The sequence below is a fragment of the Mugil cephalus genome, chromosome 6 (assembly GCF_022458985.1).
Source record: "Mugil cephalus isolate CIBA_MC_2020 chromosome 6, CIBA_Mcephalus_1.1, whole genome shotgun sequence".
Classification (NCBI taxonomy): Eukaryota; Metazoa; Chordata; class Actinopteri; order Mugiliformes; family Mugilidae; genus Mugil; species Mugil cephalus.
The window spans coordinates 11,583,495-11,689,105 of record NC_061775.1 but is presented as its reverse complement, the minus strand read 5'-3'; the positions used below and the strand labels follow the sequence as shown (position 1 = coordinate 11,689,105).

Sequence of the window (105,611 nt, the reverse complement as noted above, 5' to 3'; positions counted from 1 at the left end):
CGGTGAGTAAGATGGCTACGACATCTTGTACCAATAGCTTGCTTGTTGTACACCTCTGGTTTACCACAAATTAATCAAACGTTGCATGTTAATCCGCGACCTTTGGCATTTTGTTTGTTTTTTTATGTGAGCTTCATGCAGAGCCAGGGAAGCTGTTTTCACCTTATTCGTATGCTAAGTTAAACTACGATAAGCTAACCATCTCCTGGCTGGTAAAACATTTCAAGTTTCACTATGCATGTTTTCTGAGGGCTATGGGTTTCCCTCCTTCGCAACTCTGTTTTACGGTTCACAGGCTGAGATAATCTTTTCCTTTGACTGGACTCCACACACTGAAGCCAAGTCTCATGTCCCATAATAAACAAACCTCCCAACTGCTTTTTATCTGTGCCACATGTGTTCTGCAATCCCCTTGGTTTTAGCTTCAACAGGAAGTGGGTTGCAGAAAGTGTTTCGTCTGAAAGTTTCCTTATGATTAAATAGATGTTTCCAAAGTTGCACATGTTCGATTTAACATCACATCCATCTTAGATGTAAATTCCTCTCATAGCTAGCGTGTAACGTTAATGGGAGGCCATCTTTTGTTTTTCATTAACCATTTTAATGGCCTCATCATCAAATTCATTAGCAAGCAAATTATGGAGACGCAGTTCTTCCATAAAAGCCCTCCATAAGAGGTTCAAAAACAACTTACCACAGTTGTTCCCTTTAACTCAAAAGCATGCTGGTCTTTTATCACAAGCTGATTTGCTATTACTAAGTCTTGTTTCATGACTTGGTCAACGAGGCACTCATTCACAGTGTTTACGCTGTTACATAGATGCATCAGTCATGTACAACAGATCACACTAATGTTCTCTAACCTTGAAAACAGAGAGTAAACATAGCCTCCGGCACTTGAGAGCAGAGAAATAGTACTGATCAGTGACCCTATTACCCACATGGTGGATTATTTGACGTTTGGTTGCATATTTGCTGCTGAATCTTTTCCCACTCTCAGCTGAAGCAACCCAATATTGGCTGAATGCAAACAATATTCCAAGACATCAGGACTGCTCAGGCACAAGTTATTGTTTATGTGGCCTCTGATGTAGTACCTACACATCTTCTTTATTAAAGGGATGTGAGTTACGTGTTCCAGAGAGATCAGGATCTTGTATAAATGATATTAATATCGCATAATTGTGGGAAAATGTTCTAAAGATTAATGGGTCGGGAATTGGGCAGCTTCATTTTTTATGAGTAATTCATCGTTCATTTGTGCAGGTCTGTCAAAGTTACACTGTAATGGATTTTCCTCATCCAGACACAGACTTTTCAAGATTGCACAACTCTATATTATCAGCTCACTAGATGAGAAGACACTCATCAGCCCACGAAATAACATAAGCTACTAACAGGTAAGGTCGAATAGGCAGCACTTTCTATTGGAGAGATAAAATAGCACAATATAAATAGGCATCCATACAAATATGGATATTTGCATTGATCCCCGTCGCTACAATCCTCGCTGTGATATTTGTTCCCTCCAGTTTATTTTATTATTATTATTTATTTATGGTGACATAATCAGCAGCTTTATTACATTTTGTTGTTGAGTCCACCTGTTTGCAGGGATCAGAATAATCCTGATGTTTTGGGTCGACAATTCTTACTAAAATGTTTTAAATTACACATGCAAGATACTTCGATCTCAAGGGTTGGTTTTTATGGCTGCAGAACTATAAGGGTTCGTTATTTTTTTCACAAGAGAACAAAGCTTTTATGAACAGTTCATTTTGTTAATGAGATGATGAAATAGAGTGTGGGGCAAGGCAGCCGCCGGGAGCATCTTGGGATTCATTGTCTAAGGAATCTTGCGTGTGTGGCTTTGTCGTTTTTCAGGGATCAAATTACAGACACTGCAGTTAATACAACCCACACTACCACCTGATCCACAGCCGCTCTAGACTATACCATCTATGGTACTTGATTTCTCGCTACCTTCACTGACCCGAAAACCACGAGACACAATTTAATATTTTTGCAGTTTGGTTCTTTAAGACACCATCACTCTCAGAAACCTTTAGAGGTGGTTTCTTTTATTTAATATTTAATGTTAGGTAGCAGATATCGAGAGATAAGTGAGTGGTATCAATCTTCTCACCTAGTTCCCTCGCAAATAAAAAATAAGCATGTTCCTCCACATGAACGTATCTAAGTCTTTGAGGTCTAGATGTGCAAACTACTATCTTTCCTGTTACACTAATGAACCAGAGCTTTAAGGCAGTCAGGAACATCTTGTGTCCGACCCAGACTCCTGGGGGAGATAAAGGTGTCTGTGTGTCCAAGGACAAACACAGCTGGAGAACCGAGCAAGTGGAGACCGCCTTATCTTCCATTGTCTTGCTTTTGCTGTGCCCAAGGCCAGCGAGTGATAGAAAGCTCCCTATAGCTCTTCTGGCAGTGGAGTACTTTTCCATTACACGGTGCCTGAGGAGGAGCTCTCTGCCTGCAGAAAGGAGAGAGAGGCCGGGAACATGTGGGCACACCTGTAGATGGAAATTTTGCTGACAGTTTTATCGAGATAAGGGACAGAGGCTTTTTTTGCAATAAATGCTTTCTCTGGTCCTTTCCGTGCTACTCGACACAGGAGCTGGGAAATCCACAGCGGGGGGACACTGACAATCAGGCACAGTTTGTCAAGGAAACCAAGCTTCAAGGCGCTGAGGCCATGAATAGATGAAGATGACATAAGAGCTCACAATCACAGGTCTGCCTGCGTCACCACTTCCACTTATCCTTCAGAGCTTTATTGCTAGCTGTCAAATAACCTGACATTCAACAGGTAGTCAGAGTAAAGAGGCTGTGGAGGGACCTGTGAGCTGACTTAAAATGCTCTTTTGGTGCAAAAGAGTTGTTTTATTTTAATCTCAACTGGTCCCTCATTGAGAGATCCTTTTTCTGCATTTTACCCACGTGTCACCTGGATGGAGGTCGGGCGGTGCTTGCTCCTAAACGCCTCAGATGTAGACGTATAGGATTTTATGTTTTACGATTTGGTTCCTCCAACTACACCACAGATAAAGATATTCAAAGCTGGCCAGTCTTCTAATTCGTTGTCAGACGTGTTGTCCATTGTGCCCCATGCCATTTAATAGTCTATTAGCTATTGCTCATACCAGACCAAGTATCCTAATACTATTTCAGACAGCCCTCTGTGTGTATTTAATAGAGCAAGGTTAAATTTCTTTGATCAATTTACAGTGTTTAAGAGGACAAATGTTTCTGTGGGCCTTTTCGTAATATAGTCTGGCTTTCATCTCCTAGATAAGGAATTATACAGTTCAAGGAGTCTTGGTACGCTGTGATACCCTCGTATCTCAAAGAATGCAGATAAAACAACATAAATCCTGGGTCTGGTTCTATGAGACAGAGATCAAAGTGTGGAAGCTAACAGATTTCTGACTAATACACTGGCTACCTCACTGTATTTGGTGCTACTTCATCTCTAAACAACCAAAGGAATCAGACGGCCATGATCTTGAATGGATCTTAATAATAGCAAAATGGCAATATCCTTTTTTCATTATTACACAGGATAAGATGTTACAATCATAACTAGCAACGAACAAGGAGACACCAGCTAACTAGCTTAGCCGACAGCAGCAGGCAGCATCCTAATCCTATAGTGTGTTTTTTGTAACAATGCTGTACAGATTTACAGAGAGAGTTGTCTGTTTTTACACTACTTAAGATGGAAATTAGCCTAGCATAGGTTAGCTTTCTCCAAAATGAAAATATATCCATCAGCTGTTTATTCTGACATGAAGGGATTCAGTTCTCGATAAACAGCAGAGGATGTTCCCTAAAGCTGCTGCTAAGGCTTCATACTTGGCAACAATGAAACAGACCCAGATATTACATCTCCAGCTTTTGGCCATCAGATATCAGGCTATTCAAACAATCTGACTCTCATAGAGTCATAAAAGCTGTAACTCGACAATCTTCAAACGTAACATAAGTGTTTATTGCTAGCAGAAAACAAGCACAACAAACAGCTTATGAAAGCTAAACCCTTAAAGCAACCGTATCCCCAACACACAAAGCCATAAAGTAACAGTGTATCCGTACCACGTGATGTACTTTCTATATCCTTAGAAACACCCAAAAGAGTGTGAAAACTCTGGGTCGTGATTTGGTTTCGCACAACTAAGACACTAGCACGTACTCTGTGGTGTGAGAAGAGCCTGTTTTTTATAATGCAACACGATAAGGGTCCGGCTCTTCTCTCTGCCTGGGCCTCTCTGCAACCGACAGATTAACACACAGGCCCGCCTCAGTACATCTTTTTACACAGCTTTGACCTTTCACCTGCAGGGACACCCAGTAAATAAGAAGAAGAAATAGAAATGAGGTGCGACGCCTTTCGAAGAAAACGGCATTACACTCGGTGGCAGCAGTCGTTTCATTCTCAGGCTTCCAGCTAATGAGAGAGAGACAAAAGTGCCAGTGGAAACATTGTGGTGTAACATTTCCCACTAAGAGCCTGAATGACTGCAAACACTGAGTGCTGGCTTACTCGTCATGGATCCTTTCAGGCCTCGCCATCACAGCCTATAAACCACCTAATTTATTCTGCGCCGTTTCACTACCGGGAATCCGCCAGTGAAGAATCCAAGAGCAATAATGATGCTTTTGTCTGATGGTGCGCTGCGAGCAGAGAAAGTGAGAAAACCAAAGGGAAGGCTGGGAACCAGTAGGTCACTGAGCTCACCTTACACCTCATGTTCCCACAATGCTTTGGCCGCCTTCCCACATCACACACTTTTTGCTATTCGGACCCAGAGGGGGGAAAAGCGAGTAAGCTGTTATTCTTAACTTTAAATCCCAACCAGCCTCTATTATCCGACACCGTAATTTTGTGATCACAGGACGAGTACAAGTTGACTGTGTAAACACGAGTGCGGAGCTCCCTCCTGAGTGCTCAATGCAAAGAATTTTTCCCAAGAGCCCACGAGTGGGAACTGCAACACTCGCTAAAGCAGAGGATTTCCATCAACTTTATGTCCATGTGGCCTCCTCATCAAGATCATCAGCTGATTTCAAATGGTGGCTCTTCAAATCCTGTTATTATTAGTCATGACCAAAATCACGTCAAAGGACACGCCCCTCACTGTTAACCCGTGCCCTGCATAACAGTCCACAGGTTAACACATGCTTTGTCTTGAACCCCTCACACGTGCAACAGCTTCTGCATTAACAGATTTCACACCACGAAACCAAAAGATCAACTCTGTACTGACTGTACTGTGCGTGCTTCAACATGTGTGGGCCCGGGCACACAAAGGAAGCCATCCAGTGCAGTAAGGTAGCTGTAAACTGTTCACCGCTTACTGCTACATTCAAATATACAGTATTTAGCGCAGCACGACAGAAAGCAAAACAAGAACTATTTTTTCTTTCTTGTTTTCCGTGTTTGCTCGCTCTAAATACGATCCCCTAATGCTTGATTGATTCGAAGCAGCTGACTCACGAGAGAGAAATCCTCTGCGCCTTTACTGTGTGGTCGTTGCGCAAAAATTTCCATCGTCTCGCTTCAGTGTGAACAAAACCAATTAAATCTGGAGAAAAGCTCAAATACAGCATTTAACCAAACCAAGAAGTATGTTCTCGCTCACCCACAGCGGTATCTAGTCCTGCAGCTATGGCAGTTGTGGTGAGGCGCTTTCACTTCAATGACTTTCTACAAAAGAAAACATTCCTATTAAAATTCTTGCGAGTGGAGTCTGTGGATTATCCGGACTTACTAGAACGTTAAAAAAAAACGTTGTTCTGTTGCTTTTCTCGGATATCTAAACGTTTTACAGCCAAATAACCAAATTCCTCTCACCACAAATGTTTTGGGATTCTGGCAGAAATAACCGATATTTTGCCTCTCAGAATACTTCAAGCAGTTTGATCTTTATTGCGCGCGCTGACTATGGATCCATAGCGTTTCGATTCATGTCTGTGAAGTGGTCCTCCACTGTAATAAACACTCGGTCAAACTGAGCTCTGGCCTGGCCCGGCCCGCGCTGCAGTGCGCCCCTTGTTGTCGGACATGAAACGAGGCAGCTGTTTTTATCCTCGAGTGAGAGCAGTGAGAGCGAGCACAGGCTCCCTAAAATAAACAGGCTATCTGTGCAGCCCCAGGGCTGGGTCAGGGTCACGCTCCATGGTGCACACTCACCGGGTCTCTCCCTGCTCTCATCCAAACAGAGCCCCTCACTTCTCCAGCGACCCAGAACAGAGCGTTTCACTTCAGGGCAGAAGAGTCGACAGTCTGTTGGAAATAACTTCTAATTAGATACAGTTCCTATCAACATATGTTCTTGTTAGTTTATATATACGGGTCTGGCATAACATTATGACCACTAAAACAGGTGTGACTCATCAAAGAATGGAAATGAGGTGTCTGCTGAGAGGATGTTGTTAGTGGGGGGGGGGGTTGGGTCCTATGGGTTGAGTGGAGGGGCCTATGTGGGTCATCCCACAGATACGTGATCAGTTTGGGATCTAGTGAATTTAGAGGCCAGGTCAACACCGTGTGCTGTTTTTTTTTGTTTTCATTTTTTTATGTTTTCGTAGTTGTTCCTAAACCGTTTTTGTGTGTGGGGTGGGGGCTGTCTGGTCTGGTCTAGATGGGTGCTACATGTCTAAGTAACATCCACATGAATGCCAGGTCCAAAAGTTTCCAGCAGAACATTGTGTTGTCACAAGATGGTCAATGTTATTTACGTCTCCTGTCAGTGGTTGTAACTGACATATACCACGGCTGCAAAAAGAAAAGCTCAACAATAAACCTATTCGTGCAGTAAACTCCGAAAGTAAACGTACATTAAATAATCATAATATTTGTAGCATTTATGGTAACGTAATCGTGTGCTTAAAAAAAAGTTGCCGTCGAAGCGGTAACAACGGACGCAAGTCCTGAAAACATGGTTGCTAGGCAACAGTAAGAACATCTTGCTGACATTCTACTACACATTCATTGAAAGTGTTTTAACTTTCGCCATATGTTGCTGGTATCACTCTGTAACTTTTCAGGATAGGAACCGCCTGCATAACATTGTCACGGTGTGTTCTAAGATTACTGGACTCCCTGCTCGCCACCTGAGCACTGTGTACGAGCAGCAGGCCAGCGGCCTGGCTCGTCCAATTCTCAAGGACTCAACCCGTGCTCTGTTTCCAGCATTTGAGCTGCTGCCGTCCGGTCGCAGGTTCCGATGTTCGGCCTGTGAGACCCAGAGGAGGAGAGCGACCTTTGTTCCCGATGTTATCCTCCTCCTGAACTCTAAGAACTATACGACGGTCACAATAACTTAAGTCCTCCTGTGTCACACTCAAGTGCAACATCACACGTCCTCTTGTGCAATACTACCTGCTGTGCAATACTACTTTGACATCTTAACTACAATGTCACTTTACGTCTAGGAGCTGCAGAGGCTAATGAACTAGCAAGCTAGCTAGCAAACAGGTAGCGCCATGTAGGAAATGCATATGCATAATGAAAGAAGTCCTGTGGGAATAACATTTCAGAATTTATTAAGTCACCATCCATGGAAACTACACTTTCATGCACTCGACAACTGAAAATGTTAGCATATCGCTGCCTTCAAGAGGGATTGTGTTTATAAGGTTAAGTCGAAACGTTCATTATGAATTGCTCCGTCTGGTTCTTACGTAACGTCGTCAGTGGACATTTCACACTTTCTGAGTTACTGTGTCACAAACCAAAAAGGTCAGCAGTTTCCTAAAGCGTTAGCCTCGGTGGCTTCTCTCAACATACGGCTAATGTTACCACTTTAACCCAAGTGTTTTGTGTACACGACTTCTCATGTCATAACCAGGCTCTTGAGTTCCATTTCAAAGCAGCAGTTGATGTTGGCATCAACTTTTAACATCAACAGATTTGAAGTTTGCATACATAACTACAAATCTCATAACTACGAGCTCCTGAGCTCCATTTGGAGCTGAAGTCAGACGTTTTTAATTTGCACCATTCGTTACACCTGTGCTTTGCCCTCTGTAACTAAGGTGCATGTTTATTTTAGTACATTTTTAAAAGTTATTGTTGAAAAATAAAAGGATAAAAAGCAATATAAGGCATTGTTACCAGTAAGTACGTAAAGGCCAGATCTAATTACATATTTGGCCTGCTCTGCAATATAAGCCTTCATCAAACTTGTTTGGGAACACTAAATTTAGGAGGGATTTTCAACATGAATGCAGTAGCCTCTTATTCCAAGAAGCTGTTGTCTCAGTCTTAGCCCTGGCTGCACAGAAGCCTCGCTGGATCACACCTGATGAACTCGGGCTTTAGCTGCACCAGCTGGCTTCAAGTTCTACTCAGTGATTGGCTGTGAGTAAAAAAAACATCACCCTCCGTCTTTTTTATAGGGAGTTTTTGGGTGTTTCAACAACATTTTCAAGTTATATCACGGATACAAGTGTTAAGGTGAAACCATTCTTCCCATTTTATTACAATGTATACTTAATAGTTTATATTTTAACTAGGAAGACCTTAGCTATAGCAATGTCAGTTTGTGGGTCCACTGCTTTGTCCAGACTGAACTGTGTAACAACATTCATGGTCTTCAGAGGACAGAGCTTACCAGCTTTAGATCTTGCACCAGGCCACCGGTCACATGTTTCGGCAACTATTGGGTAGATTGTTGAGAAATTATTCAGGTCATATACGGTCTATAAAGATAGATCACTCATCATCTTGTCTTCTGACTGCACAAAGATGGTTTCTACCATATATTGCTGTTAAACCATTTGCAACCTTCTTTTTAAATTTAAAATGAAATGATTAAATATTTACTTTGACCATAATTAAAAAGCCATCCCATCCGGGCTGTCTTCTCTGAATCTCATTCCAAGTGGTAGCTGCATGTTGGTAACCCTGCTCTGTCGCCATCGTAAGGTCAATGTCAGCCATTTTTATGACCTGCAACGCATTTTGAGTCTGTGGATGCTACTGAACATGTGCTAGCACGGTAAACATTGCACCTGCTTACATAACCCGTGACAGCCCAGCTGACTTTTCGATTTTATACAATAAAAATACTTAAGCGTATGTCTTTCAAGGAGGGTTTCATCAGAATTTAAATCCTTCTTTTGTACAGCGCTTGGCCTCTTTATATGTATACTTAGCTCTTAATTATACGGTGGCTAACTGCAGATTCCAAAAGTGATTGCAGTAAGGAGACTTTAATAGCCTTGTGGCTCCTCCTCTAAACTCTAATTACAGCCAGCGCTGAATATTGTTTTGAAAGGATCGTTTTTCATCTCGCTTTAATGAAAACGTGTTAGATGGAGGCGTGGATTGGTCAAGACAATATCCCCCTCTTCTTTTCCAGTTCAGGAAGGAGGCTTCCACCACAGGGACAGTGGGTCTCTGAGGGCAGGAGGCCTCAGCAGGCGTGTGGCTCGCCACCGGCCACTGGCTTTGGGGACAGCTGTGTGATACTGCGGTGTTTGGCCCCGTGCCCTGACAGAACAGCTGCCATAAACAAACAGCGCTGAAAGCTACTGGCCCGGTCCCCAGCTCTTTTCAGGACGGTGCAGCAAGCCTGCTGACCTCCAACCTGCTCACTCCATTAAGTTTGAATAGATTTTGGAGAGTCGAGCTGGTGAAGAAGTCCAGAATAGTGAGCGAGAATGAGCACGAATGGGCTGTTAGAAACTTTTGTTAGCCAATGGCCTGGCATGACATGGAATTAGATTGGGGGAAATACACTTTAAGTCAAAGGAATGTTGACAGATGTAGTCAGAAAGTTGGAGAAAAAATGTAAAATGGATTCATGTAAATGTTTTCTGGGGCTTCTTACACTCTGTCTTCATTGGTAAATGCTGTTTGCATCACTTGAAGATGGGTCTGTTGACACACTTATTCATTCGTGACAATCTTTGGAGCAAAGTTTTAGGAGCACTTGGAAACTCTGGAAAAACCTAACACAGTGATCACACCAGATGTGCACTGTGCCCGAGTCCAACTGAACCCTGGCGCGCTGTAGGAGGTATGCTGAACCGTGCCCGATCACAAAGTGGAGCAAACGCAAACTAACTTTGGAGACGTCGGAGGTTAAACCAGCTCAGGAACTGTACTGCCTAACATAAGTACACTGTTTAACATGAAGCAGAGCCGACAGGTTGGATAAATGACAGAAAGTCCTCCAAACTCTCTTTGCTCTTTCAGTTATGATACTAAATATCATAACACTGGTAGCATGAAGCCAGCTGTTTCTGCCGGTTTCCGCTGTGACTTTAGCATTAAATTTATAGTAAAGACATAAACACGAAAGCATTTTTACCGTAGGCTTCATATCTCTAACCTGCTGCTGCTTGACGTTATATTTATTAAATATTAGAGTCAATCCTCTCTTCAAACTTCAAGCTTTCGCAATATGTTGACCTAAAATACTGACCTAATTACTTTACAATGACAAGTGTTTTTGTATTCTTCCCTCAACTTTTCTCCTTTGGCAAAGTGATTATGTGTGGACACGGCAATCCTTGATGTCAGGCTCATCCAAGAGGCATGTGAGCACACAAACACAATCTTCCTCTGAGCCTTGTGTTATGGCAATATGGAGCAGTGTTGAGCTTACCTTTAGCCAAGTTAAACCCAAAGGAGCTGTTGACACCGAGTTCAACCTCGATGTGCTTTTGGATGGATTAGTTTCACATCGTGTAGCCACATTTTCCAGTCTCCCACAACATTTGTCAGCATTTGAGAAAACAAAACTGTAATCAGTTGACTTGAAAGTCAGTAAATAGTCTCATTTTAACCTTCAAAGATCAAATCCAAATATTTGACCTTTTTCCATCGAGCTTAAAACTGAACACGACAGTTTTACTTTAAATAAATGATGTGTTTAATCCCATTTTCACACAGCACAGTTACATGAGTTTTAGTACAGCATATAATTGCCAAATATAGAATGTACGTGTTGCCATTACAAAGCAGGTTATACCCACTTTCGTGCATGCAAAGTTCCTCAGTTGGCAGTGATTCAAATAGAGCTTTTTCTATCACTAGATACACAACAGCTCCAAGAGTCACCACCAAGAGAATATCTCAATCAGTCAGCTCACTGAACGTTGTTGAAAATCACGAGATCTGAACCAAGAGACTTAATTAAGACATCGTGGAGCAGAGTCTGTGTTTTCCGCAACCTTGCACACAGAAATTTCAGTTTGTTTTTGGAAACCGCTTTGACATGCTGCCAGTGGACTTCTATTTCCTTCCACAGCTACAAAAAAACAACAAAAAAAATAAAATCTGTCCCAAGTTCCAAGTGGAACCCAAATCCCCGTTGACCCGCTGTGAGCATGTTTATTTGCAAGGTCACCTTCATTTAAATTGACTCCTTACGCATGCTTGGCAATTAAAAACAGTGATTATATAGTCATGGTTGGTGAAAACAGGAACAGTAATATGTAAGGTCAGTAATATGTTTTTTGCATAAATGAGTGAATATGCATTAAAACTGTGCATTGATAAAAATCCTCCTTACAAGTCTATAGATTCTCAAATTCACAGTCAAAGTCTGTCATTCTGCACAAGATGTACTTCCACTGCCGATCTCTGAAACAAAGTGCAAGACAGAAATCACGTCAGTTCAGTCGTTCCTTCAACCTCTCCAATGATGTGTCAGTCAATTCTGACGTCACAGGCCTCACGCGGCTTAGATTTGACTATTTTCGGCACTGCAGCCGCTGGGAGTCAGATGTTATTGAGGAAAAATGAACACATTTGGACAAACCTTAGCACCCCGCTGAAGGTGGTTTGGGCACCTCGGATGAAGTAGCCATAACTTGGGACAACCATCTCTCCCTCTTCTCTGTAGTGTTCAGGGACGTCACTGGTCTTCCTGTGGAAAGGAGCATAGTAATTTCAGTAAAGTTAAGTAATGTATAGATTTATTTATAAAATGTATGTGTTGTAAAATGTAAGTGTTGGATACGAATCTTGATACCACTCTCATGTCTACCTGAAGATCTTATGGCCAGGAACCAAATTTGAATGCAAGAGCTAAGAGCTAAGGCCTATGTTGCATCTTTTATCTTAATGCTTGTGTGAGGACTAAACATAGCTGATAAAATAGTATTCACTGGTGAAATCTACAGGTTCTGGGCTAGCTGTTTCTCACTGATTCCATTTTTTTGTGCGAAGCTAAGCTAACCGTCTGCCGGCTCACTGCTGAGCTGGCGTGAGAGCGGCATCGATCTTTTCATCTCTCTCCCAGCAGCAAAGTGTGCATCAAAAAATGTCAAACTGTTTCACAGTCAGAACGTACATGCAGGAGTAGGGACAGCGGCGTTTGTAGTAGCAGCAGTAGAACTGCCATTCTCGGTCAAGCACAGGTTCAAAGTACTTGCTTTGGACACCTGCCACCAGGCCGTTGCGGGTGCACGTGGAAGTCCTGCAAAGATACACGAGTCATTAAGTGATGTACAGTTGCTTCAGATGTATTCATTTCTATCAATGCAAACACAAAGTTAAAAACACAGAAAGCTGTTGAGAGACTTGTGGGGCAGTTTGTTTATGGCCCATACATACTGCTGTCACCACAACACATCCAAGAGTACTATGTCCAAGCAGCAGGGGATGCAGCATGTGTAGACGTTTGTCATGGCAACATGGACACTGCCTTCAGCCATTTGGCCGATGGGGGTAGTTTCCCCACCGAGTAATGTCCTACCTAGTGTAATTCAAACGGACAGCTAAGTTAAAAGGAGGCAGGCATGGCGGTGATAAAGAGTGTTCACGGTGTTTGCCGGTGAATTGATGGACCGGGTGCAGTCGAGCTTAACTCAAAATAAATCTGAAGAACACGAATGTGCTGCGCTCCCTGCACACAGAAAAAGTCAAGCAGATGCAGCAGACTGTTAACGTGTATGTTTCAAGCTGCTGTTTAGAGACAGACGTCAGGCTGCAATTCTCCTTCCAAACAAGTTTTCGAAAGGTTTGTCCAAGTCCTTTAATTAGATCAACCTCTCAGTGAAGCAGACGTCCTGTCACATATTTATGTGAGGTTGTGGCATTTGGCGCGGGGTAAAATGAAACGTCACGAGACGGAAATTGAAGGCCGGCAATTTTTTTTTTTTCTTTGCTTCAGCGGATTTTCTGGCAGGGCCTCTTGTGGGTCATTGTTTGTGTCTGTTTCAACTATCTAGCTTTTATGAATGGCATGTTGCAATAGTTCAGGAAAATGCTTTAACTTGTGGCCTATAAAATACAAAGGGATTTCTCTGAAGGACCATTGACCGTGGCTTGTTGGATGAAGCTTGTTCAGATTTACTGGAAGTAGTTGTGTTCCCAGGAACTGTCAGCTGAAGACACATATGGTTGTTCTGAAGTGAGACTGTGATTTATGCATGCCCAGGAGGAGCTGGCTTTGTTCCTCTGAATGAGATAACAACAGATTCACATTTAGTAAAACGCACATGGAAAGTCTGAGGTAAGAGGCCTGACCAAGACCATGAATCCATTATGTGGTGTCTTCAAAAGTAGGAGCTGGCTTTAAAGTATAGTTTTACATTTTCATCATTCAAACTTAGGAAATGCCGTCAAAAGTGAACAGCTGAAACCTGTGTGGAAACATGTGCCAAAATCGAGCAGTTGAGTTATGAGAACTGTGAGACAGGAAATCACAGTAGTAATCAGAGGCTGCACCATAACTTATTTTGATAAGGGCAATTTATGGAGCTTAACTCCCTACCTGAACTAACCTGTGTATTACTGCTCTTTATTTATACATAAATTGACTTGTATGCGCTGATGCTGGCGCTGATGTGTTGAGTTTTGATATCTATGCAGGTTTGCTCCACTCTGAACCTCAGGGACTTCTCGTTAGCTACCTCTGTGTAGGTCGATCTCCACCACCACTGACTGATGCGTTAGTACTCAGTCTCTGCAGAACACAAGTTAGCATCGTTTAACTGTTAGGCAAGGTTGTCTAACCCTAATCCACTGATGATTTACACCTGGCACATAATGATGCTGAACACCCATTTACGCTGATGAATCCCCACTGAGACCTGTACTCGCTAAGCTGCCAGTTTGTCCCCATGGTATTGTCCCCGAAGCTCAAAAACCATTTACTCCATAGACTAATATAAACACAGACATGTCTATGACATCTTTAACAGCGTACCTCCAACTGCAAACAATGTTAGTTTATACATAATTGAGAATTTTGATTTATATTTGTTAAACCTCCCAAGCCACAAGAAAAGTAAAGTATTATTTTCTCCAACTCTGACATGTGCCGTGGGGCTGCACAGCAAAACATGCTAATTTGGTCTAAAGGCTATAAATCATTATTGGCTAAAGCGATGGCTGAGCACATGTTTGACTCTAGATCCAGTTCTTCTACACACTTAAATTTCCAATCATGCTAACTCGGTAAACATTTATTTATTTATTTTTTAAAGTAATATTTGTTAAGGGAAGCTGCTGCCTGAACTTACTGAATGATAACCACAGACTCTTCAAGTAAATTCAGGAGGTCTTCCATCCGTGCGTATGCCGTCTACCCACAACAGGGGTGGTTTTGTTCATACAACAGTTTCAGAATTGCAGTCCACACACGTCTTGTATGGGCCTTTGTTGTCCACTAATAGTCATCTTTAGGAGTGTTGTTGGTCAAAGTATGCGACTTATTATTAGTTAAAGCCATTTGTGTCCTGTCCCTCCTCTGGTCTCCGGGCCACTAGCCAGCAAAAGGAGGATTTGCCTCCTAATGTTTCATGTTTCATTCTTAATTGCAACCAGAGACACTTTTCTTGCGCATTTGTTTATTTTAACTTACTAGCGTCATACATCTCTCTGTCGCTTTCTCAAATCATAGTTAGCTGGAACCGAAAACCTCAAATCCCAATCCAATTCAGGAATTATGACGTTTTTTTTTTTTTTTTTCAATTTGCAACAGTGTGGCAAATTGAATTCTACGCATCTAGGTCAGACTAGACATCTTCATCATTCAAATTAAACTAATTTTAAATTTTACATCGACTCCAAATTCTATGGACACGCACATCACACCCAAACAGATACAACTGTCTTCTAACTTGTCTCTGCTCACATCTGTGAAAGTCAAACAAAGTAAATAACTGGTGGCTACAAGCTTGTAATCACTGATAATAGACAGAGGACCCACCACTCCATCCCAGCACGGTTGATGTCGTCCCACCAGCAGTCACTGGGCTCCCCCAGACCATGAGGTGTGGGCTGGCACTCAAATGTCCACAAGCGGTCCGAGCCGTCCCTCTCGCTGAAATAGCTTCTGATTGCCACAAGGACCTCTCCGTGGGGACACTGGAAGTTGAAGCTCTGGCGGTAGCCATTGACCCAGTCCATGTCATAATGGTCATGAGACTCAGAGTGAGACTGAGCCGCCGCTGTGGCCAGCAGCGACAACGCCAACACCAGCAGAGCAGGATTCATGGTGAAGAGATGAGTTCGTCTGCTGCGCCTCCTCACAGCTGCCTCAGTATAAACTCCTCTGAGCCCTTTGTTGTCCAGATGTTTGGTATCCAGGAGTGATGTGTAATTTGCTGCTCGGAGTATAAATCCAAAAGTGAACCTCACTTCACATTTTAAGGTAGACTACGACAGAAGCATTGACAAAGTCTGAATGCGGATAAGGGTTTACCTTAAAAGACAGCACTTTCAGGTTACAGGCCAGTCAGATATTTATGTGATGCTTTATCAGACTCTGGAGAATAGATTAATGTGTTTACCACCAAAATGTTCATGCTGGAAACTTTGCAGTGTCAGTGTTTGTATTAATTGATGACGCATGATGATTTGGAGCATCCCAATGAAATGAAGTGTTACTTAGCAAAGTCATAATCAATAATGTGATACATGTTTGACAAACATCTTTACTGTTTTTATACTAATATCTGAAAATGAATAAGCAGTTATTAGGAACGTGGACGGTTTGCAGCAAAAGTTTGTTAAACCCTACCACCTACAATCCAGTCACAGCTCTCAACTTGGGATTTGTCTGCATATTGAAGGAGTGTGCATGGTGCTATTTAAAGAGCATATAAATGTTAAGGTGTTGGTCTCTTTTTTGAACCCACTCCTAAACCAAAATAATGGAGTGGAAGTGTGAAGGAATGAACTAAATGTTGGTGTGCTTCATGATCTGGTGAAGGCTGAGGCTTGTGATTACTGACTTCCAAATGTCTATAAATCTACAAAGGACAATATTTCTTTTAGAAAAACTGGTGCTACAGTGTCTGACTGTCTTATGTAATGACTTGGCCGTTTTTAAAGAAATTAACAAACACATTTTTATCTTTTATGAAAGTTTTACGTGTACTTGGGATGGGCGAGCACCAAGTCAAGTGTGAAAATGAAAGAGACTTAAAAGATTTCCTGAAATTTAAAAAAATATATATATAAGTCATTACATATCAGAATATTACTATGAGGAAATATCTACACAGAGTTAATAGAATAAAAAGGTCAGAGGGTCCGTGCTACTTTGCTTGAACTAACACCAGCCGGAGCACTATTGATTATAAACTACATAGTTTAAAAGAAAAAAAAAAAAGCTGTTCCACTACATGGCTACAGATCACTAAGTGCCAACACGGCCTTTCACATTCAGTGCAAACCACACACAAATGGATCAGTGTAGAATCACTCATCCATTTTCTTCACTGTATCACAGGATAACAGCCATTAGATTTTCCACAGCCTCGGCTGAACCTGTGAAGCCGTGCTCGTGTAAAAGCCGACTGCCAGACAAATTAGGCTCGGTTAGAAAATGAGCTCGCGATATTTATAGCGTGCGTGCTGTCAGAATAACTTGCACCGGTGTTGCTTTTGGTTACACTTCCATATTTAATGTCCAAAAGAGATGTTTCTCGTGACAACGTGTCCCACGTGTTGAGCGGAGCATTTCAATAATGAAATTATGCCGCGACACGGCGAGTAATGTGTCACCAGAGGAGATGGCACGCCGCCGATTTGCATCTGCATGTGAACATAGCTGCAGGCGATCCCTTTCAATACTGATGGCTCAAATTAGTTTTAATTTAAAGGCAGTTTTAATTTAGTTTCATTTTTTTTTTCATTTAATTTTGTCCAGATTCAATAGTAGCCTGTCAGTCCAAACTGCTTTTTAAAATAGGGAACTAAAAGTGTGGGAAGTTGAGGTTTAAATAGGAAAACTCTGCGGTTAAAACCCATCCGAGACTTGCTTGACTTGTTTCTGTAAAAAACAGAAACTGGTGCCACTAATTGTCCTTAACGGCTGGATACCTACCTGTTTAGCTCAAACCACTTTCCCTGTGAAAGGTGCTCTAATGAAACCTTTGTAAGTCAGAGCCTCCAGTCTCAAGGTGTGAATGGGGGTGAAACTTCTTGGGGACAGAAGGTTGTATTGTAAATTGATGGCAGATTATATCTCCTATTACACCTCCTCTGTTAACAGAAGGTTTCTCCAATCTGACATAGATGACTTCCTTCACTACCTCCTCGTCTTTTAAAACTGAAGAAACTACTCGGATGAGCGGCCAAACGTCTTCTCGAAACTCCACTCTAGTCCAGCTGCCTTGTTTTTAAACGCCTTTTGGATTCCCATGACGTGGATGAGTGAGAACCTTCACAGACGACAGCCTGTCAACATATTGTAGTTCAAATGTTATGAGAGAGCACTTGACTTCTGTGCCGCCTCCTGGCTGTGTTTAAAGGCGTCATAAAAATCATTCCATGACAGAAGTTTTCCATCTGTCACAGGCCATTTTACAGAGTGTCGCTGTCTTACACCGATCGGGCATAACATTATGACCACCTTCCTAATATTGTGTAGGCCTCCAGTGTGTCTCCAAAACAGTTGTGACTCATCAGAGAATGGACATGGGTCTTCTGAGGGTGAAATGTGGTGTCTGGTAACAGAATGTTGTTAGTGGGGGTGGGGGGGGCTTTGGGTGCTAAGGGTTGAAGGGAGGGGACCCAGTGAATCAGGCTTGTTCCAGTGCAGATACGCGATGGTTGTTCTGAAACCGTTTTGTCAGGCTGCATCCAAAAAAATGAAATGTTAACTTTTGTGATAATACGTATCTTTTTTTTTCTGTCATTTTGAGATTTGGTGTGTTGATAGTTCATTTTAGGTCCTTGGGTAACAAAACAATTATGAATCCACATAGAAAATAATGAGTAGTTGCAGCCTCATCTAAAATAGCTGAATTCAGTCATCTTCAACGATATCGCTGTTAGGCGAAATATTGATACGTATCATGATAACAATGGCAGGGACCTTTAATTTTACTTTATTACATTAAGTCAGTTTCCCCAAAAATATTCACATTATTAAAATTTTTTTTAATATATTAATATTGTTATTTTCCTGAGGGAGCTTTACTGGTAATAGAGAACAGCTTGTTCTAACTTTTACTTACTAAAAGGGTTTGAACAGTTCCTCCACCTTTAACCTAATAAGGTTAAACAATACAGACGCAACGATTATATATCATCTATTTGACATTTACATGCAGCTTTATTGCCTCTAAATTATTTGGCCATCAAAAACAACCTAACAAGGATGTCGCGCTGGTTTTGATTATTGAGGAGAGAAATCCATTTGATCTCTGCGTGCCTGAGAATCTGATCCCGTGGCAGAGATCACCGTCAAAGCATCTAAAAATAAACAAGAGCACATGTTCAAGAATAGCGCGTGTGAGCCTCTGCAAGAGGAGTTCCACAAAAGTCGAAATAGAGCAGATCTGCAAGTATTTATAGCCACTACCATCTATTTAAAAATCTCTATTCAGAGCAGTTCTGTTGGCGTTTTGAGAATGTAGGGCTTCATTCACAATACTTTGATCTGACTGTGACATACAGGCTCCGCTGTGCCAAAGATCATACGGTGGAGGCTGACTGAAATACATTACGACAGTGATGGTGACAATATAAAGATGTGAACTGATCAGACAGTAGACAGGACTTCAGTATGAATAACATGTTAATGAGTTGAATCGGGGATGACCGAATGGAAATAACAAAGTAAGTGCATCTTTGTTTCAGATATGTGCAAATGAACACCAGCCTTTTCTAAGGTAAATATTTGGTCCACACAGTGAACATCTGCTTTTCATTATACTTAACCCCAGTGTTCATGCACTTCTGGACCCATGCTAACAGTAGCTCACTCTTAGCTTATAAGTCACTGAATGCATCTAGGGACCGTTGATTTAAAACGCAACGAGAAACGTTTTGCAAGGCGTTAAAGGTTTGTCATGCTTTGATACAGCTGTCCATAAAAAGCACAAGAGCTCGGGAAGCATTCCATGAGGACATGCTAATGTCCACATGGACAGATGACAAAAGCCACGTCACCTGAACAGGGACACAATGAACTACCTCTCAAAGTCTACAGCCATGATAGATCCGTGAGGCTGTATGTACTGTCAGTGCAGCAGGTCTTCAGGTTAAATGCTTGAGTCGTCATGATCACAAGAGGAAGGTGCATCTGTATTTATTACAAAGAAGATAAAGGCTTTGTCCAAAAATCTGACCTTTAAGAGCACATAAAAAACCACTCATCTCCTTCTTGAAGAATTTGGAGTCTCTGGTCACCAGGACTGAATGACGCTGATACACAAACTGGGGGCCATGTGCCGCTACCAAGAAGAAAGTGTCCCATTCAGAGAAGTTGTAACAAATCTGTACAGGAGTGGTGTGACGAAAAATGTGAAGAAAAATGTCCTTCAGCCACATAGAAAATGGAGAGAAAGGTGGCTGTGTCTTGACTGCAAGACCTGTGCCCTACTGTGAAAGCCCAAGTTAGGACATAAATAACAGATTTTCCTTAACTTCTATGTACAAATATACAATATGGCAGGTCAGTCTGCATTTCTGGCTAATGTTTCTCTGAGCAAACAGGTTAAAAACAGGGTCAAGGTTTCAGGCTATTTGACAGTAAATAAAGGCGATGTTAATACAGAGCAACCAATTCATCTGAGGGGAGAGGTCAGGGTGGATGGATGGGTCAAGAAGATGTCAAACTTCAACTTAACCAGTTACCAATTTAACACGCTCAAGGATTTCCCCCTAACCAAGTTATTTATGGTCAAGCTAAACCTCAAACGTAGGTGTATCAGAATGGATGATGCTTTTATCTTTGCAAGTGGTGTTTAGAGCGTCGTTGGAAGGCGTAAACAAACACTGTCTTGTTATATTGGTCTGGAGGTCAGTGATAAACAGCATATTTTGTGATTTAATCTGGAAGACCTTGTTAGATGCCAGGAGTATGAAGAAAAATATGGGTGTTTACCAGACAGGAAGGGTCCCATTAAAGAAACTATCAGATGCCTGGGTATCCCAGGGGTTTAAGGTGCAGACCACGTATCACAACATCCGTCCCTGGATCATTCTGTCATGTTGTTTGCCAGCTCTCACTCTTTAATTCTTATCCATAATCCAGCTAATGCTCATGTATGATTAAGAGATAACACATAATGAGAAATGCAGTATTTTAGGGGCTGGAACCCACCAGGGACTAAAAAAAAAAATCACAAGTTGATTCTGTCTCTTACAAGTCCCACATTGTTTTGTAAGAGTAACATTAAATTACTGACTAACATTAAAAACTCATGGAAATACCTGGCACCCAGATCTAAACACCATGATTATGCATCTGACCATTATTATAAGTGGAGGAGTAATTAACATGCCTCGTCACCATGACAATAAAACATAAACAGCCAGAGGTCAACATTCACCTATCCTTTCAAATGGCTGGACTCTTTTCATGACTCTTTATTAGGCTATTACTAAACATCTGACATCATTTAATCGGATAAACATAATTTTAACATGCTTTTTTCCCCATTTTTTTTTGTTTTGTTGTTGTTTTCACTTGGATTCATAGGGGAAAAGAAAAAGAACTTTTGTACCTATATCTACATTGGGGAAGGCCGTCATCTATATTTCAAAAAAATCCTCTTTTATTACTGGTTCAGAAAGACGAGCTGAAACAGTAACTGGAATGGTCAGTTTTCTTGAACTACTCATCTGGATACCTTTGTCAGTTCTAAGAGACGGGCCAGGAGTTGGGTGTCGTCCACCTGAAACTTACATGACTGTTAACAACCAGCTACTTATGCTTTACTGTGTCTTTTGTTGATTAGGATGTGTGCTTCGCACCATTGCCATTGCTAAAGGAGAAAGGTATCCTCATATTAAACTTTCCAGCAGACACCAGAAGGTTCTGTGCCAAAAAACAATTGGTAGATGAATCTGTTTGTGATTCCCTCCATCTTCAATAAAGCCCCAAGCTTAAAATATGACACTGCTACAATCATCTTTAATGGTGGGTATGGTGCCCTTTTGCTGATGTGCTGTTCTCTTTTTGCACTTAACATTTAAAAGTTAAGAGTGATGTCAGGTGGAGACAGGAGTGGGCAACTTTCCAGGACACACACAGGACTCACATTGGTTTTCAATGGCACTGCATCGGTTGCAGTCTTAAAATAAAGGTGCAAATGTTCTGATACTATTTATCCTTGTTGTTGATTTAACAAGAGTGATTAGACTATGTATAATAGTGGTGACAGTTTCTATTTGTTATGTTTCATTGGTCATAATCATATCACATCATTGTTACGGGTTGCTTGACTTCTTGCTATGTGCGTCGATCGTGCAACTTGCGCTCAAAGCATCAAGAACCATCATCATAATCTACGCTGAATGTATTGTAAAGTGGCTTTTTTGTCTAAATAAACTATCAAAGTGAATTCAGTGAACAGCTGTGCTTCTAATTGAATGAATGAATAGCGTGATACCTTACTTCTAAAAACATAGCTATCTGTGGTATGCAGGGTTACGCAACTGCCACTGTGAGGATGTCAAAAGGTCCCTCAGCATGGTCCATTTTCCCATAAGACCTTTGCTGTTTAATAGTGCTTCACTGATGAAATTAAGGGGCCAGCCAAAAGGCCACCATAATAACGTCTACAAAACAAATCACTTTGCTTCGGGCTGTAACCTCATTAGAACAATGCGTGGTGGTTGCTTGGAGGATGTGTCCGAGCCATGGCCGGCGAGCCAGGCAGGCAGAGATAAGCCTCACTGACAGTAGTGATAATGGGAGAGCAGGAATGACTGCCCAGAAAATAATCATGCCCCGAGTATTTCAGGCGCATGATACCCTGTTCTCATTTATTTGGCTGGATTCTCGCCACAGTGTACCCCCTTAGGCTTCAGGGTTATCTGGGGGATTATATGCTAGGGTCAAAATATTAAATGGACTGTAAAACGGACTAAAGGAAGGCACACTTACAGTGTTTTCCGTTTTCATTAAAAGTCACACCACAAGTGACTTCATCTTGTTAAAGTTTCCTCATGATGTACAACTCCACTTATTCGTGTTTCATATTTTGACACTGTCACTAACAGATTTAGTGACCACATTAGTTCTGGAAAAACAACCACAATTCAGTAACTCTCATCTCCTCTGACAGATCCTGGAAAGTTTGACTACCAACCCAAGAACAAACTAATTTCCAGTGGATCAGTGACACAACAGTCATCTCAGTAATAATTATTTAAGTCTGATTGGAAGCCTCTTTTCTTTTTGTGTAAACTGAATATCTCGTAGAAACTGAAATGTAAACTTAAATGTGAAAATGTTAACAATTTTCAAAAGAAGATACACTGATTAGGCATAACAATGGAATCGTATAGGTGAATTAGTCCTACATCATGTTTGGGAAATTAAACAGATCGCGGAATGCATGTGTGACTGTGTTTAAATACAGCTTGTGTAGCAATATCTCACACTTTTTTAACGATCATGGCAGCGCTCTGGCAAAACCATGAGATCCGTGAGCTGCTCTGCATCCAAGGAGAAGAGGAGATTCGTGATTTATTCAAATATTCAAATATCAGCAGCCTTTTGAAAGAGCTGGGGTTTGATCGGTCCATTCTTCAGGGGCCTCATTTATCAAACCGTGCATAGAAAAGGTTCTAAATTCTGACGTAGGAATGAAATTTAGAATATGAGTAAGTACAACAAAATCCGGATTTATCAAATGTGCGGATACCGGTCCTACACACACTAATAAGTAATCGGTGATGATAAATCCCACCTGTTCTTAACTACCATGCTTGTGCATGGTTCGGGTCATTTGCATTCAGAAACGCCACGAATTGACCATCGACCAGTGTGTAGTTTCACTGTTCAACCACTAGATTTTGTGTGTACACGTGGTCAGAGTTGTGTGTAAATTTACACACTTTTCTAAGCACAAGTATAAATTGATAAATGCCATACTTTGCGTTGGAATGCTTTCGCTCTCTTTACGCATATATCTGTGCGTAAGCATGGTTGATAAATGAGGCCCCAGGTCATCAACAAACTGCAACGGTATCTGCAATGTACACGATGACGTATGAGGGAGGAAAAAACTGGCACACAGCTCTCACAGCGGGAGGTCCAACCGAGCTCACTGTAGCCTGTTTTGGACACTGAGGCTTTGTAATTTAAATTCTGACTTGAAACAATGCCAACACTATGCTGGTTATCTGCTTGTGTGATCAATGACAATGGAGGGATATTATGAACAGATACTGAAGGAATCAAATTACAGTCCCAACTTCATCAACTGATACCGAAAGAAAAAGAAAAACACAACAATAAAATTAGTCTGTGTACCATTTTCTGAGGAAAATTGGAATTAATTTTTCATTATAGTTCAACTTTAATTAATTTTCATTGTGTAATAGAGGACTCGTCTCAGTGTCATTTAATGGGATATCTCCACATACAGTTCTGGCTGGCATCTGTAATGTAATGCGCAGCAGAAGTGATTGTAGTCATAAATTACACAGTGGAGAGGAAAGACGGGGAAGTGACACTAACTCTGCTAATGCTGTATTGTTTTTCAGTGTCTGATGTTGTTTAAATTAAGTTATTGGGAATTTGAGCGCAGAAGCTATCACACTAACCAGTGTATTTGCACTATTGCTCAGTCCTGGGCCTGGTTTTGTAGCAAATTTAAAATTTATAATAAACTTCTGCGGTTGAAAGTGCTTTGTAGGTGACCCGCGTCCAAGATCCATCTCTATGCCACTTACAGGAAATAAAATCTTTCTTCACCATCAAAACGGTTTTATGCTCACTTGATCAAATCTGCAGTCTCATTAGAAAACATCATTTCACCTCACACCTTTTTTCCATTTATAAATTTCACACTTCATGTTCATATTTTCTCTGGGTTTGAAGAACTAGGTCAGTGAACGCTCAGACAGGGTGGTGGAGCTGCATGTCAACACAACGTATACACTCTGCTGCTGAAGGTTGTTATTATAATGCAGAGTTGTTAACAAGTGAACGTGAAATGTGGCAGTCTGAATACAAACACATGACATACATCCAGCTTCTGCCTACCTACAACTGTTATGCGAGGAATTGTCATAATGCAGTCTACAGTACCTGTTAGTCAAGCTTTTCAGCCGCGTCCGTTTTTACGCAAATCCTTTTATGTAGTTCTTGTTTTTGTGTATTCGTCATGAATGGATTTTTCCCTTTGCCCAAGCTCCTTTGGAGATTCATCCTGACTCATAAGTGTTTTGGGGGTTTTCTGTGTCCCTGGTTTATATCAAGATTCAAGATCACATTATTGATCCCCACAGGGAATTTGTTTTGTTCTAGAGTCTCAGGATAACAAAGAACATACGTGAACCAGACATACAACATGCCAGCATACACAGCATTCATGTACAGATATGAGATATATTGACATTTTAAAGTGTCGCAGTCCCAAAGTTTCTCAGTGCGGATCCAAAGTGACTCAGTGCGATGTTATATAAAGTGTATTTGCCTCCTCACTTGCTGCAGTGATTGAGATCCTGACCACCAGCCTCCAAGTAAACACTTTTAAAAGACAGAAGTACAGAAATACACAATTTGAGCAAAAGCCACGGCATTGTGATGAGCAACCAACAGTTGTCAACCAGCAGTCTGATAATTATATTAAAATGCACAATGAATCCATGTTATAGACAGGGTTCCCTTGGTTAGTACAGGTTAAATATGGGATCCACTCTTATATTGCCCTTTCCTATAAATGTTGTGCTTGTCAGTATTGCCAGATTTAGTTGATGGTTTCCAGCTCAGAAGTTGTTCGAAAACTGCCCAAAATATTAGATGGATATTTAGTTTAGTACTTTGACTAACTGTACTGCTTACGCTAGTGTAGCAACAAACTGCAGCAGCCACCCACTACATCTACTCAACTAAACTTCAAAACTAAAATTAAATTAGGCGTGAAACCACCTGATCTGGTAACATGGCGTTTGTTTTTAGCTCATTGCCCTGTGTGTGATTAACCTCTTGCCTACAATAACGTAAAGGGCCCAGTGCAGTCGCCTGTTTCAGACTGGTGCTCTACGCTGGCTCCCTCCTCTGATCCGCCTTCCACCTCCATCCATTGGTCCGGTGCTCTAGTGGTATCTGTCAATCGAGCTGCTACAGTCATCAGGACAGCTGTTTAAAGGCTCATTCAAATTGCCATTTAGGGCAGCTGAGTCTTGCGGTGAACAGCTGTCCTCCGTGCCACTCAGGCCCGCTGTACTCGTTGTACTTGTTTATTGTTCTTTGTTTTGTAGAAACTTATTGTCTAGAAACACAAGGGTGAAGGGCTGCTGCTCCTTCCTGTTTCACTGTATGTATTGTTAATTTGTTGGGATAAATGAAAGTAAATATAGGCTCTCCTTTTGTTTCCAGTATATTTACTTTGAGTAGCATCCATCACCTGCTATTGCTAATGTTTAATTGTTTTTAAATTTTTGTTGGTTGATTCACATCTGCACTCATTAAATAATTCATATCATGTGACCCTCAGTGACAAATTTGCTCAAAGGGCCACAATCTTAAGTGGAGGCCGATGGTTTATATAAATTACGTCAGAAATCCTAACCAGTGACAAAAATGGGGACTGGTAGGCGTCTGCGCCTTTAGAGTGGAGTCTCCTATCAGGCGTCTTCAATCATCCCAGTTATCTGCACCATCATAGGTGTGGCACATTAGGCTAAGTGAGCCCATGCACCAGACAAAGACTCTTGAACTGGCAGCGCAGAGGTAACAGAGTTGCAGAAGGACAGTGTCATCATATCATCTCCATTAATGGCAAAGTTGAAACAAGCAGCAAAGCAAATTCTGTGAATCAGAAAAGTTGTCTCTACAAGGGCAGTAACTAAATCAGTAATAATAAACACTGTGTGTAGGGTAGAGCTGGACTGTGAAGCGAGCCAGTCTTTAATCCTTTAGCTAAAATCTATGATACAAAACAGAATACAAAAAAAAAAGGGATTTTCAGTTTGTGTGTTGAGAGGATGAGCTCCTGCTCTGGTCATCGTATGGAAAATAACGTGACGTGCACATTATTGATTTTGCTGTGCAACTCAGACAAGCCCACGGGGCACACTCTCCATCACTCGCTCTGCAGAAGCCACTCCCTACTTCCAACTCTGCCTCCATTTCACTCTAATTAAATAGTGAGTCTGATGTTGTCTGTTGCTGGATCCTGGACGTCAAATGGCAGTTCAGTCTTTTGCCAACCGTGCTATAAATAATTCTGTATGTCCCCCATTAACAGAAAAGCACTGACGATGTCCTTTGATTGTCAAAACTGGCCCTCCTTAACATAATTAAGAATCAAAGTCCACACGCACCTGCTCAAACTTAACTTTAGATCTATTATGGACCAAGCTAGGAAGGACACCAGTCGCTGGTCAATGCTTCCATTATCTCTGTCTGGCCGCAGTAACTCAATTAAGGTTGGTTATTCTACCAAACTTTCTATACTTTTTCCACACTGTTTCCATTTTGTGCCAAAACCATATTTAAAAGAACTTGATAAATATATTAGCACATTCATTTGGAATAAGACTATACCACATGTAAGAAAATCTGTCCTGGACAAACATAAAACAAAAGATGGTCTGGTGCTGACAAACCTTTTAGATTGTTACTGGGTAGCCAACATTCATAAAGTAACTATTTGGCATGTTCACCAGCCTCCCTGGCATCTGCGTTGTGTAGCCTACTACCACTAACAGCGGGTGCTCATGCAGACAATCCTATTGTAAGAGGCACTCTACGTACATGGACCCAACTTTGTAAACACTTTGGCCTTACTCAAGCTTTGGTGTCAATGCCTTTTACCGCCAATCCCCTTTTTAATCTCTGCCAGATGCAGCTTTTCAGACCTAGTTTGGGAAGGGACTTCATTGCGTAGGGTTCATATTCATTAATGGACTGTTTGGCTTTCTTGACCAAAGTCCCAGTTCTTCTGGTACCTTCAAATGTGCAATTTCACTCATACATATTTTACACCATTCGCGTACAAACCTCCAGCCAGCCCACTTGATGAATGTCTGCAGCCTCATATGCCAGGTTGTGTGTATTGTCCAGGGTATAGAAGGTAATTCTCTCCACCATCTGAAAGAACAAACCGGAGAAGACTTGAACATGGAGCTTTCTGAGGAAACCTGGCAAAGAGCCATCAAAAGTATACACACCTCCTCAGTTTCTGTTAGGCATGGATTCACTTTAATATCAATTTAATACAGTCAACCGCCTGCACCTCTGTGGAGTCATACTGGCCCAGATATACCCCGGCTCAGATCCAAACTGCATTACATGCCATCAGGCCCCTGCCACTCTGGGACATATGGACATGCTCTACACATACACACATACATATTCTGGTTTTCAACATATTCTCCAATATTTATATATAAAAAAAAAAAATTCAGGGTTACTCCTAGCAACAGTGAGGTATCCAAACATCATTCAGATTTAATAGCATTCTCGACATTACCAGCCCGCGACTTAACGCATGAACTTGATGACTACTGATGACTTTTTAAGCATTATCTGTACATTGGTCGGGTACTAATACTGCACATATCTATACATGCACACAGGATATTGTATCCATGCAGGGCATGATATTGATATATGAATTGTGTCATAAGGCTATTTATGTGAGTTTTGATTGTTTTATTTCATATTTCTCTATATTTTATCGCTATATTTGATCAATAACAACAATTTGAAATAATTCTGTATGAAGAATTTCTTTTAAATTGCATTTCTATGCCTAAATCTTTTTCTAATAACTGTATATGGATACATGGACTCTGTAATATATTTATATACAATTATTACCCAAATATTATATACACCTGTCTATATTGAGTGTAAATATTTAACAGCTATTCTCTACTAAACCGGTTTTAAGGGAAAAAAAAGTTCCTGAGATACTTGGTAACATTTTTATTTATTTTTTTTACAGGTGCTACCGTCATGCTCCGCAGAATATAGTCGGTACAACCTACGCTACTGTTACTGGGGAAAACAGGGAGCTACACACAGAGCGCACAGACTGTAATACTGTCTGACTGTCTGTAGCGGCGGCACATAGTGAACTCTAGCCTCTGGTATGTCACACACTCATTACAACACAATCTGCAGTAAAATTAGATGCCGTAATTTTAATTGTCTCTGCATATGGCTGCACAGACAAATTTAATATTCATTTACTTGGTAATTTAAAGCATTTAGTGCACATTTATTGAAATATAACTGTTAAAGTAGATGTTTAACAACAACTAATCTCTACTAAAGAATACTAGTTTAAGTTATGAGGAAAATCTGGACAATCTTATCTTTAATGGCTTAGATGGTCAGTACTTTCTTATGTCACATTTATTATGAATAATTGCCTGAAAAGACATTTTAGTTTCAGTTTTGAATCTGGCCTAGTTACAGTGCAATTAAGTGGCAATATTTTTTATTTGTCAGTAGCTTAATGTTAATGTTTAGGCTGCTTAGATAAGTTGGATAATATTTATCGGACAATATTTGCTACCAAAAGACAGTATGCCATGGTCTTTTGTAGCTTCAAAAGTTGAAATAACAAAGGCAGCTGTGGTGAGTTTCTCCGTCAGATCACTTCTGCAGGGTATTATTGGAGGACCTCTGTCTTGTTGATCATTTTGCACTCAGTGTGACTGCGTGGCAGGGCCTGCTTATTCACCTGTGACACAGCGTAAGGAGGAGGTCAGCACACAGACAGAGAGTTGCCCCTAGATGTTCAAGTCAAAGTATGTGGCCCCAAAGGGTCCATGTGATGTTTAGGCAGTTAAGAAGGAAAGGATGTGCAGGGTTCTTCTGGAAAACTCCTTCAAAGGAGAAATTCATGTTAGCTTTAGCAGCGAATAACACATCCATAAGACTGAAACTCATGATAAGAGAAAGTTGTTGCTAAATGTATTCATGAATAAGAAGCTAGGATGGTGACGACCAAAAAGGGCGTTGTACGTGTTTGGTTATCTTGAAAGTGCAAACTGTTAAACTGTTTAACTGTTGCTGCCATATTAGTACTATATACTGTTATTATTATATACTGTTATCATACATTATATATCTGTTTCAGGTATCTATGAACAAAAAGTAGAAATGTGAAGATCGGCAGCTAAAAGGTGGAATATACAGCCAATTCAAGAGAAAATGTTTTTATGTAGGGACACTGAAGTACAGGAATAAGATATGAGATAAGCTCATGTCTGCGTTTGATTGACAATAAACGTGTCAATCTGACACACAAGCACAGTATTTTCCCTAGATATAGTCTAAGAATTACCTTTTTTTTTTATGACACATTACACCCAAGCCTGACTTTTTTTCTTCAGAACTGTAGAAGTGAGCTGACACAGAAAGGATGATATAAAAATAAGTTTCTACATAACTGATGAATTTACATTTGCAACACGGTAAAGGTAAAATACATAGGTGGTGTTACTATAGTTACAGTGTGGTACATTAAGCTGTGATGTTTTTCTTCATTCCCCGTCCGACAGTCACAACTATTTCCCCGCAAATCAAACAACCTTGCAACCTGATTACAAGAAGAGCGTTTTAAACTAAAAGAATATTGTGTTACACCGCGAGTCCATCTAACAAACTTTGCCAAAAGAAAGTAAAGCATTAACACATTTCTCAGTAGTCACTGTTCCTGTTTGTTTCTATTGTACAAATAGCCATTTCTCTTCCTCTGGTCATTTCTTATTTGACCAGGGCCTTTATGAGTTGAGGTATGTTGCCTCAGTGCCAGTAGGTATGCGGTGCGCTGTCAAACTGCCAGCCCAGGAGGCCGTCGTCGCTCCAGACAGCTGCATAGACACACTATTGTTGATGAGCTCAGGTCCAGCTCACACGCTGCATACCAGATTCCATCCACAACCTGTGTCAGAATGCTGCACCTCCTGGTAATCTTGGCAAACCCTTGATCTATGTAAATAGTGGGCTGCTATGTTATCACGGCCGAATCAATGGTCTCACAAAGGAGTGCATTACCCTGTTTACTTTCAACGGTGTGAAAACAGGTCGGCACATAACGCCGCTTTGCTCTTTCAAACAGAATTACAGATGAAGCATGGATGTAGTGAAAAAATTTGGTTATTTCAAGGTTTTCCTTTTGCTTCAATATGTATTCATCTATTTCAACCTGTAGTGAATATCTGTCTTCCCTGCAGATATTTTTCTGACAATGCATTCTTTTTCTAACAAGCACTGACAAAGACAGGCATTTCTTTGCTTCCTTGCAGTAGACTTTCCATAATTTAGCAGCTTAACAAACTCATCAGTATTGTCACACCTTTTCATGACGTTCTTCCTCTGGAATTGATATTTTTGTAAGTGTTGTTTTCCTTTCACAGCTGCTGTGGGAGCAAACTTCTGTTAGTGTTGATTTTGTAGATTTATATCCAATACAGAATAAGATGTAAGACCTCTGTCAGACATCTGTGTCATTAGCTCTACCTCTTAGTTTATCATAACAGAAATTACATAGCTATAATGGAAATTAACAGTGGGCAATTTGATTTTGTGGATTTCTTAGTTATGTGAAATGTCTTTATCGCGTGCAAAGTTAAATATCAAAGAGTTTGCAAATGAAGTCAGCGGTGCTAAGTGCCTCTTGTGTGTGCAATCGTGAATTCACACTCTGGCTTGACAGCACACTGTCATCATTTTATGACTCACGACCTAGTGACTCTGAGCTGTTGAAGTGTGTTCAGCCACCAATAATAACAAATTAAGTCTTTTCTAAATAACAGAAAACCCTTTCTTCAGTACAAAAGACGGGTTGTACGCCACTCAACTGTATTAATCCCCCCTTATTTTTATCGTTCCATTCTCCTTCGCCGATTTACTTCTGTGGTGACAGACAGTGGGTTGACAGAGGGGTGGTGAGGGGGGGACCACGTGACGACTTGTTGCTTCCTGAAAAGGCTTCCGTATGATGCAATACACTTTTGTAAATTTATTGTTACTTAACCCAAATAGAGATATAGATAGATGCTGTATTAATCCTAAACTGGGAAATTTCACAGCTGCAGCAGCAATGTACAGGCACTCAACACCAAACATACTATATATAGCAGGAAAAACACAATCTAATTACAGAATTATAGAAATAAATGAATTGAAAAAAAAGGAAGGAAGGAAAGGAAAAGGAAAGAAAAAGAAATAAGTGTTATCTGTTGATGTGACTCTACCGGACATAATAATTGTAATTTGTCATTTTACGCAGGATGAAAGCATTTGTTAGCAAATTTATCAACCTTCATTAGCCATGAGGGCTGAATCAAAACTCGTGTGAAGTGCTAAAACTTGAATGCTAACAGAGTATCTGTTAAAATAGCAATGCTGTATTCTTATGTAGTATGAGCAAGTGACAAAAAAACTCATGTAAAGTTTGTAAGAAATCCAGTTTTCAACATGTCTTCTTCAAAACCCTAGTCGTCTTATTACCATTATTCATATAAGAGACAACTGGCAGAGCACTTTCATGGGCAAAAAAAAATAAACACTCAACGACATTCAAGCTAGCAATCTGTTTACCATTGCTAATATCGAGTGAATGTGTTTAAAAATGCCAGGTCATTAAGTACGCCAGAGAAAACAAACTCAAATGCTACTAATATAGCATTAAATACTTCTTCATGACCGTTCAGTTTAAGCTGAAAATGTACTTAATAAAATGGCAAGGTATAGTACGGTATAACCAACGGTTGGATTGTGCTACTTATTAGCACACCTGTAGAGAAGAAAATGTCGTTTCAAACTCTTCCACTTGGAAATAGTCAAGTAGCAGACTATACATATATTATCGACCCAAGGTGTACGTACCAACAGGTTGGACTGATTTTAGACGACTGTTGCTCTCTAATTGTCAGTAACCTGCAATGTTTTGACGGATTTATTCGTCGCAGACTCGTCAGGGCGGCACCGGCACCGGTTGCCATGACAGCGGCATCATTTAAAACCGTCCGCCGTGACGACCGTTGGACATTTTCCACCGTGTGGACTCTCGGTCGGTACCGGCCCCGCTCGGTAATAATCGGTGTGTCTGCCCGCAACAAAGCCCCCTCCTCTCCGTCTGTTACGCAAAAGGCAGAGGAAGATTGTGATTTGCTAGACTCAGCCCTCCCTCGTCGTGGGTAACTTATTAGGGAGTTCGCGGGCGGAGTCGGTTTCCCTGAGAGATAAATTGTGTGTGGTACAATTGGCCAAGACGACTACGAAACAGTCCTTTCGTGTTTCCTGCGAGGGACAGTTCACAGTCTCAGCTGAAACAGACCCAGCCGCTAAATCAGAGAAACAGGAAAAAAAAAGAAGAGATAAATATATATATATATAGAGAGGGAACATTACCGGGGAGTTAATATGTCGGCAAATAAAGACAGCGACGGCGGGTGGAGGAGTTTTGTGTGGAATTCAGAGAAGAAGGAGATTCTAGGACGAACAGGAGGCAGTTGGTGTAAGTACTCATTTACTTTCATTAGCAGGATATAACGAGCTGGCTACTGGTTATTAGAGGGCATGTTTTACGACCGGCTGAAGACGAGTGGAAACAGTCGTGTGTGTGTGCGTGTGTGTTTTTCTTTTTTTTTTTTGTTTTTCTATCCTCCATTTCCTGACAGAACAGACAGGCAGACAGCACCTGTTAGAGCTCACTGCTGTGTCGTGACTCCGTTTTTTCAATGGAGTCCGCGTGAAGGAGTTGGGTCTTTTAAATCACTATAAACTCACCGATGAAGCTTTAAGCTGACTTCCTCAGAGCAGAGTTTACAAAGTAGACATGCTACAGGTCGAATGAAGTTAGAAAAAAAAAGGGGGAGAATTAATTATGCGAATAACACGATTGACACACGCATGCATGTTTGCTTTGGCTGCTTAACCTTAGCTCCCATGATTGTGCTCAGATTCAAGTGTAGTTTTATGTGTAATACATGGTTATAGGTAATGATTAGCGAGGCGTTGCCCATATGAGGGCATTCATTAATAATTGCCCTTTATGAAAAGGTCATCTTGAAGGACAGTCTCAGCTGGGCCAGGACCTCTCATCAAACCATATGGTGAAAGTTGCGTTAGGTTGTTGTGCCCCTCTATAGTTTTTATTTTTTTATTATTATTTTTTATTTATTCGAGCCTACTGATGGAGAGTCGAGGAGGAAACACAGAGGGCATTTCATTCCCACCAGTAATAAGCAGCTAATCTCCTTTATACAGGCCTGCTTATGCTTCTCCCCCTTTCACTCAAACCCAAGATTAATGGATCCAGCTCTAAGCGTTTTAGCACAGCTTTCACTACTTTAAGACGAGGGAGTGCTCTCTGAACACGGCCAGCAGTGGTTGTTGGTTTGATAGGATCACTACCAACCATTACAGTGCACTCATTAAGCTCGATAAACCGTTTTACAAATTAGAAAATGCGTTTTTTTCCCCCTTGTCGTCTTACCACCATTCCTCCCAGGAACCGGGGTTTGGCCAGACACTGCTGTGGTGGAGCAGATCACGACTCACATGTCTCTAGTCTCTGTCGCCCCCCCCCACCTCCGTATCCCGGTTATATATTTCTTAATTTATTTACCCCCCTACACCCCTCCCGAAAGCAACGGAGGGGTGGTCGGCGTGTCTTCTTAGCCAGTTTAGGGTTAATTTATCAAATGAAAAGGTGGAAATTAATGTTTTTTAAATACAGGGACGGACTTAATTAATTGGCTATGAAATCACAGGGAATTAATAAAGACGTAGACGGGCGCGTGGAGGTTAATGGCGAACTCAAAGAGAAGCTACTTTCAAGTCGGTAGTTGAAATAACCTCATGTCATGTTATCGTTTGTCATGTTACCGGGCAGTGAGCATCTAAAAAAGGCGTCCCTCTGTCCTTCGCTGTGAGGGACAGTGATGTCGCACTAGCTAAAAGTCAGTGCTCTAAAAGCAACAGGTACGTCAGTGTCCTTGAGTTGTTGAAACTTCAAAGCGGCAGACGGGAAAAGGGGGAATCGGTTCATTGTTGTGTGTCACCGTGTTTCCAGCTATTTCGACTTCGTGTAGTTTTGCGGCTCGTGAAAGACAGGAAATGGGTAGTGACGGTGTCGGGGAGGTGGCGCTCATTTTGTCTCCGACGTAGGGCTCTACATTTTACGCAAAAAAAAGCTCCCGACTAAAAAAACACGCCACTGAAAGCAAAGACAGACACCAGTGTGGCGTGGTGTGACTGTGGGGACCGTCCCTACTCAACACGCTGCAGCAGTCTGGTGGGGGAGGTGCTGCTCCTCCATTCAAACTGCCTTTCACCGCCTCCAGGACACTCTGTGCTGTTTACATTTCTGGCCTTCCAGGGCTGTTTCAAGGCTGTAAATGATGTTTTGTACTTACTCACTCATCTGAACTCCGACGAAACTCATATACAGGTTATTAACATGCTCAGGTGCCAACAGAGGTCTCATTCTGATTGTAACCATGTAGAAATGGTTAATGAAACAGTCTACGGTCTAATAAGCGAAGCTCTGCTCTTCAGCTCTCATAGTCTGAGACGCATGAATTTCACCTGTGTACACATGGAGAAACAAAAAAAAAACATTTGTTTTGCAAATGCAACTAACCCTTGCAACAGGTGCTGGCTGCAACATTTTGTTCCTGAGATGGTATACTCGAAAAAAAAAAAAAATCACTGCACATCTTTGTAATCCTACACGGGTGTCTGTGCCTGATTCGTCTTTCGAACAGGTGCATCCCAACAGGATCATAACAGCTCATCACTAGACATTTACTTTAGTAGCAGGTGCTGTGGAAATTTGTACCCTGTTGGAACATATGAAAGCCCACAGTAAAGGCCGTCTGTCTCCAAAGTATGTCTTTAATACATGTTTAGAGAGTGCAGAACATTTCCTTGCTTTTGCTGGGTGTCGCTGTAGCTGTAGTGTCTGTCCCTTACAAGCATGCTGCCAGTAATGGTCACATGAATAGGGAATCTGCATAAATGAAAAGATAATGGTATTTATTGCATACCTTGATGATTTTAGTGTCCTTTAGTTGCCTTAACAATATTGACCTACACACATTGTTAAGTTAGGCCCAGCAGTGAGTCTCCTGTATAATTGGGGTAATAATTGGAGTCTCCTCCCTGAGAGGAGACTCACTGCTGGGCCTAACCGTAGAGCTCAACCAGGAGGCCCTGCGCTGTGAGGCTAGGGCCCGCTGGTTGAGCTCTACGGTTGGAGATACAATTGTGGGTTTGAACTTGTTATCAACTCGGCAAACCGGTTTATCTGTGGCTGATTTGGACATGTCCCTGGCAGCAGAAATTTAAGGTGCCACAGCAACAACGAGGAAGATATGAGCAAAGGCAACAATGTTCCAGTTGTCTTGTGTTTCACAACTGAACCCAAAACAGCATGACTCTAAAAGAGATACAAAAATAGTCAAAAACACAATTAGACCGGAAAAATGATGGGCTAGTGTTCTGAGCTAAGCCTTTTCCTTGATTTCACAATCTTCACCTGGACTTGAATTCAAATTATATCTTGACATATTGAATGTTTTTTGTGTTGATGGGCTTTTCTGATTTCACACAACTTTACTGCGCATGATCAAAATTATAACTCTCTCTTAATTTTTGGCACTCACTCACTCTTTATTTTAACCTACGCTGATAATTCGTGTAGATTTTCAGATGTATGGCCACAAATACATCTCCAGAGTGGTATAAATACAGCATTGCTTAGCTGGATACAAACTAAAGCAAAAACATTCAAACTAAAGGTTTCTGACTACCATGCAACACACTCAGACTTTAAGTATTCATGTAAGTCTTCCTGGGCAAATTTAACTGAGCAACCTAGAAATACCAATGACAAGTTTCTGTCTAAGACTAAATGAATAAAGGGCTTTTTGTTCAGTTAAGTTGTTGGAAGTGACACGGTGGGGGAGGGTCTGCTGGAGCTGGAACAGGAATGACTAGTGACTCATCCTGTTGCACTGGAAGTGCAGCCCTCCCGCCTTTGTATAATTGGGGTAAAATTTAAATTAACTGGGGGAACCCCCCACCCCCCCACTGTGGCTCTGTAACAACTTTCATGATGAGAAAATAAAGGCAACACACTGAGTGGCAATACTTTGCGGAGCAACATTGAAATACTTTTTCTCATCTCCTGCAGGGTTTGGCAAACAGCTGTTTTGTGTTTCTAGATAAATTATAAGACATAATTCTCACATGAGTTGGCACGGTCACGTCATTTCAAGAAATATACTGAACCTCCAGTTAAAAGAAGGCGTTCTTTTAACACTGACTCTGCTACATAAAGTTAAGCTACCAAAAGTCTGCTAAGCGCTGATTTGCACGACCTGTGAAATGTGAAAAGTTTTTGTGTTTTCCCAAAACGTCAGAGAGGAAGTCTGTAGACCAGCTTGTCAGAACCCAAAGATGACAGAAAAGCAGCAAATGCAGTTGCATTTGAGTAGCTAAAATCTGAAACTGTTTGTGTGATCACATATTAATGGGCTGTTCTGCTTGTTTCACATCATTAATCGAAGGTATTTCCCCCCCTACAGTTAAAATCTTCTTGTTCTACGTGATATTCTATGGATGCTTGGCTGGGATTTTCATCGGGACCATTCAGGCAATGCTGCTGACGTTAAGTGACTATAAACCCACCTATCAGGACAGAGTGGCTCCACCAGGTAAATATATCTTTCTGCCCGTGGTTGTTTCAGCGATGTGCTGTGGCACCGATCAGAAATGTCTGGGGCTTATTCTCTGTGTTGGTATGTGCGGTGTGGTTGAAGTGACTGCTGGGGTGTGCCTTTAAGCAGCTACTCTATCAGGAGTCATTCTGACCTTAAATAGGTTCAGCCATTTTGTCCTTCACTCCTCGCAGCCAGTCAATGTTTCCCCCCTCAGGCTACTGGGGAACTAAAGCGATTCATGTGTGCTATGATTGTGCTTTACAGCTGTCATGTTTACACATACGTGTGGCAAGAATTTGTAGATCAATGCGCTGGGGGGAGAAAAAAAGTAGTTTTTACAGGACTAAGATACCCCTAAGCTTGTTATTTTTTTGTGGAGAAAAATTCTAATCTGTAATCTTGTGAGAACGCACCGAGCGTCATCAAACCCCACTGCAGGCACACTACAGGCCTTTCAAAGTTTCCTACAAGCTTAGAGGCAGACTTTTAAGTGCCCAGCCTAGTCTGCTTGTGCCAGTACTTGTTTGCACAGCACATGCTCTAGCATTGGCGGTATTTTTAGCAGCCGTTGTAGATGGCTGGCCTCACGAGCCTATCGTTCTGTCTATGACTATTGACAGTCAAAGATGAAACCGGCAGAGGAACAGTTTGTGTGGAAGGGCTTTGAGCTGACACGAGTTTCCAGCAGTGGCATAATCAAGGAAGCAGAGAGTAGTTTTTTTCTTTTTTTCTTTTTTTTTTTTTCTCAGAGCTGAGCCGCCTCCCACTCTGGGGCTAAAAGTTTCCATTGTGAGAGAGACACACGTGAGAGTAGATGGGTGGGGGCAGGGGATTGGTGAACTTTCACAAGCCTCTACCGAAATTCTAATGTTACTTCTCTCTATCGTTGTTGCACCAACAACTTGAATCTTGCCCATAACCACAGCAACAATTAAACAGACCCAACAGAGGTTGGGAAAAAGTTCATGAATGTCATATTCCTCTCGTTTTATTCATTTCATTCTACTCATGCCACGCCTCGCTGAAGCCTTGTGCACAAAGTCTGTGGAAAATTACTGCTGTAAGGGCTGACAGAGACCCACAGAGGAAATCCCCAAGACCCAACATTGTCCTAAGATAATAGACAAGAAACACAATAGGTTGCATGGCATGTGTGGCGTCACTGTTTTCAAATTAAAAGCCGTTTCATAGCGTGTTTTCATTTAGCACTTGACATGTGTTTTAAGAAAAACAATGTGTTGTTTTTCAGGTCTATCACACACTCCCCGCTCAGAGAAGTCTGAAATTTCTTTCAAAATGTCTGACTCTGCATCATATGAGAAGTACACCGAAAGCATGAAGAAGTTCCTTGCTAAATATGACATCGGCAACCAGACTGGTGACACTTTTGAGGACTGTGGAGGCAAGTATAAGCCAATCATACAGGGACTGTCATACTCTCTGGCTGGTCCCTGATGGGTATGTAACAACTGTCAATCAAGATTTGTCAATCCTAATTATTTATTTAGATCTACTATCGTTAAATTCTCCTAAGAAACACATGCAAATACTTGTAGTATTAATGTAGTAAAGAAAGCAAATGTTATTCACCTATGACGCCAGGTCTAATGTGTCCGGTTGTACCACTTATAGATTCTCCTCAGCCGTACAAGGATCGCGGCTCTTTGGAAACTGATAAAGAAAAGAGGAAAGCTTGTCGCTTTGATAGAAAATGGCTCGGGAGCTGCTCAGGGTTGTCTGATGACACTTTCGGCTTCAAGGAAGGGAAGCCATGTATCATTGTCAAGCTCAACAGGATCGTCAACTTCAAACCAAGGGTAGGTGTGCTGCACACTACTGCATCATAACCACAACGTGTCAAATCAGACTGTGAGAGAAAATACATAAAAACACTTAAGTTTAAAAGGAATGTGATGAAAACTGGGAGTGCAACATGTGTGTTTCACAAACTACATTGCTTATCAGCGACATTCTCTCTGAACATGCTTCATTTCTTTAAAGACGAATTCCAGGTATTTACCCATAATATATGTGAAACGTGTGTTTCATATGCTAGAGGCCATTAGTCACTACTTGCAGAAGTGGCAGTGGTAGATTTTTTTTTAAATAAAAAGAACCATAGTGTAATAAAAATTAATTTTGAAGAATGTGTGAAATTAAAATTGAAAGAGGATTGATACAGTACTTTCCCTGCGAGTCCAACATTGTTCCAAGAGAGCAATGGAAAATCTGTTCTACATTTAGTATTTAAGCTACTGCAAAAAAGTAACCGTGCTGTTATGTCTAAAGATGAACCAAGTCAAAGTGTTCAAAGCTGCAGGTAGTTTGCAGCGTGTGTAACCCAGTTCTGTTGTTCCTGTTGCTCAACTACTATCTCTTTTTGTTTTTTTTTTTAGCCTCCTACAAACACGTCACTCCCAGAAGGTCTGCAATCAAAACCACTCACCAACCTGATCCCTATTTTCTGCAAAAACAAGGTATGTGTGACGTGACGGCACCCGGCCACGAGTAGTAGACGCACATGACGAGGCTGGAGATTTGTCTGCGGCGTCAACGCTTTAAAACGGTCGTTTTTTTTTTTTTCTTTCAGAGAGAAGAGGATGAAGGCAAGCTTGGAGAGATCAAGTACTATGGTATCAATCAAATCCACCAAGGCTTCCCCCTCCAGTACTACCCGTACTACGGCAAACTGCTGCACCCCCAGTACCTGCAGCCTCTGGTGGCCATTCAGTTCCACAACATCACCTTAGAGGAGGAGATCCGCATCGAGTGCAAAGTATACGGAGCAAACATCGACTACAGTGAGAAAGACCGCTATCAAGGACGTTTTGACATTAAGTTCACAATAAAGTCGTGACCTCAGCCATGATGAGCACTCTCATTTTGATAACACACAAAATGTAGAGAGATTACAAGAGTTCAGATAAAACACCACTAGTCTTTGAACATTCATATTATACAGGACCTACACTTAATCCGTGTGCTTTACACTAGCTTTTCTGTGTTTGTCAAGGGTTAGAATGTAAAATACAAGAGTAGCAATAGCAAATATTTATTCTACTGTAAATGAAAATATTCCTTGAGCCATGGGATGTGTTCATCTATTACTGTAAAACTTCAATTCCTCTACTGGTGTGTAGCGAGTTGTGTTTCTGTCCCCAACGTATTTCATCCTCACGTGGTTTCTATAGATTATTGGTGTGTCCAGTGCTGTAGTCCAGTCCTGTTGTAATCTCTTTTGTCTTATGTCAGCTTTAGTGGTCCAAGGTGTGTGCGTGTCTGTGTGCAGGCGTGTTTATGTGAGTGTGTGGAGTGTGTCAATGTGCTCTGACTAACTGAAATACTAGCATGGTACTCTGAACCTTTAAGGCCCATGTTTGAGTAAATGACTGTGCTCCATGGACTCTTTCTTTGTGTGTGTTTCTTTATCCAAGTTGTTCAAGTTGGCTGTGGAAGGATACATTTGTACACAATTTGTTCACCTTAGCTGTTAGATATGATTTGATGACATTTCTGTTTGATACTCCTACATCGGTTCATTCTTAGTTCATAGTGTAGAGCTTTGTGGGTCCAGCCTAGAAGACTGTCACCTCCACGTAAACAGTGGCAACTCAGTGCTTTGAAATCTGTTTTGCTGGAGACATCACGTGACGTGATGCAACTTACTATTGAATGTTTTTGCCATTTTCATGGTGGAAGAATTTTATATTTATGCAGTTGTACATTTTTTTTCAAAGCGTAATGTATGAATCCAATACCAAAGTGGCTGGTCAAAAAGTTAAAGAATATCAGAGGCAATGCAGTATCCCATGTAATAAGATGTTTAGTTGGTGTGAAAATACTTAATTCAATGTTGAAGATCAAAACACTTGTCAGGAGTCTGCTCTTGTCACTTTATTTAATCTGCAAAAGGCTGAAACAATAAACAGAAAAATGAGACAACTGTCAAGTCTGTGACTCTGGAGTGAAATCTGTTTTCTAAGTCATCCATCCAAAATCTTGAAGAAATACTGCACCTGAAAAAGAAATGGAAAAAAAAAAGTGTTATGTCTGCAGAATTTAAGAATGTTAATGTTATATCTGCAGAAATTAATGCTTAATATCAAGTGTCAGCCAGGTCCCCTGTTTGATATCAGAATCATGACACTGTCAAAAGTTTCACACAGTAAATTTTCTGAACAATCGCTTTCTTGGCCACTATGTTCCCGTCTGGGGGAGGAGGGGAGGGGGTGGCAGTTCAGTCAGTCACAGGCTAATGTTTAACAAGGAGGCGTTTGTCCAGGCTACAGATCAGGAGTTTTCCTGAACAATGACGCCCGATTGGTCAGACCCACTCCTTGCAAAACAATGGTTTTGTTTCAAATTCCTCTGCCATTCTTATTCTCCTCAAAACCAGTGTGATCTAAGGCTGCTCCGGCCCACGGACCCGAGTCATGGGACTGGTGTAAGGACGCGGTTTCACAGAGTCGAGGGGGGCTTTGTTCTTGGGGTGGTTATTTATGCTTGGGGAGAAAGTCAGAGGGAAGTCCTACATGTTGGAGCTACGCAGATGAAACGGTGTGGACGAAGGTGCACGTGCCACCCACCTCCAGAACGCCGTCTTCAGGGAGGTCTGTGCAGTGGACGGCGTTTTTCACTTTGTCTTTCCCGTAAAGCGCACGCAGAGTGGCTGGACGAAGATGCCTGGCAATTTCCTGTCGGAGGAAAACATCTTGGTTGTGACTGATCTTATTAGCAGCTAACCGCAGCATTAAATAAGGTCGAACAAAAGGCGGTGATGTAACATGGTTCCCGTCCAAACGTCTGGATAACACAGCCGAGGTTTGATGCGGAACATCCTGTACTGTTGCATGTTAGTAAGGCAGAGTGATTACTCAGCTACTGAACATGTGATCCAGTAGAGGAAGTGATAAAAGTAACCCTCAGCAAAGTTTTCCCTGACTGTACGGGGAGATAAACATTACTACCAGCTCCTTTCCCCTTTACATCGTCATGATCGTGTCGCCAGGTTCAGGCTGTTTTTCCACCACCACTATTCTCAATCAAATCAAATACGACCGCCTCACCTTTTTCTCAACATTTGACACCACAAATGAGCTGTGGACACATTTTATCCAACAGTTTATTTAACGCAGCTCTTAAGCTCACTGCCCACAGGCTCTGTTTTCCAGACAGCGCATTCATCTTGAGCCCTGTCTTTATCCTTTCACCATCAGACACTCCCAAGGACATAGCTGGGCTGGCTTGACCTCCATGCCTCCAGGAAATGGAGCCCTCCCACTGGGTCTGCCATCAGGGGAGGGGCAACATGTGAATAATTAATTCACCGAGACTATTAAGTCTGAAGCGGCACAAAGAATAATATTTGGCACGGTGGGAGAACCACGTGATGCGATAATAGGATCAAAGAAGGACAAATAGGTTTGTTTCATCTCACAGTTCTGCCGTAAAGAATCCCACTCTCCAGCAGGAAACCGTTTCCTCTGACGACTTCTTTATCCTCCAGTGGTTTATGAGAGTCAACACAAAAGGCAGGAACAGGTTTCAAGGTCATAAATCAAGCTGGCGCTTGTGTCAAAGCCGCGCATTGTTTTTTAAAATAAAACATTTGATAACAACTTCAAACAATTGTCCCGCACACCTGTGAACTCTGGGCTTAAATACACCAGCTCCTTTGGAAGTTTGCTTTCCACTTTAAACATTTGATTAGTTAAACTGTTATCTAACATTTGATTAATTGTAATTCCAGTTAAAGCAAAACCGCCCGTTTTCTTCCTCAGGCTAAGTGTTATTTTTGTCAAACGTACCAATCTGAACAACGGTGTAGCTTCATATTTAATCAAAGCAATGTTGTTTAAGGGTTAAAATCATTTTAAAAACTCACTACTGCGGTAGCGTGTCAGTACTTGGACAGTGCCAGCACATATTATTCAGTACCAGATTTAAAGAGAAGCAAGAAGTGCAACAACAAAGCGTGTTTACAGGAGGATTAGTTGTGACTAAATGAAAAACATGATTTGCCTACCAACTTGATCTCATTAGGAATTAAAGCCTGCGTGGCTGTGAACACCGGCACACACACATTCATGATCTTCAGAAGAACAGCCTAGTTCAGTTTGGTGATCATCAGACTTTTCCTGAAGCGTCATCAAAATTTGAGTTTGTCGAATACTTTAGTTTGTGATCAGGTGAGTGTCAAGGTAGGTAAACTACGTGTGTGGCTAAATGTGTTGTGTTCACTTGTAGACGCGTGGTAGGACGCCGTTAGCTTTCGGCTCCAAGAACGACGGTGCCTACGGCCTCACAAAGTAGCTAGCACGATCATGGCTTCGTTCTCCTCTATCCGTCTACCACTGCAAACCATTGTTTTTATGTAATTATGAACGGAGTGTGTTATTTACAGTTGTGATGCTGACCAATATCACAGGAGGTTGTTTTTTTGGGCTAAAATCTAAATTGTGTTCAAGAGCATGTGTCTAGCTAACCGGTTTAAATGTGCTGTAATCAGATTCAGTTGGAAGAAGATAAACAAGGCGTAACGGAACCGCTAACATGGAGGTTCACTGATAGCAGAATGACATGTGTCTGCATGTTGTCTGTAGAAAACAAAGTACAACATCCAGCGCGTTTCTATGTCCCAGACCACGTACAACTAAAGGAAATGACGGTAAAGCAGGAGCATATTTACTGTGTGATGAAAGAATTCTTTACAAAGCATTGCTCTCTGTAATTGCATTAGATAGATATGAGTAACCTGCTGTCAGCCTTTAATTTGATTTTGAGGAGCCCCACGGTGTTTCTGAGCGATGGTCACTTAATGACTGAAAGCTTTGTCAAAAGCAACGGCCGGAGCAGTAGGAGCTGGTTGTCATGTGACTGTCCAGAAATGTCTGATCCTTCACGCACTGCTGACTGTCCCACCCTGCTGACACGAGTGAGACTATGAACCAATGCACGAGCGCTGCCACTGTGTCCGGTTCTGACTATCCAATAATAATCGGACGGTGCTTGTAAACCTGTAAGAAGTACATGCAGTGTATTTGCACGGACTATAAAAAAGTGAACGGCGGGGTTTCAGATACTACTCAGACAATTTAACACAGGGGTGTCAACCCCCCCAGAGCCTCCTATCTGGATGGCAAATTCAAATTTGCAAAGTGTGGAAATTACACAGACAATTTTTAATGAAACTGACGCCTATTCTGACTTGCTGATACAACACAACACTGAGACATAGAACTAAACAGCAGACAACAATGTTTTGTAAAAGGACAGTTCATTAAATGTGAACATTTTCATAATGTACTCGAATGTCTCTGCACTAAAACGAAGGGAAACACTGTTTAAAAATAAAGCTTTGCCCATTAACTAGAATGAGTTCAACGCACTGATTTAACATATTATTTTTGTTGTCTGCCTTTTGGAGTCTATTCCTCAGTTCTCTTGCTTTATACTTTAAATGAGTCTGTTACCGCTGCCTACTAGACCTGAAGGGGCTCTTTTATTTTCCTCTCGTGCACTGACTAAACAGGTAAAGCGAAAATGTACCGTGTGAACACAAAAGTCAAAAACAAGTCGAACACGAAAAAGGAACCACGAAGATATGCAGAAACAGTTCGTATCAGTGAGTTAGCTCTAGAGCAAATACGTTAAATTTAGAACCCTGGACGCCAGAAACCTGATCCCCTTTTCCTCAAACGCATCGTGGGCAAAAAAAAATCGATGTAGTGTGACACCAGTATGATGCAGGGCGAGTATCTCGGCTTGCGCAACAGGAATGTACAGGCCTAAGTAGTCACCTCTAACACTGTTATAATCCACCGAAGAAAACAACACGTGTGTGACCAAAATGCACTGCCGTTGTGCAGTGTTATTGCATTGCTGAATTAAAGGGGGAGTGTGTATTTTTAGGAAAATAATGTGCCGTGGAAGAGAGCGCCGACCGGGTCGGGACTGGCTGACAGAGGTCCGTTGTGTCCGTCCGCTCTGGTATCAGGACACATCACAAGACAGACCACAATCTGATGACTGAGTGAGTGCAGTGTGAAGCAGTTAAGGGTGTGGAGGTGTGAATTTACGAGGGCTCTTTAGTGTATGATCTTTGGCGTCTGATTAAAGTGTAAAGGCGTTACATTTCTCGCACCATATATTTTTATGTACATATTATACAGTATATATGTTTTTGTTTTCTCCTATAAGGAGGCTCTGGAATTAAATTGATCTTCTGGTCAGCTGTCATGTGTTTATTCACACTGGACCTGTGTTGTTTAGAGATTAATCAGCTAGAATCAATCAGTAGCCTATTCTTACCCCAAACCACTGACCTTTACCTATTAATGGACATTCTGACCTCTTTGTGTTGTCTGGGGTTACAGTATTTGTGCAGTCCAATCCGTCAGTCTGATAATGATGTCTGGAATGTCTGTACACACACACACACACACACACACACACACACACACACACACACACACACACACACACACACACACATTGAATTTGACAAGAACTTTGTCTGAACAGGGCTACATGAAGCCACACGTGTCCTATCGCTGACCTCCCCGGCTTATCGCTAGTTTGCAACATCTATTCTCCGGGATCTCAGTGCTGCTGGGACTTTCTCATGTATGTAATCACTGAGTCCCAGCGAAGAGTAGGAGTAGTGATGATGACTAAGGTGAGTCTGAGGTCAGGGAGTGATGAAACTGCTTGACCTCCCATTTAGTCATGAGGTTTGAAGCAATCAAGGAGGTAAAGAGGCCTGAACGGGAGGAAAAAGGTTGAAATGGCAGCAGCAGCTGAAGAAACGATGTGCTCGAAGTAGCACGAACATCTGGAATTTATACCAAAGATATAGAACGACCGAACAAACACTGTGAATACTGCTGTGCCGGGAAAGAAGATAGTTGCTGTTACAAATGGGTATCATCAGTATTCTGGTAGTAAAAGCTTGTCATTACAGTGTTTCTGTTATTATTTACCAATGACACTGAGATAATATGACAGATGACGTAATCTGTGCACACTGGCCCTTTAAGTGTTGCTAGTGAAGATCCCAACCAGAGGCCGATTTGGAGAAGGTAACTGATAAAATAAGTGATGCTGGTTGCCAAGGCTTAATTATTTCGGCATCAGTGAGCAGGGATGGAGTATCATGTGACCTGGAAATCATTAGCTAATTAACTAACCCTTTTCCTGATCTGTGGCCACAGCATCAGTCACATTATGACTGTGGAGCAGAGCCCTGATGGTTAATCACAGGATGTAAATACATTTGGATAAAAAACAATCTACAACAGAAGGAAATATGAGGGAAAAACAAGCTCAGCATTAGATATTTTTCACTGAATCTCTAAAGCTGAGTCATGGACAATTACTGAGCTTGAAGGGGAAACTGTGCAGGTGTGTCGTCCCACATTGTTATGGTTACCAGCACAGCGTCTCATCATTAGGTTTCATGTCACGCACGGGTACAGACCCGTGGCTCTGCCTCAACAGTACCCAGGAACACACGAACACATCAACTCTTTTATCTACTCGTCTCAGGCACAAAACGTACATCATACAGAAAGTACGGGTTAAAAACATTTCCTAATAAGTTTATGTAAGATTCAGTTGTGTATCATTTTTGATCTGATCTTCATCTACTACTGAACCAGAGTTCAAACCAAACCATGAGATCATTTTTTTCTATTAATCAGGCCTCCAGCTGCCAAAGTTAATTACTCCTCAACAGATGTTTTCCAGACCACATTATAAAACCAAGGCTGAGAAGATTTGGCTATGCTTACAAGTTTGTAAGACAAAACGAGTGTAGTAGGTTAAACCGCCTCCACAAAATGCTTTTATACCAAACTTACTTAGTAGCTGAAATTGCATACATTTTTAAGTATATGAAAAATATGATCACTTAAGTCAAAACATTAGAAACACCTGGCTGCGTACGCAACATTTACAACTTTCATAACGGTAGGATTTACTGCAGCGCTGCTTCACTTTAAGCTAGGTGTGTGTGCACATATGAGAAAGGGATTTAATAAGCTCCATTCGAAAGAAGGTTGATGGATGCATAATCATTCGCAGATGATTTATCGATTTCCACTGCATCTAAACCACATTTCACTTGTTTTGCCATGAAAAGTATCTAACGAGGAGACGGGAAATACTCACTGGATCAGCAGGACCACAGAACTCCCTGAAGGTCTTTGGTGCGTCGGTGCCGTGGATCTCTAAAACCATGCAGGGTCCAGAACACAGCTCTGTCACCATACTCTGCAAGACATGAGTAGAGTACATTCAAAACTTTTCTTTACTACAAGTATAATTACTAAACACTGGGCCACTGACATAATCTGCTACATCTTCTTAGATCCTGTCTGTAGCAATTGACAGAGCGGTGAAGCATGATATCACTTTGTTGGCACAACAATGGAGTGTTTATACTCACTGGATACTCTATAACAACACCTTTGTAGACTTCATAGAATTCTTCTGCATTCGCCCGGTCTACATTGAACTAGGAAAAAACAAAATGAGAACTGAGAATCCAAAATGCGATATCAAGACCACACTCCAGGAAATTAAATATGAGGGAAAAACAGTAGGAGGCGCAATAACAAATTCTGAACAAAACTAAAAGAAAATGCTTCAGTTAGCTTATGTAAATTGAAGCGAGACGCGAACTTCTTTATCACAAAATAAACATATTCGAATTTGCATAAAATAATGAATGTAATACTGAATCATCAGGAACGTGAGGGACACGTTATCACATCACTGGAACAAGGACTCAGTATGAATTGCTAATATACATTTATTTTAATCTCATTAATGCACGACACACTCATCACTGCATGTGGCTACGGTGATGAAACATTGATTGATTTACTTATGTCCCACAGCGTCACATGTGATGGGGCAAAATGAATGGACCGTGAGGGGTCACTGTTTGCATGAGTGACACCGAGTTCAATTGTGAGGTCGGGTGAATCAGAGCCGATACTGTGAACGTTTCACATGAGTACACAAGCAAAGCCAAAATATGATACGGTATATGAGCACAGTGAAAGAATATGATGCACAGGGACCACGAGACAACACTATGGCCCAAGGAAAGGAGAATTATTCTTCAAATGTTTACCATCTGAAGAGCTGAGACTTCAAATCCAGCTGCAGATATGGAGTTGAGGATCTTCCCAGTCAGGCCTGTGAACACATCGAATCTGTTCATTACCAAGATTTTATGAGCTTTCCTCTGTCGGTACACAGATTGACAAGAAACGTGTTTAGTGCTACTATAAACTCTTGAACGTCAGCCAAATATATTAATCTGTGCAATAGCGGTCACAATTACTCGGAAGCGGTAAAATATTTTCATTCTTATGTATTATATGTGGCCTGGAAATCATATTATTTTTATATACAGAATATTAAAACTGAATGTTCTACGAAGTGATTGTAATGCACCAATCCAGACAACAATGTTATCTTACATTGCAATGACCTTAGTGTCTCCTCTGGACAAAGTACAGTGAGATTGTCTTACAGATGTCCTATCTATTAGAAGAGCCATTATTTTGGTCCACGCGGTCAGCCCTTAGAAATCCAGATACAGAGCTGTACTGCGTGTCACTGTGGCCATACGTTATTGCAAAAATGCTACAGCTGCGGTGACCAAGGTGCAGGAGTGACAGTGAAGGTCAGACTGCTGCAGACACATAATTGAACGAAGGCGCCAGTCTCATAATCTCAGTCTGACATCCTGATAAAAAAGTAGCCTGTGTACTTGTCACACAGACCACTTTTTCCATTTATTCTAAACGCTGCAGTGTGCAATCGTGACTTTCATTTTGGATTGGGTGTGACGGTGTGAATATCTCTCTTGTTCAGTCACAGTCCGGTTATGTGTATTAGGTACGGAACCACCTCCTGAGTCGTCCGTGCCCTCCCCAGACAGCAGCCAGCAGTCTGCCTCGGATAGGCGCACACTCAACACAGCTCCCAAAAGCAGCTGGTGCTGTTGCTAGGAGATCCTATTCTGGGTGCCTGGCAACAGTAGCTTCTCTATTCCAGTCATGTCTGAGAGGATTTGCAGCTACAACTTCCTTTATCAAAACTGTGATTGGCTGTGTCTTGTCTATATAGTTGTCACATACATTAGGCCAACAAGTGATCCCCCAGGGAAATCAGGGCTTTCTGATAATATTCGTCTTTAAAAAGTGACTGACCGTACCAGTTTGGCGTCGCCTGGACGAGCCATTCAGACCGAGTTACTATTTTTGACGCTAAATATGTCATCTCATGTCCGAAGGTGGCCACCTTGAAACAACACTTCACCTGAAGATGTGTACACTTTCTAATGAAAGAACATCCAGCTGACTTAAATCAGACCAGTAAACAAATTATGGAGAGATAATAGCACGAGCTGCCTCAGAGGGCGGCTGAAAGTTTCTTCCCTTTAAATGTACCCATGAACTGATTTTATCAAGCAGCTCTTGAAAATGTTTTCAAATCACGTCCCATCTCTTTACAACTGGAATATCAGAAGAAATATATCTTGTCTTAGTGAGCAAAAGAACTGTCACTGATACAGTAAACAGCAGAGTGTATGTGGTATTATTTCAGCAAATTCCTATTAAGCTGCCAGACCTCAGTGAACACAGAGAATTCTGTGGTTTGACGTTGTATGGCCGGACAAACTCCTCCACAGATACAGACTTGTGTGAAATGTTGTTATGTTTGGATAAAGGCACTCTAAAGGCATTAAAAAATGAAGTGCTTTCTACAGTTCTTTCGTGTTTCATTTTACATTTACGTTTTGCACAGACACGGATCATCACAACCAAACTGAAAACCAAATTCAGAGACTTAACACTCTCATTTTTTTTTTTAACAAAATAATAATAGGAAAACATGAGAGAGAACATTTATCAGACTAAATATAGTGCTACATGTTTTCACTGTGTCGGAATAAATGACAGTCAATGTCCACTTACCATATGAATACTTTATGTTTGAGGTAATGTATTTATGCAACCGACTGCAATAACACTGGCACAGCGATACCCAGCAGGAACATGAAGCATGCCTGTGCTTGTTTACGGCTTTTGACAAGTCCTCTCTTATAGACAGTTCTCACGGCCAACATCTTAACATGACAGAGGTAATATTAATGGTGGCTCTGTGCCATTTAGGTGTGGTAGGAAGTCACGCCAGAAAGAGCAGCATGCAACATACCAGGGTCCTGGCACACTAACATGTCATACAGACATCATTAGTCTATTGTTAGTTTCACAGCTCAAGACGTCCCTACATGAGACAGCGCTGGACGCTGGGAACAAAGCAACTTCAGATGAACAGAATAAATATGATTTTTGATTCTCCTTCACGGATTTTCAAAACAAATTGTCGTCTCAGGTCACAATGTTCCAGCCCTCATTTTTATTGATGAAAAGGAGAGTGGGTCACGAAATGTTACATAGATAAGTGTTTTTTAACAAGATAAGAGTCTACAGCCACAATAATGGAACTGTGAGGCTGTGCATTGAGCTATACTGCTAATGTCAGCATGCTAACGTGCTAGCATTGGCAGTGTTGAGAATCCTGGGTTTAGTTCAGCAGGAAGCTAACATTTGCTAATTACAAAGCACAGCTCATTAGAATAGATATAGTGTTGCCGCTATATGGCTATAAATATGTACTGAACAAACTAAAATTATGACCGGCACTAGAAACATGAGGATCCCCAGTGTCAGGTCCAAATCAGATACTTAACAAATGACTATTGAGGACAAGCACTCCGTTCAAACAATGGCCAGCGCTTGGGCTTTAATGTCCAGAACAACAAGCCCAGGTCTTTCCTCAGTCAATAACATTGTGTGTGCATACTTCAGCTCTGTCCAGGGAATTTCACATTTCACAGGTCAGAGCTCTGGTGGCATGCTCCATGAACAGGGATCAGGGCAGGGATTTGGAAAAACCCACAGTCAAATTTGGTAACCACGTGGTGCCTCTTTGCGACACGACCACGTCAACAGACATAGGTGGAAGGGGCCGAGTGCAAAAGACAGAAAGTAGACGCACACATGTGCCATGTGCTCCTTACCTTCTGATATGGCATGAGGTTTGATGATGCAACACGTGCAGTCTGCAAAGACAGCTGTGTTGGAGGGACCCAGACCAATTGTAGACGGGAAAAAAAATTCAAGCTCCTAACAAAACAAATAATAGTAACACTTTAGTGAGCATAATCCTGAGGAGCGTGGGCGTCAAGGCCTCATGTGAACGAAGAATAATGTTAAGAGGTTAGCTTGACGTTCGCACTTTTGCTGCTGCAGCGAGTGAATCGGAACCATGTCCAACATTTTTGATGCCATCCGTTCCAAACTGGGCACGGACACTCTGCGACGCCTCCTTCCGCGCCACAGCAGAGTCTACAGGGCCCAGGAGTCTCCTCCAGATTGACATGGCCTCATCGCCCATCAGCTCCATGGCAACGACAGGGCCCGAGGACAGAAACTGCACCAGGTTACTGCAAAATGGAGCAAGGCTGGAGTAACGCATCATTTGATGTAAAAGCAACAAATGTCACCGCAGTGTCATTAGGATCAGGGTAATAGTAGCTGGCCATCAGAAACCTTCTCTGCTCAAATCTGGCAAATCATTTACACGGGCACTCACTTGAAGAAAGGCTTTGACTGATGTTCGGCATAAAAGTCTGCCGCTTGGCTCCTGTGATGTGAGAAAAACCATAAACCAAAGAGTTAATCAGTAGCCAAATGATCCTGCAATCTCAAAGTTAACTTTATGTGCCACACTCCTGACATAAACACAGGCACAGACAAAGACATAAGTTGCAGCTTCTTATCTGATAATGCTCTACAACGAGGTCAATAAAAGTGACATAAAAGTCGTGTACCTCAGTTTTATGAGTGAATTTTATGAATCAATCAAATGTGTTTTGAAATGTAATATAAAACATTTAGCATAAAAAAAAGAATAAAACATTATTACAAGAAGTTTTGAACTCCAAGTTTGCAGCAAATATTAAACAGTTTATTTATGAGTGCCATGTAACTATTCTGTAAGGCTATGATTAGTTTGATAATACGATTAATACATTTTTTGAGAACCTGATCACACAGTTAACAGATAATTAAATGTCAGACTAGTTTGCTCCTTGGCATGCAATATGTTCCTCGTATCCGTGACAAAGAAGATCTTCCATCTGTTTATAGAAGCACAGTGACACCACACAGCCGGTGTCTCCCTCTCTAACAGCAGTTTGTCTGATACATGACCACAATATGATTGTACTGTTATTATTAACACAGAGAGGTTTTGACCTTACCATGTGAGCTTTGTCATTTTGGCTTTGGTCACAATCAGGCTGGACGTATATATTAGCTCAAGGACATCTCCAATCTTGGTGATTGCATCTGGCTTTATCAAAGCAAGAGTTCTGAGTAAGAAAAAACAAAGAAACAAAAAACCTGTGAGAGACAGCATCAGAAATCACAGCCAATCACAGCCAGGTGACTCATCCAGATCCAACTCTTGACACAGACACTTTGGCATTTAAAATAATATCCATCGGCTGACACAGAAATGTACAGGTGGTCTCTGAGATTTAAATTAAAAGTGTTTGCTCCCATCAATCTATTCTCAACAAGCTATAGTGACAGTGCAATATTTGCAAATTTAAACAAAACAAAACAAACAAACACAGATTTTATACTTCTCAACAATAATTAAAGCAAGTAGAATCGAGATGAACACAATTTTGGATTACTTTTGTGAATGAGAGCAATAAAGTGATTTTGAATTTCAGTATGTGATTTTTAATTCATTAGAAAAAAATGTAAAAAGATTTTTAATCAGTATTGTATCAGAACCTATTTTTAAGAATCAGAGTGGAAGCACAGTCAGTTTAGTAAAACATAGAATGGGCATTTAATAAACAATAACACAGACAAATCGAAGGGCTTTCCTTTAATGCTTTAAATATAGACCATGTCAAAGAATTACACCTTTACCTGAATCTTTTGCAGCAAATCTTTATCTAGAGCAAGTGACACTTATAGAAATTGTTTGAAATGTCATTATCTTACATATAATGGACCTTGAACCTTTCAAGATGAACTGGAGAGAATAATAAAGTCTCACTGCACAGCCTAACCAATCCTACCTCTCTTTTTTGCTGCCGAGTTTGTTTGCCGTGTACTGGTCCCCGTAATCGATCAGATTTAGCTGCCTTGAGAACACATTCACTCGATTCCCAACAAACAAGTCCTCGTGGTGGATGTCACCATATTTGGTCCTTCTCAAAAATATTCGCTGATTCTTTACATCAAACTGCAAATTAAAACAAGCATATTGGTAATTCATCAAAAATAAATCTGATATTTACAATAAGAAATAGATTTTTTTTTTTCAAATATGCCACAGGTACTAATATAGAGCGTCAGCAATGAAAAGATACAATCTGTATTAAAATTTAATCTTCATGACAGACATCAAAAACACATTTTAGTTTAGGCCACAAAAATCTTAAATATTCTAATACTGCATTTAAATTAAGGCCTGGCCTGACATTATATATATATATATCATTTGCAGGATGCCATTACAAATAGCCTAGATTAAGCAAACAAGAATATTAAATGCGATAGTAAATGCATACCATTTCTACTGAGCTATCTTTGGGGTAGTAGAACAGCTGGTAGCGCCGCAGGAGAGCTGCAGTGGGGTCATACCACTCAGCAAGAAAGGCGTAACGATCCTCCTGAAAAAGTCAAGACACAGATCAATTCACAGAATTACTCAAACTGAGCTTTCAAAAGGTCACAGGGACATCGTGACCTCCCCTGACGACGTGGTGCAGATCCCTTAACGACCAGTATTACTACATTCATGTGACATGTATTTGTAAAAGGTCTTGTCACCGAATTGAATTATTTCACGGTGACTTTAAATAAGAAAAACAAAACCCTCATTTGTACGTGTCCTTCTCCACGTGTGCATGTCGAGCCCAATTCTGCAATCACATTATACTGCACTAAAACTAAACATCATTAAGTTGCCAATAACTCAAGCCAAGTCTACTCTTGTTAAAGCTATGTTACCGTAATGTAGTGCAGACTTTTCAAATCCGACTTTCAAACACACAACAATAATAAGTAAAATACAATGATCAGGCACAATATTATGACCACCGGCAGGAGAAGTAAATGATGTTGGCCCTTTTATACAAACTTGGACCTGGCATCCATGTGGATGATGCATAGACATGTAGCCACCACCTAGACCAGACCACGCACCCCCACCCCATAGCAATGACACTCTAGGTGAAGGTGGTTTATAATGTCATGCCTGATCGGCGTATATGTCATTCACTGTTGAATTACCTAATCCAAGTAGATTTTAAGGTAAGTTCAAGGTACTACGAAGCACCTATAAATAGCTAACCTATTATTTTAAGAGCTAAGTTTCGTGCCATAACTGACTGTGGTAGCGATATTGTCCATATTTTCTGAGTCTGGATTGGTACACGCTGTGTAATGACTACGAGTTGCTCTTTGCGGTAGTAAGTGGGAGGGACTGCCGCAGTTTCAACATTTAAACAATGGCTAACCTTAATCAATTCACCTTGTCAACCAAAAACAATTAAAGGCAGCGTACACAAATAGTAACTTGTTAGCACCGTTTCCTAGGGGCAACGTGTGGCTCCCAGCACTTCCTATGCTGACGGTCACCATAGGAGCCTCAGTTTATTTCCCCCACAACACTAAGTCAGTCAAGTCAGGTGAATGGAGCCTTTGTCCTAGACACTAGTGGGAGTGTGTGTTGGTGAAAGACAATGTAACCTAGGTGCCTTCTTGTCTCCTGCATATTGTTAACTTGAAAAGGCTACAAGCTGCACGACCCTGACGGCTCAGACAAAGAAAATAAACAATAACTCTTTTCTTATCCATAAAACATATGCAGATTCTGTGAAAAGTCAAGTATTATACTTGGACTTATCTTAACTCGTTATCACAGGAAATTAAAGCTTGTGGATATTGAGACCAGTGTCCCAGATTCAGTGTCTTGCTTGAGGCCACCAACATGTTGTCCCTGTGTAAACCTGCTGCTATCTTTAGTGTGTACGTTCACAATCTGAGAGCTAGCATCCCAGTTTAATCAGATGTTTGTGGCGACCATTTTAAAACAACTCGAAACATAATAGGCACACAACATGCTTTCTGCAAACCACGGGCACAGATATTACAAATTAAATAATTAAAAACGTATGAAATATTATAGTTTAACATGTCTGTCACTAACTATATTGGCGAGTATTAACTTCGATATAGCTTTAGCTGACAGTTCACCAGCGTCCAACCAGTAGAGATTAGAAGTTAGTTATTTCTTTATAGATGTTGTCTGACTTCAAGCGATTATAAAAAAAAACAAAACAAAAAAAAAAAAACAAAAACGTACAACATGTGGTTCAGATTAATGTAATTAACAACGTTGGTGTTGGCGTTAACTGTTATGCTAACACGTGTTTGCTATGCCCACTTTAGCAAACATCTATCAGTTTGGTTCATTTAAGCTCCAACAGAAGTTCTGCCTTTTTACCACAGACTATTTCCGCATCCCTGAGATGGAAGAGGTTAACTTTAACTTACCATTTTTAACCCAATTAACTAATTCCTCATAACCTAGCACAGTCGTCAACTAGCGAACGTTAGCTTTTCCGGGCTAAGCTTTGTTTCTATAGTAACTGGGAAGAGGTGCGTTCACGGGAGGTTTGTATTTACGTTATCCAACAGTTGTGTTCAAATACCTTTTGCAAATACCTCCCAATCAGTGACATTCAATAGTCGTAGTATTCATGGAAGATTTATATTGCTGTAGAAAGATATAACATGACACATAATATACTATATATAGTATATATATAGTATATATATATATATATATATATATATATATATATATATATATATATAATATGTATGTGATATCCAGGATTAGTCACATTATACATATTCAGTACCATTACATAAGACTTTCATAAACCAGTACCGAAATAGTTAGATATCAAATAAACCAAAACATTGCCCGTAGTGTTCAAATGCAAGTAAATAATATCAGAATAACTGACTCATTCGTAGCTTGGGCAGGACGCAGACAATCTTCTGTTTCTGATTATGCGAACTCATTGTGCAACGACATCTAGTGGTGGTTCGGTGGTACTGTGGATGTTAACATCTGGCGGATTTCTAGATTTTCGAGCGGAATTAAACGCAACGTTTGACATTCTCGTGTCCCGGAACAACAACTTTGCGAAGAGTAACGTGAAGGATTTCATTTTAATGCAGCTAGTTACGCGTACGATTGTGTTACTTTAAAGCAGCGTGCGTGAATAGTTTTCATCTGCATGTGTTTAGTAGGAACAAGAGTTATAGACATAATTTTGCCTTTTGAATTACAGTTGATCCATGGATTCACCTGCTGACCTGGGACATTTCATAAATGATAATAGCCCATTGATCTTAGATGGTGGACTAGCAACGGAACTGGAAGCCCAAGGAGTCAAATTGCAGGTAATATCCAAAAGAAAACAAAAATATGCTGTCACCTAATTCAGTATTGGTTTCAAAGCAAAATTATCCAAAGACCAGATGTATCTACACATAGCACTGTGTGAATTTAATATTTAATCTGAGCTTGAAGGATTTATTTAGGTAATATTTATTACAGTTTAGTGCACAGAATAGGAAAGACTGCCAATTTACCAGAACAGTACAGCTGTCCAATGTATGTACTGGAGCAAGTAGCTCACCAATTCACATTTTAAATATAGTAGTTACTTCTACAGATTATGAAGCACACACCAGTGCTAAAAGAGGAATTATGCTTTATTTGTAGCTGGACCACTTTTTGGATCTTTGCAACTGATTCGCATCCTTTTAGTTGTAAGAAATGTACTTTTGTTGTTGTTGTTATCTTTGTGACTTGATTGGAATTGAGTTTTATGTGTCATTTCGTGTCTGTTGCAGATATGTCTCTGTCTCTGGGTGGTCAATCAGTTTCACTTTGTAGCCATTTTGTGTCTGTAAAAGTGTGTTTGTTTGTAGTTGTGTTGTGTCTATTTATAGTTGAGTGTTTCTGTAGTAGTTTTAGGCTTTTCTTGAGTCAGCTTTCCCTTTGATTTTACTTGTATTTGTTGTTGTTATTATTTGCTTCTTACTTGTGGTTTTTAAGAGTGTTTTTTATGTGCAACTAAGCTTCTGTGACCAAACAATTTCCTTTGTGGATCATTAAAGTTTGTTTAAGATATTGTGACTGTTATGTGTATTTATGTTGTAGTTTTGCAGCTTTACCTCTCCTTGTAGTGTTTTGTGTCTCTGTAACTTCAGACAGAAGCTCAGAGCCCCAAAGACTAACCCCTTTGCCCCCTGGACCTGTGCTTTGTAGGCCCCTTAGTAATCAAATCATCAAGTCAAGGGAGAGATCTTCATGCTTATGCAGTCTTTGTTCTATGACTTAATATTTCTGCAATTTATTAATTTAGTAAGTTATTTGTTGATTTTGTTAAAATCAACAAATAAAGTTTGTTGATTTTAATTCTAAATATTTCAGTTACCTTGATAAATCCGCTAGGTGGAGCTATTTATTCTGCGTTACTTTGTGTTATTTGGTCTGGAGTGGGGATGCCTTACGTCTGGCTGTAACTTTGTGCAACTGAAATTACATTTAGATGTCATATGTGTAATGTGGATGATGGTTGTGCCAGTTCCAAATATAATCAGACAAACACTGGGTCAAACACAAATTTCAAAAGCTAAAATGAAACGTGCATTTGTGTGTGTGTTACATACGTAGGGAGATCCTTTGTGGAGTGCCAGGCTTTTGCATACTAACCCACAGGCCATAAGAGATGTCCATTACAGGTAAGTCCATGCAGAATATTGCAAATCTTTGGTCTACTTTCTCAAATGACTGAATTTTCTGTTTATCTTAAAGTGAAGTGTAACTTCTTTACTGTTGGTGAAAGATTATGAATTAATAGCTGGAAATGACGATAACGACATTAGGTAATGACATAAGGTGTGTTGATGCGTTTCAACAGGTTTCTCCTCAGCGGTGCTGACGTCGTCACGACGGCCACGTATCAGGCCAGTATCCCAGGGTTCATCAGCCACCTGGGTGTGAGCGCTGAACAGGCCAGAGAACTGATGATGTCTAGTGTTCATCTGGCGAAAGAGGCTGTGAAGAAATTTGACTCTGGTACAAAACTCTGCGATTGCTGAGTATCTATAAACTACGATGCTGTTTAACTTTTTATCATTAAACTGTTTCTTTTGTCTCAGGGCAGAGACGTCTCTTGGTGGCAGGCTCTGTTGGACCGTACGGGGCTGTTCTGCAAGACGGCTCAGAGTACACCGGGGCTTACGCGGAGGATATGAGTATTGAAGTGAGCACCTCTCAGCTCTACATTGGTTCATTAAATATTAATGCTTTGAGAAGACTACCCAGAATTAAAGCACGCCTGCTGACCTGTTTATTGCTTCTAATGTTGGCCATGGTGTCCTCAGAGGACATCCAACTATAGATTTATTTACTGTAGAGCTAAGTGATGCGCTGTGGTCTCAGGTGTCTTTATCTCATCTAAGGAGCTTAAAGTTTGGCATCGGCCGCAGATCGAATGCTTAGCAGCAGCAGGAGCTGATCTCATTGCTTTTGAGACAATCCCGAGCATCAAAGAGGCGGAGGCTGTGGTGGAGGTCCTGAAAGAGTTCCCAAATTCTAAGGCCTGGCTGGCCTTCTCCTGTAAGGTAATCACTGTTGGTTAACTAACTGGTCTTGGTCCATGAATAATATCCAGCGCAGTCACAAAATGTCTCACTCACCTCTAGGATGGGAGGTGTATATCAGACGGCAGCCTCTTCTTGGACGCGGTGCGGGTCGCCGGCAGATCCACGCAGCTGGTCGCTGTCGGGGTCAACTGCTGCGCTCCAGCTGTGGTGGAGCCGGTGCTGGAATCTGCCAGAACGCTGTGGAGCCCAGACATGAGCTGGGTGGTGTACCCCAACAGTGGAGAGGAGTGGGACGCTAAGCAGGGGTGAGTCTGTAGCCAAAGGCCGCGACTATGTTTTCAGCATGAGATACCGCGTGTTGACCTTTTCTGATCACGGATGGGTACTAGTTAGGTGTCTATACGGTGTAAATACAAAACAGGTGCCAATAAAAAAGTACATATAATGCTTAGCACCACTTCATGTTTTCATTGGTCCTACATAGGTGGCAAACATCAGTGGAAGCGTCAGCATTGATACCAGGCCTAAGTCACAAATGGGTGCAGCAGGGTGCCACTCTGATAGGTGAGCTACTCTTCTTCTTTATCTTCCCGTGGTTTCCTCCTGTCTGATCGCACCGTCTCTGATGAGCGTCTCTTTGTCCACTAGGGGGATGCTGCCGTATCGGTCCCGCTCACATAGCAGAGTTAAGACAACAGTTAAAAGAAGGTTGCACACCTCCAGCCTCAGCAGAACAGCCTTAGATCTACGAAGGCTCAAATGCAAGATGGAGGAGGAAGGACCCGTCACCGCTGACTCTGCACTCAGCCGCGCAAATTTCAAACGAATGCCCAATTAATCACGTGACGTAGTGTAGACTCGCGTTATGTGGGTCAAGCCTGGCATGATGAGGAGAAAACGGTCTTATAATCTGCCGCTAAGACACGATGATTATGAGAGGGTGAGAAGAAGTGGCAGAAAGTGGAACCAATTAATGTTTTACCACAACAAATGTCAAATTTAAAGGTGTTTGTTTTCTGCATTAATGATTAATTTTCTGTTGACTCATCACAACCGATGCAGTCATTAAATGTTTAAAGATTAAAGATGGTCGGTCTCAAGCTATAAAGGGAACATGTTCCAGGAGTTTATAAAAAAAACAAACTTATTTTATTGTAAAAGAAATAAATAACCAAACCACTACATCAAACCCACTGGAGTGCACAATCCCAACTGCGTTGGGTCAAAGACAAATGGCACCACAATGATGCAACCTAAAGCAGAGGGAGAACACCTTGTGTCTGTACATAAACATGAAAATAAACCATGCAGTCTTCACTTTCTGGGGTTGGCGTTCTTCACGTTCTCACTTCTGTACAGCTCTCACCTTTTAAACACGACAGGATCATCTACACAACAGTGTCACTGGAGGTTTTACAAAGCACAACAAAGTACCGGTCGCTTTCACAACACGGACCGGACCGAACTGACCACTGAACAAGCCCACTAACGGTACCTGCACAATGAGTTATGGAGCCGTGTCAACTCTGAACCGAATGAACAGCAACACTGCATCGAGTTCAGGATGATGTGACGGAACTGTAATGAAATATACACATAAATATGTGCACCCTACGGGCATGAGGATAAAATGAACGTAAACCTGTAGCGTGGCTCTAACATGTAGTAACATATAATCCTTCTTCACTGGTTTATATACACAAGGACGGACAAAATCATAACACTTCTAATGAACTTATACCGTTTTTAGAACTGCAACAAGTGTTGACACAACTCAGTGTTCATGTTCGAGGCCGTGGTTTGATGTGCTGTTAAGAAAAAAAAAAACATTTCATAAACTTTGTTAGTCTATTTCTTGTGCTGGCTACAAGTTAGGAAGCTTTTTCTTTCCAACATATGATAAATTTGCCTAACTTTGCAACTAATGCATTAGCCAGCAGCTCAATCTGAGCGTCTGCAAGTCTTCAGCCTTAAATCACAGATTTCACGTAAAGGGTCAGGTGCAGTATGAAAATCACTTTGCTTGCCGCCTTTTGTTCATGCCCAACGTTAAGCTTTAAACACTGCACATACCAGCTTAACCAAAGCTAACAGGTTGGCTAACAGCTAACAATGAACCAGACAGCTTTTAAAGCTGAAGTCATTTTAGAACAAACTTCCTCCCTATGATGCCCTGATAGACACTGCTTACTACTCACTAAAAAAATGCAAGTTTGAAAGACACACCGATTTAACTGAGTTGCACTTCTCTAACATCACATTATGATAAACCACGTTATTGTTTTTGTACAAGGACTTGATTTTGTCCACTTACTGACTGGAAACAGTATCCAGTACGAAAAGAAGAACGATTACAGCAAACAAAAGAACATCTGATCTCTGTCTCCACTAGAAGAACCATGGCCTAAAAGTCCTGCAGTGATTGTTTCAGAGTATTGAACTGAACGTTCTGATCGGTCAACTACTGTAGAGTTATACAAACATTATCTTAAAACCCGCAGCTGCAAAAGAGGTCATTTTGTGTGTGTGTTATTTGTGCCAGTGTCGAGGCTTTGCTGAGCACTTATGCGGAGGAAGATGTCAGACGGGAACTTGAGCTGGTGATGCACAACGAGCAGGTCTACGTTAGACTTTTGTCGTCATTTTTTTTTTTTTTACTGTTGTGACACTTTGGAGGATATAGAGATTACCACAGGATGGAGGAACATTTTTAGTTCCTTGAAACATCCTCAACATGGACACAGCGATGGCTTAAAGCTGCTGTTATGCCCCTCTGTTCGGCCTGTGCTCAATCACCTTAACCAGCCACACCTGAGAAGACTCAAAGGGCCTCGTTGAAGAGGTCGAGCGGGATCGTTTTTCAGCTGCAGCACCTGTTGTTTCACCTGTTTTCTTTTTAATGAAATAAATCCTTACTTTCCATCCATGTGTCTTCACCTTTATGTTGCGCCTCTCGAGCCGGGTTGTAACAGCTGCCCTCACTCCCACGTGGTAAAGTAATTTTATGCGGCACGCTTACGCAGGTTCCTTGCTAGTTTTATAGACATGTAGACATGATAGAATATTTTAAATATTTCATAGCTGATGAATTGACGCTGCTTTTCCTTTATAATATAAAGGGAATAAAAAATAAAATAATGGGAGCCAGGATGCATTAATTGTTCACACTTTCAAGGGAACGTGGTTAAATGCGACTCATACCACCTCCTAAAGTGGTCTGACTTTAAATAACTCACATGCCTCCTCAATGCGTCCTGGGTGCGTTTACACCTGTATTTTACACTTGTGACCAGATGTTAATCAAAGGTGTGAATACGGCCACTGTCACACCGGCTTACATGTTCCTGTGTTTCAATAAACATAAGCGCTGTAGCTTATTCAGATCCCATCTACACCACCCTGCTGCTGGTACTCTCTAAAGCACCGAATGTATAAAATCTGCAGCTAAAAATAGTCCCTAATGAATGCTGTATTTAACAAACAACCACAAATCGTTGGTTTTAGTGTTTTCTGTACCGGTTATTTAAACCTCCTCCCGTACGTCCCCACATCAACCTCTTCAGTCTGTAATGTCTTCTTCCAGGTCGCTGTCAGGGGAGCTCCTTTGTCTGTACTCAGCAGTGTTGGACAGGCGTTTCCAGCTGGTGTCCTTCTGACTGCCCATGCTGTGCGAGCGTCCCAGCTGGGCCAGCCGCTTGGACGAGACCCTCTCCTCCGCGTCGTCTGCGGCGCTTCCGTCGGCCCGCTCCGCGCCCGGGTGGTGGAAGTCGTGCCGCAGGTTCTCCAGATTTAGCGCCCAGGGGCCGAGCTTCTGCCAGTTCACCCTCTGGAAGGCCATGATGCAGTGCAGATTGCCACCCACCTGCAAGCCAGAAAAAAAACTGTGTTTAATTTTTCTGCCCAGACACGTTCACAAAGACGCAGAAGGTGACATGAAAGGGGAACCTTTTTGGTTTTGCGGCGCTGAATCCCCCTCTCTGTGTGGCGAATGTCCAGGTATTCTGGGTTCTGCGTGTTGAGATCAGTCACGATGTCCAGCCATCTGCAGAGAGGAGTTCCTGTGAGACGGCTCGACAACAGTGGACGATAGAACGTAGCAGAGACTGAGCAGTGACCTACTTTTTGCAGTGAATGGCCGGATGCTTCCTGCTGGGTTCACCTATTAAAATCCAGTGTTCCATTTCGTTTGTGGGCAGAGGACCCCTTCATACAAAACACAGCAAGACTTAGTTTCTAAGCCTTTAGGACAATAACACAATTTGTTGATTAATCAGTCATAAAATAAAACAAAACTGGTCAGAATTCTTTTTCGAACAAACATGATTCTCTCAGTGGAAGGACTTTCACGATAAACACAGGTCAAGTTGAAATGCAGTGATGTGCTGTACCTGTAAGCCTTTGCCGCCTTGAGGGGCGTGGCTTCAAATCCCACGGGGCAGAAGTAGTGGTTCTGACAGTGGTAAATGTAGGCCATAGACTCGTCCTTCAGCCCTTGTGTCAGCTTCAACAGCGCTCCTTCCGCTGAAACGAAGGAAGAGGTTATCACCGCTATCACTCCCGCTCTTCATGAGCAGACGTGCTGTTGCGTTTAACAACTCAGGGACTCACCCGTTTCTCCGGCCGTCTTGTGTTTTCCATGCGGTTTGTACAGAATATAAGAGCAACCTCGCACTCGGAAGTTGTCGTTGATTTGTCTGAACCACCTGTTAAGACAAGCAACACACTAATTGCAGAGCTGCTGACGTTTTCTCTACGTATTCTTTAGAAGAGTTGAAGGAGTGGGTCTTTTTACCGCATCAGAGTAGCGTTGCCAGTAAAGGGACCAAACTTGATTTCTTCAAAAGGCGGCTGAAACCCCAGAATATGCAGAGCCTCTTCCTGAGAGATGGGTGGGAGACTGCCAATACAAGGACATACAGATTTATTTAACAGCGACTTCAGCGGTCATCTTCGCATCTCTGCGGCCGGATGTTTACATGAAATCTGACCGAGGACGATATGTGCTGCTCACCTCCCTGCACCCAGAGTACTGTATAAGAAGTTCCAGCAGGACACCAAGGAGGAGATTCCACATGAAGTCTTGTACTGTGGCCGACTGATGCAGTACCTGGAAAAAAAACATTAAAGTGAGTATAGAAATGCATATAAAACATAACAATACATTGCTGTATCGGAGTGAGGAGAAGACAACAAGTAAAAGTCTTTTATTAGTCGTGAACATTGGTCACAATGTCAAACAGGTCTTCATCATTTTGTTTAGACATCTTGATTATTTCAACCTGTAGTATTGGAATTAGTCTTTGCATCATAAAAATGCATTTGCAGTCTACTTGTACATTGGCGATATTCTGGGGAAATGAGAGCTCAAAGGACAGAAAACAGCACAGATTTGATGAGACTGCGAAAGGAAATCACTAATGGCAATAGGCACAAAACAAAGCCGCTCCATGTAGCTAATTTCTGCATTTACATTCAGACAGACTGTAGTTAACATGTTGGAATACAACTACTACTGTTTTTATCAACCTTGCACACAACTGGATAGTTCTACAACCAATCAGAGCCACTTGCTGTAAACAAACTCAACTCCGCAGTGTTCAGATGACACGGCTATGGCTGCGTCGCTGTTACCCTTCTGTTCTTCTGTTCTTCATTTAACTGGCCAGGCAGATTTTTGCTGGAGCAGAATCAGTTCTCAACGGACGGGTGCTAATTAAGCTGAACCGCGTTCACCAGAGTTTTAGATCTGGTGACTGTGGAGACACTGTCACACTGGCAGAGATACATCTGAACTGACTGTCAGAGCTGAAGAGGGGACAAACTGTTGTGGTCAACATAGGTTTACATTGGTTTGGCAATTCCTCCTTGGAGAGCTCTGAAAGAAGAGAAAATACTAAAGGCAGACATAAATGTCTCCTTACTGCTCTTGGACAGGCTGGTATGTAGCATCTGGCTGTAGCTTTGAAAAACTGAATCTTTTACAGATCTACAAAGACTTCAGTTTGTTGGAGTTTCCTGTCTGAGTGTGTTGAACAGTCCCTCAGAGGGAGTGACCATCCAGTTTATTTGTTCTTGGTTTTTCTGCTCACAATCTGGTGTGAAGCTCACTTCGCTGTGTTTTTCTTCATAAAAGCTCTAAATTTAACGTACCATCTTCTGAGGTCTAGAACTTTTCTCTGTTTGATGTCCTCCAGGGAGGCATGAGGAGAGACGTCTTGTAGATTCCTGCTGGGTCTGTCTAATGACTTCATCTTCTTGCTGCTGCATTTCTTCCCGTTGCCTGAAACACATTCATTCATTTATTCATTTAGAGCCGATTCACTTTTTCCAGTTCATCAATTAATAACCTTACACGTAAATATTTTTCTCACTCGTTCGGATTTTTCTTGTAAGCACGGCATTGAAGTCTGTCGTGTCAATCTCCCAGGCCAGGATGGGCTTGGCGTGCCCGGAGGACACCTCCTCCATGTCACAGTCCCCGTCCGACCCCACATGAGCGCCCCTGGTTTGACCAGCGCCGAAGTCGGATGAGGATTTGGGCTTCAGAAGGGGCGGCCCGTCGTCCTGCTTTTTGGGCCCCGCGTCCCTGGCTGCGCTCGGGGGACAGTACACGGAAGCAGCCTGGTTGAGGAGGGCGTAATCGGAGCAGACGGTGTAGAACTTCTCACGGGAGTGGGTGACCGGGCAGGTCCACGGCAGGTGCAGCTCGGCACTGGACGCCCGCCGCGCTCTGGCAGCGTCCCGGGCGAGGGTGCTGATGAGGCCGCGCTCCTCCTCCCCATCCTTGGGCCTCTGCGCTGATGGCTCCCCTGTCCCAGATACACTTGACCCTTGGCCTTCTGATGTATTCGGCATTGGACAGCCCCTGGTGTGACGGATGGCAGACCTGAGTCAGGCTGAGTGCGATGATGATGAAGAGGTGGCCGTCTACTCGGAGGATGAAAGGACAGACTTTTTTTTAGATGCATTACATAGAGGGGAAGATGGAGGTGCAGTGACAGAGACCTCACACCATATGCACCATGGTAACATGTGAACCTTTCTTTGTACAACAAATGTCACAACCCTGAGTGTCATTGTTATTATTTGCAGCGACATGAAACAGCATTTTAAACCCTTACGCCTACAACACGTTACCTGTCATGCAAGCAGCCTGCAGTGCCTCTTACTGTCCTCATGTGTTCAGATGTTATTGAACAGTAACTAACATTTCACCTGTGAACCCGATGCAGTCGAGGTGAACGCACAGCTACATCCGAGCCGTGCTGTAGTTAGCAGAAGTAAACACACCCAGGGGTTACGGTGTTTTTCCTCATCGTTTCCTCGGCAGCATCTCAACGGGGCGGCGAGCCGGCCGCGCGTCAATGCAGCTCCTTCTCACTGCACGCAGGAGACCATTAACCCGTCAGCACATGTCGAAAATGAACCGTAATCATCGCAAAGTGTCGTCCTGCTGACCCGCATCTTCTTCCTGTGCGGGTTTACCGGACCGTACCATTCCGAGCACCCTCGGGGGGGAGGACCAAAAAAACAAAGAGAAGAGTAATTAAAACCGAATAACACAAAACTCTCAACGTACACTTAGGTTAATTGCAAGTGTAATATTATCTGTTAAAACACACATTTTGTATTTTATCGAACTATATGAAATATACGCTAAATTCTATTAAAGTTTTTCACCCGTGTCAGTAAACGCTGAAATGATCCCAGAGTTCAAACCATTCACATAAAGCTGGGGCTCTAAAAACTTCACTTTACAGACGGAAGGTAAGATTCTTGATGCTCTCTGACATATAAATCTGTCTGCTTACACTGTCTTTATCTTAGAACTTTAACATAAATGCTAATTCAAATTAGCAATGCGCTGATTATGTGTAAACAACAACAAAAAAGTGACCAATTCTTAGCTGTCAGTGCAATCTTGTGCAACTTTTCTTCTGTTTAGACAGGTGACTTGGCATTATCTGATGTTGTTTTGTCCTTAATACTATTTGATGATACTGGAGAGTTCCAGAAAAGTGGACTTCTCATTGAAGTAAGGGAAGCAAAGGTCAAGGTGTGCAAGGACAACCTGATGTTTAATCTTTTATCGAAGGCTTCTGGAGCCATCATCCAGAATGGAAACCAGGCCATGCATTTTCAATGAGAAGACACGTGTTTTATCTGTAAAGGAACAATGTCCAATTCTTGTAAGGGCAACTGGAAAGCAAGTATCTGTGTTAACTGAAGAACTGAAGGAGTCACTTAGATGGGAGGTGAAACACATTTTAAGAAAACTCAACAGTCAGATATACCACGAGCTGGATGAAGAAAAACTAGTGGGCTCTACACGCTGAAGCCAGAGATATACTGGAGGTGTTTCTGCGGCACACATGACAACAGACAGCAGAGGTCCCAGAGCATCTAAGGCCCCATTCAAACCTGCATCAACATGCATCCTGGGTGGTCAGATAACCGCTACAGATCTGAAGCCGTGCTGAGAAAGCATTTGAAATTTTATTGCTGATGCCACAAAAGAGAGAAGTTCCACGCTCAGACAGAAGTGAAGGGTGAAGAAACAAGTTGTGGCATGTGACAAGAGAATCTGGATCCTCTCGGTGGAAATATTTGACAGGAAGTTTAGTAATGTTTAGGGTTTATCGTCTCAGGGGTAGCACTAAAAATATGGTTCCTGCTGGAAAGTCTGTGTGCTCTGTACTACTTCTAAAAATGCTTGTCACTTCTCATATTTTGCTGTTTATGACCACTTAACAAATAAAAAGGAAGGTTACATCGGTCACGTTGTGTGGCGTTTATAGTGATGCAGTGAGAAAGAAAACATAACCTCTGAAAGATTTGATGGATTATCTTGACTTTCTCAGTTTTGCAGACAACCATAATGGCAAAGAAGCTGATGATCATCGACACTGACTGCGGCATCGACGACGCCCAGGCTATTATGATGGCCCTGGCTCCGCCTGACATGGAGGTTCTGGCCATCACCTGTGTGTTTGGTAACGCAGCGGTGGATAGTGTGTGTCAGAACGTTTTGAGGGTGCTCTCCGTCTGTGAGCGCGAGGAGGTACGTTTGCTGTATTTAAAGATAATAAATGAGCAAATGAAGGCATTTGTTCCTAAACAGACATGTGGCCATGTAAACGCACAACAACTGATTTGTAAATGTGACTGGAAGAGGCCGTTACATGATAGTAATATAACAAAGACTGAATGAGAGTCAAGTACAGCAACAAGGACCCAGTCCTTGGGTCCTCAGGTCAGATTAAAGTCAGGGACTGTCCTCTCCACAGTGTCTGGTCTTTGCATTGTCAGTCGTAACGTGACCTTTTCTGACAAACATTTGCCTTACTATCTGTAACTGAATCAGCTGGGAGTCTTTGATGACTTCCTCCTTGCATCAGTGAACTTAGGAAGTTAACCTCTAACCATCTGTGTAATAACTAAACCAGGGTTTATAGTTTAGTATTGAGCAAGCAGTGCCCATGTAATAGTTAGCTTACATTTGGCTGCAAGTCTGATCACAAACTGAAAACTGCACCAATTGGGACATCCCTTCCTGCAGATCCCAGTGTTTCGAGGCTCTGCTGGTCCTATGATTGGAGCCAGTAACTCACTCAGTGACCACTTCGGAGGTGATGGGCTCGGGGATGTGATAAAGGACAAAGATCCACAGTGGGAGGAGAAGATCCAGAAAGAGCATGCAGTCAATGCAATGATCAGACTGGTGTCTGAACACCAGAACCAGGTGGAGAATTCTCCTCGTTTGTTTAATGTGCTACTCCCACTGGTGTTTCTAAAACTTTTTCCCCCTACAGGTCTCTTTGGTGGCCCTCGGCCCACTCACTAATCTGGCACTTGCTGTCAGACTGGATCCACATTTCCCCCAAAAGCTCAAGGATCTCTACATAATGGGGGGAAACATGGAAGGTAACACCATCGCGTGACGTCATGTGCATCTGAGAAGTGTCCGCTTGAGGAAGCTGCTTTTGTCTGTGCAGGTAAAGGGAATGTGACGCTGTGTGCTGAGTTTAACTTTGTGATGGATCCGGAGTCGGCCTACGTCGTTCTTGAAGATTTCCTCTGTCGCACTTACATCGCGTCGTGGGAATACTCGTGCCGAAACGCTCTGACGTGGGTAAGATGATCGCTTGCTGCAGAAGGTACTGCACAACCCTGCATAGCGAGTGTCCCGCTTCAAACTCACGTCACTGATTTCACTTGTGCAGGAGTTCTTTGAAGAGTTGATCAATCAGGACGCCCCTGCTGCTCGCTTCATGAAGACGATTACGTCTGAATGCTGGGCCTACTCCAAAGAAGCTATGAAGAACAAGAGAGACGTGTACTTTGGGCCTGGCTTTGTCTCTTACGACGCCTACGCAATGGCGGCCTGCCTGGATGGCAGCGTGGTGACGGAGAGCATCGAGTGTCCGGTGCGCGTGGAGCTGCAGGGGTCAATCGCTCGCGGCATGATGGCGCTGGATCGAACAAATAAGCTGAACAAGAGCCACAGTGTGTTTGTCATGACTAAATGTGATGTAGCCAAGTTTGGCCAGCTACTAATGCAATCCCTCAGACAGCCCTGTAAAAAAAAATAACTAGGTGCGTGGTGTCGTTTTATGGAAGCAGCAAGATCTTTTGAAAATAAATATTTCAGCGATTAGATGACAATGAGAAGTGACATCCCGTATTAGAGTAGTGGATAGAGAAAGACGGGGTCTAGGCTCTGGTGGTGATGGAATTGACAGGCCAAGTTACGGTGGCCCTAAAGGTCAAAACACAATGACATTTCAGAAAACACAACAACATTACAGAAAACACGACAACATTACAGAAAACACAATGACATTTGAGATTATGGAAAGGGTAGGGACAACACTTCTTGTTTCTGACTGGACAGAGCCTGCGCTAAAATATAAGCTGAGGCGATTGGTTGCTTAGCCAGTCAAGAAAGGACAAAACCGACAGCGTAGTCATTTCCTGTTTACTCAGACAGGTCCGTGCACAAGTTTTAAACTGTGTTGGAAGGAATGGAAGACGAGTTAGCGATAATAGAGGAATATCTTTACTGATTACTTGATTTTAAAAGTTAGATTTACATGTTACTTTATAAGTTACATTCAGTACTGGTTTGGAAATAGTAACACGTCAGATTACTCCTTACTGAATAAAGTAAGAAAACTTTCACGTCAAATAAAGGAACGAAGGCTGTATGACGATGAACTCGGTTTTTTAACTTTTTATAAACCATTGACTGGTTTGTGGCCACAAGGGGGCGATAGAGACCTGCTGTGAACACAACATTGACTCATTTGACGTGTTCCAGTAACCAGTCTAACACACTTGCATTTCTGAGCAGGTTATGTTGCATTGAAATACGAAATAAAATCATCATATTCAAAATTAAAAGTGTCCTGTGTTTCACCGTGTTCTGCTGCAGCACATCAGTCTGTCTGCTGGCAGTGGTAGAAACCCAAGGGCCAACATCAACTTGTCGGCTATTACATGAATATAATTTCTGTCCGAATACTTATATTTTTATGTTTGTCATCAGCATATTAACGATGGTAATTTAAGCAAACTAATACCACAAATTTCATACTGTGCAGTCATTTCCATAAATAAATAAATAAAAGACATAACCATCACTCCTTCATATTCATAAATTTATAACGGTGCCTTCCAGACTAGGCGGTCCAAGTGAAAGTGTCATTTGAACTATTGACTTCTAGGTTCTGCTTTCTCCTTTTAAGAGAAAAGGATGAACTCCTTTCAGAAATCCTGCACAAGTAAAAACCAGTGATATCGGCTTAAAGCTCAACACTCATCATGCAGGAGTGTAGTATGTGTTCAAACGGACATACAACCACACATTTTATAGTGAAAGCCATCTTCTACCCGTTGGGCCTTCCTTATAGGGGAATCGCGGAGGAGGAGGGAAGTGTCACTTCAAACACCATCACTCACAGCATGTAAAGTTCAAATTAGGAACTATAAGGAGAATAAACATTTACCTAGAGAAATGAGGACACTGGGATCCCCCTGAGGCTTTCTTTAGTACAGTGAACTGAAAAACAAGTTTTTATTCTGGGGAAGTGAACACTCGATAACAAAGAGCAGGAAAACGGTCGGTGGTGGATGAGTTGCCTCTTACAGTCAAGACAACACACCACTCATGAAATCGTTCATTACCGTTTGTACCAGGTTCCAGCGCATTGTTTTTCTATCTCGATCCCGACTGCTGTGTCACTCTCGCTGCTCCTCATTTTTATATTTTTAGGGAAAATGCTCTGCAACAGTCCAGCTGACAGTAATTATCAAAACAAGCACAACATAAAAAAAAGAAACGTACAACTACTTGTCTTTTCTGAAACTTGTAAAGAAGTAAAAGGCTCAGATTTAAGCCTCTACATAAGGAATTAAATCCGTGATTTAAGATGCAAAAAAGTTGATGATCACATCAGACACCTCACTCAGGGTTTCTGCAGGTTTGAACAAGTGAAAGACTTTTTTTTATAGACCATTAAGAGTTAAATTTGAGACCTACACAAAGTACGAAAAAATAAGGAAAATCTGAATTATTTTCAAAATAACTGTGGGGCTCATACTGTAAATGAAGGATTTAACTATATGTCATGTAATACGCTTGTATTTAAGACATTTTAAGGCCTTAAATTGGGATTATCAAATTTTAGACTTTTTAAGACCTTCAAGGCTGATTTTTTTCAGCCATTCTTGAGCCAGGTTTTTCCCTTAGATGTTGCTTCAGATCCCAACAGGAGCTTAAAGATAGTGAACACTGGCCAGAACCCTGACTCCAAACTGATTTCTCGTCAACTTCCAGATGTTAAATAAGCATCAACCGTCAGTATTTCCTCCTTCAATAACACCAAACACCAGATTTTCTGCTGAAATCTTTTATTTAAATTTGCTGACAAAAAGAGGCGATGTACAATACAAACCTCGAACTTAAATATTCTTTGATCACTTGACCAATTTATTACCACAGGAGGTTTTGATAGTCGAGGTGAACTTTAAAATTTGTGAGCCTGAACGTTCTTGAAGCTTTTTGGGCCGTTGGTTAAAAAATAAAAATAAATCCATTTCTTATTAAGAGCCCTGCTGTCAAATAAAAGGCTAGTGCAATGCTTCTGATGCAAATGTTGGCAAATTTTACTTTTCAAAACAAAGTTTTAACAAAAACCAATAAGAACTGAAACAATATTGAAAAACCCATGGCTTAAAATGAGATGTCATTAATACTGAGAGCTTGTGTCATGTACCAAACTCCGAGAACCAACTCTCTGCACTGCCATTAGCATATCCAATGCTGTTATTTTTAATTTAGGGGCACCTGTTAAAACAAATCCAAATAAAAGTTAGCATTTTGTCCCCATGAATAAAAAGCTGCAAAGAACTAAATGCGGGTTTGATAACCTGCAACGCTGGGCTACCGGGCGCTCCGTGTGATGTTGCTTTCTGTTGGGGTTCTCTCATAATAAAATAATCTGATAAGTGCTGTTTTAATTGCCGTTGTCGGAGGAGCTGGGCCACGGCTCGTTGTTGCGCCTGCTCAAGGTGGGGCGCCACATGCTCCACGGGTTGTAGGTCCAGCTCACCTCGGCGGCAGCCGGTGGCGACGGGGCAGGACTGCTGACCAGATCGGTCAGAGTCGTTGGACTGGTCGCCGGAGCAAAAGGGTTCAAGCCTGAGTCTGCACTTGTTGACCAAATAGAGTTGCTGAAGGGTGTGGTTGCAGACCAAGGACTGCGGCCGTTTCCCAGGATTGACTGAATAAATAAAGGGAGTAAACAATCAAAACCCCAACAACAATAAGTAGGGCGTGTCATGAATGGCGTCCGTTAGTTACGCCAGATTGCGTGTCTTACTGTTGTGGTCGGGGCCGTCGGCGAGTTAGAGCTGCTGGGCCAGGAGTGCAGAGAGTCATTGCTCGTCACGTCCCAGATGGAGGAGGACGGGACGGCGGTGAAGTCGGGCCAGCTCTGCTGAGGCTCGGACGACTTCATGCCACTGATGACTAAGACAGACGAACACACGCATACTTCAGTCTGAAGGGCAGTCGACGATAAACCCCAAAACCGGTTCCTCTACATTCTCCCGTTGGCTCGTAACCAGCCTGTGAGCCACGCAACTTACCTCCCGCCGCCAGGTTGAAGGAGTTGCTGGGTCCGAACGCAGAGAATGAGTTGGTGGACTGGTACTGTGGACTAGAGGCCGTGTCAATTGGCCACATTCCAGAGCTAGACGGGAAAAAAGTGGATATATTCAGTGAGGTTTGACTGACGGTCAGGACGTGGCTGATTTAAATGTTAAAATCATCCCCTGCATTACCTGTCCGAGCTGTCGCTTTCCACTGAGGGCATGTGTGCCAGACTCTTGCCCTGGATGTCGGTTTTACCGGGGCCAGAGCCACCTGATGGAAAACATCAGTGTAAACCAAACTACTTTAAGAACAGTTTTCACACCGAGATCAATTATTAGTTAATTTGCACATATTCACCTGGGCTTTTGTCATAACCTGCCGCTACGGCAGCAAAGGTGGGGTTTCCATTTTTTCCTGGGAGTGGAGCGGCTGTGGACAGTTTATTTCCCGGGGCCTTTTTCTGGTTCGATTCACTGCAGAAGAAGACGATACGGTTCTCAGAGGCAGCGCCACTTCACTGGAATAGTGATTCATGTTCCAAGCGTGTGGCTTAACATAGGATGACAATAATAAGCAGCACCGGCCAATCAGAGTGTCCCAGTCTCTGCCACATCAGTGAGGAACTGGGCTTTCTTTTATTTGCTTTGGAATACATGTGTTGCTTGGTTATTTGTTTGTAGACTACTGTCCTGTTTTGTTGTATTCACAGTTGAGTCAGCGGTGTTTTTGGCCGTCATTCATGTTGCTAAGCTATTAAGGCTCTGTCTACTCCCGCTTAGTAGTACAGCCCTTTTCTAAGCCTAGGGCTTTTGGTGCTTATTATGGAAATATAAAATGCCTTCAGTTGACGAGGTCTGGGATGGGGTTTCTTTATCTGAACTTCTGGATACCTGTTACTGTTGAGCACGCTGCTGTAGGTGCCTCGGGACAGTAGGCTGGGAGAGGTGGGCGGAGGGGAGCAGGACGTGGAGGATCTCTTCAGGAATGGATCTGCATTTATCGTCTGGAAGGAGATCTGCTGCAGATCTGCCTCTGTGTGAAGGAAAGAAAAAACAACTCTTGTGAAACTCTTCAAAGAGCGACTTTCAAGTGGAGAACGGTGGCTTTCAGGTCTCGACTTACGTATGCTGTTTCTGGAAAGAGGGACGTCCCACTCCGGAGAGCCGCACTCCTTCTCGCCTTCGGAGCTGCTGCTGTGGCCCGGCTCTGGCCCGGAGCCGCTGGACAGCAGTTTGGCCAAGAGGGAGGGGCGTCCGTCCCCCAGCTTCTCGTCTACTGCCAAAACAAACACATCACAAACACGTCTGGTGCCAGCTCGAACCTCGACGCGATGACATTTAAGTTAGGAAACTCACATCTCGGTTTCTGCAGGGGTCGGGTCTTTGGGATGGTGGAGAGGGGGTGCAGGACTTTGGATGTGAAGCTCTTTCGTTGTTTGTTTTCCAGAGGTGTCACATATGGCAGCTCCAGAGAACTGAAAGCAATTAAGATTCGTCAAAAAAAGAGAACAAGAACAGACAGAATCACAGCTGTGACTAGAGTTTAAGGTGCCCACCTGGATTTTTCTGCCTGGTTTTCTCTCTTTGTGGTTACTGGTTTCTTGGTTTTAGGTTTAAAAGGGAAGTTTGAAGTTTCTTCTTTCACGTTTCCAGTAGTTACTGTTGTTCCTTTCTTTTTTACTGGTTCCTGGAAGAAGTGATGAATGATTTTTAGTAATAATTCCACTATAAATAATGGACAGAAGATTGAGGGGGATATGAGCGGCACTGTGACGCTGTAAGTCAATGCACCTCTTTGATGTTTGTCTCCACATCTGGATTGGAGGTCTCTGTGGTAGTGGAGGAGCTGTCGTCGTTGTCCACCAGGTTATCTTTGAGCTCATCTCCCTGTGTCTTTACTGTTGACTTTTTCTCTTTTTCTTCCTTCTTCCTCTGGGATTTTGTTTTCGCCCTCAGCTTCCCTTTGGCTTCCAACACTGTAAACAACAACAACAACAACAACACACACCGTCAGACACGCAAACGATTACAGGGGCTTCTGGTGTCTTCTGGTCGTAACGGGAGCGGGTACCTTTATTTTGTATGGACAGAGAGCTCTGCTCCTGTAGACTCGCTTCCGCAAGACAATCTGGACGGTCGAGGTCGTTGTCCATGGCTCCTATCAGACTAGCGTAATCTGCATCCTCGGGGCAGAGACCTCTCTGAGGCGACGATGGCACAGCTAAACTTTGACTCTGGAGATCCAGCTGTTTGGCGCGCGTTTTGCGATTGGTGAGCTGGCAGGCGGCCGCGAGGCCGTCCTGGCCCGGCGTCGGGCTTCCTTTGGGCAGCTGGGAGGAAGCGGCTGGCACAGATGGACGGGTGATGCCGAGCTTGGACCTCTTATCTTGGCTGTCCGAGTCCGGCAAAGTACGGCTGCTGCCCTGTCGGCCTCCTGGCCGCGCCGCGCCGTTGCTGGATGCGTATAATCCTTTCGAGATCTGGGTCGAGTCGCTGTAGTCGTTCAACCTGGGTGGCGACAGACGTCTCTTCAGTAACGCTTCTGAGCGCTCGTGCTTTCTGACATACTTTTTCACTAATACCATACGTTGGCAATGCCTCAGAACATCAATGTATTATATATTTAGCTTTACGATATTCTACCTTTAAACTAGTTAAATCAGAAAACGGCTGCACACCAGCCCTGACGCAGCAGGCTGAACTCAGAGGGCGGAGAAACAAAACGCTTCACATGTTCTCATGTCTTCCATTAAAGGCTGTGTTGTAGAGGACCATAAACCAGACATGCTGTTTCTAACCTCTGCTCACACACTCGGTGGATCAGCTGGGAGAAAAAGAGCTCTGATAATCAAATAACCTCGGCGGAGCCCAAAATGACCATGTTCCATTTAGACGGGGAGGCAAATTAAGAATGTGTGTGATAAGGTTTATACAGCCACTAAAACGTTTTGCTTTGCGCTCTCTCACGGTCTATCTCAAATTAAACATGCAAACTGTCAGAGGGGACGACGATAAGGGCTGATGAGTGGTTACAGCACCAGACATGGTAACAACTGTGGGCAGTGGTTAGCCACAGACAACTAACTACAACAGCCCGTCAACTTGTCTCCGAGCCCTTTTTCTTATTCTAGCTCTAGTGAGAGACATTATTATCTACTGCACTCCGCAACAAGAATTTGAACTATTTCATAACAAATTAACATGAGGTCGAGCTCAGAGATCTTCCTGCATTAGAGCTGCACAGTTGTGGCAAGTGACGTGTAAGTGAATGCAACGTCTAATGTAACAGTCCGGCACTAAATCCTCCTTCATGTCTGTGCTAATGTTCAGTTTGTGATGAAACAGCGTGAGAAAGGAGGTGATTCAACTGGGAGAGAATTTGGGGGGATGTACTTTGTGGTGTTGTTAAACTGGACTGAGTTAAACCCTAAAGTGTTTCTGTTAGTTGGTTAGTTACATAGCTCAGTGACTAAAATAGATACTCATCACAAATACTCAAAATAATAGAAACATGTGGCAACACAACATCATTCAATAATACAACAAACCACAGCCACCACGACATTCACGGAGCTCAGATTTAGTGCACGACTGTTCTATTTAACAGCACATGTACTTTTTTTTTCACATCGATATTTGCCCAGGGGCACCCAGACTTTTTCTGTGTTCCACTTACTTTGAGTCACTGTGAATTTGCACAATTTCCCTGAGATTAAACGGTCTCCCAGTCTCCAAGGTGGAGTTGGATTCCACGGACACGCGTCTCTTGAAGGGCTCCCAGATGCTCTGGGCCTCCAGGTAGGCCGTGCCGATCACCAACAGAAACATGGAACTGCAAAAGCACGAACAGCAAGCGGACATGAGCAGCCTGTCGGGTCGAATTAAAGCCTGTCGGTGATTTAGCGCTCGACACTCGCCTCATAATGAGCGACACTATGATGTAGAGCTCCAGCTCCCAGCTCGGCCTGGGCAGCGTCTCCGCGCAGGCAGCCAACATGTGGTAGGGCAACGAGGCGTTCAGGACAAACACAAACTCCGAGCCCCCGCATGTCACCAGCTTGAGCTCCCGGATCACTCGAGACGAAGTGAAGTCCGGTGTAAACCTGCGGGGAAAGCAGCGCCGTGAGTTCGCGGCAAGAGTAAAACTTTATTAATCTACGACCTGCGATTTATCAATGTGGGTCAGAGCAGAGGATTAGGAGTTATTGTTGTGGTTAAGGTGCGTTTCTCTGTTTGATCTGGTGCAGTCATTAAAGTAAGTCATTAAGTGACTGGTTAGAAAAACGTGAAAAACATGCACATAATTATTATTTTCTTTTTTTAAAAGAACTGCTATTGTGTGAATACAGGAAACAATAAAATTTTCAGCGGGAGAGGAGAAGCATTCCATTCAGATGCGTCAGGACCAGGGCGTTGATACTTACTGAGCCATTTGACAAGAACAAAGCCATCCTGAGTCAGTCAAGAAAAGCCTAACTTATAACCGAGAGCGAGGGGAAATCGTGTCACTAATCATCACTTTGTGTGCTGTTTTGCATCAGTGAATGAACATTTACATCCATTGTTAAGTCAGATAAAGGTGGGAGGGAGGGAGAGGACACGGCTAGTTTAGCATGCTAACGAGAGCGCGGCCCACTAAATTTTATTGTGGTTTAACGTTTTACTGCCATCAACCTCCACCACCGCCACTGTTCACGGTGCAGTTACACAACAAAGACATAAACAAATCATATTTCCTGAATGAGAGCCGGCGGTCCAATCAAACCGAGCAAAGCCAAAGAGGTGGCGAAAGCAAATTGGTCCCTCTCTGTTATAAATAGAATGAATGTGAGGTGGTAATTGGCCTGTTCATAAGCCACGCCTCCAAGTTTTCTGAGAAATACCTGAAGCACCTCCTGAATGAAGTGCTTTCCATTAAATTTTACTATTTTCAACAGTTGCTTGTTTAAAAGAGCAAAGTACATCTAAAGACATCCTATCCTACAGCGGCTTTACACCTCCTCACAGACATTTTAACTCACAGTCTCTGCTTGCATTCATGTTAGGCTGTGATCTGCCTCTTACCCTCCTTTAGTGCGAGGATGAAAGGCTAACTTGACCGTTACGTCAAGCTATTCTCTCCTCCTGTGGGCAGGAATTAGCTTTAGGCTCTCACACACAAATCAGAGAAGCTCCGCTTTAGGGAGGCGTGTGCTCAGTTCCTGACCTCACTTTGCTCTGTTGTTTCTGTGCAGGAAACTGTGACCAGTATTCATATGACGATATTGCAATGAATACACTGAAAGGGACTTTATCATGGAGGGATTTCCAACTACGTAATAGCTGCAGGTTCCTAGTGTTGTGCGTTGTCACTGCCTTTCAGAGTCACCACAACACCTACATGCAACAGCACCAGTGTTGATGTAAATAGTTTCACCACTGTTTAACTGCTTTTACCTGCTGCCGATAACATTAATGATGACACGGTCGAATTTAAAAATCCAACTGAGCCGTGACAGACATGTCATGTTACATTTGTGCCCGTCTTTCTTGAACGCAGCCTGAGCTCCGTCCGAAACGCACACAAACCATGACTTCAGGATCAGGAATACCTGCGCTTTTTCTTTCTGCTTGATGTCAGGGTTTACGACTTCCAGGTACTCAAACATAATAAATCAAGTGCGCGTTGTCCTGCCCCAACATGCAACAGTAAACAGACTGTCCACACCCACGCTGTTCTGAGAAGAGCTCCGAGGAAAAATAAGGGAGAATACACAGGCTTGCAGGATTGCTTGGGTAGTTTTCACCAACAGCCCCGACAATTCATCTCGTCTACTACGTTACAAGTACACGTGTCATCGTGTTCAAGAGGGACTTGAACTTTGATGACGGAAAATATTAGACCTGGGGGTGTGGAAGGGGGGGCTGCAGAAAGACAGAGAGCCAGTTCATAGCCCGTACAGATGGCTTACTCAGCCGGAGAGGCTGAGGACAATTATTAATAGAGTTTGTGGGGTGATACACCACACGCTAAAATTAGTCGCAGCAAAACACTCACAGGGAAAGAGAAACACCACATGCAGCAGTTTGCTCACTTACAGTATGACGAGGTCTTTTGAAGCGTTTGGCATGAGTGCAAACTCTTGACAGTTGAGAACTTTGAATCCATAACCTTCGCAAACTTGGCCGTTGATTTCCGCGGATCTGATGGTGATCGGGAGCAGGCCGGTGTTCTCCACTCTGAAGGTTCTTTTGAGGGTGAAGTTTGGCTCCTTGACTTTTGTTTCTGAAACAAATGATCGGATGATGTGTCATAAAAAAACGGGGCCTGCCTGTTTTGGAAAGTCTGAGCTCATGCAAAATCTAAAGAGATTCACTACCACTACAATGGACTAAGGCACATAACAGCAGGGTTGAAGTCTACACAATGGGACAGAGTCCATCACCATAAAGAATACAGAATAATTAAGTTAATAAAGTTTTATTACTTTGCATGGTGTAACTTTCCACTAGTAGAATATTCAGTGTATGCGACTTTTATTTTGAAGAGCAGAGCTTAATACTTCAGACGTTGCATCTTTCTTTCTTTTTTTTTTTTTTACTCCTTGACACATTTTTAGTACAGACATGGGATGTCCCAGCGTAGGGTGTGTGTGTGTGTTTGTGTGCGCCCTTTAGGCCCTCTGTGTTTGTTTAAGGGCATGTATAGTGTTTATTTTTGAATTGACACCACTTCTGCTTTTTGTTCCCTTTTTTTTTTTTTAAATATATTTGAGACGGTGCTCATGCATGAACATATTTCATCTATGAATTTGAAGGTTACAGGGAAGTTAAGCTGGTTCCTTGTGTGTCAAGTGCTATAAAACAATCCACTATGGACTGAAAAGGCAAATATTGCTTGCAGATGTTTGCAGATTAGCTCATGATACTGGCCCTGACTGTGAGTGAGGGCTGGAGCCAACGCTGGACCAGTTACAACTTTTAACTTGAAAAAGCGTTAAGTACACATAATACTGATATTCTTAACACCATGGATCAGCTGGTGTGAATCGGTCTGATGAAGCTTTCTAGGCATCATCTTTTCTATGACAGTTTACATGGTGTTGAGAAATGAGCAAAAGTGTCTCAGATACATACAGGAGTAGTAGCTGTAGTTGTGTATAAGTTTGTGGTCAGTGGGACATTCCCTGTTAGTGTCTTCTGGATTTTTTTTTTTTTTTTTTTTTTGCCATTGCTTGCGTCATCAACCAATGATGCGGCTGGACGTGGGCCGACCACATTCTGGATGTAGCCAGTGGAGACGCATTTACTGCCTGTCTCAATGAAGGCGCATTACGTCTCATCTGGACGTCGTTTGTACTGAACAGTCGTTGAATGTGGAGCGCATCCCCACTCCGCAACACATACAAACTCACTTTCTGTGCAGTCTTTCAACAGAGCTTCAGTTATCTTAAACCTCAGCGAGCTGCCTTGTCCCGGAGGTTTCCCCGCAACTTTCAGACTCTCCGTCGTACCTCGCCCGTGAAGAAGGATTGTGTCGATCACGGTCAGGTTATTCCTAAACATATTATGAAAAAAACACAATTTCAGAGGAGGAACGTACATTAAGTTCAGTTGCTGTTTTGCCAATAACATTTAAAGTTACCTGACTATGAGGAGGGAGGTGACGCTGTGGTTGCTGATAGGAGTGAACCTCACGCTAAGGGACTTGACTTCCCCAGGCAGCAGGAGGAGGTTGTACACAAAGGGCCTGATTGAGCCCTCTACAAACCCTGTACTGCTCTTGATTAGGGACGTCTGCCAAACAAACAGAGGGTCTGTTAGAGAAGAGCTCCCGCATGCCGCCTTAGCCGCGACAAGAGAAATGTGATTAGTAATTTATGTAATAACCAGCTGATTCTCAGAATTCCTGAATAAAGACGGAGCCGGTCGGCGCTCGTGCTGCACTCACTTGATTTCTGTGAACCTGGAACTCTAAAGTGCTCGTGTCAATATTGATGTTAGACAAATTTCCCAACGGCAACCTGTCAATTAAAAGCAGACAAGTTCAGCGTCAGAGTGGGATGAGGGAATGAAGAAGAGGCGGGGTTCTGTGGAGATCTCTCACCTGTCAGCCAGCCGTCCAGAAAACACAGAGGGGTTGGGCAACAGCGCCAGGGGGAGAACTTGGACGTAGACGGGGACGTCTGCAGGGTTCTGCAGAATCACCTCTTCATCCTGCGGACAAACAAAAGGAGTTTTAGACAAACACGTTCCCAGTTTCCCCACACGTGTCCGTGCACATGCACTAACTAACAAGAGACGGGTGGTTTCCACTCACGGAGGAGCTGTTGGTGTTGGTCAGGGGGAACGTGATTCGCTGCGAAGAGTTGACCAAGGAGGGCCAGGTCAAATGCGCTGTTACTTTGGCTTGCACGTTTTTCTGGAGGTCCGTGTTGACTTCAAAGACCGCTTCAAGTCTTCGGTAAGAAAAGAACAAAATGAGATCTTGTGACGCTCTGTAAATAGCCCACCAGAGAAGTAATCGATTTAACTGCTCCTCTCGGATCGACGGATCGCTTACTTGTGTCCTGAGCTCTCTTTCAGCTCTTTCCATCGTCTCAGGAGTTTCTGGTGAAGGTCTACGTCTGCGTCCCAAATATCCTCCTGTAGTGCCATCCCATGAGGCTTGGACTCATCTGTGGGAGAATAAAAAAAGATTCCTTTTAAGTTTTTCATCCAAGAACCGTACGGACACTTCAGGAGAAGGTGAGGTATGAAAATGTTCACTTGCTATCACTGATAAGGGTCCGTAAAAGACAAATCAGGAAAAAAAAGTAAAGAAAGGCTACATGTGAAAGGACAGAGGGAATATTTTAAAGCTTTTGGAGTCATCACCGGGAAATATTGGGAACTGGGAACAATCTGAAACACGTACTGACTTCATTCAGTCTGGATTAGACTGTTAAATGTCCATTGCAAGACATCTGATCATTCATTGCTTAAATTTAAACAAATGTACTGTTGGCTTTATTAAAGCTTACTCTGAAAATACTCAACTGAAACAATGAAAGAGATTTCAATTCAAATAAAGACAAGGTGGAGGAAGGTGGAAGGTAGACGTAAAGAAATGACGCAGGCTGAAAGCACTCATCAGTGGAAATAATGCTAAAATGATCCCACCTCCGCAATTAGGTGACAAACTCAAAAAAAAACCAAAAAAACAAAAAACAAAAAGAAAAAACAAACACACTTACATTTAAGCACAAATGGCAGGCCCACATAACAGTGATCACCACACTGCAAGCCGGCGTCAAAATAAATATTTGCCACCTGAAAAACATGGAGAAATGAAAATAAGTTTGCGTCTATAAGGACAAACGTGAATTCACGCTGCTTTTCTTTCTTTTTTTTTTTTAAAGGATTTTCTACCTTAGATTTACGTCTTGGCTCCAGCTCGTCTTTGTTGTTGCGGAGCCGTTTATAATAAAACCGTATGTCTTCTGTCAGGGAGCGGATCTGCTGAAGCCTCACTTTTTGGGTAAAAGAGCTTTGTATGCTGAAGCTTTGGTGAACAACCTTCCCCTGAAAGAAAAAAACATAAGCACGCAGACATGTCAGGAGTCAGGGTCTACATTAGATCTCATCTGCTGCCACGATTACAAACTACTTACTGGAAATGAAGGTGGCAAAATGATGTGCTTGGGAGAACTGTTTAATGTGCCCACTGCAATGAGAGCTTTCACTGGGATGGTTAATATCTGAGGAAGAAAAATGAAAGCAAATTAAGCTTAAGATTTAACGCGGGTGATGATTTTCTGTGAACCTGTGGACGTACCTCATAATCTGTGGTAATGTGTATCGCTCCATCATACGTGCCTTCCAGGGCCTTGGCCACTAGTATCACTCTGAAAGCAGCATAGTAACCAGATGCTAATATCACCTGTGAGGAGACAAATAAGAAACATGAGTGTTTGCACACAGACAGACGCTATGTTTTTAGAACATTGCAATGGTAACTCAGCGTCTGTTTTACGCGCTCAACTTGTCTGACATCCTCTGTAACATGAGAAGATACTGGTTTGCCAAACAGCTTCCAGCTTTAAAGTTATCTGGTTAGCAGTTACACGGCAATATGAAGACATTTTAATTTTATTAATTAATGTCTTCACGAGAACTTTGTTTCATAATAATGATAAATTGTATTTGTGGGCACCTTTTAAAAAACCTAAGTTCACCTTACAAAACAAAACAAAACAAAAAGCAAAGCATGTCAGATGTCAGGTGTCAGGTGGGAGAGAGTGCTGAATACACTGAAACTGATTGATGGAAAGTTGGGCAGGTGGTGTAACAAGTTGGATGGCAGAGGAGGATGTGAGAGTAAGAGAGGATGTGTATAAGTGGAGGAGATCAGACAGAAATGGTAGTTCTGGTTATGAGTTTTGAGGTAAATGACGGGGTCAGCAAGTGGAGTCCAGGGGTGATGTAGTCCATGGAGGGTGTTTGGCTTTTCTAAATTAAACTAGTGAGCAGTCCATCAAACTCTTTATAAGGTAACAGCTTAGTTGGTGGTTACCCCAGCCAACTGTAATCTGCACATCTGGTCTATATCACACTTGTGCATACAGCGCGACTTCCTGCTCCTCGTTATCTCTAAAGTACTAACCGCAACATGCTAATAATAACATTGATTCCTGCAAACATACATCACACTTCTAACCTTAGCTAACTAAGCTTGGCAGCCGATGGTAAACATGTAAAGGGTGCCACATCAGTATCTGGTAGCACAATCTGGTTTCGACACATCAAAATTTTGTGCAACTTCTCAGCTTCCTCAAGAATCCGTTAATACGTTAATGCTTAATCCCCGGTGGGAGCGCAGTGAGGAATCGTGGTGTTAGTTTGGAGATGGAGTCTTTTCTTTTTTCAGTTTTTCAAATTACAAAATGTCTGTTAAAAGGGTTCTTGTGCCAGCCCACATTACGTTAATCGCACACGCTCGTTCAAGCGACAGAGGCTGAGTTTTTTTATTAACTCAAGTGTCATCGTGATCAGATGCGACACCGAGTAGATCTTACCGTTTTGTGATGCGAGGCCGAAGTGTTCTGCAGCTCTCGCAGGCGACTCAGCGCCACTGTTGTGTTTCCTTTCTCTGTCTTTAACAGTTCCATGGACAGACTGTCTCCTGTGACAAACCAGGACTTAATCTCCAGCTGTTGGACAGAGAGGACAAAAGTGCATTATTCCCTTTGGATGAGGAAACTTTTAGTCTTTTTGGCGGAACACTGTGTGACTGTCACAGTGGGACCTTATCAGCTACTGCTGTGGAAGTTAACGCATAAAGAGTTGGGTTGCAACATAGTTACACTGTACACAAAATATACTCGATAGATTGTGTAAATATGACTTTCACCATCAGCTGGGCAGCATATTGGGCAACAAACAAAGAAGATAGTATTGTTTCTAGAGCCCAGGGACTTCTTGCCTTTATGATTTAATGTTATTCCCTGAAAAATATCAAGAAAATACGTGAGCCGGCTCCGGTTACTTCTCACCTCTATAGGGTTGCTGTTGACCACCACAAATATGATGCTGCTGGTGTCTGTGGCACTGCGCACACCAAAGTCCAGGAGGCTCCCTTTCACGCTGGGGGGCAGGACCAAGGGCTGTTCACACAAGACGGCAACAACAGCACATCACACGCACGAAACGAACGCAGGTTTCTCTTGAATGTCTGACACTCTGGGCTCCCTAGACTCACATCACTTCTCTGACTTCAAAGCAGATTAACACATGTTTATTCGCAGGCGCAGACAGAATGACGTGCTAAGAAGGAGTGAGTCAAACAGAATTTAAAATATGTGCAAAAGGTTGGTGTTGTTATTCTTAACTCGGCTGTGACTCGGTTCTAGAGAGATCTCCGCTAATTAGCCACAGATTTCTGCGCTTCAGATCTACAAGCCAAGCTACAATAACAAACGTCCCGATCCTCAGCGTTTTAAAACCTCTCCCGTGTGCTGATCGCATACCTCCAGGAAGCCCGTGTAGGCCCGGACTGGGAGGTGAAACTTTGACGCGTTTGTGATGAGCAGGATGTTGCTGTCTATGTGAATGGATGGCCGGACCGGCCGAAAGAGAAGGGAGAAGATGTAACGCGACTCTTGCGGGGGGATGAGGATGGGCGTGCTGAAGTTCTGCACCTGAAACAGAAAGAGAAAAGACGATGTCGTTTCGCTCTACGCGGAGATCTGACACGAATCAGAACGACTTCTAGGAAGCAAAGTCTGCTCACATTAAACATAATTTTGGCCTCTTCGGGCAGGGACACGTTGTGTATGCGGATTGCGAAGCTGAAGGCGTTTGTAAGGAAGATGGGTCTGTCCACCGGGTCCACAGGACTGTCCCTGATGTGGAACAGTGTAGCTGTGTGGTCAAAACCCAAGTAGCTGCAATGAAAGAGGGTACGCCAGTGAAAAGTCAAATAAAGTCAAGCAGGAATTTTTTTTTTTTCTTAATGCCTATCCAGAAAATAACTCACCCATCCAAAACCTCCGCCTGGTATGGAATTTCAAGCTTTGAATAACTCTTCTCTTTTGCTTTAACAGTTATTTTACCAGAAAACTGATATGGTCTTCTTGCTTTTGAGGCTGCAAAAAAAAAAAAGATTGAAAGAGAAGATAAGTGTGCTGCAAAAGGATACAGGGCCCCGCAAGAGGAAGTTGTGCAACAGTTGACCAGAAAATGAGGGAAACTGCTCGAGCAATGACACGATCGAAAAGAAAACCATCAAAGCTTTTGATTTATTTTGATTAGGTTTCACTTGAGGAATGAATACTTGGAGCCGAGAAATAAAAGAAAATAAGTACAGCATAAACAAGCGGAGCTACGTTCTGTCTTCTTGTTTAAATTTTTTATTTTTTTTTTAACCACTGAAGACTCAAAGGAGGAAACTGACGTCATGTTCAGTTTCCTTATTCAGAGCCTGTGTTTGGTGGAAATGGTGCATGCAGCTTTTAGGAGATGCTTCTGATTCATGCGTGTCCACATCATATCCCTTTGTTACAGCTGGTACCATTTCACTTCCTGTTTTCATCTTAGAGTTTAACTGATTTTATGTTGTTCATTTGAACCAAACAAGCCTCAAACATTACTATGGCAAAAAAAAGAAAAAACAAAAGCATAACTTACCATCAAAACTAATACTTGCAACTTTGGTGTATCGGCTCTCTCCAGCTTTGAGCGTAACTGCTTTGAAGTCTATTGTGATCGCCTCGTTTGACGGTGTTGTACGCACACTCTGAAAAGCGCGAACGCACAATGAGATTACACATAGGTTAAGATGAGCGTGTGTACATTTAAAAAAGCCTGAGCTGAGGATACGCACTGTAATTGGAACATCTTTAGTTCCTGAATTTAGAAGGTGTAGATTCAGCAACTTTGGACGATCTGTAAGACAGGTTAGGTGACGGAGTCAGAAGGATTATGAGAGCGATGACAACAAAATCCAGCTTTTTAAAGGCGGCGTACCTTGAGATCGGAGCGTGCCAAAGTCGAGCATCTCTGTGGAGGAATATATACCAGGTGCTGCAAATGGAAGAGTCAATGTTAAAACAAAGATACATTACAAGGATGAATTTAAAAAAGAAATTCAAAAAGGTATGGTTTCCCACCTGATGTTACCTCCACCTCTACAGGGAGGATGATGAACTGGTCCTCGTTGGGAGCGTTGGTTTTGATTCTGATGAAGGCCGTGTGGTTGTCTACATCTCTGGAAGAGAAGCTGGCTCTCATCACCCCCTTTGTCTCGAACGGAGGAATCTCCTGAGAGCAGAAGGTCAGCGTGAGTGACTGGGGCTGCCTTCTCCGCCGTCAATTATTAACATCAATGCGAGAGGAACTCACCCATAATTTTCCAGTGCCTCCTTGTTGGCCGGTGGGAAGCTCTAGATGAAGATCCCCACCACTGGAGTACATCTCAACAACCTGGAGAAAGGACAAAGAAATGCAAATCAATCGCCGACAAATCAAACAACATGTGCAAACGTTAACGTCTCAGAGAGTCTCATGTCGTCAGATTACCTGCAGTGGTTCACTGTACGGGTTGTGGATGTTTATTAGAGGCGAGAAGCTGCTGTTTACAGGGACTCGGGCCCCTATGAAGGGCCGCAGTCTGTAGGGGTTCGGGATGCCGACCCCAAAAACCTTCGGACGGAAAAGTAACATTAGCCACGTTTTGGCACTCAAAATTGTACTTTCAAAAAAGCGTATTTGTTCCATACCTGGTATGTAAACACTCCATGATGTGATGTATTAATAAATAAAGTGTTTTCTACATTCCCAACTACTCGAGCGAGAAACACGACGTCAAACGATGTGTTCCCTCCCGGTGGAATTATCTGTTAAAACATCACACGGACAAAAAGGACAAACATTATGAGCAGGACAACAAACTGTGCAGACAACGGGCACACAAACATCTCGGCTGAAGATCTTGACGCTTCATTCTGCGCCACCTGACCAGAAAGTTCCGCTGCTTTGCAAACATTACAGCTACACGCTAACTTCAGCGTTTTGGTGGCGACTGTGGTTTCGACTGGCGACTCTTCGTGGGGGGGGGTTGCTGCAAACGCCACTTGAAATGTTTCTAGCTTCTAACATTTATAGATGCGTGAACACCACAGATATACAGAGGTCATCTCTGCTGCGCCAGAGAGTTCAGAGATCCTGCGAGTGCAGACGGCGGAGGAAGTGAAAGGGCCGGGGAACATAAAAAGAAAGTCAATACGCACCAAAATAAAGTCCTGTAGGGCCCTTCTAGAAATTCAGATAGAGTTCAACAATACGTTGAGGTGTGTGCACTATGTTTGGAGCAAAACTCTGCTCTCAAATATATATGTATAAAAAAAAAAAGCCTATTGTTACTTCATGGTATGTTTCAACATGAGGACGACAAAATGAGCAAAGTGCTTCCTTGCTTCACACTAGTGGTTGTTCTAACATCCAGACACTTACATGAATAATGATGTCGGCAAAAAGAAATGCAAATAAATGGTAAACGCTAATGTGCCACGAAAGCATGTGACCACAGAGGAACTAAATAAAGACGTCTAGTTGGTAGTTATGTCTTAGAGCAGGGGGAACCTCCAGTGTTTAGATGTCAACTAAATTAAGATGTGTTAAGTGCAACAGTGACACAGACATCTGAAGTGTTTATTTTGGCCCGGACTAATAAAAAAAAAAAAAAAAAACTTCCCTTGAATGACTTTATAACCCAGGCTTTGCCCTTAAGTTGGACATATTTATGACCACATTACAGGTTCCACGGAAAAGCCTGGTGTGACCTGGTGGGAGTGCTGTATGTCACAGTGCAGCTCAGTCCACGCTGCGCCTTAAAAAAAAGCGAGCCGTCAAAAGCGTGCGCTTGCATCGGCCGTCTTCATAAAACAACTTTCACTTGGCAACACAGTACCGCCGATCTGAAGATCTTGAGAGCTCACATTCCAACCACAGACACCATTCTCTACAGGACCGCACAGCCGCAAAAACGTAACGAGTAGACGGCGTCTACGATCGAGTGACAGAACGTCCGCAGGCAGCCTTCACATGCAGGACAGAAAACGTAAAGCTCTATTATCTATTAAACAGTATTCAAAACAGCAAAGATAAGAAATCTGGGTTTAGGTAGCGGATAAAAAAAGTGAAAACACATATAAAGTAGTCCTAATGTCAGCTTTATACACTACTGGTAATCTCGATTAGTGTCATGATGTTATCGCCTGGACTTTCTCAATTTTCTCACTTCTCTTCTATCGTTTCTTTGAGACATGAAATGCAAGTGTGGCCACACAAAACTTTCAAAACGAGTGATGAAACTATCAGAATCACAAAAATCAGTTTACGGCCGAAAGCTAACCCAAAAGAAATCACATTAATGGGCTGAATGTGAGATTTCTGGTGGCAGCCATCTTTGCGGGACACACAGGAGGAGGAGAACGGACGGTTTCGATACGAGCGGTTGACACAGTGAGTGGGAGGTGGTGCGATGGTGACACCGTTGGAGATTTATCCAGAACTCAAGGTAACACTTTACCACCGCGTCTACGGTAGCATCCTGCAGCAGGTCGCCATCTGGCCTGAGCTCAGAGGCGTCCTCATTAGGTTTTCAACAGCGCAGTGGGTCAACACACACACACACACACACACCTCCAGGCTATGTAAGGGCTGTTTGACAAAGAGGCTGAGAGGTGGATTTCGGCATCACATGACTGCAAACGACGCTATCGCTCGACCTCGAGATAACAGAATTATTGCATACTTCCACGCGTTAATGAATACATTTTACGCCTTCAGTGTGGCTGCTCCACAATTAGTACGACACGGTGAACTGGTCTAGTATTTACATAGCGCTTACCTATTGGTTGTAATCAAAGCAGTTACCTGCTCGTTCACACACCTGTGCTAAGCAGTGGGCGCAACTTTTGGGTTCAGCGTCTTGTCGTTCACGCACCAGACATGGAAACATTCAGGTTTGTGGACGACCCAGTCTACCTACCTACCTACCTACCTACCGAGCCCCAAATGAACCTTTGAGCGAGTAGGCGAGGATAAATATTTGACTGATGCGTTGGAAAGCGCCACACGGTTGTGAGCACCCTTCAACAAGTGTCGTGACTTTATCCAGGACACACCCTCTCAGCTCACACTTTTTTGTGTTTAGGAAGTTTTTCCTTTTTTTTTTTTTAAACCAGATAATGAAAATAACATGATTATGGTTTCAGTTCAGTCTACACAACCCAGTGAATCTGAGGTGCAGTCACAGGTTCTGGCAGCGCATGTGATTTGCAGCGGGATGTCTCACACGGCCATCACTGTGCATGTTCTGCTTTTTACTTGTTTATTGTGGCGCCTGAAGAGAAAATGACATTAACCGGGAGAAAAGAGAAAGAAGAGCGCGCTGGATATTTGTCGTTGTGCGCCTTGTTCGCAATAATTACAGAGTCTACCACACCGGCCAAATAATATCTGAAATGCCTCACAAAGCACGGATATCAAATAACACGGCGAGCTCGACTCAGAGCCATGTGACTGGAGATCAGGGGAACTATTTTATTCTGCGATGAAAGGGTGATTGAATTTCCACGGGTCTCATTAAGCGAGTATTAGATTTAAATGAAACCTTTAAAGTGATTTTTAAAGTGACGGCCACTTACCCTGTTCTGGAAAAAGGATGCGTGAAAATGCGCCGTTGTCGCTGATATTGATATCAAGCTAATTTCTTCAGAGCTAGGATTATGTAAATAAACTTTCTCCATTTTTGGCATCCCGACGGGCCTGAAAAGGAAGAGGAAAAGAAATTATTACAATACCTGATAAAACATCAACTGAAACAGGAGTTGTCACGGTAACGCTGAGACAAAGAGGCGTTTCATCAAAAAGGAGGAAAGGCGACAGGAAAGTTTAAAGTAGAAACAGCAGGTGTGAAGTGTCACAGAACTTCAACTTCCTGTGTAGACAGCACTTGACATCTCTTGACAGTTACTATCTCCTCATTGTTAGAGCACACCACGAAGTCTTTATTTTTCTTGCTCGCAGGCATCTAGTGGTTTCCTTTCTTTTATTATGATATGAATTCAGCTCTTTATGAATCTTGAAGCTCGTGGAGCTTTGGATGCTTCTACCTGCTGCAAAAGCTCAAGCACACGACGCGAAACGTCGAAATCTGAACAAATCCACTTTAAACTTCACTTTAACGTGAAGTACGTCTCAAGCCGAGTTTCTGTATATAAATTACTATGAGTTATTGAAACAGCTAAGTCGACTTCCCTCATATCCTGCCCATTAGAGGCAGGGTGAGAATTTCTCAAGGTTTCATTTTCATGCCCTCAAAACATTCTCGGCTGATAAGTGGCTGTTTATTAAGGAAGTAAGACCGGGGAGGACGGTCGAAGACGGCCGGCTGTGTCAGCGTGACCTCGCTCCTCTTGAGCGCTCCTGAATCGCGTGAAGTGATAGCGTATTGTGTACCTGGATTGTGCTACGTGGGTGTGTGCTCACTGTCAGCATGGAATGCCATCTAATAAATCTGGCCAAAGGTGCTTGTGCGATGTCGCTATGTGCTTCAGTGAATTCCACTGATTACAAAAATGTTTCTCCATTCGTTGTCGACAGGTTGAGAGGCCTGTCGGCTCAGGGCAAGTAAGAGGGCAGGTGTGTAGAATAACTTTTTGAAACAACAGCACAATCACACGAAACACACAACGCTAGTTCAGGTAGGAACGAGACACTCACTGTTCATGAAAGTCCAACATCGGAGGTTCAAATCGTATAGGTCGACAGTTCCCACGGTGCGGGGACGTGCTGCGAGAGACAAAAAGCTGTGAGAGCAGCAAAAAGAGGACGGGAAAAACACTGTCCATGTTGGCGAGCGTTTTCAAACGAGCAGGAGGCTAAATGCGCGACACCACAGCCGGCCCTCAGGCGCTTTTATCAACGCATTATGGGACCACTCCCATCTGCGGCGCATTATTTCCATATGTAAAATATCCATGAAAATCCATAGACAAAAAAACAAAACAAAAAAAAAGTGTCGACAAAGAAAGAAAAGCCAGTCTCCGAGTGGTGTTTCCTAACACAAGCCACAACTTTTAGCGCATCGGTTGCAAACCACCTGGTCGTATGACTCACCAAACCTGTTCAACAACAGGTGTATCTTAACAATAGACAGGGCCGTCCCCAAACAGAAGCAACTCCTCTTTGGCAGGTAATGCACAACAGAACAGTGTAATGAGAGCCTTTATGTAAATCTCATGGAAAGAGAAGTTCATCAGTGATGCCGACGTGGCACACGGCGGAGCTTCGAGGCGCTCGGCGGTTCCTGAATTTCACATGCTCATTTTACCACACATATACAGAACCAACCGTGGATTAAAAAAAAAAAGAAGAAAAAAAAGTGTTGCATGCAAGACGCTTTGTTCTTTTATCTTTAATAGCCATCTTGATGCACATGCCACCCTTTAATACATCATTCAGTCGTAATTACTCGAGCACCACCCTGGAGTCAGACAATTTACAGGGGATCAATGTCAGCTATTTACTACCAAGCCTGTGTGTACAGGAGCAGACAATAGCTACGGCAATAGCAAAGCTTGCTAGAGGTGGGGTGGATTTCCATCCCCTGAGGCGCGCGCCGTGATCCACTATGTAGTGCTCCTTGGGGATAATCTGTCATCTATAGCCTGTCCTCGCTTCTCCCATTAATATAACAACTACTGACAAAATTCTTGAGGGATTAAGGATTCAACTGGATCCTGGCTGTGAATTTTGCGCTGCCATTCGCTCAGCGCTTCAGAGCTAATGTGTTGAATGTCAGTGTGTAATTGGAGTAGTCTGGGGAGATCATGGGTGTGGGGTGAGGGGGCTTCGCCTCTTGGCTTCAGATCTGGATCTGTCCTGTTTCAGGCTAACTTTAATATGACAAGATCGTAAAATACGATGCTTTTTAAGTCGTGCATTCGTGCGGCCGTGACAACTTTCCCCCACGACAAAAACTGCTTCCAAACTCTGAACAAACTAATGAGGGGAAAAAAAGGGGAAGTTAGACATTTTAAAAAGGGTGAAACCACACACCAGGCAGTCGAATGGCAAAATCACCCCGCGACTCGGCTCTGCAGTGGGAGTGGTCATGACATGTCCCCAAAAGATAACGCTTTCATGGATTAGAACACAGCGTACAAACACTTCTGCCTACAGGCTGCGCCCAAACCCGCAGAAATTAAAGGCACCGACGCACTGACGAGGCCACAACACCGCTGTAAAGAAACGTGATACTAAAAAGTCGACTGATCGACATTAACGCGCATGTGGAGACGGTGGCAACTTGTTTGAGCAGTTCTGCCTGTTGGACACAGTAAATTTCCAGCTGAGACGCACGATGTGAAAACCAGTGACAGTGTCCAAGAGTTCACTGTTATTATTGTTTTTGTTTGTTTGTTTCTGTCAGTGTCCCTGCTGTATGCCGGGTATTGCTGCCGATATTTCATTCTGATGTAAATCTAAGTGACAAATAAAGTCTGTCCATGTCTAATATGACATCAGTCAGGTATCTGTCGGTGATTGAAACTAGAAGGCAAACTACAACTTCCCCACAGAAATTTATGGCAGGTGTCCTCACTCACAGCCTTTAAGCAATACTGTCTGCTGCTGGGTACACATTGCTAAAGTGACATCTCTGTGGTCTGGCTCGCTAGACTCTTCCTAAAAGCTGCGGTAGACAGAGGGACAGTTTGGACTGGTTAAGCAGGGGGGTTTTTTAGACGACTAATTGTGATGTGGATATAAGCATGTGCTCAGGAGAGTCGAGAGGGGTGAACGCGGGTGTAATCTTCAGGCTATCGAGCAGACTTGCCAGCTAGAACAGCTTCATGTTGTTCCAGTCATGCCTTGTAGGCTCTGGCAGCTTGTGATGATGATGCTCGAGCTTTTTATTTTTGGTTGTAAGATGATACTTTAAAGCCATGAGAGAGGTAATAAAATGTCTGGCTCGGTTCATCAGACTTAACAAAACAACCATTTCGTGTTTGCTCCTTCTCGTGGCTTCAGTGGCTGATGCATACGTTAACGTGCAATCCCATGAGCATCTTGATCCTTTTTTTCTTTGTAGGGAAACGCCGGTCGAGTTAATGCTGGGAGAATAGTGAAGTTTGCTGCGCCAACTCAGTCCAAGAAGTCCTCAGGCTATACATGCGCTATTCACTTTTATGCTCAGCAACAGTTTACAACAGCATTCAATCTGGATAAAGTGTGCATGCACAGTTTTAACAACATCAAATACTCAAATATCTACTTTAATTACATTGTAGCCACAGAAGAGAGCAGGATATTTCATACCTTTGTTGATGATATAAACTAAAATCGATGTCAGACTCCGCCTGCAAACAGAACAGAAACATACAGTAAGTAATCATTAAATGTAAACAATCAGGACATTAAAGAGCACTGTAGTTTTACATGAGGCTGTGCAACTGTTCAAACACGTTTCTTGTCGTTTACTTCAAATGTTAGTGTTAAAAGGAAGTTGCAACACGGGAAAAAGCTCTTACCTGTAAGAGGCTCCCCTCGCCAAAATGTAGAACCTCTAGGATTGTGTCTGACTGGATGAATGCTGGAAAAGTAGCAGAGAGCAACAACTTATAAGTGTCACCACCAACACTGAAACAATCTGCTTTGAATTTCAACACAGTTTAAACCATGAAAGCTGAAGATCACACTGAACACACAACAAAATGTTCTCATAGTTAGTTGGCGAAGCACCTTTCAAAACTCCTCAAAAGGCAGAGATGGGTTTCAAATATTAAGGATTAAAAACGTTCCACAGTAGCAAACTACGTTCTCATTTAGCAAAAGAAAACAGAGTGCAGAATAAGAAATAATTTAAAAAAAGAAAAAAAAAAGCTCTCTGCTATCTGTCTGCCAGTTTCTCCGGCAGTAAAGGTAATCTCTTGGCAGTCAGCGTATCTTTCCCAACCACAAAGTATTATTAGTAAAATACAGTAAAGATAAGTCCCTTATTGAACTTTAATCTCTCGCACTCTCAGCACGGACTAGAGACGAGAAAGGCTTGGCTGTGTACACTCCCTGCTAAGGTCTGGGGTCTTTTTCACCGACCACTGTGAACAAAGTACGTACAGAGCACGTCTGTTTCATGAAGCTATGAGGTGTCAGCGTGGGAAAAGGCCTTAAAATGCTCAGCATTCACACGGGTACCTAGAGGATTTTGAGGACTGGACGTCCCTTGCAATGACTTCAACTATGACTCACTCAAGAGTATAAATCTACGAGATCAGAAAACATAAAATTCACATGTGTGTTTATTAATGCTTTTGAGAAGCTTTTCACTCAAAACCACCGACACGCCACAGCTTGTCAGGATCAACCTTTTCCAGATCGAGTTCACGGCAAACATTCTGCACCGATACCAGTCAGACAAACTAAACTGCAGCGTTTAATTGAGTCCGTCTGGTTGTAACGGATGTTTGAGTTTAAAATGGCCTGGCAGTCGCTAGTAGTGTGAGCAGTTACAGCAGCAAGGTCTCTCATTTCCTCTTTTCCACCACACCTCTCGGCGTTACATATTTTAACGGTGCGCAGTTAATGTTTTACCTATTCTGCCATGACCGTGCGTGTCGTCATTAGCGGAGCGAAAGAGTTCATGAGAGCTACATTTTCCATCTTTACATCAGCGAAACGAGCCTAAACATTGTGTAAATGTGATGAAATGGACACTGGGTTCACAAAGTACTTCCCAACGATTTGAATCACCAGTTCATCAATTATGCAGGATGAGATATAGCATTTGGTAGTAGCTATTCAAAAACTGTAGTGAAAGTACTCGGGTGATACGACGGTGTGTGGAAGGAAACCACACATGTTTGAAGTGTTCCTTTCACAGGTGCAGACTAAATAGTGAGTATAAGAGCAGGACTGGTCACAACTACCGGTCAAGCGCAACGGTGGCAAACTCAAAAGTTTGCAATTTGCCAAACATGCAAATACGATGCCATATCTGCTGGCACAGGCCTGTGTGAATCTGCACACTTAGTTCAAAAAGTCAAGCCCCGAAAACCAGCGGTGATGGAGTTTTGTCAAGCTTTGCAGTGTTGCCGTTTGTTGGAAGACATGACAGAGTGAATTCACACTCTATCATCCCGGGCAGTGCTCCTTATCACCCGGGCGTACTTCTTGTGAGATTCAGGCCTTGAGTGTGTTGCAAGAAGTCTGGGACCAATGTAAACACTTTACAGGCACGTTTCTGAGTTGGCAGAGTTTATCTTGGACGTGGATGACAGCTGCCCTCTCCTCGGATGACCTGACATGATTAGGAGAGCTGACAAGCAGTAGACCTCTGGATAAACAACAAGCGGCAGTCATTTGGCCCGTGGATTGAACTGTGTCAAGCTGAAGACCAACTAGGGGTCAAAATCAAAACGAGAGCCACGTTTACAACAACACTCATCTGACTCGCCATGAGTGTTGCAGAATGAGGAAGTAGCCCGTCCACGACAGCTTGTTGCCATCAATGCTTAAAACTAATCTGCCGTATCTTCATTCCGGTGCTTTAAAGACATCCAGGTGTAGCCGGTGGAAGCTAACATCAGTATTAGCTACGGTTCTAACAAGCTCCTATTTCCGTGTCAGTCCTGGGCTATCTTATATGTTTGCTCGGTGTAGCCAAACTTAACCATATATGGCAAATATGACAACATAACAAGCTACAACCGAAGCTAACATTAACGGCAGTTGTTTCACATTCTAGTCACCAAATCAACCCAACCCCAGTTTTTATTTAGACCTCGATAACACAGCGAGACAGGAAGGTGGAAGTAGCTGTAAATTAGGAGGCGCTGGGCTTACAAAAGATAGCGGCTAGCTACGTTAAAGTTGGCCCGTAGAGGTAAAGCTAACCAAAACCCATACTTCGTGAAAAAAAAAAAAAAAAAATGTCTACGGAAGTTAGCGGCGGCAGCTAATGCGGACATAGCCGGCCAAGTTACAAACCTTGTTTATTTGCCCGCGTCGTGTGGATAAAAGCAATAAATAACATCCTCAATAATCCGATAAATGGTGTTCTTGTTCGCGTGTGTGACTGGCGACAACTCCGGGCTCGTTCTTCGCTCGCCATGCTGCAGATCTTTCTGTTACGATAACCAACGAGCGAGTGTGCGGACATGCCCGTGAAAACCTCTGCTGACTCTGTCAATCATAGCCGTGAAGAGGAAAAAAAAAACTCCAGCTCGAGTGAGCAGCAGTACTAGCAGCAGCAGCAGCAGTAGCAGCTAACCACCACCAATTACCACCACCGATTCGGCCTCTCTTCTTCTTCGTCTCCTTCTTCTTCGTCTCTTCCTCTTCCGCTCGCCGTGACGCGTCACCGCCGCCGCAGAGCGAGCGCATGATGAAACAGCACAATAGTAAACACGACCACAACGTGTGGTCGTTTCACCTGGCAAATCATATCCCTGAAACTCTGATTTGAAGCTTACTTGCACCGTGTGTGATTCGGTTTTTGGTCAACCCACAGGGCCATGTAAGACACGTACCAGATTCTTCTAACCACCTGAATAATAAAAAAAAAAGTTGATCCAAGAGTCACTGGGGGTTACTTAAAAGTTAAAAGTTAAATGCTTTGAAGTGGAAATCTGACTCTCCTACCAGTTAAAATGTCTGAAATCAATAGCTGTGTGCCCTAGAGAAAATAACATAACAGAAAAGTCAAGTCAACATCAACTTTATTGTCAATTTCTTCACATGTAAAGTGCACAAGCACAACAAATAAAGATAGACTAACTAAACAATAACTAAAGTGCACAGAAGATGAAGACATTTACTAGCATAGCAATAAAATAAAATAAAAATAAAGAGTGAAGTTTTTAGTGTGATGTAGTGTTTATAAACGTGCAAAAGAGACAGTAATAGCAGCAGAAAGTTTTTGCATGATATACTGTATTAGTGCAAAAAAAGGTCAGGTCAGGGGGTTCACAGTCCAGAGTGTTATAGGGAGAGAGTTCAGCTTCCTGACAGCCTGGTGGATGAAGCTGTTTGTGAATCTGGTGGGATGAGAATGGAGGCTCTGATAATTTCTCCCAGAGGGAAGGGGGCCCACTGCGAGATGGCAGACATCTACTTTGTAGATTCATTTTTACATGAAGAGTAAATCTAAAATCAAGGAGACAATATTGCATACTTTATTATGGACTCACTTGCCATTTCATTAGGTACACTTGTAAAAACAACAGCATCCTAATAGAACAGTCTTGCCCCGAATCCCCTTGTCAATATGATGGCAATTCAACTGTATGAACAGTGTCTATATTATTTAGCCTGCCCCATGCAACACAACACAATTCAGTAGTACTCTGAAATAATAACACAAGTCGATCAAAGACTCAGTTATTTGAAACTAATGCTGAACACTACAACCTTCATGAAGCTAAGATTTAGTGCAGGGCGGTTGTATTAGGATGCATTTATTTTCACCAGTGTACCTAATGAAATGGAAAGTACATGTACATTGCAATGCCAAGAAGTGGTTAAAATGTATCACATATTTCAAGATTTCATTGTTGTTTCTTTATCCCATTACTTTCTTTTGGTCCAAACAGTACACTGTAAGCCCTGAAAGCAGCTACAACAGGATGGTCCAGGGTTCAAGAGTCAAAAAAGTCATTTACATATGGTAGAAAAGAGAAAGAAGAATAATCTTAAATAATGCAAAGTGAAATCAGAGTCATGGTGAATGGTTGACAGAGATAAATCCAGGTGACTGCTGACAAGTGGCGAAGATAAACTACAAGGAGCCTATAGAATGTGATAAGACCTAGTTCTCTTCAGTATATTTGAAGTTGTTCCTTGCCCTTGCACACTGTTTAATCCCCTCTTACCCTTAGGCCAAAAAAAACAGTTGAATTATACTGTGACACGTGTTTCAGTCCTAATGTTGTACTCATAATAACACGGCTCATGCACACGGGCTACATGACCACAATTTGGCAGCTTTTCAGAGGCTAGAATGTCATGTTGATGACAGCACTCATGGTGAGATAACAATAATCAACATTATACTGGTCTGATAAAGGTGACAAAGGTTGACTAATTTCTGCTGCATGTAACACTTGTTATCAGTACAACACTGTCAGTATGATTTTACTCAGAGATTCAAATATTGACATATAAGTGGTGAATTATATTTTGTCTTAATTACATGTTACTGCAGCATCTCAAATATAAATATGAGTGGCTCAGCATGATCTCCCCTAGTTATAGTCGCTCTAAGTCACAGTAATGGGTTTCCACAATGATAACAATGATAGTAAATGTAACAAAAATGGGTCTCTGACAGACATAGCACCAATATAATCTCAAGTGAGTTGTTTTAAAAAGCTGAAGACAGTATTCTTAAGACTGGAATGAAAGTGTCACTCTACAGATGTTCTGTTGGCCGATGAAGAGAAGTCCGAAACGTGTCCTGAAGCCACACCAGCTTGTCCTGGGTCATCATGGCACTGAAAAGTGAAACGTCACTCCATCCATTCCTACGACTGAGAAGTGCCTCCACGTCTTGATGCTGCCACCACCATGCCTCACTGTAGGGATGGTATAAGCCAGATGGTGTTGAGTAGTTACCACAGAAAATCAGGTGTTTACTGTATAAAATATATTTTTAAATACTTAAAGTTAGCAGTAGTCAAAAACCTTAAGACATTGTGTGTACTATATATAATATGTATTATTAAATAACTAGAGAAGCTGGTATCAGTGGATTTAATTTGCTTGTAAGTTTGGTCTTTTCACCTCTAGAGGAGCTTTCAGTTTCTTGGTTCCTGGGGAAACAGTAAAACTGACAAACATCGCTGGCATTAGTGAGAACTCCACAACAGTTATCATCCCGCGGGCTGTGGGGCCCTGGCTGTACAAATAACAGGCTTGAGAGTTGTTTATCTACATATTGGTGGCAGGGGTCTGGGTCAAAGAGGTGTATTTTTCCGGAGTTTTCAGGTTTCTGTGAGGTACATACAACACACAACAGCAGCTGTTTTAAGAACATATTAACTATAAATTAAACCACCCTGGCTTTATCAACAAGGTACATCCAAACCCTAACCTTAACCCTAACCCCTGTGTTCTTCTGTGTCTAACTATATCTCAAGCCATGATGTGTATAATTTCATTAATGGTACAGTTTTGGATCAGATTTGTGTTATAAAAATCACTCTCACTAAATATTTCTGCTTGCAAAACAAGTGTCCTCTCTAGCATTTTCTTCTGCATTACACACTGAACATACCGTGTCACTGCTATGACTCACGGTAACACCTATATGAACCAGAACCATTGTTATGTGTTATTTCTTGCAGTCACTATGAGAGAGCTTACATCATCATCACTCCTGGTCAGAGACAAGGTTGCTGGACGGGTGCGTGTGATCCCATGACTTTCCTACAGAGGGCAGACATGTAATGTCATGCATCATCTGAGAGCCGCTCACACACTACAACAGTGCACTCAGATTATTCTCTCACCACCTTTCCACAAATATTTCACTGTTCCTCGATACTGTTAATCGTCTGTTTGCTGCTGACAAGAGAGCAGACTTTATGCGGGGAAATGGGCTGTGTAGCTGTGCAGTTTTTGATGAGGTGATGTAATCCCCCACCGTGAGATAAATAAAGGATTATTTTACTTTATCAAGCTTTTTGGGATTATTAGGAAACATGCTGCATTCCAAAAACACACTGCATGTTTTATGCTTCATATATAAGTTTACAGTGTGAGCAACACCTGCTGACGACTATCTTATCTTAGCAGAGAAGCTGTAAATACAGAATACACACCCTGTACATGGAGTGGAATTAGACTTTGGGTGTGGCTCAGCTATATTGTAGGTAGAGAAAGCTGCTCTTTCTGTCGGCCACATTCTGCCCCTAAGATGTTTCAAGTTTAGTTGTGTAGTTACTGCTCGCTGCCTGCCATGTTCTATAATTAATGTGGCGTAGTTTTAATGTGATTGCACATTGACAATGTGTACATTACATACGGTGTTAGAAACACCTTTGAAATTGTGCTCCGTGTTAATAAGACTGCACCACATCATTGCCGTCTGCTGCTGGAGTGTCGGACATGTTGAACTGAACTTACTGGAGCCAGTGGCTTGTTGATATACTGGTAGTAGACTTTTGAAGACGGGACACTGTAGCCATGAAGATGAGACATTCATTCAAACCATGACAAACAACAAAAGCCACAACAGACACATTCTTGTCAACACCCAGAATGTGGCTGTTGTGTTTTTTTATTTTGGGCTGCTGCAATCAAGTAGTGTCACTGCTATGTGATGTGGGTGTTTGCTCTGGTCTAGGTGGGTGAGACATGTATTATCCACATGAATGCTTGGTTCTAAAGTTTCCCAGCAGAACGTTGTTCTGTCACAACAGGTTATTGACTTCTCCTGTCAGGGGTCATAATGATGTGGCTGATAAGTGTGTATTTTCACCAAACATGTGGAGAAGAATACAATACAAACAGGCATGGATGTTGATTTTAGTTGCAGTTTTTAATCTTCTTTTTCCACAACAATCCACTTCAGGGTGAGTTGTCTCAGTGCAGCTGTGTCTTTGTACAACATGTTAATATTCTGAACATGTCCTTCATTCACTCTGATTCTTTATTGTTCCTCAAAAGTCTCACACAGTGCTATGGCCGAACCCGAACGAATTCAACTGATAATCCGAGTACTCAATCTAATATATAAGTTATTGTGGAGTGTGGCTGCAAACAGAAGCACGTACACAAGCACTTGCACAGAGAGAACAAGCTGCATAAGTGGAGCTGATTATTATGAAACACACAAAAAGGAACAAATCAACAGACGGACGTTCTCTTAACTGTTGCCCCAGTTTCTTTTCTCTTTTTTTTTTTTTTATATTTTTTTGCTTTACATCTCTGGCAAAGGCCCACACATTTGTCCTTGAGGTTGTTATGGCAACAAGTGTTGTAAGTGTTTGGCGGAGGATAAATCATCTCCTCTGTTGGAATAAAACAATGACGACGTACAAGTAATCATCCTCAGCGTCTGATGAACGGGGCCCAACTCATCAGCACAAGAGGACTCGAAGCCGTGCCACGCGCACTTAAACTGATACTGCCTGCCAAGACACATCTGAGGGCCTACTTATTATGGACCATGTGCTCTGATTTACATCACAGGCATGTGAAGCATGTTTATGATATAATTTCATCCTTTGCTTTTTCGAGGCTCTAATTTGGCCATGAATTCGAAACGTGATTGAATGAATTTATCTTTATAAAAAAAAATACGTGTACAAAATAAATTGTTGTTCTGCTAAAATAAAACACATCAGTGGACTACAGTTTACTCCTGTCCTGTACTTCTACAAACTGGAATGCCTAAAGTTTTAGGAAACGATTCACTCTTTTGTAAATCAGCAGTGTGCTCAGCTGGTTTAGACTAGTATTGCTCTAAAACTCCAAAGCACCAAACTGAAGACAGATTTGCTGAGCATTTAGAAGGCCAGTGACCAGATATTTCCCCAGGAGCTTAAAAGATAGTGACTATTGCATTTCTAATAATCAGGGGAAAAAAAATCCAAATGAATGTAAGTATTGTTCCATATGTCTGCTATGGCAGTCATTGAACTTAATTCAATTTGATACAAGTGAATTTCTTTGCAACAAATTGTCTCAGACTGATACTGGATTATCCAGTTGTGTAGAGGGGAATTTCTTCTCTGTATTACTTATAAAAACACCCGTAGTTTTACCAGAATACACGACTGCAAACAGCTTGTGTTTATTTGTTAAATTCCTTATAAAACCACTAAGTTCAAGTCCAAGTAAATGAAACAGTCAGTGGTATAATATATAGCTCAGGATGTGTAACAGTGTATCACAAAGAACACACCTATGGGATGTGACCTGTGACTTGACTGATCATACATGTTAGAAATGTGGATAATCCCATAATTTCATGTGTTTTATCAGGCCAAACATCTTTTTTTTTCTTCTACTGTCGTACCGGATATGATTTAAAAATAACCAACTCATTTTACTGTATGATGCAAAGCTAAGGAGAGGGCTCAAATATGCTAAGCTCTGCTGGATGAGATATTTATGACACCCTCTGAATGAATTGTAATACTGATCAAAGATTTTATTTTTCTTATATGTTTTTGATAATTTTGTTGTGTTTCTGTGGCCTTTTTCACACACACAAAAGAAGACTTCTGCAGAAGACGTTGTGTCTTCTGCAGGCCTGTGTTTAACGTCTGATTTGTTTTTCCCCGTAACTGTTTTGTGATATCAGCAACAAGATGAAAACAAAATGGCAGTTCGGTCTGATTAAAAGACTAATTCTGTTGTGTTGTGCACACACACACACACACACACAACCCTCTCCTGCTGTCCACTGTTATTGTTCACCTGCTCTCTGATTAGGACCACGTTTTGGCCTCGTGCCTGGTAACCAGCTTTGCGTTGTAACCTCACGGTGCACTGCGTCTTCTGCAGCCTGTTAACTGTTAATGAAGAATAGAAGAAATAAAAAGATATTTTTGAGTTTAAATGTTCCCTTTTAAAGCGCCCGGTTACCTGTACATAGTTTGGAATCACCACTACTCAGACACTTTCTGAGGTGTCTCCCATTTGCATCGCTCTCACTGCTGCTGTTACTTATGTTGATTTTGCTGTGATGTTATGTTGATGTCTGTGTATGTTTGTGTCCCCACGGGATGAATGAGGTATTTTCTATTCCATTTTGTTTTCTGCTAAGTTATCTGTGGTCTCTGTATCCATCATATGTTTAACCAGTGATTCCTAAACAGTTGCAGTTACCATGGGGTATACAAAAATGATGTGGTAGTAGTTCATCTAATTTGGCATGTGTGTAAACTGATCACAACATTAAAACCACTAACAGATAAAGGACGTAACATTGACCATCTTGTGACAATTCATAGCACACACACACACGCACACACACACAAGCACACACACACACACACACACACACACACACACACACACACACACACACGCACACACACACACACACACAAAACTGTTTAGGAACAACTCAGAAAACATGAAAAAGGCATTGACCTGGTCTCCAACAAGCCTGATCCACAGAGGCCCCTCCCCTGAACCAACAGGACCCAAAGGCCCCCACTAACAACATCCTGTTGCCAGACACCACAGGACACCCTCAGAAGACCCATGTCCATTCTCTGATGACTTACAACGGATTTGGAGGCACAAGGGAAGACCTACACAAAATCAGGAAGGTGGTCATAATGTTATGCATGATCGGTGCATGTAGTTTCTGCATTTAACAATCAAGCAAAACACTGTTACTGTTTTGATTTCACATCAAGTAACAATACAGAGGATGCCAGAAAACGTATTCATTCCTTATTCATTCATATTTTTTTGTCCCTTTTTAAATAGTGACTGTAGTTGTAGTAAGTAATTATTTGTACTGTCTCTAATCAGCCTTCATTTAAGTCGTTGTCTGTATCGTTCTTTCTTTAGACAACAGCAAACAACTGCATCATGATAAAAAAACAGTAAAGTTCGAGCTGCAACAGGCCACACTCCCATCAGCCTGAGATTACATGAAATCTGGCTAACGAGCTAGCAGAGAAGTGTAAATTATCAGCCAAGAGTTTGGAAAAATGGTCCAGAAATACTGAATAGTAACAGATAAACATGGTTAAATAGTAATCTAATAGTAACTGGTGTACATCGCACGCAATTGACTGAGTTGAAAGGAAAACACTGGTAACACAACAAAGTTTTACGAAAAACAGCTGTGAAACAGGTGTTGTAGTGTCACTGGAGAAACTGAGTAAATAATTAGCTATAAAGTAATGGATAAGAAATAGCTGAATGGATGGTAAATAGGTGAAATTATTTATGTATTAATGTGTTGTACTGGATAGGACCAACTGGTCTAAGTTGAAGCCAAATTGACTACACAATTATCCTAAAACAATTAAATATCAGCTTTTATAGTTAGATACCTAATAACCACCTAAAACAGCTGACACAAAGGGACATATGGTACCAGACGTGGCTGATTATTGATGGTTAAGGCAGTCAAATCATACATTGGACATCCGATCGTCTTTCTGGACCGTCGTCCTCTTCTCTGCTGCTCAGTGGCCGCGGCAGCTGGTAATCAGGCCTGATTAGATACTCATCACATCAGTTTGGATTCAGCTCATGTTTGAATGGCTGAGGGCTATAAATGAAGGGGGCGCAGAGTCCGATTGACATGGAAATGCACAGGCAAGCAAACATACAGGAGACAATCGCACTCTGGGAAAGCCAGGCTTTAGGATAATTACCATGTGCCTTCTGGCAGAGATGTAAAGATGCTTTCAATAGATCTCTATGCACCTGGAGGCTGAACCTGATGAGGTTTGTAGAAAAAGGGGAGTGGGGGGGGATTGGTCAGTCCAATCCTTGATTGTCTTCTACCATACCAGCATTTAAGTGAAAATGATTAACTGAGAAAACACTGCTGTCCTCTGACAGTTGCTTTTGGTGTCTGTGGACTGTCTGTTTGCTGCGTAAGCACCTTTTCTGTGTATCTGGATTGTCTTAAAGCCGTTCTCAGAGAGGGGGATCCTAAAGTCTATCTACGGAGTTAATTCCCCTCACTTTGACCTTGCAATAAATGTATAATAAAAACCAACTTTAGATAAAGTCCACTTAGCTTTTCAGGTGTAATTTTTTAATCTAAAAGACAGAAGACGGCTTTTATAGATAGAGCTATTACAGCATGTACTAACCATGTGACTAAATGATGACCACAGATAACACACGGCAACGAGTGTCTGACTGTGCATGAATTTAGTGTCATTTTGACACAAAAGAGAATATGCTGTACTGCTTTAAGTGAGGCGGCATTAGCTGGCTGAAATAGGTTCTCAAGTCTAAGCTCGGATTAGCGCTTCAGCTCCGTGTATTGCCAAGGGATTTCTCTTTTAACCTTATGCCTGCGGTGATGTTTGTGG

At 42.3% G+C, this 105,611-nt stretch overlaps 7 protein-coding genes and 1 long non-coding RNA gene across 14 annotated transcripts; 3 read left to right on the top strand and 5 right to left on the bottom strand.

Moving 5' to 3' along the window:
- Positions 1-10,880: 10,880 nt before the first annotated feature.
- dpt (dermatopontin) lies at positions 10,881-15,562 on the bottom strand. The gene is made up of 4 exons (XM_047587377.1): positions 15,195-15,562; positions 12,330-12,455; positions 11,796-11,903; positions 10,881-11,617 (listed from the first exon to the last, which is right to left on the bottom strand). The coding sequence occupies exons 1-4, from the start codon at positions 15,479-15,481 to the stop codon at positions 11,551-11,553; spliced, it is 588 nt and encodes a 195-aa protein (XP_047443333.1). The 5' UTR covers positions 15,482-15,562; the 3' UTR covers positions 10,881-11,550.
- Positions 15,563-18,562: 3,000 nt separating this feature from the next.
- On the bottom strand, positions 18,563-32,472 carry LOC125009419. Its single transcript, XR_007112951.1, has 3 exons — positions 32,256-32,472; positions 27,408-27,497; positions 18,563-18,691 (listed from the first exon to the last, which is right to left on the bottom strand). It is a non-coding gene; the product is annotated as an uncharacterized LOC125009419 (long non-coding RNA).
- Positions 32,473-32,643: 171 nt separating this feature from the next.
- Positions 32,644-41,048, top strand: atp1b1a (ATPase Na+/K+ transporting subunit beta 1a). Its single transcript, XM_047587375.1, has 6 exons — positions 32,644-32,886; positions 36,965-37,093; positions 38,349-38,501; positions 38,732-38,916; positions 39,496-39,576; positions 39,690-41,048. The coding sequence occupies exons 1-6, from the start codon at positions 32,793-32,795 to the stop codon at positions 39,954-39,956; spliced, it is 909 nt and encodes a 302-aa protein (XP_047443331.1). The 5' UTR covers positions 32,644-32,792; the 3' UTR covers positions 39,957-41,048.
- nme7 (NME/NM23 family member 7) lies at positions 40,979-55,920 on the bottom strand. The gene is made up of 12 exons (XM_047587373.1): positions 55,771-55,920; positions 53,781-53,882; positions 53,286-53,452; positions 52,449-52,559; positions 51,779-51,829; positions 51,422-51,629; positions 51,204-51,309; positions 48,240-48,304; positions 47,547-47,615; positions 47,270-47,371; positions 41,686-41,793; positions 40,979-41,115 (listed from the first exon to the last, which is right to left on the bottom strand). The coding sequence occupies exons 1-12, from the start codon at positions 55,771-55,773 to the stop codon at positions 41,083-41,085; spliced, it is 1,125 nt and encodes a 374-aa protein (XP_047443329.1). The 5' UTR covers positions 55,774-55,920; the 3' UTR covers positions 40,979-41,082.
- A 483-nt stretch (positions 55,921-56,403) lies between these two features.
- zgc:172121 (uncharacterized protein LOC337599 homolog) lies at positions 56,404-60,225 on the top strand. The gene is made up of 9 exons (XM_047587374.1): positions 56,404-56,476; positions 56,580-56,691; positions 57,974-58,041; positions 58,221-58,378; positions 58,462-58,565; positions 58,765-58,926; positions 59,008-59,213; positions 59,393-59,472; positions 59,557-60,225. The coding sequence occupies exons 2-9, from the start codon at positions 56,587-56,589 to the stop codon at positions 59,649-59,651; spliced, it is 978 nt and encodes a 325-aa protein (XP_047443330.1). The 5' UTR covers positions 56,404-56,476; positions 56,580-56,586; the 3' UTR covers positions 59,652-60,225.
- On the bottom strand, positions 60,035-66,398 carry LOC125009414 (basic immunoglobulin-like variable motif-containing protein). Of its 6 annotated transcripts, none has more exons than XM_047587368.1 (10): positions 66,199-66,398; positions 65,280-65,773; positions 65,059-65,188; positions 63,920-64,015; positions 63,701-63,805; positions 63,517-63,611; positions 63,297-63,429; positions 63,028-63,111; positions 62,854-62,950; positions 60,035-62,770 (listed from the first exon to the last, which is right to left on the bottom strand). In XM_047587368.1, the coding sequence occupies exons 1-10, from the start codon at positions 66,222-66,224 to the stop codon at positions 62,468-62,470; spliced, it is 1,563 nt and encodes a 520-aa protein (XP_047443324.1). In that variant the 5' UTR covers positions 66,225-66,398; the 3' UTR covers positions 60,035-62,467. The 6 variants fall into 6 exon arrangements, with proteins under 6 accessions (XP_047443324.1, XP_047443322.1, XP_047443326.1 ...); XM_047587366.1 differs by having other exon boundaries at positions 66,046-66,387; XM_047587370.1 differs by having other exon boundaries at positions 65,280-65,835; positions 66,046-66,385.
- A 179-nt stretch (positions 66,399-66,577) lies between these two features.
- si:ch211-201h21.5 (uncharacterized protein LOC555526 homolog) lies at positions 66,578-70,311 on the top strand. The gene is made up of 6 exons (XM_047587482.1): positions 66,578-66,675; positions 67,770-67,969; positions 68,468-68,650; positions 68,721-68,832; positions 68,904-69,040; positions 69,132-70,311. The coding sequence occupies exons 2-6, from the start codon at positions 67,787-67,789 to the stop codon at positions 69,498-69,500; spliced, it is 984 nt and encodes a 327-aa protein (XP_047443438.1). The 5' UTR covers positions 66,578-66,675; positions 67,770-67,786; the 3' UTR covers positions 69,501-70,311.
- A 1,492-nt stretch (positions 70,312-71,803) lies between these two features.
- Positions 71,804-96,912, bottom strand: tmem131 (transmembrane protein 131). 2 transcript variants are annotated; one of them, XM_047586908.1, is made up of 41 exons: positions 96,577-96,912; positions 94,122-94,183; positions 93,910-93,950; positions 91,312-91,380; positions 90,234-90,354; positions 87,303-87,419; positions 87,103-87,225; positions 86,926-87,006; positions 86,694-86,844; positions 86,551-86,607; positions 86,408-86,469; positions 86,212-86,320; positions 85,562-85,670; positions 85,316-85,469; positions 85,053-85,223; positions 84,579-84,689; positions 84,102-84,236; positions 82,862-82,966; positions 82,698-82,784; positions 82,456-82,608; positions 82,281-82,356; positions 81,608-81,722; positions 81,365-81,503; positions 81,152-81,261; positions 80,996-81,068; positions 80,690-80,841; positions 80,460-80,602; positions 79,144-79,330; positions 76,983-77,168; positions 76,742-76,897; positions 75,137-75,573; positions 74,857-75,041; positions 74,622-74,752; positions 74,422-74,540; positions 74,189-74,341; positions 73,957-74,098; positions 73,424-73,539; positions 73,255-73,336; positions 73,060-73,163; positions 72,792-72,940; positions 71,804-72,692 (listed from the first exon to the last, which is right to left on the bottom strand). In XM_047586908.1, the coding sequence occupies exons 1-41, from the start codon at positions 96,746-96,748 to the stop codon at positions 72,426-72,428; spliced, it is 5,412 nt and encodes a 1,803-aa protein (XP_047442864.1). In that variant the 5' UTR covers positions 96,749-96,912; the 3' UTR covers positions 71,804-72,425. The 2 variants fall into 2 exon arrangements, with proteins under 2 accessions (XP_047442864.1, XP_047442865.1); XM_047586909.1 differs by having other exon boundaries at positions 74,189-74,338.
- Positions 96,913-105,611: the final 8,699 nt, after the last annotated feature.

What these genes read in the sequence shown, in the direction of transcription:
- tmem131 (XM_047586908.1), bottom strand. Translation starts at nt 96,748, where the DNA reads ATGTCCGCACACTCGCTCGTTGGTTATCGTAACAGAAAGATCTGCAGC. An exon ending in AAAGAGAGCTCAGGACACAA is followed by an intron (nt 81,504 to 81,607) that starts GTAAGCGATCCG and finishes TTCTTACCGAAG; the next exon opens with ACTTGAAGCGGTCTTTGAAG. An exon ending in ATAGTGTCGCTCATTATGAG is followed by an intron (nt 76,898 to 76,982) that starts GCGAGTGTCGAG and finishes GTGCTTTTGCAG; the next exon opens with TTCCATGTTTCTGTTGGTGA.
- dpt (XM_047587377.1), bottom strand. Translation starts at nt 15,481, where the DNA reads ATGAATCCTGCTCTGCTGGTGTTGGCGTTGTCGCTGCTGGCCACAGCG. An exon ending in AACCGTGCTGGGATGGAGTG is followed by an intron (nt 12,456 to 15,194) that starts GTGGGTCCTCTG and finishes GTATCTTTGCAG; the next exon opens with GACTTCCACGTGCACCCGCA. An exon ending in CGCTGTCCCTACTCCTGCAT is followed by an intron (nt 11,904 to 12,329) that starts GTACGTTCTGAC and finishes TCCTTTCCACAG; the next exon opens with GAAGACCAGTGACGTCCCTG.
- atp1b1a (XM_047587375.1), top strand. Translation starts at nt 32,793, where the DNA reads ATGTCGGCAAATAAAGACAGCGACGGCGGGTGGAGGAGTTTTGTGTGG. An exon ending in TCGTCAACTTCAAACCAAGG is followed by an intron (nt 38,917 to 39,495) that starts GTAGGTGTGCTG and finishes TTTTTTTTTTAG; the next exon opens with CCTCCTACAAACACGTCACT. An exon ending in CTATTTTCTGCAAAAACAAG is followed by an intron (nt 39,577 to 39,689) that starts GTATGTGTGACG and finishes TTTTTCTTTCAG; the next exon opens with AGAGAAGAGGATGAAGGCAA.
- zgc:172121 (XM_047587374.1), top strand. Translation starts at nt 56,587, where the DNA reads ATGGATTCACCTGCTGACCTGGGACATTTCATAAATGATAATAGCCCA. An exon ending in CCCAAGGAGTCAAATTGCAG is followed by an intron (nt 56,692 to 57,973) that starts GTAATATCCAAA and finishes TTACATACGTAG; the next exon opens with GGAGATCCTTTGTGGAGTGC. An exon ending in CGGAGGATATGAGTATTGAA is followed by an intron (nt 58,566 to 58,764) that starts GTGAGCACCTCT and finishes ATCTCATCTAAG; the next exon opens with GAGCTTAAAGTTTGGCATCG.
- nme7 (XM_047587373.1), bottom strand. An exon ending in CAGTCAAAGCCTTTCTTCAA is followed by an intron (nt 51,630 to 51,778) that starts GTGAGTGCCCGT and finishes TCCATTTTGCAG; the next exon opens with TAACCTGGTGCAGTTTCTGT. An exon ending in GTGTTGTTATAGAGTATCCA is followed by an intron (nt 47,372 to 47,546) that starts GTGAGTATAAAC and finishes CATGTCTTGCAG; the next exon opens with AGTATGGTGACAGAGCTGTG.
- si:ch211-201h21.5 (XM_047587482.1), top strand. Translation starts at nt 67,787, where the DNA reads ATGGCAAAGAAGCTGATGATCATCGACACTGACTGCGGCATCGACGAC. An exon ending in TGTCTGAACACCAGAACCAG is followed by an intron (nt 68,651 to 68,720) that starts GTGGAGAATTCT and finishes TTCCCCCTACAG; the next exon opens with GTCTCTTTGGTGGCCCTCGG. An exon ending in GCCGAAACGCTCTGACGTGG is followed by an intron (nt 69,041 to 69,131) that starts GTAAGATGATCG and finishes TCACTTGTGCAG; the next exon opens with GAGTTCTTTGAAGAGTTGAT.
- LOC125009414 (XM_047587366.1), bottom strand. Translation starts at nt 66,086, where the DNA reads ATGAGGACAGTAAGAGGCACTGCAGGCTGCTTGCATGACAG. An exon ending in GCAGGCTGCTTGCATGACAG is followed by an intron (nt 65,774 to 66,045) that starts GTAACGTGTTGT and finishes CCGTCACACCAG; the next exon opens with GGGCTGTCCAATGCCGAATA. An exon ending in AAGGCGGCAAAGGCTTACAG is followed by an intron (nt 63,112 to 63,296) that starts GTACAGCACATC and finishes TTTTGTATGAAG; the next exon opens with GGGTCCTCTGCCCACAAACG.